The sequence below is a fragment of the Lates calcarifer genome, linkage group LG7_1 (genome assembly GCF_001640805.2).
Source record: "Lates calcarifer isolate ASB-BC8 linkage group LG7_1, TLL_Latcal_v3, whole genome shotgun sequence".
NCBI lineage: Eukaryota > Metazoa > Chordata > Actinopteri > Centropomidae > Lates > Lates calcarifer.
In genome coordinates this window covers 21,737,248-21,881,426 of record NC_066839.1, presented here as the reverse complement: position 1 = coordinate 21,881,426, position 144,179 = coordinate 21,737,248, and the positions used below count along the sequence as shown (strand labels likewise).

General features: G+C 40.2%; 4 protein-coding genes across 4 annotated transcripts; 2 read left to right on the top strand and 2 right to left on the bottom strand.

The window, feature by feature from the left end:
• The first annotated feature begins 20,640 nt into the window (after positions 1-20,640).
• On the top strand, positions 20,641-21,269 carry LOC108899293 (gamma-crystallin M3). The gene has a single exon (XM_018699678.2). It carries the CDS (start codon positions 20,644-20,646, stop codon positions 21,196-21,198), a length of 555 nt encoding a protein of 184 aa, XP_018555194.1. The 5' UTR covers positions 20,641-20,643; the 3' UTR covers positions 21,199-21,269.
• A 31,085-nt stretch (positions 21,270-52,354) lies between these two features.
• marcksa (myristoylated alanine-rich protein kinase C substrate a) lies at positions 52,355-55,817 on the top strand. Its single transcript, XM_018699684.2, is given in 3 exon segments — positions 52,355-52,785; positions 53,919-53,939; positions 53,941-55,817. Coding segments are annotated over 3 exon segments (798 nt in total). The 5' UTR covers positions 52,355-52,689; the 3' UTR covers positions 54,622-55,817.
• A 2,279-nt stretch (positions 55,818-58,096) lies between these two features.
• Positions 58,097-70,918, bottom strand: LOC108899297 (histone deacetylase 2). Its single transcript, XM_018699683.2, has 14 exons — positions 70,729-70,918; positions 69,103-69,215; positions 68,852-68,969; positions 68,291-68,365; positions 67,739-67,877; positions 67,387-67,528; positions 67,006-67,098; positions 66,170-66,278; positions 65,889-66,029; positions 63,236-63,344; positions 62,149-62,279; positions 61,424-61,579; positions 61,263-61,320; positions 58,097-58,521 (listed from the first exon to the last, which is right to left on the bottom strand). Exons 1-14 carry the CDS (start codon positions 70,781-70,783, stop codon positions 58,491-58,493), a joined length of 1,470 nt encoding a protein of 489 aa, XP_018555199.1. The 5' UTR covers positions 70,784-70,918; the 3' UTR covers positions 58,097-58,490.
• Positions 70,919-72,179: 1,261 nt separating this feature from the next.
• LOC108899295 (heparan sulfate glucosamine 3-O-sulfotransferase 5) lies at positions 72,180-141,139 on the bottom strand. Its single transcript, XM_018699680.2, has 6 exons — positions 140,719-141,139; positions 128,327-128,380; positions 101,324-101,483; positions 98,730-98,790; positions 75,039-75,180; positions 72,180-74,052 (listed from the first exon to the last, which is right to left on the bottom strand). Exons 5-6 carry the CDS (start codon positions 75,143-75,145, stop codon positions 73,122-73,124), a joined length of 1,038 nt encoding a protein of 345 aa, XP_018555196.1. The 5' UTR covers positions 75,146-75,180; positions 98,730-98,790; positions 101,324-101,483; positions 128,327-128,380; positions 140,719-141,139; the 3' UTR covers positions 72,180-73,121.
• Between the last annotated feature and the right edge of the window lie 3,040 nt (positions 141,140-144,179).

Genomic DNA, 144,179 nt, shown 5'->3' with positions numbered 1-144,179 from the left:
TGGCCCTGACAGCCCACCACTGATAAACTTACAATCACCTACAAAAAATGATCACCAATTCTGAAATTCTTCTGTGAGCTCTATGGAGCATTTTAGCATCATTCAGCCAATTGTTTTGCCTTTTTCAGACTATAATTTTGCTGTTTTTGTTCACTTTCAGCATTCTGTTCAACCTTGTATCCAACCACATGCAGCTGTTTATGTCATAAATTACAGTTAGCAAGCAAGTGAGCCACTGGTGAATTTAGAAGGTTAAAAATGCAGCAGCTACAGAGACAAATATTGGCAGACCACAGGTAAAAGGAGAGTGAATATTGGACACAAGCTGATAATATATTCATGTTGTGTTTGCACCTGGCCAAAAAGCAGCTTTAAAATAACATAACAGTAGTTATAGTTATTATTCTCAAAATAATCATTGCATCCAGAAGTAGTACAGGTAGGAGCTAACTGCTGACTGCCTTAGCATGCAACCACACTGTCAAATGGAATTTCAATATTAGATGAACCACTCACTGTAAACTTTGGAAATGGAAAAAAAGCATATACCACTAGACAACTTTTTGAACACAATTATGTGTTCAGTGGTACGCTGTTTGTCTATAGACAGACTAAGAGCTACAGTAAGTTTACGTACATACAGAGTAGTCATCTTTCTCTAACAGATTTTGGTTATAGTGTATAGTCACCAGCTTGCCAGATAACAGACAGCACGTTCATTTTGGGGACTGGCTAATTTACAAAGGTAATGTTAATTGACTACAGCTGACAAATGAGAAGCCTGAAAACAACACAAATTCTGCCTTTGATTTTATGGGGGGCAAATGAGAGATGGAAGGTTGCAGTGACACTTTGAGGGGATCACTGTTGCATTGGTGCAGTCCAGGTCATAGCCTCCATTCTGGATCTAATTTGCCACATTTACAGAAGTATTAATACCAAGTTTCTAAAGAGAGTGTGTATGTCTGCTGTACAGAAGCCAGGAAATATTTACTGACAGCTTTAATGGAAGATATAAACATTACCAATATGCATTTTGGCGAGAGAGTGGAAAATGTCTATGTGCACAGTAAGATGAATTAATACCAGACATAAACATAATCCTCTCAATCTTCATATTAGGCACACACAGTATTGATACCAGGTTTAGAGATTGGCTTTGTTTATGTCAAATTGCATCTCCACTGCTACACTAGTGTATGATGAAGGCTAGCCAGCAGCCTGTTTACTGCTGGTAATTGCTTCCTCACTTCCCACAAATCCCTGCTGGTCTCCCAGTGATACGTATGGCATATTAGGAATGATGAAGCTGTGGCAGATGGGCACGCTCCCCCCTCCATGCCCACTTGCCTTATTTGTGTCACAGGCTGGTGAGCATCATTATCTGCTAAGTGGCTTCTTTTCCCGGGATGTGCAGCCAGGTCTCTACTCTGAGAGGGAGATAAAGAGAGAGTGAAAGAAAACATGCGCAGAAAGAGAGATGGAAAGAGAAGGAGCAAGAGAGCATGTCGTCTGCCTGTGGTTCCGGTAATCAGTTGGAGTGCAGCCCCATGCCCTGCTGTCTGCACACTGCTGAGCCTCAGGAGACTGTTGTCTTTAGGCTGTCATGCTTCACAAGGCTACTATCAATTTAATGGGCACTGAATTAAAGACTTGTGATTAATTTCAAGTGCTCCATCTTACAGCTTTACACTGGTATGCTAAAGGTAGACATTTATCTTCAGCAATCAATTATCTAATAAACCTAATTAATAAAAATCTGGATTAATCAGAGGGAGAACATGTCAACACAGTCCTCTCAGAGTTACATATGACCGCCCTAATGGGCTTGTTGTGAGTGCCTGAGGAAATGGCCACCATTATTGCTGATGACAGCACTAATGGCCATGTCGCTTATCAGAACTGCAGGTGTGTAATTATTGAGGGATTCTGCTAACAAACACTGAAAGACAAAACCCATCCTGGAACACAAACCCTGCTGCAGGACAAGTAAGATGAGACAATGAGCTTCTGTATTTGCCACATGTTATCAAGAACTGGCTGGCCATCTTCCAGCAAATAATGTCCCAGTATGTAAACACACAGCAACCAAGGAAAGGACATAGAATACACAACAACTGTGATAAAAAAAAAAAAAGCCTTATTCTGAGGAAGGCTGTAGCCAGGCAACAACTCAAAGAAACACATGTTGTAAGGCTCCTCAGCAGGGGACTGGAAAACAAGTCCAAATAAACCCTGTTATTTATCAGTGTCTATTTAAACCATCTTACATCAGCACTGGGACAGCTTCACCTTGACTGGACTCAAGACCTCATTCATTCACCAAGGGTTGTTATCAGCTGGTATCCTGGCTTTATCTTATACTGCAGCACTACAAGCAGATATAGATTGATTCTGTAGACAGAATGGATCATATAAATCAAGCAGACATCTGAATGGCAGAAGCTGTCTGTCTAGGTATTTAGGTAGTATCTAGGACATGTTCTGAAAACAGTTTTGCCTCTGAAAACCCACAAACCTTCTTTGAGACCAGTCATTCAATGTTAGGTCAATGCTACTTAACAAACTTATGGTTACTTTTGTGTTTCTGCATATAAAACATTAAATTGATGACTGAAGCTAAATTTCGGTCTCATAGCAGTTGTACTCTATAGCCCATAGAGAGTCCTATAAAAGCCAGTAACAGTGGCAATATTTCTCCCACTGAGATAAGCCACTAATACATAAAACAATACAAGTCTGTATGTGGGTTAGATTATATAAAGATATAACATGAAAATAGTAATGAAATTCAGCAGACACCTCTGGCTCTAATAAATCAGCTCAGCCTCCCAGTGCAGCTTTCAATACCATATTCCATTGTATACTCATAGACTGAGAAAATAAATTTAGCATCTCCGGCCTTGTCCTCAGCTGGTTAAAATCCTACTTATCTGACTGAATTCAGTGTGTCTCTTGTAACAATATCATATCAGTATTCTGATATGAGATATGGAGTACCCCAGGGCTCTGTTCTCGGTCCCCAGCTTTTTTCTCTTTAAGTTTCACCTCTTGGTCAAGTTATTCATAATTATGGAATAAATTTTCACTACTACACTGATGATATGTGTGCTGTATGTGCCCATAAAGGCTGACAACGCTTCTCAAAGGTCTGTTTGTCTGCTGTGTTTGTCTGCTGTGAAAAACTGGCTGTCTCAAACTTCCTGCTTTCATAAAACTGAAATGTTTGCTATTGGCCTTGCCCGGTATAGACAGCAGTTTGATAAAATAACAATATCCCTTAATAACTGTGTGATTTCTCAAAGTATGATCCTGCTCTCTCCTTTGATAATCATATTAAAGACATTACCAAGACTGCCTTTTTTCACCTACGCAACATAGCTAAGATTGGGTCTTTTCTTTCCATGGCAGATGCTGAAATTCTAATTCATTCTTTTGTCTCATCAAGACTTGGTAACATTTTGTTCTCTGGCCTACCACATGCCAGTACTAAGAGTCTTCAAATGGTTCAGAGTGCTGCAAGAAGAATGTTAACTAAATCCAGAAAATTTGACCTCATTACTCCAATTTTAGTCTCTAATGCTAACCGCTAACCTCTAATTCCTAGTTCAGCATAAAGACTGGAAGATGGGGAAACAGTTAGCCTGGCTCTGTCCAAAACTCTGACAAATGCCTGCCCAAAAACTCTGTAATTAACACATACAGTATCTGGTTTATTTAATCCATACACAGAAAGTTTGGATTGATTTGGATGAGAAGATTGATACCACTCTCATGTCTGTTCAGTAAGTAGCCTACAGAGCTGGGCTCAGGATATGGTTAGCCTAGCTTAACATAGAGACCAGAAACAGATTGAGACAGCTAGTATGGTTCTGTTGAAATAAAAAAAAATACCCTCCAACATATTTAGAGCTCTCTAATTAATGTAATATAATATCTGTATACAAACAGAAAAAACATATTAAAAGATAAAAAAGTCTTTCGGAAAAGTCTTGATTTTTTTGGAGAACTAGTTTATAGTTTATTTGTTTTTTTCAAAGATTTACACGAGAAGACTGACAGCAATCTCATGTCTCTGTGTAATGTATGGAGCTGAAGTGAGGATCAGTAGCCTAGTTTAGCATTAACACAGCTAATCTGACTCTGTCACAAAAAAACACCTATAAACAGCTCTTAAACTCACTTTTTAATGCTTGTTTTGTTTGTTAACCAATACATAAATAGTAATGTAAAAACAACTTTGTGTTTTGAGAGAGTTGCATATGAAAATATTTCTGGCCTTGCGGCCAGGTTGTCAGCACCACCTGTTGTTTGCCAAGAAGTTGCTCCAACTCGTAAGAGCTGGTCTCTCAGAAATGGTTCATAAGGATGTTGTGTGACCACGCTGGAAATCTAAAGTATAGCTGTTCCGAATGGCCAGCCTGTTCATCTCTTTACACCCCTCTTTTACTGCCACAAATCTCAAACTTGGATTCATCACTTAACAGGACTTTTGTCCAGTCATCCCCTGTAAAAAAGCTGGTATTTCTTAGTCCACAGTGTTTGGCTTTGTGTCCCCTGAGAAGTGGCTTAGAAACTGGTACTCCTCTTAGACCACTACAGGACAGCTTTCTTCTGACTGTACTTTCGCTGATTGGAGTCTTGGGTTCTTTACTTAGCAATTTCTGTATCTGTGATAAAGTTACTGACTTATATGTGAAATTATTAACACATTATTATATAATTTCACATGTTATTTTCACACTGACAACCGCAAGAGGGGACTCTAGGCCTGTGTATCTGTACCTGCTACTTCTGTGCCTCTGAAAATTGATAATTTCAACATTAGCAGTAACTTATAAAAACAACTGAGAAGGACTGAACAAAAATGGCATTGAAAAGAAAATCATATTCCTGAGATTACAAGCTGCAAGTAGTGAAATATGCAGCCGAATGCTATAGTTATGCTATAGTAGTTATGCTATTGATAATGCTATACTTATAGTTATGCTATAGTTATCTGAATAACTGTTAATATGTTACGTTAACATACCAGGCACGTTCTCAGTTCGTTGTTTATGCGTCATGTAACGTTAGCTGAATGTGTTACGTTAGCATACCGTACACCTATTCAGTCTGCTGTTCTCTATTCTATTTTTATTTTAAATTGCCTTTCAAGATGAAATGTCTGTTCTTGGTGTTGGATTTTATCAAATAAATTTCCCCCCAAAAATGCGACTTATACTCCAGTGCGACTTATATATGTTTTTTCCTTCTTTATTATAGCATTTTTTGGCTGGTGTGACTTATACTCCGGAGCGACTTATAGTCCGGAAAATACGGTACTGCCTTTATCATAGATTTGAACACATGCTTTCGATGGAAGGATACAACTCAGGGGAATCTGACCTTTTCTACAACTTAGTTGGTGAATGCCCCAAATTTGCCTAAATTTGATTGCTGACCTAAAAACTGTGCAGAGTCTTAGATATTTTCTTCATTCTACATGACTAACTTCTTGTAATACATATTTCTGGCAAAAATACAAAGACATGCTATATTTACTGTAACCACAGCAACTGCCTGATGTTGAAACTACATCTCTTTTTCTATATGCATAATAACTGTAGAGAATGTGATGCTTGAATAAAAGCATAACTTCACTGAATCTCTTTTCAGCATCCCTTCATTGCCTTTATTGTTTAAACCATCCAAGTTGTTGAAATCACTTCATTTGTAACTTAAAATGTGGTGAGCGATGGTCCTTTTTAGCTTCCAAAGCAAAACCTTGCTTGTAACTAGATCCGTTTGTGAAATGTTAAAAAATCAGGAGGAATTTCTCTGGACCAAAAGCCAAAAATGACCAAGGGATGGAAGGAATTTTGGCGTTTGTCTCACTTTTATAAAGTGAACTTCAGCCACTCTCTTTGCTCCTTTTGTATGTGATACACAGTTTTTCTCCTTCTCCCCCTCTCTGCCTTTGCTGTCTGTGAAGAAATATTCTCACTGAAGCACCCCAGTCGGGCAAAAGTTCAGTGAAGGCAGCAAAGATGAAGATTTCATTCGGATGATGAATGAGGGAGATCAAAAATGCATCACAGGATTTAAATTGCAATCTGTGTCACCTAGAGAGTATTCATATCTGTTCACAGTCCCTCTGCTCTCTCAATTGGCTTTGTATGCTATTGCACCACCTTTAAAAAAAGTATTTTGCGTGTCAATTCATCCTGCATTTTTTAACCCCTAACCCTACTCCATATCCTAACCCTCACCATAAGGGTCGTAAAAACACATAGATGTAAAGGCCGTAAAAAGACACACAAAATGGCAAAAATCTCTTAGAAAGGATGTGTGTTGTAAGCGGTGTGGCATTTGTACACAGTGTCATCAGCTCACACTGCAAAGCCTTGTAATTCAGGGGCAGCATGGTGTATTTTAGATTTTTAATGGAAAACAGAAATACTGGGTTTTCAACAGCAGCACTTCTAGTTCAACTACATTTCTCAGTAGCTCTTCTGTAGTGTGGTGATTTTGAAAATCGTGCAACATTTAGCAGCTTAGTGTAATCAAACGCTGCATAACCAGCTGCTGTAATATGGCACATTTCCAAGTGAAACAGAATATTTGAGTAGGTGTTCGTGGCATAGCAAATAAAGCACAATGTAGAGCAGCAGAGGGCTGTTGGCCTCCACCCACAACTCCTTCACCCATGTTGTCAGATCAGGGGCAGGAAGATGAGGAGGAGATGAGCAAATTAGAGCACATATTTTTTTTGGAAATACAGAGTTTTTGCCAAGTGACATCCAAACACATGCCTCCCACTGTTCTGCTCGCTTAGACGCATGGTCAAGTACAATTTTATATGACTGGGTATCACCCCAAATCACATATGACTGAACAAATATATGTATAGACTCCTGACCTGATTGAAAATGTTTAATGTATTATAGAAAGAGAACAGAGGAATTTTGATGTACAATCCCACACAAATTGTTCTTCATATTTGGCATTTAACAAGCCAACAAACTGAATAATAAACACAGAAACACAGGATGATAACTTCAGAAGTGTATTTTATATTTTGGTATGCACCCATCCCAGTATAAAACCAATGTTGAAGATGTTTGTTTTCTTACTCTAACACTTTCTTTCTAGCATAATAAAAATGAAATAGAAAGTATCTTGCCAGAAGAGGTATAACTGATTAACCTCTGGATAGACCAAGTAAAATATGAGTTGAGAGGTTAAGTGGCTGACACTGGAACTCAGCAGAAATGTAAGATAGAGTTCTCCTCACCCTGACCTATGACCTTGAAAGATCTGAGATCCCCAAAGCTTCTTCTGGTGGAAAATCATCACAAGGCACATAAAAAATAATGAGAGAGGACTGAAAAAAAATATGTTTTCTAGAGCATTCAAAATTCAGGTCTGATTTAAGAATAGTTGTTGGCATTCTATCATTTTTATTGGTATCTTACATCGATACATCTGACAGTGAAAACAAGATGAACCACTTTAATTATGAGAGAATGAAAAGATGGAGGATAATTTTACAAAGTGAGACACTTCCACACAAGTGTAAGCAAACAATAACACTATGCTGTCACCAGGGAATTCCATCTCATCTAAATCCCCCTTAAATGCTTCCATTAGGCCCTGAGGTATCAGGGCTGTAATCTTGGCTTTATTGTGATTCCTTTATGGTGAAGGGTCAACTAGCAGAGGTCAAATGCATTCTGGATGCAAGCGTCACTTTCAAAGGCAGCAGCTGAGATGAGACATGCACCTCTGAGTGACAGCAGTGGCATGCCCCGAGCACTCACCCGCCAAGTTCATTAGCTTAATATCTGTGGACATCTGTCTAACAGGCAGGGTGTTACTACATCTTGCCTAATCAGAGTGTTCCTCTGGGAAATCACCCTGAAGAGACAGAGACACCATTAAACAACAGCATTCTTGCCATCCATAGAGCTGCTCCATCATCACTGTAATTAGGATCTCAGTAAAAAGGTGCCATGTCCTGACCTTATTATTATTTTATTTTACGAGTGGGAGGGAGACACACAGCTAATTTAATGCCCCTATTCATTCATTTTAGCCTTTTTTAGTTGATGCCACAACACCCAGAAGAGAAGAGTTGTGCGTCAACAACAAGTACAAAGATCATGTCTGTTCAAACTGTTTTAGTCTGAAGTGTCAAAGCAAAATAAAAGGGTACAGAGAAAATGATATTCAGAGACCCTTTGCAGCAATGTATCAAATCCCATCAGGATCTCTTACAGTTTTAGCTATACTAACAGTGTTGCTTTAGGGATAGCAAGGAGGATAATGACTTTGTTAGTTTCCTGACTCTTCATTTTGCATTCCTTGTCCAGTAAATCTCCACACTGACCTCAGGGATTAGCACAAATTTTATGCAGAGATTCCCAGACAATGAATCCTGATGACTTTGGCGATCCTGTGATTTTTCCTCACCACAAAACACCCAAAAACTCTGATTGGTTGGCTATTTTTTCAATCAACGGAGAGCAAAACACTGGACCTATTTGAGTCAATGAACAACTCAAAGAATGTGCGAGGTGCATTCAGAGGTCTGGAACCACATTAAAATAATGACAATTTTTACAGACAAATTACAGATCTGAAATAATTGCATGCTTTTGCAAAAATAAATAGACAATTAAATAAATAATGCACAGATTGAGTTTTCAATCATGAAGTGCAAGGCATACTATCTACCAATGGAATTCACTGCCTTCATTGTTGTCTACCTGCAAGAGCTGTGTAGCTGCCATTTGAGTAATCACTAATATTTGAATTGGACCAACATCTACAGACAAGGGGTGCTTCTGTTTGGTTTGTAGTTTATTTTGCAAAGTGAGTTTTTGTACGTGTGTGTGTGTGTGTGTGTGTGTATTTCAGCAGTTCCTCAGATGATGATATATGATTTATTTCTCTGTAAATGTAAACACAATGAGCCAAATATTTGTTACACACCCACATCAGGACAGCGACATCCAGTGCTGATATGTACTGTAGTGTGTTCTCAGCTGCTGATGCAGTTTGCTGCTATCAAACTAGAGGAACAAACCCAGTCAAAGGAAAGAGGTTAAGACAGTCTGGGATTCTTTGGTGGACATTAAAAAGAAGAAACACACTAAAAACTCACTTAATGACAATTCCAGGTGCCTTTAAATCTCCATAGACAGACTGCAAGTGTTAAATCCATTAGCTGTCCATGTAGAGCTGGACAAAAAATACAAAAAGATATGCAGCTTGGCGTTTGCATCCAGTGTGTGCTCAGGTTTGTTTTGGCTGTTGACAGTGAGACAGTACGGTCCAATGAGTAAACCATGTCAATGTTTAAGCCATGAATTTGGAAAGTGAAGCATAGAATGTCTGTGGTTAAACATGCAGTGCACTGCACACACTTGGATTCCCCCTCTTCATGATCACTTCACTTCTACTCCTTATAAATAATACTGAAATAAACATAACTATATCAAACATTTCATTCTCTCCAAAGTAGAACACAGAGGTTTATAAAACACGAGGAACCTGCAGATGGTTGTGCTGCATCAAATGTGAACTGGCTCCACTTCTGTTGTCTTCATGTTATCCCAGAGTACTCCAGCTCCGCAGAGGCTTTTACAAGCCTCAGTCAGATTATAAATTCTGCATAGCTCGTCAGGGCTGCCATCCAAGGCAGCTCTCCCAGCACACATGATGTGACAACTGATCTCCAGTTCATGTGAACACGCTGTTCAGATGTTAAGGTGAGATAAATGAAGAACCACTGAATCTAGAGAGTCGAATTGGCATGTTAAAGTAAACTAAAAGGAAATATTACTGAATAAATTTCAAATCTACAATTTCATTATTCTTTCTAATATGTGATACTTCACAGGGATAATAAGTGGGTGACAGATATGAGTCAGTTCTCTCTATGAAAAACAACACTGGCATGGGTATGCATTGCAGCCACACTCAGGATAGCTTACATATGAATACCAGATAGTACAGACTTCAGTAGACTGTGTACTGGGAGATGGGAGTTTAGCAGCTTCGTGTCAGCTTTGACATTCCAATCCAACATCTGCTCAAGGCATCAGATTACCCTGACAAGGTTTAGAAAACGTGAATAGAACAACTACCTATTCACTGATTAGTTAACTGACAGACAAGTTTTCATAATCAATCTCTGAAAATGGTTTTTGTAGAGCAGGAATGCCTTACATTCACTGGTTCCAGCGTCCAGCTGCTTTTCTCTGTTTTATATCCTTGTAAATTGGTTTTGGACTACTGGTTGAACAGAAGATATATATGTATGTATACATATATATATATATATATATAGATGCTGAGAATGCTTTTCACAGAGAGACTTAGCACTTTGGGGGAGATCCAGATCAATCCCCAGGGGAAATGAATGTTTTTGCAGGCTTTTTATTAGAATTTCAAAAGTAAGTGGATGATGGGAGTGAAACTGGAAAGTGCCTTTTAACAGCTGCCCAATTACAGCTTGTTGATCCATTCATCATTCCTCATTCTCATGAGTGCATATCTTCCACTAGTGCACATGAAGAGGCAATGGGTTTAGAGGTTTGTCTTGTGGGTCTTTTTTTCTTGGGGCTCAGCACAGTGAGAGGACTCCCTCCTCCAGCTGGTCCGTCTACTGCAATACAGGAAGTAGGTGTTTTATGTGGGGATACATGGAATGCCAGAGGAACAGTACAAACCCCTACTTGAAAAGCACTTACACCAGAACAAACCGTGGAGGAATTCAGGAAGCATAAGCAGAGCAAAACTTTTCCACGAGGAGGGTGAGAAGAAGGCTAATCTTTGGGGCAACACTACCCCCTTCTCAACTGAAAGGAATGCACCCTTTCACAAGTTGAATTGAGGGCATGCCTGGCAAGCAAATAATAGGAGAGGAAATCACAATTTCCCAGATTCTGGGGATGGAGGTGGGTAGGGGAGAGCTTAAACTGGAGCAGCTCAAGTAATTTTACCCCTTTCCATTGAGAAGACATTGTGTTCCACATACATTTCCATGTCATGTTAGACATGTTGTTACTCTGACCTTTAGCTCTTTGGACATAAATAAATCTGTACTGAAATGTTTTCTGTTTTTCTGTATTCTGGACATGTCACCAAACTATATCTAGGCACACAGACCAAAAATTGGGGTACAATTTGTGCCTCTGTTCTGCAGATGGAAATACCTTGCTGATGAGAGATTTCAGATGGGACTGGCCTGACTGGTTCAAGGAGGTGGAAATGCTATGGTAACTCAGATAAGTGCTCTTTACAAATGCACTGAGAAGAAAAGCATTTCATGTCCAACCTTGAGGTGGATGGACTAAAACAAAAGAAGACCACGTCAGGTTCCACTCCTGTCAGCCAGGAACAGAAATCTGAGGCTGCAGTGTCAAAGACTCACCAAAACTGGCCAGTTGAAGACTGGAAAAATATAGCCTGGTCTGATGAATTTGATGGTAGAATTTGGTGTTAATAGCATGAACCAAACCTGCCTTGCCACAGTCCAAGCTGCTGGTGGCAGTGTAATGGTGTGGGTAGTGTTTTCCTGGCACATGTTTGGCCCCTTGATACCAATCAGTTATGGTTTGAATGTTGCAGCCTATCTGTGTGTTGTTACTTACTGTGTGCGACATATCATTATGGTCAAAATTCACCATTACTTCCAGCATGATAATGCACTATGTCACAAAGCATGTCAATGAGTTCATAATACTTCAGTGGCCTGAAGTACACTGAATTCATTGTCACCAGATCTGAATCCAATAGAACACCTTTGTGATGTGGTAGAATGGGAGATTCTTAACATGAATGTGCATTTCTAGAAATTTGCAAAAACTTAGACCAGAATCTAGAGGGATTTTTCCCAATATCTTGTGCCATGAAGAACTGAAGCTGTTGTGGGAGCAAAGTGAGGCCTAGCTAGTATTAATATGGTGTTCCTAATAAATTGTTCACTGAGTGTATATGGTGTATATATATAAGGCTGAAATGACGAACCACTGCACCTCTGTTTTCATTGAAACATGGCAACACAGCAACATTATCATCATCATTTATTTATTTCAAACTTTGGTAGATGCAGTGAGAGAAGGCTCTCATTTTCAGTGGTACCGAGGTATACTTGTGTGTATACAGACACACAATGAATGCAAATACAACTAAAATAGAGGAAGCAATAGAGGAAGAATACATGGCTATATCAGTTTAAACAGGGTAAAAGTCAGTCGCCATTTTATCAACAGAATCCTGTCAGCAGCACAGACACACTGGCAGGTGAGCCACAGATTCTTAGGTGAACTCTGATCAAAAAGAAAAAGGTGAAGGGTACTGAATATTTTCTGAGGACACTGTAAGTCGAGTGGTGCATAATTATCCAATTTTAAAATATCACTCCAAGGGATAGTGAACTGATTTTAGTTTTCCTTGCTCCTTCAGGAGCTTTCTGTTTGTTTTTGCACAGTGGGGGGGTAAGTGTGTGCATTCCAGGCGTGAATGCAGAACATATGCAAAGGGGTTCATCCTGTGGGGAGCATGAATATGCACACTTAGTCCTAAGCAGTTACAGGACATACACTATGAGGATTTTAGTAGCTACAGTAATGATCTTCTCCTCACACATTAATCCATAACTGGATCTCTCGATGGAGCCTCGAGGTGAATTTCATACTCATTTGTCCAGGTACCGAGGTACTGTGTGTATACTGACACACAACAAATGCAAATACAACTAAAATAGAGGAAGCAATAGAGGAAGAATACATGGCTACATCAGTTTAAACAGGGTAAAAGTACAATGTTAAAAGTAAAAGTGTTAAATAAATGAATAAAACAATAAACAGTAAACTTAAAGTTTTGCCCGAGCATATTCCCAAGCCTGCTACCATCATCCCCATAGGAGTGTGTGTGTGTGTGTGTGTGTATTTACACTATAACATTTACAGTGATGGCATTCTCTACTTGATGCTAGCAGGGATTTCAAGAATAAGTTCATAAATTATTAAGTCTCTGAAACTTGTTTATATGGAAACAGAGTGAGGGCACTGTAATGTTAAAAAAGATACCGTGTTGATTTGTCAACTTCAGAACTGCTGAATTATAAAGTGCATTTTTAACAGTGCAGGTTAGATTTTTCAATTATTTATTTACTTGGTTAATATCTTCACAAGGAAAAATTTAGGTGACCAACAACTGTATATAACTGTATGTTAATGTACATACAGTATGAGTATACGTGTAGCATGAGCATATGACAAGCATGAGAAAATGAGAATCTTTCCTTTATAGTTCTAGGCTTGTCCTGCTAAGATCTGTGTTTTCTGTCAATGACAGAGTGCCTGTGTAGCCTGGGAAAATGTAGCCACGTCTGCATATCTGTGGTTTTGTAAGGAGTCAGCCCTGCCAATCTGACTGTGCCACACATGGCCCTGTATGTCCCCTCCTGGAAACCCTATAGGTGCTCAGCATTCTTTGTGGCTTACTCCAGACTAAATTGGCTTGTTCTTCAGACACAGGGAAAGAATATATGTAGAGTATGAACAGTAGCAATGAGACTGATCTTGTCTCTGTATTAAAAAAAGGCCTGTGTTCAGTGACGTGGAGGTTTTTTTTTTTTTTTTTAGGTCATGTCAGCTATTCAAATCATGAGCTCATTCTGTTCTGTTCTCCTGCTTTCTATTCATAGTTTGCCTCAATAAAGTTTAATCACGTGTTGCCTTAAATCATATGGCAACATGTGAGAGGAAACTTGAATATTACCTCTGTAATTACCAAGTAAGTTTTTCTCTATAAACAGACAAAAAGTAGGCCTAATCACTGTATGATATCCTCTTTTCCAACCGCTGTGTTTGGCTAGTTTTAATGCCACATCCACCTTCAGCACACATTTTCCATTCGCAAGTCAGCAAACAATTGAATTTTGGTTGAAAAGCAATTCCTGGTTTGAAAAGGATACAAAGTAGACAGTGTATCACACAAAGAGTTAGAAGCAAATTAAAGGCTGCATATTCTATTTTATGGGAGAAAAAATAAATAAAATCAAAATCATAGTTTTCTGAGTGGCTTCATGCACATTTTATTTTAAAAGTCAAGTCCTTATTCAGTTTGAGTAAACACTTTGTCACTTCGCTCTGGAGAAAGTGCCTAGGAGGGCAGCCCTCTCCTAAAACCCACCCCACATGAGGTCACTGGCAACATGAAGAGCACCAGGAGCTGTGGTGGATATTTCCTGCACACTCAGCAGCTTGGATGAAATGGCTGTTCCTCCTGTTCTTTGCAAACCTATTAAAAGCTCCTGGTGTGCATCAGGATGTGGGGATGCAATTGTGGTTACCAAGGAAAGGATTGGGAACAGCCGAGGAGCACAACAGCCTTTTTTCCACTGTGCCAGAGTGGAACTGCTGGGTAGCCAGTAGTTCACTGAAGTTTCTACACTGCATTTCTACACTGTTCTTACTAGGACTATACTTGTCCTCAGTTTTCAGCTGTTTCTTTGTAATACAGAGCTTAGGATACAGAACACATCTAACCTTACACCTCTTATATCCACAGATCTGCAGTGAGTCAGTTGAGCATGCAAAGCATTACAGACATACACTATAAGATTTAGTAGCTACAGTAATGATCTTCTCCTCACACATTAATCCATAACTGGTAAAGACAAAGCTTCTTGGTTCACCACTGGATCTCTCAATGGAGCCTCGAGGTGAATTTCACACTCATTTGTCATGAGGGGTTTATGCACTGTAACCCTACTATAATATCCCTCTCTATGAAATTGCTTGACACAGTCTGATCACATCCTGCATTGATATTCTCAGTCATCTGAGGAACTGTTTTCTTACAAATCGCACTAATGCATGTGTTTTAGTATTCACTATTAAGCAGTAATATAATTATCTAATAACATAAAGGAACCACACTTTAAGTCTGATTGTTCTTCCACCATTAGACTACCACCACACCATTGTATATTGTTGTTTAAGGATAGTTTTATATTTGAAAAAGTTGATGTACACCAATGAGCTAAAAGCATTGTGACCACTCCCATGTAAAGTGATTAACATTGATTATCCTTTGGATGTGGGAGGCACAGACCGGCAGGTCTACAGACCTGAGTGACTTTGACAAGGGCCAAATCACTGAGCCCAGAAGACTGGGTCAGAACAATGTGAAGGCATGGCTCCTGGGGTGCTTCCTATCAGCAGTGACAAGTCTGATCCACAGTAGCTCCAACTCACAACATACAGGTCTTAAAGGATCTAATGCCAACGCATGTAGAGGGTTCAGTAGCACATAGGTGGGGGGTGATCATCTTAATTTGGTGGGTATCATTGGGAAGGGGGAGGTTTATTGGCAAAAACACCTTACATTGACCTCTTACTATTCTGATCACATGATGCTGCATAGAAAAAATATATGACAGACTATGGTTCTTTTCACCTAAAAAGCCAAAAAAAAGTCCTGTATCTTAAGTGAGGTAGTTTGGACCGGCCATCTCTCACACTTGGGTAGCAACACGTGCTGACCTGTGACATCACACTGCAACTCTTCCTGACCTTGCAAGGGTCAGCCTGCATTTATGGCACAATGTGGCTGTCAGCACTCATTCCCCAGCCGGACGGGAGAAGCGCCACATAATCAGCACCATCGTCACTGAGCGATGTCATTAGGAACGGCTGGCTGAGCTTCTATGGTCAACCTGGCACTGAGCACATCAGTGCCTGGCTGCTGCTGCTCTGTGACCTCTGTGAACACCAGGGCCCTGAGAGCAATAAAAGTGTTAGCGCTCAGCTGCATGCTGCTCTGCTGACCCATTTGTTCTGCAGCAGAGATATTGTGGTGAGCTATCTCACTGCACCTTGACAGACACACACAAAAAAATGTACTACATTTGTAATGTGAACCATCACTAGGGATTTATGTTTTTATGCAGATGAAAAGTAGAGCCTTGGAGGAAGTATATAAACACGGCATCTTATTCTTAGCTCCAGGCAGATGGACTTAAACTGCAGCCTCAAAATGAGCATTAAAATTTTAATAGTGCAGCGAATGGTTCTCTTCTTGTGCTGGGGACTCATTTACAGTCAGAATTTAGCCTCAGCTGACGCACATGTTCACATAGTTAATAATGGTGTATGCATGTGTGGAACCTGGAACTCCCTTTTCTACAGTCTCAAGCTCTATATCACATTCAGGATTGTAATTTATCTCCTTGTTAGAGTACACGCCTTGAGCTAAAGCCATCAGTTAAAGCTCAAGTAATCAATGCGGTTGCTAACGTTATAGCCTGGAACTCATTAGAATAAATGAGCAATCCCATATGTTCTCCTGTGTGTAAATGAACTAAATGTGCTATTTTGCAGGCATTCCCTTGATTCTCTACTTTGTGAGTAACTATTCAATGTCCAGTAAAAACTTTTTCTGGCAAAAAGTCATGATTAACAAAGTCAATTTGCCAACTTCCACTCACAGGCCACAGCCTCTTCTATTTTTTATTATTGAAAGCATATCAGTCAGCGGGAGCTGCACATTAAAAGTGGAAATGACACGGTTGAGCCACGGCTCAGCAACAGGTCGTACAGTTTTTTCGGCTTTCAGTACTTACACTGCAGCTCACTTCAGTTTATTCTTTAACTCTGCTTCAGCTTTTAGTGTTTTCACTTCAACTGGTACTTCAAACTCCTGCAACACTTGCACTTCAGGTGGATCTTCACTTTTCAATCTCAATTCAGTGACACTATCAGGTCCTTTAATCACTAACACTTCATTCTGACTTCTTCTTGTGTCAGCATTCAGCATGTAACTACCTCTGCTGCCAACTTAAAGATAGAACAAAAACCTTGGAAATCATACTGAAAACCATATCAGAAGATATGAACTGTAGATTATATGTACAATAAGTTTCTTTATAGTTTTGACTGACTATAAAGTTTGATTGTAGCTGAACTGATTCTGAAAGTAAACAATGGGCCATTTAGAGGAAGAGCTTTCACTGTATTCAAGTTCCTGTTTTCTATAATATCATGTGTAGACAAGACACAGAAACAACTCTTAATAAACAAAAAACAACTCAGCTCTCAACTTTTCAGTTTTATATAGCCACACCCAAGCAAACATGTACATCACTTAATAGAATTTAAAGTTTCTTGTAGAACATTAACAGCTGTTCAGTGACGTTAACTGTTGGAGATATAGTAGGCTTCCCTGGCTTGTAGCTTGAACGGCAGTTAGACTGCTGGGGCTGGCTGGGCTGGTCTCCAGCTATGTGCAGTGTAATGAGCAGCAATTACTCTGCATGACAAGTTAACATTAAGTCCCTGTCAACACTGCTGCTCTGTGTCAATTTATCCTGAGAAGGCAGAGCTGAACACTTCTTATCAGCATTCAGCTAATCAGTGAACCAATCCTGTATCAACAGCTGCGCTGCTCAACATCTCTGGCTCATGTTCTTATAACACAGTTTGGCTCAAGGATTTTATTTTTCACATTCAGGCTGTTTCACTTGGTTGTTTTTTGTTATTTGTTTTTTTCTAGAACTCTTAAGGCCCGCAAATATTGTGGTAGAAGTGATCTTGTGTGAGATTGCTTTAGAATTCTGGCTGTTGGGTCTCTGTATTGCATTTTCCAGAGTCATTTAGTATTTCATTTAGCAAATTAAACAGCTGTTATGCACAATTTCTGAGTTTCAGGGGATTATTTTCAGGGAGTCCTATGATTTCTCAACCTTTTCGGTGAGATTTGTTTGACTTGTATTAAGTGTTTTTACTGCTGTTTGCAAAGAAAGTGCAAGAAGCTAATTCGAAAAGCAAAAAAAAACCTCTAAGACCTAACTGACACTAAATGAAATCTAAAGGTGCTGCAGATTGTGTGTGGGCTATATTAACCAATTTTCTGGTTCCACGGCCTCCAGTGTCTGTGTCTGTATGTGTCCAATATGTCAGTCCTATGTTTACAACTTGTTGCACTGCCCAGTGTATTGACCAACACACATTGCATACTACATGTGGACTCTGGCATACTTGTGGATGCAAAAAGTATAACACTGGCCTTAGACCCAACATTAATAAGATGTTAATAATTTGTTTAATTGACACTTTCTGACACTGACGAGTAAGTGTAGCCAACTGATTGTGCATGTCCCTTATATTAATCTAAAATAAATCATCTGATTCTTTTGGCCTTTTTGGTTTTGGTTTAAAATAGGATTTTAGAGTATATATAACTGAGGTATTTAGTTCCCTAAGGACAGCTTCCTCATTCTAAATCTACCTACATTCACTACACAGAATATGCATTCACTAAAGCAAAAACACAGGAATTCCTCTGCTTCTCAGTCTCCTCCATGCCCTACTTTCTGAGGACAACACAACAGAAGCATACAGGCTCTTTGTGCTGACACTTGCTGTTTGTTCAACCTGGAACAGCAGCCAGAGATGCCATAACTCAGTTTAACTACTATGTTGAGTTTAATTGAGAGGCCACACAGCAAACTGTTGCTGGCAGTATGATAATATCTACTGTTATGGTTCAATCAGCTGGTTACAATGGTCCATTTCAATATACAGCTGAGTCGCTGGCTTAATGGGCTTCAGGGAGTCTTCATCTTTAGTCAAAGATTTTTTAAAAACATGATCAGCCTCATTTGCTGGAAGTCCTGCATGACTGAATGTCCTGCATGCTTTCATCTGCGTTGTCATGGCTCAGGGAGGAAAACAACCACAAAGCTAAAGAGAAATAAAACAGAGTGGTATGCTGAGTGAAGCAATACTGGAACTAACAAGAAGTGAAAGTGATATGTTCACAGTTTACATGAAACTGGTGTCTTGTTTACTTCTTCAGTGTTAATGTCATATTTCACGTTTCCTTAAGCTCTTTGACTCTGACCTCCTGCTGATCTTAGGATTTTATTGCTAATTTGATCACGAGACATTTAAGACATTCCAAAATAAGTTTGAAGAAAATAGTGTGGGAATGATTCAGAAGTGTCTTATATCTGTTGATGATACCACTCTGTCTGTTAAACTGATGGATATTTGAAAAGTGCTTAAGAAAAAAAGGGAAAACTGAGCATCTGAGACAAACTCATCTGCTGAGGATCATCATGTCATATGACTGAATGATCCAGAACAGCTACTAAGCTGGGTATCAGTGGGGTATATTGTGGTTAAATAAACATAGTGGTTAGATAATGTCATAGCTGCAGTAATGTACAGTATCACTGTGGTATTTTATTATTTAATTTGTTTACTCCTGAACCCATTGATGTTCATTGTAATGGTTAACCATAGTTCTATACATTATTAATACAACATATTAAAAGTTGACAGGAGAAAGTACAGAAGAAGTAAAAAGAGGAAGTAAGGCAAAGTAAAGTTCATATGAATATACTGTCACTGTTCTTAGTTCCACATTTCATCATGGCACACTCATCAGAAAATGAAATGATAATTTAATGAATGAGTATAAACAGTTCAGTTTTAAAATAAAACATGTGACATATTTCCACAAAGTAATCATTTTGTAATTAAATGAAAGCCTTCAACCCTGCTGCTGGCCTGTATTTATTATCAGCTGCATATGTGTGCTTGATGTTTTATGGAACAGATTGTTTGACATTTTATTGGATTGATTGATGGATGTTTTATGGATAGCACTTTAAATTTCATTGTACTGGTTTTATCTTGTGCAGTGACAACAAAAGGATTCTGTTCTATTCTATTCAACCCTTGGTGTACTCCCACTGTAGACAAGATGTTGATACATTAGGCTTGTGCTTTCTCCCCCACAGCCCCTCCACCTGCTGAACAAGTGAGTAGAGAGTAGCTATCAGACACAGTGACCTAAACCTGTTCCTTCACCAGATTCAAACATCAGGTATATTGTGGAAAAATGTTTTATAAATCTGTGTCACATTGCAGAATCTGACTTAAAACACTGAGAGAAATCAGACTTGATACAACACCCAGAAATTCTACCTTTAATTACCGCTGTGGCATTTCAAACTAACCCTCAAACAAGTATGGTTATACATTGTACTGTCAGTATGTAATTAATAAAAAATTGGAAACTGCCACTTGATTGATAGAAAGCCATATAGCCATGCACCAGTCACAGTCATGACTGTCAAGGCTCCAGGCTGAATATCATTTTAGTGAGACTACACTAAAATATTGAACTGTTATAAATAATGTAATGTTGTGCAAATCTTTTTAAATGAACCTTCGCTGATAATATTAATGGATGATCTGGCAAACTAAAAAATGAGATGACATAACAAAATTCCAAAGCTAAGGATAGTTTTGTGCTTTACAGTGATGAAAGAACTGTGCAGGTGTTACAAATGCGCCAGTGTTCTTTGTTAACCCTTTCAAAAAGGTTTTGTTTGACAGTATTTGAAGTGAAACCGCATCTCTAAGGACTTTTGGGGGAACAGCTGTAAATGTGAACAACCCCCTGTGCTCTATGGGCTTCCATGGTATGTTGCTGGGTCAGGCTGTTTTTACAAAGGGGCCCTCTGCTTGTCACGTATAAAAAGGAAGGTCTGTAACAGGTAGACAAGCAGTTCCGCTCCACGAGCAGCACCAGCAGCACCATTACTGCCTCCACTAACAACACCTGGCAAAAATGACCTCCAGCGGCATGAACATGATGGGCAAGATCATCTTCTACGAGGATAGGAACTTTCAGGGCCGCTCCTATGAGTGCATGAACGACTGCCCCGACATGTCCTCCTACCTGAGCCGCTGCCATTCCTGCAGGGTGGAGAGGGGCTGCTTCGTGGTCTATGACCGCACCAACTTCATGGGAAACCAGTACTTCATGAGGAAGGGCGAGTATGCTGACTACATGAGCATGATGGGCATGAGCGACTGCATCAGGTCGTGTCGCATGGTCCCCATGTACAGAGGGTCCTACAGGATGAGGATCTATGAGAGGGAGAACTTCCAGGGCCAGATGCATGAGCTGATGGAGGACTGCGAGAATATCATGGACCGCTACAGCATGTCCAACTTCATGTCCTGCAATGTTATGGAGGGCCACTGGTTGATGTATGAGCAGCCCCACTTTAGAGGAAGGATGATGTATATGAGGCCTGGAGAGTACAGGAACTTCATGAGCATGGGCTGGAGTGGCATGAGGTTCATGAGCATGAGGCGCATCATGGATTCCTGCTATTAGATGACAACTCATGAGGGTGCAGCAGTTAGTTTCTAAACAAAACCAGTTACAAAGAAACTCATCTGCAGCAATATATACTGGATATTGACTACAGCACCGGGATGACAGAGATTGAACACCACTGTCTTTGACTGAGACATAGCTGATGAAGAGAGTAACGACAGCCTTCACAAAGAAACACTAATAAAGTTTACTTTGTTATAAAAATATGTTGGAGTTGAAACTTTTCTCATTTCTTTTCCTCTCTTCTGATAATTTTCTTTCCTCTTCCAACTGTTGCTAAAGGTACCTTGTCAACCTTGTGACCTAGATTCCAATAACCTCAACTGGCTAACAGAGGCAAATGACAATAAGTTTGTCATGTAGGACTAGATGATAAATTTCGGTACCACAAAAGTAACGGCAATCATTGATATCCCATATATTGATATTTACGTACGTATTCTTTTACATCTTTCAGCCAATATAGATCCATCACCAATTCCTAGGATCGGCTGTTTCAACTTACTGGGGATGTAATGATATCAATATCTCACAATACAATAATACCTCAATAACAAGTCCACAATACGATATTTATTGCGATAGTTTAAAAAAAGGCAAGTGAAAACTCAACTGCAAAAAACAGTCGGTCATATTCTCCGATGTGTAGGAAACCTCAAGTCTAACAGTGTCTGCATATTGTTTTTTGTTTATCTGTCTCCTTCTCCCCTCTTTCATTTTGTGACACGGGCAAACTGAAATGCTTCCACACGTCAGATATCTAAAAGATGCTGGAGCTTCCTCAGTTTCTCGCTCGTCTCAAACACCGGCATCCACCAGCTTCGATGTAGATTGGAAGAGGGAGTGAGCGGGGTGCAAAGGATGATGGTCTCTGTAGTTCTCCTTTCCCTTCGCTCTACTTCTCCGCTGTAACAAAACTACAGTTTTGCCTAGAAGACCTATCGTTTGTTACCATTCAATATGGTTATATCCCTACAACTTACTAATTAAAAAAATTGTTCTGTAAGTAAATCTTAAGGTGAGCTGTATCAGTACTGTATTAGCAATTGTAGGATGATACCCAGGCCTATGTTCACACGATCATAACACTAACCCAGAGAGATGGGTACTATAAATACGAGCTAAGAGGCATTTATGGATCTGGATAGCTTGTTTGTTACAAAATCTGAATTTTATTCTTGTCAATCTCCCTTAACAAAACAATCAAATTTATCAATGAGTCCCAGGGCCTATTCTAGTCTGTTTGACTAGTGTGTCCAGCTCTCTAGCTGGGTGATGCTAGACTATCAAGAAATCTAAGACAGATATACGACAAATATTTACATTGTTTAAGATGATTGAGTGCTTACACCAACAGGAATTAAATCTCCCTACATTTTAATGATAAACAAATCACATTGAAAAGTTTACAGTTTATATACCTCTCTGCTTTAATCCTCCTGATAATAATACCAGGCTCACATGTTACAAATAAAGGTGTGTCTGCTTTCTTTAACCTTTTGGGCTTTGTCTGCCCTTTTTCCTCACATTACATGCTGTAAGAGCTCCCATCCCATCCCATGAGCAGACAAGACCAGTTAGTCAGGCAGCATGACACTGACAGGGACCTGCGATCTAATTCAGCTAGTGGCTCCTCTGGGGCACTGTCCACTGGAGCACTATAATGATAAGGCCGATATCAGTAGCTATGATTAAATGATTTGAACTTCAATAGCCCAAGTCAGTGTCCCAGTAACCATCTGATACTGATGCTGTTCACAGACAGCTTCTTGAGGAAAATGAGGCAGCCACTAGCAGTGGTGGTACATGAAACAGTGTTAGATGACAAACCTTGGCATTAGGAACCATGAAAAGTAACTTTTCAGGGAATACAGGTATCACTCGCCCTCAGCAGTTAACAGGGCTCTGACGCACCAAGTAAACATCATCAGTAGTTTCATGATTTCTGTTAGCACTGCTGACTATAGTTTGCACTTACTATCAGCTGAGTCAATGTGTTGACTGTTGATTGTGTTGATCATTGGTAGCTATCGAGAGCAAGCTGACTGAACCTATGAATTTCTCCTTATTTTTCATCACTGCAGTTTCTTGTCTTCTTCCAGCACCAGTGACTAAAATGCTGAACTTAAAGGCTGCACCAGTCAATACTTTTTATTAACACTAGATGAAGTTACTATGTGGAATGTGAAAGGCGCAGCTCACTTTCACAAACTCAGAGATTTATCACTACTACTTGCTTCAAGGGTTAGTGGAGAAATCCAAAATGAGAGTAAATATTAGACTTACATTTGACAGTTGGCCAGGAACATGACTCCAAATGAATGCTACTGTTGCCCCATGTCTGCTGTATGTGTAAACAGATGATTATATCCCAATATGTTAGCCATTAATACCTTTTTAAAAACAGTAGTCTAAACCAATTTGCGTCACTTGTTGCCTCGAAGTAGCCAAAAAAAGATTAATGTAGTTTGAACAGAAAGATGATTTCCGTTTGTTTTTTGTTGTTGTTTTTTTCCCTTGCTGATATGAAGCAACTAAATTAATGAAGAAGACAGAATATGCTCATTACTGTGCATTTACATGAGATGTGTCTGGGAGTGGCATGTCTGTCCACAGTTATGATGATCACTGTTAATAAGCACAAATGACTGTGTAGCCAGTGTGTGTGTCTGTGTGCGTATACTGGGTATCTCATTCTAACTGTCTAATTGTAAAAATTTCTTGTGTTTCCTTCCTAATCAGACCATGGTTATGACTGAAATCAAAAGGGTGAAGAACAGTACCCATTTTATTTTGCACAAAAATGGGGTGTCTGGTAAGAGGTTAGTGTGATTCACAGTGGTGTGAAAATCACTGGCTAGATTGTTTTGTATTTTTTTCCTTCTGATTACCATTGCAGGCTACAGTTCAAGGTATATTAATGTTGGCAGTAAGATGACAGCTGTCCTCTGGTCTTTGTGGCACATTTAAGTTGGAAATCTGGAAACACTGGTGGGTGGTTGTTGAAGTTCTTTGAAGTTTGCTTGGTGTGCATCACTGCCCTTAGAGCTCAGTGCTAGTGGTTCTTAAAGATGCTTTAAGAAATTGATGGCATAGTCATCTGTGTTAATTTGCACAATAATGGGCTAAAAAATGTTTTTTACAGCTGAAACACCTTCAAACAGGGAGTAGAGGGACAAATCTACTGAGCTCACACTCAAGTTTAAAGTTTGACAGCTAGCTGTTTCTGTCTCCCCTTGCTTCCTCCTGTGCCTCTGGTGCCTTGTAGAGAGATCACAAGAAGAGAAAGGAAAGGGGCAAAATATCCCTATTCACGTCCTTTCATGAAGAGAAGCAGCCATCTGCCAAATGCCTCTTCACATTAACTTTGCACCATTGAAGCCAGTGATGGTGCAGGACAAAACTGCACAATGCTGGAGCCATTACGGCTGGTACATCAAGTTTTCCAACTGATTTAGTTCTCCCTCTCACTTTTTCACACGTCTTTCAACAGAAGCTGAGACCGAGTGTGACAGGAGAAGACTGTATTAAGGGGCTAACTACAAGCAGACAATAAAATGTTTCGTCTGAGAAGAAGATAAGGAAGAAGTTGGACAGCTGCAGAAATAACTCATGGAATGTACTTAAAATAACTAATACAATAAGTTCAATGTTTTAATGTTGTTTTCTGTGATCTGTGATCTAATGTAGCAGGCTCCTGTGTGGTCAAAATCATCCATTTGGAAAAAGATGCAAGCAGGCTAATCTCAAACTAAACAATGAGCTCATCTATATGGATCCACTGTCTATTTAGGCCTGGTAATTTGAACAGTGACACAGGTTGGCAAATACATGAGACTTTCCTTTAAAAGGGTACAACTTGACAAAACAAAGGGAGCTGAGACTTACTGAGTAGGTTCAACAAGTCTGTGGGCCACATTTTAGATTACTTGGATGTCTGGACTCAGCAACAGTGGCACTAAGGTTAGTCAAAAAACTGTTCATAGAGAACAGAGTCTGACAGGAGAGGGCCGATATCAAAGCTGCTTTTGTGTGTCACATCAAGACAAGGCTCTAACCGTTTGAAAAACAGCACAGGGGTGAATGAGGCCAGCATTTTCCTGGACACAAACAGCACTGCTAAGGGAAACCAAACCTGTGTGGTCAACACAGCTCTCAACTACAGCAGTAGTCACAAAAATTGGAATCATATGAATGATGGTTGTCATTTGTAGTCATGGGGACATGAGGACAATGGTGGGAAAAGATTAGACGACGTTCAGGGCTCCTTGGTGGTTCATTGTGTGTGGAAGTCGTGTGGTCGGCCCCCAGCCTGTGCTCACATCAGCTCACACATCAGTTTGTGATCACAGCACAGCTCACACCTAACAGCTGGACTACAACTGGCAAGTCTAGATTTATTATAAGGATTAGAGTTGCAGGGAACTGGGGGCTGGGCAGGATCAGTCTACGGCCAAAAGGCCTCCTAGATATGCAAAAAGAGGAGTTTTTTATTACTTTCTGCTATCAACAAGCATGCCCACTTTATCCAGAAATTGGGAAGATGTGACAGGGCAAGAGAGTGAGAACTTCTTTGTCAACTATGTCCATCATTTTTTTGTGTGTACAACCAGTTGCACGACACCATCACACCACAAATGCTTTTGAAGTTCATTAGTGTGTTTCGTTATTACTACTTGAAGGATTTGTTGTATCTTGAGGCAGGTTTATCCATCCCAGGTGATTTGGATCCATTGCGAACAGCTATGAACACTTTTGTCTTTAGACATGTTCAGATGACATTTTGAACAAACTACTGAAAGTTCATTTCAAGCATACCTTGGCTTTTTTTTTTGTTATTTTTCACCCATTCATTGGTTTACATGAACCCAGAGAGTAAAGTGCTTGTCCAGTGAGTGTAACTGAATATCCTTTTCATCTGGTTGAAGATGTTTGCTGACCTCAAGTCATTGGATCATTTGACAGAAATCTTCTTGACCTGTCTTTCATTTTGTGCGGAAAGTATGCAAAGAACAAACTTTTGCCAAGACGTGGTTTCTTTGTTTTTTAGCAATCCTCAAAAAAGGTTAAAATCAAATTTAGAGACAGGGCCCTTGGACAAGACAAAATGAAAATTCAGGAGCTATAAGGTTATCATAATTTTCAAATCATTCATTTCTCCACCACCAAGTTTGGGCCCAGTTGGTAATACAGCAATGGTAGCCATCTTAGACCCTAACTTTTAGGTGTCTAACTTGTTAAAAATGCCAATGTTTTTTAGTATTGTAATGCTACTAGTTCTACAACCTTATAAGGTATGTAAGGTATCAAATATATGTGTATAATTTAAATAATATTTCCAGTTGACTAGCATTGACATCAGTATTTGATGCTTAAAGAAGTCTGTTTTATTACAACTTAGGTCTTATTTTCTTTTTGGCAATCGGGCCTATTGGAAATAATATTGTGGTACTTGGGTACTATTACACAAACTCCCTGCTGTAATCAGCCATCATTCTTTGATTATATGTATTTCTGTATAATGAAGGATTACTACCAGAATATTGGATACACTTGTTTTTAGTTTCCTTAACAGTTCATCTAAGTGGTTGTCACACCACTCTGAAAGTGGTGTGACAACCACTGAAAGAAATGATAACTAAAATTACAGAAACAGGATTCATGTTGTAATTACTTTGAATTTTCCTTTAAGTAATGACAGCTTGTCCTGCAGATGACAATAAGTTTGCGTTTGAGGCCTTTGAGTGGAATCGAGTCTTAAGGATCAGTTTCAGAAGGTGTACTGAAACTAGAGAAGGTGCCATGTCACTATGGGGTTTCTAACACAACTAAAGGTATTTAGTTGCATTTACTCTAGGGAGATTTGTAGTCAACATTATGCTTTTTGGAGGCTTTGTTTTGCGGATGTTTATCTCTCTAGTTGCCATGGATTAAGGCTGACAGATTTTATAGGCTTGTATAAGGCACATAGAGGGGTGGCTGGAATATCAGATCAATGCCCCCTAGGCCAAGAACAGGCGTGTGTCTGTGTGTGTGTGAGGTGGGGTTTTTCACATTGACTCATTGTGATTCCTCTAGTAAATGTACATGGGAAAAAGGAGATGTGTACTGATATAGGTAAATTCAGTATTACAACTGCGAGGAATCTTATTTCAAACTGACAGAGGCAAACAGCCGCACATATCACTCACTTGTGCTATCAGCCAGTACAACGGCCTCACTAAAACTGGACAGCTGAAGACTGGAAAACAAGTAGCTGGCTCCGATGATTCTTGATTTTTGCTGAGGCATGCAGATGTTAGGGTTAGAATTTGGGATCAATAGCATGAATCCATGGAGCCAGCCTGCCTTGTGTCAACTGTCCAGGCTGGTAGTGGTGGTGTAAAGGCATGGGAACTGTTTTCTTGGAATCTTTTGGGCTAAATAAAACCAACCAATCATCATTTGAATGCAACAACACTCAGAACGCCTATCTGAGTACTGTTGCTGCTGACCATGAGCAACCATCTATTTACTTTGAGCATGGTAATGCAGCATGTCACAAAGCAAAAGTCATCTCATGAACATGAGACTCAGTTCAGTCAACTTCAGTGACCTCCCCAGTCACCAGATGTGATTCCAACAAAACACTTTTTGGATGCTGTAGAATAGGAGATTTGTCGTATGAATTCAGGAGCTGAGTCAACATGGACAAATGTCAGCATTCTGGGGATAGTCTGTGATCTTGCTTTAGTCTGCAACAGGTAAAACTGATATGATAAAAGCATATGTCCAGAGTTTTCAATCCTGGTGCCTGTACTTATACCCTGTTGACTGGACTGTTATTTGTCCAGTAACAAATAACAGTTTTAGCACTGAGCAAACAGTTTCTATGGTTTACAGAATATTAGGATATCAAGAAAGGGTGGGACCTGCATGTTGTGAGAGTCAGTCTGGCAGCCACAGTGTGGCTATTAGCCACATAACAAACTGCCGCAGCATGTACCCAGAAACAGACAGACAGAGTGCTGATTGTCACTGGTGTTATCTGAGCCAAGTGGTGGCAGTTGGCAGGGTAGGTTTCACCCAGTATAAACGTAAAGTGACAGCATGTTATTGTGATAAAATCGAGCAGGGGCCAGCCTTATTCTAGGGGGTTCTGTTGGCCAGAGACAGGGACACCATGATACAGGCCAACTTTGTAATGTGAGCTGAACCCAAACTGCCTGCTTCCCTTTGTGTGAGTGGTGAAAAACTGCTGTAGCTAGCAGGAAAAAAAAATGTCTGTGTTTGTTTCCAGTGTCCAGCTCTGAATAAATGTCTGAATCAGTTACGCTCAAACATCAAACAATACACTTTGACACACACACACACACACACACACACACATATATATATATATATATATATATATATATATATCAATGTGATAATAATGATGTGATGATCAAGATGGAGAAAAGGAGTCAACCACTGACGGAGCAGCTCAACAGGTGGGATGGAGCAACTGGCAGTGAATTATGGCAGCATATGGCACAGGATGGGAGGAGCAACAGGAGTCATCAGTATGGCTTAAAGGAGAAAGAGACAAGAAAAATCTATCATTTCTATTGGCAGCAGTAAGGGAAAAAAAGTCTAAATCAAAATGGGAAAAACACATGTTGTAAGGACATTGCATGTGTTTGATAATCCCCCATCACATGCAGAGTGATGAATGGGAGAATGAAGCGGGGGGGGGGGACCAGTGTGAGAGAGGGTACAACCCCATCATTCGCCACTCTGCAGGTCAGGGAGCCTTACACTTCTCTCCCCTTTGCCAGCTGCTGCTACCTTGTCGGGGCATTGTGGAGCTGTTGCCATGGAGATGTGGGTCAGAGTGCTGATGTGTGAGAGCAGTATGGATTTGGCGCTGGCAGTGGAGTGCAAACAGCACGGGCTGGAGCTAGCAGTAAACCCCGGCTGAATCTAGGTCATGGGGATTCTCTCGAGCAGAGGCACAAGTTACTGCAGAGAGGGTGGGAGAAGGTGGGAGAGGGGGGAGGAAGGAGAAGAGAAGTAGGGAGGAGTGATGCTTAGGGCTGGGGAATACCAACTTACACATAACTGGATCGCTGTAACAAAATGGTATGAAAAGCCAATACATTGCAGTTACTGGAAACAAATGAAAATCCAGGATTTTCCATTTTTGGATTTCTGAATGGGACCAATTAGATTAGCTTTTTGGTGGTGTACTCACATACAATGCAAGGCTTTTTTTTCTGGTTTAATGTGACAGTAGAATGTTTCTGCAGTCTCTGTTTTTTAGTTATAGTCTAGTTATCAACCAGTAGACATGTCTTTTGATTGGCACTACAGTGTTTGCTGTAGAAACACAATGACTCCATGTATGTCTCTGTGCTCTGGTCTCTGTACAAATGAAATCAAGTTACTCCACATAACTCCTCAATAAACTAATTAAAAATGTCCAGCTTCTCGTAGGAATCTCAGGAAATGTCAAAAAAATTTATTTACTAAAACTTGAACCCATTTTTACAAAATATATTACATTACTTTTATTTTCATAAATTAAAACAGTTATTTAGCTATGCTAGCCATTGCAATGTGGGTTAATACGTAACTTAGATTCATTCAGATTGAAATATCACAGCAAATACTAGATGGACTCATGAAATTCTGTATAAATGTTTGTATTTGTGGTCCCTACAGGACGAAGCCTACTGGCATTGGTGACATTGTGGTGCTAGTTATGAGTGAAATCTATCAGCAACTATGAGATAAATTAGACAGAATTTGGTACATGTTCCCCAAAGGATGAATTGTAACAATTTTGGTGATACTTTCCATTTGGTGATACTTTCCATGCCATTCTAATTTCAAATTTTCAGTTTCTCCATTACTTTGGTTTGGGACCAAATACCAACAACAGTAATGGCATTCCCAACAGTCTGTGTACACTTCAAGTCACAGGGTGAATTTTGGTAACTCACAAAAAAGTTCTTAGTATCATTTTAATAACGAGTAAGTGAGTCCAAGGAAAGAGGATATTATCATATTTTTATAACTGTGAAGACCACAGAAGTTTTCAGAACTTTACACATGACATTAGAAATGTTTCCAATATTGTCCCATGAGCGTGAGGTTGGGCTTTCCCTCCACAGACACTCTGGCCATGCTGACCACATGGCAGCTGACAGAGACTCTCTGAATGATATTTTACAAGTATACCCAAAATCACAGCACACTCCAGCCATTGTCTTTAACTTTGGTATATAGCACTTTCACCTCACAGCAAGACGGTTCTGGGTCTGAACCCTGGTTCGCCTGGGGATTTTCTGTGTGGGATTTGTACGCCAGTCCACAGATATGTAAGTTAGGTTAATTGGTGACTCTAAATTGCCCATAGGTGTGAATGTGAGTGTGAATGGCTGATTGTCTCTGTATAGAATAACCCTGTGATAGACTGGCAGGTGTACACTGTCTCTCGCCCACTATTGGCTGGGATTGGCTCCAGCCCTCCTCCACTATTCTGGATAAGTGGTATTGATGGATGGATTTTGTTAGATGACAACAGGAATCAGGATTTTAGCAGCAGCAGCTTTGTGGCTTTGAAGTGACTGCTGGTTAACATATAGTCTTAACGGACCACTTTTTAGTCACTATTTCATACTTGTTCCATTGTCTGACAACAGAAAGAAAAAAACATGCCAGTGAGAACAGCATTATTTGGAATTCAGCTGTATTAAAATTCTGTGAGCAGAGAGAGTAGCAGAGAATAGCAGATAGCAGATACAGGGCTAACACTGGTTGACACTAGACAGAATACAGACTTAAGCCCTATGTTCACATACAGTGAGAACTGTGTTCATACTTCAGCTCTCTCTCCAAAAAGACAGACAAAGAAGTCTTTCCAACCACTGAGACACAACGCAGAGCTACTTGTTTTGCATCAGCAAAACCTAATGCAAACCCCTTGTGAATCTCTGACAGTGCAGGACACAATTCCTCCCATTCTTTCTCCACAGACAGACAAAAGCCCCAGATGAAAGATGGATTGCTATCCCTTCCTTTTGAGTATCACTTGTTCAAAGGAAAATGCTAATGAGGTGCTGGGAAGTAAATGTGGAAACAGTAGAACTGGCATGGTGCAGCCATTGTCATTCTGACTCACAACCTTGACAAGAGAAATAATTGACTAACTTGTGGTAAATAGGAGTAAACTGAGTCACTGAGCAGGTTCAATAGATGTCCATCCGTGCTGCAACTCTCACATTTTAAAGCCTTCAATTTTGTTTGTTTTGTTTTTTTGTTTTTTTAGTACAAGTAAAAAGATAGAAGTGCACTCTCTCTGTTAAATTGTTTTAAGAAATCCTCTGGATTAAAACTGTATGAACTGATTTTGTGGCCACTCAGGGGCAGCAGCACAAGCTGTAAACACAATATTGACATGTTATCCCTTTATAAAGTTAGCAAACTTGTTAACAAACAGTGCCTGTGTACACATGGAGCAGATATAATACAACTTGAGCACACATTTGGAGCTTGTCTACCTTATGAGTCCAACACCCACTGTCCTTTTAGCTCTGGTTTTTGTCTCCACATACTTATGAGAAAAATATCAGACTTTTTAGCTTCTAAATGCTCTGGTCCACTATGTTCACCAGCTAGTTGCTAACTTTGTCTGTGGTTTGGTGTTAAGTAGAGCTGGATCTTAACATTCAACTATTTGGATTAGGGATAGACCGATTACCAACCGGGCTGATATTCGGCATTTTGATGCATCTCTCTGTCTGCAGTCACTACTCTGTCTCCAGCATTGTCCCACCCACAGCACCATCTGATTGGTTACACGCAGAGCCACGGTAACAGCCAGTCAGCAGTGAAAGCTGTGCATGCACAGTGCTCGCTCACACACACACACACACACACACACGGCGGAGAGGAGTTAAAGTTTTGCTGGGTGGAGAAGCTCCGGAGAACAGATATGTTTCTTTATTTACTGTAGAAAACTTTAGGGAGCTATTTATTTGTTTAAGTTTTCATTTAACTTTATCAGAGCCTGAGCCTGGGAGCTCCCTGTACTTTTTGTTAGAATTTTAAAAACAAAGATGTCTGTTGTCTAAGATAATAAAAAAAAACCCTTTAACATGTTGCAAATCTGAAAAGCTGTTTAATAAACATATGCTTAAAGGCATTTAAACAAAGTTAAGTTTTTTATTCAAAATTTTGACGCCAATATTTTCACTTTTACTGCAAATGAATATCAGCTCCAAATATCAGTTATCGGCCTCCTTGATAACTAATAATTGGTATCGGTATCGGCCCTGAAAAAACAGTATCAGTCTATCTCTAATTTGGATGTTTGTTCATTAGACAGATATTCTATTGGGATTCTGATATTCCTTTTTTTTCACTTAATGTAGGCTATCAATGAAGCCGAACTTCAAACTGGCCTTACACAGTGGCACAAGCATGAAAACTCACCTGAATGCTGTAAGTAGTAGGCTATTTGACAGCGTTCAAGGTCATACTAGCTAGCAAACCAGCTTAGCTAATGTCTGTTGTCCAGTTGTCAAGACGAAGCTGGTTTTATCCACCATTTAAACAATAAGGTTACACACATGATAAAACATGCACTTACTTTGCTTGGAAAATAGTTGTAGCTGTTCCAAATGATTAAATGTAACCAGTAACATGTGAATTAGGAGGTAACGAGGGGCTAAGACAGCTACTGGCTAAAGTAGCCCAGTGCTATGCCATCCATCTCAGCCGAGAAAAGAGAGCAATGAACTGAAAGACTCCCTGAGTTAAGCTGGATTTTAATGTCTCTGACATTTATATATCGTGCCAACGTATATTAGCACAAGCCATTGTTTGAAAAATGGGGGCACAGCTAATTAATATATTATTAAGGTTTATTTATCTATGTATTCATTTATTTAATTGCACCATTTGTTTAGTTCAAAACAGCTGCTTCCTGCTGCTGAAAAAAAAGGTTAATGATGATAGTGAGTAAACCAAACCTGTAAAGTTGAGCACTATAAAACCAAAACAATGAGTTAAAGATACAAAATACTCCAAGGGAAGTGCAGCAGTGGTAGTTTTGTGACCATTCATCACTATGAGCGACACTCACTCTCTCTTAAACACTGTGATCTGATCCATTGTTAATAAAAAAAAATGACTAAGTGTATGTCTTAAAACGCTCCAGTACTTTCAACTTTTAACCTGCCCCATGATTTTACACATGATGATCAGTTTTGTCATGGGCATGTGTAAAAGGTTATATAATATCTCCTGTGGCCCTGGAGGAACGTTGTCAGGTTTGCAACAACAGAATCTGATAATATTTTGCTAGGTGATAAAGGAAAAACCCAAATCCATTAATATATCACTGATAGGGTAAATGGAGGCCTAATCTGCAGAGGTTTAACTGATATGTAATAGGAAAATTACAGGTTAGATTTTTGTGTCTTACTTTATGCATATAGTTAAGAGTGAGTGAGTGTTTTCTTGATGGGCAGTTTAAAGGACAATACCAATGTTTTACAACAAATTATGCATATTTTACAATAATGACTTATGAATGTTGGGCACATTTTAGATTTTTTGAATGTAGTCATTAAACTACTATTAATTTCACTCTATGTAATTCATCTTGAAACATGCTTGAGTTTTTGGTATCACATCATGTCTGCATCTGATCAAAGTTATGTTATTTCTGGTAAGATTTGTTTAAAACCAATGCACACTGACATTATCACACAATAAGTAATGCTGACAACATTTACAGCAGACGAGCGATTGTGTGTGTCTCTGCAGTGAATAAACTAAACATACAGAACCACTGATATATCATTTACTACAGCAGTGTGATCTGCGTGATCCGCATTGTCCGAAGCAACAGTGGATGATGAAGTCCAATATTTGAATATGTGAAGCTCATGTAAATTTAAAAAGACTGAGTACTGTTGCCATGGTTACAACAAACAGACTTATGAACAAAACGATGTTAAATAAGCTGGTTACGAGTAACATCATATGCTATATATTTGACAGGTGCTGTAAAATAGATCAAGACCAGAATGAGAAAACGTAGGATATCATTCTCTGTTTAATGGGGATGGATGAGTGGCTGTGACAGCCTCAGGCACTTTCTGCTATTTCAAAATTGCCTTTTTTCTTCCAAAGATGCTGCTGACGCACAAGCAAGGGACTCTCAGCCAACACTGTTTGCACTTGTAACTGAATTCCTCATTTACACAAGGCAATTGTGTAACCAGTGAAAGCCGTATCACTGGGGAAACCTGGAGAGCTTTTGTGCTAAACCAGAAAGGAACAGCAAAACAAAATTAGCTGATATTCATCTGATGCATAGGCTGATTAGTTCACTGCTAGCCATTAACATGTCTTTAGCAGCTTCCATACTGGATATGCTGTATCTACTCATTGTGCTATTTAAGTAGAGAGTCTGTGAGAGTTTTGTGAAAATGGGCAGGAGGTCATTATGGTATTTTAAAAAAGGGTTTAAACAGGCCAAAATTAACTTAAAATTAGTCCATCTCAGCATGAAGTCCTGGTTCCTCTGTGGTACACAAACTTGTGATTGTAAAAATTTTCTTAAACACTAACTACCTTTTACAACAAAGGAATAACTAGGATGAAGTTTGCAAACCTGCTGCATTTCTCTGGTGTTATACCTTTATTTCAGGACCACAACAAAGAAATAAGCTGCTACATCAAAAAAGTTGTTCTTTAAACTACAGATATCGATTAACCCTAAGTTTTGACCCATCTAGACTACATCTCCATTCCATATACCTCGGAAGTTGGTGAATTTGTACCAGAAATCCCTACGCTACCATTTATCCTAAAAAAAAAAACTAGTTGATGCTCAGCAACTGAAATGCCTCTGCTGCCTTACTCGAGTAGCAAGCCTGCAGGTGACCTCAGATTTGATGTTGGGGTAATGATGCTGCAGGCAGATGCATTTTGTAAAGGCAGGTTAACAGGCTTTTCTTTATATGTTTTCCATCAGGGGTGACAAATGCAAAATATTTCCAAACATTAATTCTCAGACGATCTGGTGTCTCATGTGATTATCTGTATGACGCTGTTTGCCATTTGTAATGCTATATCATGATTTTTGTGTATTAACTAAAAATATAAACAGTTATTTGTTTTGTACCATCCAGCTTTAATCAACAAGTCACTGTCAGTATTACCTTGTCAAATATTCTCAGACAGTGTGGTTGAGGGATATTTGGTCTTTGGTAAAACTGCTATTAAGTGTAATAAATAATACAGGTCAACCATTTTTACACTTTTATCTGTGTGAGTGACTGCAAAGACTTTCCTGAACAAACTGAACGACTGTCAGCTCAGCAGCTAAGGTATTTTCAGTGGTCCCTGATTCATAGCTGCTCCTTTTGTATCCCTCTTCAACATGCTCACATGCCCACTGATGCCTTTATCCACCCAGACAAATCCCAAGCAACTGTGACCACATCCTTGCCATTCTTTCTATGAAAACAGAAAACTACAGCAATTAGTGGACTATGAGTTGTGCTATGCAGAGGGCTTGGGAACATAACATTCATAGACAGAAGACCTTTCAAAAGAAAACAATGCCCTTCAAACATTCAAACAGAGAATATGTACATATGCCCTAGAGTGAAAACATTCCTGGTCATACAGGGCTCATAGTTAGCCTCTGACAGAGTACAACAGAAAGACATCCAAGAGGTCCTGTCCAAGATGAAAAAGCCCAGTTGAGACTGACTGTTTTATTTCAATCAACTGAATGAGCTCTGATGATCTGTAGAGCATGGGGGCACATGTTCAACCTGTTTCCCATAAACCCTATGCAGACAAAGTGGCCACAGACATGGGATTAAATCCAGCCATGGGCAGCAGTGCAAGTGTGTCACACAACGAAGAATTCCTTTCCATCCGTTAAAGGGAATTACAAGCGTGACAGCACATAATGTGCTCATTGTGCTCTGCAGCATCACGTCTTGTCTTCAGTGAGAGGAATGCCAAGGAGGGATTTAGGAAGCTACCAGGTTTGCAGCTGTTTTAGCAAAACACACTAAAAGCTGGTCCCAGTGTGAGGATATCTTATACTGTATTTAGGTGAACTGACAGTTTGTTATGCAGTGATTGTGTCTCGGTGTGATAACACTGGCTTGTTGAAGCAGACACATTGTACAGTTCATTCAGTACAAAGGTCTATATCCTGTCTGTCCTGTCTATATCCATAGTGTTTCTATGGCCTGGCAGACAGGTGAAAAAAGGGGGTTATTAAAAACCTATTCATTTTTCTGAGCCCCCTCTCAGTATCACCACCCCAACTATGACTCATTAATATGGCATACTGGGGAAGCTCTTCTGGCCTTAAAGGTCATTTTCACACATTTGCAGCATTAGTGGAGGGGCCTAGAGAGGGCGATGCCTTTTAGTCAGTGTGTTTCAAGTAAGACATGTCAACAACACACCAGAATGCCATGAAATGTTGGATGTGGATATGTATGGTTCTCAGAGAGCAGTTTCTTTTAGTCACCCCTGTGAGTGTTCTTCTTGGGGGTTACCATTGGGCAAAAAAATGTACACCTAAATTTCAAACTCTAAGGTAGATGCCATGAAATACTGGACACATCCATGTTCCCCTGAGGATTGTTGGCCCACTGAACAGTTAACTGTGTTCATTCTGCACAATATTTTTGTGAGATGTAATGAACATTTCAGCCTCTAGATACTGCCAATCAGATTCTAATAAGTTGTCTTGCACATCTAGATGCTCCAAGAAATATCATCTATCTTTATCAAGCTATTAAAACTGTTTCTAAAACTAAAATCTGGATTACACCAAAACCTCTATTCAGTAATCTGAGATGCCAGAAAGTGACACTGAAGTTTTTCGCTGTGGTCTGGTGAATCAGTTAGTTGTGAAAGCTCAGTGATTTGGAAACATGCTAATGCTAGTCAGCCACAATAGTTCTACAAACTAGCATGGTTTACAAAACACATTATAATATGTGTTTTACCAGAGGGGAAAAAACTCTGGACCATTGTTTCCCCCCATACATGCACAGACAGACAGTGACTGACTGACTGACTCTCAGTTCTGATGAGCATTCTAAACTTTCACAATTTCTTTCCATTTACTTTTTGTCGTAATGGCTTTGCTATGATACTGATTCCTCATCTCACTTGTTGTCTTGCACACATTTACTGTGACAATCCATTAGGGGCTGGTCTGCGGGTTGGGCAATTGGATCTTCATTGTATCTTAGGTGTCTTCACATCTGCCCTGTGATCCTGTCAGCCTTCTGGTGGATGTGAAGATCCAACCGAGGAGATTTTTCTTGTTTATTCCTGTTGGAAGTCCATCCCTGAAAACTACATTTGTATTACCTCATATTATTCTTCCTGCTACAAATACTAAGTAAAGGTGGCTCTTTGTGCCCTGTAACAGACCACTTGGACTGGCCTGATTCCAGCCTCTTTCTGTAGTTTGTATGGTGACACAGAACAGTCAAAAAGAGGAGCCCGATTGCTCTGATCTACACACTGACTATAGATGATGTCTCCATGTCATGCATGCCTCTGTTGAATTTCCTCTTAGTTTGCTGTTTCTTGTTAAATGTTTCTCTGTCCTCAGAAAATAATAAACTGATAAGAGGAGACACCATTTGCAGCACAAAACCATTTTGATATGTTGTAGTTGCTTTACGTTTGATTTGGAGGACAGTGGCGGTCCTGTTTTCAGTTTTTGTTTCTGTTAGGTTAGCTGGCATTGTTTCAGTGGGTTGGGGAGAATCCAGGTCCCTCAACCCATTGTGTGGCTGGCCCATGACCTTCCTCTTCTTTATTTTGATTTTGGCTGGGGCTTCCCAACTCCATTCATCTGATATGTCAGTTAATCTGTTATTTTGTAATAAATACTTGTCTTTCTTTCATTCTTTTTTCACTTTTTTTTTTTTTGAGTAACCCTGCAGTGGCATCCAATATTTTAAGGCTAATAAAAGTAATTTTATGCTGAGACCATAACACCCCTACCTCCACTTCTCACTGTGACCTGCTCCTTCAAACTCAGCCTATTAGCATCAAACTATTTTCTGCTTTCTTTATGATGGACAACATGTGAAGATTGGTGTGGAATCTCCTTGGAAAGTACTACTGCTAACTGCTAATCTTAACATTAACAATCTGTCAAAAGGTAACAGCTTAAAAAAGTCCATGTGATCTGTGTTATTTCATCACTTTAATGTTGCACATTTAGTTAAGACACACTGTGAATGTGATGTGGGCTGAGTTGAATTACTGCCACAATCACTGTTGGTATAAAAATACCAGGTGCAGCAGGGCAGTACTGTGGCCTGGAGCAGATATCCAGGAACTGCTTCCTCCAATACCCAATCCTGCTAAGGTTAGCACACTGCTAGCTGGCTGGCAGCCACAGAGCCTTTCCCTCACTCTTAGATACCCCCAGCTGGCCTCTAGAGAGTAGACTACATAGATCTGCATAGGGGTTCTGACATCCGTTGCCCTGACGTACCTGGATCAGAACAACCCTCTCGGCTGTCATCTCCCAAAGCCCAGGTCACTGTATATTCCCAAACAGCTACAGACAGGCTGTCCTGACGGAGGGAAAAGGCAGATGATATTACACATAATGCCTTTTGTGGCCATTATTGGCTCTGACTGTTCAAACAAATAAAATAAAATGATTTTAAAACAACCTCAGTTCACGTAAGAGTTGCCATCAGAGATGGGTTCCAACAGGCAGGTCCATTTTGCATCCAGTTACAAGTAAGTGGTAAAACATCTTTGCTATGCTCCACAGCCAACTTACTCTCCTATAGGTGAATGAAAACTGCTAAGAGCAATTCCATGCAGTGCAATTAAGTGGAAATAACATCATGTAAAACTATATACTTAACCTAGAAAAAAAAAAAATATAAATATATATTAAATAATGAGCTGGGAACTTGTTCATGTGAGCCTTGTCCTTAGCTCTAACTTAGCTCTGGTATCAAAGAAGAAATCTTCATAGATAATTATTCCCAACATAAATGAAATTTAGCTGTTGTTTTACTCATTTGTTTGTCACCAAGCCTGTGACAGGATGATAGCTGTGCATGATATGGGGCAATAAATATGGCAGGCCTGAACGGTTGTTACCCTCAATTTAACTCACAAACACTAACGCTGGGTAAAATCCACCTGAAAAATATTCTACACTCAGCCACTAACTGTCAGGATGAAAATCACGTGCTTCAGGGATGGGAGCAGAGAAACACACCTACCTTCAATAATGTCAGTGAGCACCCTGAAGCTACCCAAGGACCCACGCAACTCAGACAGTAGCAACACAATGAAAATCACGTGACCACAATCGTGTGGGTGAAAACTGACGTTACTGTTCTAGGGTTAAGATACATCATTTTTCAAATACTGAGCTGGAAATGACATTCTGGCAGTGTTTCACAGCAGACGGATTATTCACTCTGCAAGACCTGCACACCTGTAATATTTGTGATAATGTAATTTAATGTTGAGTTATAGAAGAAAGATTTTTGAATCCTCCAGTATGACTTGTATTTTAAACTATTTCTTAGAGTGCAGATGAAAATCCTACATCACTCAACAGAAATAACTGTGTACACCTCACTCAACACACAAATGATAACTGCATCCAAAATGTTCTGGAACCAATAGCTACCCTGAGTGAGGGAGTTCAAATATGCTGTGGTTTTGTTCACAAGGTCTTGTGGCTCAGCCAAGTGTTGTTCCAGACTTTTGTGGCAAAGAGGAAGTTGAGCCTGAAGTTAGCTTCAGGATGAATGATCAGGTTGAGTCACACAGGAGCAGCAACTTGGATTATATATTATGTATTATCATGTGCTTCATAGTTGTGATTTTAGTCCAGTCCCTGCTGGCCAGTGGCAGCCCTGTTTCCTCAAACCAGGGGTCAGAGCTTCTTGCCACACGTTTGTCATTAATTAGGAGCAACTGACGATCAAAGGAGCAGCTGAAAGACATGTAACCTCTGTCCAGGACTTTGAGGAGGGAAACTGCGTTAGGCTGAATCAGCACAAGCTCACAGACATTATATCAGGATTTCACACCCGCTAAAACTGACAGTTGCTTTGTTTTGCTGGTTTTCTTTCCAAAATCCTGAGTTACGGAGAACATGGCAGGCAGTGTACAGTGAAAACAACTGTCTGCTGCTGGTGGAAACAATATCAAAGAGAGCACGTAGGCTGAAGCCCCAGAACAGTGAGCTTAAACAGTGTCTGAGGTGCCACCTGATTGCAGTCCTATTAACTAGGACAGGCTGGAAGTGTGTTTGAATTACATCATGACTACAAGGAGAGTTTTAGTTGACAGCATTGATCTTATGTGACCCACTCATTTTTTTTTTTGTCAGTTTAAGTGCTGGTTTTGTCTTTGAACCTCCAGTTGCTATTGCTGCCCACAGCAAATATAAATAAAATGTCTTGGTCCTCATCAGTCCACACAGCACAGATTTCTCAAAGTTGGGAAGAAATGTCCACATTATCCATGTGACATCACTACATCCACCTCAGACATCAGCTGAAAAGACTATCTTTGTAGCAAAGTCATGTTAGCCGCAGACTACATTACAGCTAGCCTGAGTAGCTCACTGTGTGTTGCAGTTCTGTGATGAAAATGCTCAAGTGCTCTGATGCTACTTATCACTACAGTGACGCAGGTTATTGAGTTATTAACACCATTTGCATTCTTCACAAATGATCACAAAACAAAGGTTATAACTGAAAATATTATTTGGAATTTTTAGATTATTACAAGCCCAGATGATGGAAAACTGGACTGTGTGTAATAATGTAATGAACCACATGAATATTCATCTTCTTCAAGAAATATTTTATTAGCACACAACTTTTGTTCAGACAAAAAAAAAAAAAAAAAAAAAAACGACACAAATACCCAGATACTGTGACCAGTCACCAGGACTGTTATAGCAGTACAATGAAAAGCTGATTTCAGAGCTGTGCAGGAGAAGAGATCTAATTAGCTCCACTATGTGAACAGCAGCAGATGTCTGTTAGACTGCTGTAGAAGTGTAGAAGAAAGTCTGTCATTTTCTTCCAGCCCTGTCAGTTCTTCATGCTATATGTTAGATTATAAAATTGGTCAGATGTTTGATCCAGTGTATCAATCAACGCAGCACATCCCCACTTCCAGTTGTTTTTATTTACAGAATACAGTGTTAATAAGACACTTTCCCTTGGTGACATATTCAAGTGCTTGTCCACACACCAAAGATATTTAGTTAACATAAGACAAAAAGCTGTAAACTCTCACTTCTGAAAAACAGGAACCAGAAACTTTTGCCTGAAAAAGTATAAAAATAGTTTACATGAAACTCACAGTGCCAACCTCTTCTACCATGTCTTGTCCAGAGACACTTTGACATATAATAGGAGGATGTAACCATCAACCCTCCTGAGCCAGTGTCAGCCCAAAATACAACCTCTGATTTAACTTGTGGTTCCTTTTACAGTTGTATTAAAAGAAATAATAATACATAGAAAAAGACCACAAGTAACTCCCCGACACTCACCACAAATCATAACACACCAAAACAGATATTGCCCTGAGAGCCCATATCAGCTGATATGACAGTACATCTGATGATGCTGGATAAATCACAGCATGAAGGATCTGTTGTGTCACAGCCCTGCTTCGTGATCTCCAGTCCTCCTAGTGTGTTCTGTTTGTGTCTGTCTTCCTTGTCTGTTTGCCCTGGTGTCTCCTCCCCTGTGGTTGTCTACATGCAGAGGTGTGGTGCAATTCCAATTCAGTCAGTTCCAGTATATGAAGCCTGCTATCATTTCCCCCACAATAAACTGCCTTTATTTTACATTAAAACCACGTTAAAATCACTTTTCTCTGGCATCCATGTCTGTTCCTCTTCAGTGGCAGACTTGTATTTACTATCATCCCATCTAGTGAGGCAGCAACTAAAAATGATTTAAAAACAAATGGAGTTCCAAATGTGTCATACAGCAATGAAACACTGGTATTAGTATTTAGAAGCATCAATCTATGAGGGAAGTGGGATAACTTAAACTCTCTTAACATCAAGGTCAACATGATCATTTTATTTACAATTAATTTTATTTTTTATTAGACATGCAGTAATGTATTTTTGCAGTGTATAAGCTTGGCATGTGCTGCACGAGCAGACTGAACATCCACTCTGAGAGACGCGTGCCTCTGCTGCATCTGTCAGCCAGTGGCTGCAGCCTGTGCTGAGACAGCAATCCATACAGACAAAAGTCTTATCAACACACACAAACAACAGTCTGACCCCCCCAACCCAACAGAACACTCACCGCCACCGCTCTCTGTCTCTGCCCGTAGGCCTGCTTTACATCAAATCCTTAAAAGAGGCGCGATGAATCATCATGCAAGCGTATCAGCACACCATGGATTCAGCATCTCTCAGATCAGCCGTGGGTTACTTTTCCTGCTTTTAACAACTTCTTCACAACCAAAGCACGCTCACTGAGCAATGTGGATCACACACACACACACACACACAGTCAATGGTCTACCTCTAGCTCATTCACAGGTGTAGGGAAGGTTACCTTTGTTTGATGTTCACACAGGGCTTGGGTTACAACTTGGGTCTTATTGTTGCTTTAACCTTTGTTTTCTCTTTCAAATAAGCTTGACAAACCTGGGGATTTGTTTACAATTAATTACTTCTGTAGTTTGGGCCATAATTCTTAGTAATAAGCCTTTCACCAAGTTAGTTGCTGAGATCCAATTTAAAGGAAATTTACAGAAAATTGGATAGTTACTTATTGTTGCAGTTATAATCCTTTAAAGTGGGTTAGATAATCTGCCTAAACTGTTTATTTATATACATATATACAACTGCAGAAATTAAAAAAATAAGACCCAAGTTCTAGCACAATGTAATCATTCTTTTAATTAATCATTTGACTTTTAGAAAGTGCATGTATTCACTGTCAAGTGGGTGAAGCATGACAACTGTCAACCAACTCTTGCAGAACTGGAGGATGCCTACAGTGGGCACAAATGTGGGTCAATGGCCCTGCTCTGTCAGCAAACACAGCGACGTGTCCCATAAGCCCTGGAGGTGGAAGGGGCCTGGACATTCTGAATCATAGCTAGCAGGCACAGCTCTCTCTACCCTGATGCGCCCTCTCACAACCAGGCACGCACAAATGGCATCCCCGGCCTGAGTCAGCAAGGCGTTGCCAGGATCGGCCAAGACTAGGGGACCGAACACCAAACCGCTCTTAGCTCCAACCACATACCGCTTACCATAGCCATTGCTCTGAGCCCAGGCAGGCATGCACAGCCTTCCTAATGAACAGCAATCCTTGACACACAATCAAGTGACCCCCCTTTACCTGTGCAGCTGTTTCCACCTGATGAGCCAGCTGTAACAGCACGGTCATGTGTTTACATATGGTCCAGGTATCCAGGTGCAGTCCCAGATACTGCACTTGCTGACTCAGTTGCAGAGCTCTCTTGCCACAATTGATTGCTAAGTGCAGTTGTGGGCCCTGGCTTACTGCAAGCGAGAATCAGCTAGACAACTACGAGGTGTGGCTATTGAATAACCAGACTATTGCTGTGATACAATGTTACTGAACATAAACATTTTTCAGTGTCTTTCTCCTTCAACATCCTCCCCTTCTGCATCAACACACCGCTGCATTCAGGTCTTCCACTGATCAAAGCAGGTCTTCTTGGGACAGTTGTCTCAGAACCTCTGTCGTTCTTTTCTTAACTTCTGACACAGATTCAAAACGTGTTCCTTTGAGCACAGATTGGTGCTAGATCAGGTGAACAGGGAGGGTGATCAAGCACTGGGATTTGTTTTTGGGCCTGAAACTGCTTTACCAAGAGAGAGAGAGAGCGCAGTGTTAGCTGGCACGTCGTCTTGATGAAGAAGGAAACCATTTGTCCACAGTTGTGGTCACTTTCCTCAGACTTTTTCTCGCAGTTTTTTTTTCTTTATCAATGGAGACCATTTCTGCTATCAATCTGATACTGAGTCGTTGATCATTTCAAACAGTTTGTTCAATCTTTTCACAAGTTTTTGACGTGCATGGACGCCCAGAACGTTCATCGTCTTGGACGTCCTCTCTGCCTTCATTAAATCTTTTGTGCCATTCAAACACACGTGCACGTGACATGCAGTGTTCCTCATACAATGTACAAAAAGATTCAGCTGCTGTTTTGCTCAGTTTCACCAAAAATTTAAAGTAATGCATTGCTCAACTTTTAAACGAATCATTTTCTGACACCTTAGCAAAAACACATGCACTTCAATCAGTAGCTGCAGTGAACTAAAGACGTCACTGGACGTTGTGTGTGAATACTCCAACCTTTAATATACAACACTCAGTGTGACTGTGAACCACGTGGTTTATCCGCAGTCTCATTATTTAATAGCCATACCTCGTATGTATATGAGAATCTACACCCCCCTCTCATTAGGTGACAGTACTGATAAATTCCCTCACTTCTATGAAATGCAGATTGGTATATTGTATTTAAAATGGCTGCTTTGTCTTATGCTATATGACTTAAAACAAAGGAACGATATGTAAGATGGGGGAATCAAAAGATGGCCAACACATAGAATGTGGGGAAGGTTGTTTTCCTTTGTTTAAGGCCAAGTCAGAACCAAGTCCAACCTCCAAGTCAGAAGGAGCCAGGTTAAGGAGGGAGGTCAGAAAGTTGCATGCAAGACAAGTAGATGTACCTTCAGCCCCAGTATGTGAGAGCATACTAACATGAACCAGTAACCTAACTGTAAACAGACATAACAGCAAAACTCAGTGAATACATTGGATCAAATTAATACATACACTGGCAAAAGGTGAGCAGTCGTGCTTAGCTATGCTGTGCTAAGTAAGGTAGGGCCCAGTTACTTTAGCAAGTCCATGGATGGAAAATAAGATGCTTTCTGATGCACTGCTCAAAATCCATTCAGCTGTAGTATTCTGATTTAAAGTGTGATTCTGACTGTTCTGGCTGCATGGCTTCAGTGTTGTTGGAGAGATCAGTTGTTGGTCTCTCTGCAGTTAGCCACTTGAAGCTAACTATTCTTTATAACTCGCAACTGGTGGACTTTGTGTCATATCTACTGGTGCTAAATGACTTGGTTCCAAGTCCTACAGGCTCTTCCATAACCAGCCAGGTTGAGTCCAGTGCAGGTCTCTGCTTCCAGCAGGCTTCATGGAGGTCAGAAGCTATGTTGACCTGGTGACATCATGGGTCCTAGGCTATACAGTGACCAATGGTAGCTGAAGCTGGGAGGATTTTACACCCAGGCTCCAACACTGAAGCAGCTGAGAGTGAGCTCAGAACCTGAGTGCTACATTTAGCTGAAAGTATACATTCTCTCTCCAGCCTCATCACTGAGAGGGAGTGGACAGTGGTGCCAACCAAGGCAGCAAAAGCGGACGTCATGGCATAGTGTTGATCATTTTGTTGATTATTGACAATCAGTGAAAACGCCCATGAGAAATTCCCAGAGCCCAAGGTGACTCTTACAAAATAGCTTGTTTTGTTTTCTGACAGTCCAAAACCCATAGATATTCAGTTTATGATGATACAAAACAAAGTAGCAGTCAGCCCTCACATTTGAGAAGCTCACATACTTAATAAATCAATAGCTTTAAGAGGCAGAAACCTCGAGCAGAACCGGACTTACTATGTGATGAAGTGGTGAGAATACGTCCTGTAATTGGCCTGACTTGAAATAGATGAATAGCTATGGCTAAGATATGAGTTGATTTAATGAAACTGACAGTGTACAGATGTGCACGACATTCAGAAGCTGCTTATTAACTAGTTAATCCTGAGTAAACAGCCACAACAGACAGGTAGAGTGGGAACACTAACTCTCCTGTTTCTTATCACCCCCCCACCACTACCACCACCACCCCCTTTGGCAAAACAGGCCTTATTTTGTTCAAACACGTGGCATATGTAAATAAAAACCTGCCAGTGAAGTCACCACTAGTGATAAGCCTAGTGTGGTGTTTGACATGCAGGGTGCCTGAATCGCCATCTGTGTAGTAAGTACAGAGGCACACCCAAAACAGAAGGAGATATTCCCTGAATGCTCCTAGCCAGGGCGGGGGACCTGAGCCGAGGAAGAAACAAAACGACGGGAGCAGGGAAACTGGGGCCAGATCCACAGTGGGGATTGGAGACCTGCAATTATACAAGCCAGCGGAAGCAGCTCCCTCTCCCCCTCACGCAAAACTTTAGCTTGTGAAAAAGAAGATCGTGTTTCTGCAGCTTTTGTACAGGCAGGCGTGTTCGGTTCCTATACCTTTTGTATATGAAGCACATAGACAAATCTCCCATCTTAGCAGCCAGGTTGAGTCATGCTATTCCCACAAGGCACAATAGGCTTGTCTAATAGCATTCCTGTAATGGCAGCAGAAAAGCTGTGGACAAACATTTACGCTTGGCCAGATAGAGTTTTAAAGAGCCTCTTTATTTCCCTCTGTCCTTGTCCCTTTCAAACAGGTCAGTGGGCTCCTCCCTAATGTTTTGTGCAACGCCATTCAAAGCGCTCCATCACTCAGTTCGTCCAACTCTCTCCCCTGTCCTCTGCTCACTGAGCTGGACAGCAGTGACCCTGGACAAATAATGCACTCTGGCATTCCTCTGCTAGCAAGTGTTTAGAGTGAGGCTTTTTGGCTTCAAGAGGAGACAAAAAATATTAAGATGGAAAGTAAAAAAAAGAAGGAAAAAAAAACAAATAGATAGGGATATAAGAAGAACAGTATGACTGATCAAGATTCATTTTTCCTGTCTTCTAAAATGATGTTCATGTTAGGGCTCCAGATAATGATTATTTTATCTACTCATTATTTTGTCTTTAAAATGTCAGAAAACCATGAAACGACTAGAAAAGTGCTTTATAAGTACAAGTCCATTTACCATAATACTGAGTCTGCGTGTAGATTATCATCTCTTATTTGCCTCACTTTGATAATATTACATCAGATTTCCTAAGTGAGCATATCCCAAGGCAGAGTCTTGCATTGATGGATACCAGGAGAGATAACCAACAACAATTATGTTTTTCTTAATTCACAGGTATGGGCACAGGTAAAAATGAACTAAATGTGGGCAGGTAGCAGGTGAAATACACATGAGAACCAAAAAAATGCAACCTCTGTGTGACAAAACAATATTTAAAACAAAGAAGTGTGGAAAGACAGGGGGGTGTCCGGACTCTGAGCCTGTGTGCTGTATCAGCTGGGCCCTGAATATCAGAGGACCAGCTGTTTAGATATATAGATGAAAGTGCAAGCCTTCGTGGAACACGTTAGCTCAGTGGACAGTGACATCAAGCTCACAGCCTGGCTTTTTTATGCCATACACATTAACACTTGAACTACCAAGGCAGTCATTTTGACTGCTTCTCAAAATTTGCAACGTCAAAACTTGGATTAAAAAAAAACCTATATACCAATAGGACCCTGACTTTTCCTAAATGTGTGTATATTTTATTCTAACATTGTTTTATCATTAAAATTTCAAAACAAAGAGATCTGAGTATTACTACCTCAAATGATCATAGCAGTCAAATTGACTGCATGCTTTTTACAGGGGGTGTCATATTTCACTATTTGCTACATTTTCCCGCTCTTTCTCCTGCTCTGTTGTCTGTTTGTTTTTTATGCTCTGTGAGGCTAAAACCTAGTTATAGCTTCACTCTAAACCCAAAAGAGACAAAAATGACAAGTAGAAAGAAAATGACTGTTATGGAGGCTTTAGCCTTGCTTCAGAGCCTTAATGAGGAAGAATCTGACAGAGGCGCAGGTTCAGAGAGTGATGTCTCTTGGTGTTTGGAAGGAAGCTTCATATTATAGTTTTCATTTAGTGTCCTGATGTGTTTTTTTACCTATTCCACCAATTTATTCTTAGATCTTTTTAATTTATATACATATATATACATATATGACATATACTGTATACATTGTTAGTCCATGTTTCAGTTCAGTGAGTGGAACTATGCAGCTCCATGTAAGCGTTTGAAAGGCTTTGTTTTCTGTGCATGAAAAGCACCTACCCCTCTGACCCTTCCCAGGAGATTTAACGACCATTCACACTTGGCCTCAGGTGACTCCAATAACTCTAACGCCCAGGACACAGTGCCTGTGTGGCAGTCACAGAAAGTCTCGGTTTTCATCTCGGGGCCCATGTCAACAGGTACAAGTGGCCACACAGCCTGTGTGAGACACACTTCTCACACATGGCTCGAGCCTCATGGCTGTGATGCATCATTGAGAGTTTTGGTTTCTCAGCTATTTTTCACATGTGATATGCACAGTTCCCAAGAGAAACAGACAAGGAAAAGATCATACAAGCAACATTACATAAAACTGATACCTTTCACTGTCACTGAAGGTGAGGGGCAGTGGTTTTCAGATGCACTCTTTCTCTCTCTGCTATGTGTGTGTGTGTGTGTGTGTGTGTGTGTGTGTGTGTGTGTGTCACTCTCTCTTGCTCTATATCGCTCACTCTGAACATGGGGACACTGAAGTTATAATACAAATCAAACATTCTATTATTAAAATCAACAGAATCACTTTTCATGAAAGCCACCTAAGCCAAGATTTAGGTAAACACATTAATTTCATCAATTTAATATTTGGGAAAAATATAAGTTATTGACTTTGGAGAAGTTTAAAATTTTCAAACACGCTTGTTTTATTAATAAGGTTTTGCCCCATCACCTCTTAATGAATTCATATACTATTCAGACATAGGGCTGGCCATGGGCACCAGGGCAACTACTAGAGGTGACTGTGAGGTGCCTCATAGTTGCACCCCATTTGGATGAACTGTATTTGTATATTGTTATTTGTAATGTTTTTAGTTTCATGTTACCTGTCTGCAGATGTGTACTTGGACGACAGATGTAAATTAGCATTTTTACTATTTGACATGGTCACATCTTGTATTTTAAACTGATGTTCATTAATGTGCATTGTCCCTAAACAAACAAATACCAAACAATTGTGATAACTTGCTTCTTTCCCCTGTAATATTTGATAATAATAATAATAATAATAATCATTAGTTCTTACAAAGCAACTAGATCCAATTGCTCCATCCACTGATGAGGGCCAAGATATTGTGGTGAAACCTAAAGCTAGTAGGTGTACACTGAGTTCAGATCATGGTGTTAAAAAACAGTAATTTAATAACATCAAATAGCAAAAGCAGAGCAACAAACAGTGTAAATATATATTAGAAAGAAACATGAAAAAGTAAATAAGCAAATTACCAGAGGTGCACGACTTGTCCATACTTTATTTAAGTCATTTCTCACATTTCTTGTTTTGGGGAATCCTCTTGACCTCGTGCCTTTTCAAAACCCCCAGGTTTCCTCTTTATTGCAAATCATTCATTGTTCCACAGAAAGACCGCTTGATAGTCCCTTTAACCACTGGCTGAGAGGTGGTTTTTGGAGGGGTTTTCAAAAACACACCTACTCTTGTATTTAGTTCTGATTTTGGATAGAAAATGGCTGAATACAGTTGTGAAATAGTGAGAATGTCAACCAGAATTGTCAATAACTCCAGGTGACTTCTTCTAATTGCTTAATTTATCTGAACAGATCAATCCATCCAGACAAAGCACTAATGAATAGTCACATTGTGAAGCTGGAACGAGTGAATTTTTTACATCTTTTGTTTAATAATTACTTACAATTACGGATGAAATCAACAAAATTGGTATTTGTTTGTCAATCAACTGATCATTTAAGATATAGTAGAGATTGCAGAATTATACAGTCTTCTGACTGCAGTGCATGTGTGTGAGCAGCAAAGCAGCAGATGGAGTCTGTAAAGTCTGAGGAAGACTGTGATATGTGGTTGAAATCTCCAGAAGAAGGTAAGTGGACAGTTTAATAGTAAGTTTTGAAGACAGTTTTTGCTGCTGTACCCGACTACATTGCATTATCAGGTATTGTTCAGTCCATGCAAAGCAAAGCAAGTGTGAATTTAATGCCCTACTCATGGACACTGAGGCAGGACAAATGGCCGTGGATGGAAACATTAAAGGAAACTGAATGAAGTAATGTAATTTGCATCTCAGGTGACAGTGCTGAAGCAGTGCTGTTTTGCATTTTACCCGATAACATTTAAAAGCAACGTGCTGAAACTCCTCCAGGAAGCCCACCTCTGCTCTCAGCTGGTTGTTTTAGCTCTGTTTCCCTCAGACAGTTGACTCTGCCTCTGTGAAGGGATTTGCATTGCAAATGTGGGTTGAGGGACCTGTTTGAACAGTCCCCATGGAGCACATCACGTGGTTGTCAACAAGACTGCACCAGGTATTCTCACACCCCCCAGCTCCTCTTCTACCTCCACACACACACACACACACATGTGAACATACAGTAGGCGTTTGTTCAAATTTTGTTTTACTGAGACAGTTTAGAGCAGAAACTGTGTCTATTTCATTTGTTTCTCATTCTGTGATTGTTGTGATTGTTACTCTGTGGTTAGTCAAACTAATGCGTAAAATAAACAAGTTTGGTTAGATTGGTTAGAACAGCATTACTGCAACTGATTGTGTCTTTTTCAGTCAGTCCAGTTCCTGGGTAAATATTAACTTATTAAAATGATGTTTTGTACAGCTATTTAATTTAAATATATGGCTTACAAAGCAGAAAATTGGTGGCCCCAACAAGTTGACCCAACAGTCTTGTGCTGCATTCAAGGTACACAAAAAAATTGTAGATAAAAATATCCAGCCGGGAATAAGGATCACAACAACTTTCAGATGAGAAGTGACTGTAAAACGATGCTGTGTACTGTACAACCTGCAAAATGAATGATTACATTACAAAGACCATTTGTAAAACTCTGTGGTCTGCAGTGTAACGTAACGTTGGGTAACGTTACTTTTAGAAGTAACTCGGTCCTTCCAACGTTACTGATATTAAAAGTAACTTGTTACATTAGTTACCTAGTGAGTAAAGTAACTTGGTAGAGTGCTTTTGTGCCACCACCTGAGTGACAGCTTTAGGCGAACTAGAAGATAGACGTTGGTGTTTCGGAGCTGTAGCACCGGCATCGTTCTCTTCCTCCTCATCGGGCCTCGCTGCCTGTGTTGTGGAGCTGTTAGCTTAGCTTCTTCATGCTTATCACCAAAGTTTCATTTCACTGTGATGTTCTTTTCCTTTTCTCCCACAAATTCAACACAATACACCTGCACACTGACTCACTGTAGGATGGGATACCTTCCACTGATACACTGGAAGTAGGAATGAAACACAGTGAGTGTGTTTTGGTTTTATTGTAGTAGTAACAGATTGATTATTTGAAAACATAACTTTAATACCTGAATTGCAAAACGAGCACGTTGTGTCACTAATTTCAACAAAAAAATAATCATAGAACTCTAATGCGTCAACACTGGTGGTGTGTAACCACAAAATACAACTCTGCCTGAATCTTCATAAGCAATCATCCAACCTAAGTCAGGCCAAATTACATTTAGCCCCATCAGTCTCTGTGTTAGTACATGGAGACATTGTCACCGCCTGTGCTGATGTTCTCTCTCTTCTTTTGGGTTTGTTTGTGTCCACAGGACTTTGGATCTGGGTGATTTATCCTTAGGTCTGTCAGGGTTGGATCTGACTTGTCAGTCCTTGTCCTGTTTGTTCAGATACATTTTAAAAAGGATCTAGCAGCTTGTAGTGCACAAAAGCCATTTCCTGAGTGAAAAATGTATTGTTTTTTAAATATATCCAGAAATCTAGAAAGAGGACGCGCGGTTACATTTACTTTATCAAATTAAGATAACATAAATGAATGGTGCAAAAAAGAAGGAAAATATATCAATATCTGTCTGTATATTCTTTGTATGGAATATTTTCTAGTTCACTGTCATGGGGTAATGAAAACAAATGACCATTCCGTTTGGTAAGAAGCCACAGTGGTTTACTTAAATGTGGCCTACTGAAATTTCGTTACTTCTCCGCACCATGAACGCATCGCTACAATCTATTGTTCACTCCCTTTCCCAAACCCCGCCCATCCTCTGAGAGGAGGCCTGTGATTTGCTGAATCTGAGTGCGGTGCCGTCATCGCTCGGAGCGCCCATTCATCTCTGCACTTGGGCGTTGGACTCCGCATCTTATTAGCAACAAGGGAAATTTCTCCATTTTGCAGCCTGTCTTCAGCGACACGGCCACCAATCTGGGATTTTATTACTTCTCCTCACCTGCCAGCTTTTCCCCTGCTATTAAAAAAAAAACCCTCCTCACTCTAACTGGACTTTGCTCTGCATTTTCCCCTGTGAACTTTTTTTTTTGTGCGGAGAGAGTGAGGGAGACAGCAGCGAGGAGCTTTGCGTTTCAACAAAGAGGCTTGTGGGTCTTTGTTCGTTTTTTTGGATCAGTTGAGTTTCTTTGTTGGAGCGGAAAGCATGGGAGCGCAATTGTCCAAGACAGCAGGAAAAGCCGAAACCGCGGCTGATAAACCAGGAGAGGCTGTTGCTTCGCCCACTAAGACCAATGGACAGGTAAATGAAATTTAACATCCAGCTCGTTACATCCATCAGGGGGGGGGGGGAATGTGGTCGTTCTGGAGGGGGCTGCGCACTGAGGGCGCAACCCGTGCGTAATTGTAGATAGATTGAATGGAGATCAACGGTGGGAGTTTAAACTACATGAAGAGTCTTTAAAAAAACATATTAAACGGTATACTTCATGAGCAACAGTTGTTGCTTATGATATTTTCATTTTCCCACGAAAAACAAGGCGCATTATCGAACGGATGTTAAAAGGAAATTTGACTAAATGAGCTTTTATTTTTGAGGAGGAGGAAGCCGGTTTGGTTGAATCTTGTGCAGCATTTGAACGAAGTCGTGTGTTGAAGGGTTGATTGGTGGGTTTTCCTCCAAAAAAGAATGTTTAGGATGATTGCGAGCTGCTTTGGCTTTAAACCCCTCGATCGTAATTTTGAAATTGTTGAATAAGACGAGACGCACGACGTCAACAAAGGCTGGGTGCGCTCGGAGCACCACGCCTTTTGTTACAGATGCTCGACTAGAAAGTGGAGATGGCAGTCGGCTATCGCACAGAGGGAGAGAGACGGGCTCGGAGCCAGTGATGCGCGCCGGAGAGAAAGAGGCGTGTGCTGTTCTGTTCTCAGCAGCCCGGTGTTTAAAGCTTTGGATTTGGGGCGAAAAAAAAAAAAAAATCAACCATTCAGAACCTCGTTGAGATTTGATACATTTCATCTGAACTCTGCTCTCTGTGATGTGCTGGACTAATGAGCATCTGCTGCTTTAATGAGCAGCTGCTTCTCTTTGGCGCTCCGCTGCTGGAGCGGCCTTGCACCGACCCCTTGCGATCCAGTTGAGGCACTGCGCCAACTGTCGCTCAGAGTATGAATGAAATCCAGAGAGAAAAGATGAGGAAACGTATTGCAATTCTTCGTCTAATGCACGACTGTTACTTAGTGTGTGATTATCCCCATGTAAAGTGTGAAAGTAGAGACTGAGTTCAGGCTGGAGTGAAAGTCTGCTTTTGTCACTAGTGATTTGATGGTGTTTGCTGCCCCTGGTGTCCATCAGAGGCACTGTCCAGCTTGAGTCTTGAAACTGTGCCAGTTTCTGTACATGGCATTAATAGCCACTGTTTCTCTTTTTAGGAAAATGGCCACGTTAAAGCGAAATGGGGATGCCTCTCCTGCTGCAGCTGAGAACGGCAAAGAGGAGGTGCAGGCCAATGGCAGCGCCGCCGCAGAGGAGAGCCTCAAGGAGGAGGCAGAGAAGGCAGAGGCCGCCCCTGCTGAGACAGAAGCTGCAAACGGGGAGAAGGTAGAGGCAGCAGCATCCCCTGCTCCTGCCGAGGGAGAGGCAGCGAAGGCAGAGGACGGTGCTACGCCTTCCACAAGCAACGAGACCCCCAAGAAGAAGAAGAAGAGGTTCTCCTTCAAGAAGTCCTTCAAGCTCAGCGGCTTCTCTTTCAAGAAAACCAAAAAGGAGACGGGAGAGGGGGCCGAGAACGAGGAGGCGGCTGCCGCAGCAGCGCCCTCAGAGGAGGCCAAGGCCGAGGGCACGGAGGAAGCGGCTGCTGCCGATGAGGAGGCCAAGCCCGCTGAGGGGGAGGCTGCACCTGCTGCAGAGCAGGCCAAGGAGGAGGTAGAGGCCAAGCCGGAGGAAACGGCAGCACCAGCAGAGAAACCTGCTGAGGAGGCCAAGGAGGCCGCTCCCACAGAGGAGTCAAAGGCAGAGGAGAAGCCTGCAGAGCCCACAGCCAAGGAGGCGCCCAAAACAGAGGAGGCCGCCCCAGCCTCACAGGAAGCGGCGTCGGCGGAGGCTCCCGCTGCAGCCGCTGAGGCTGCTGAATAAGTTTAGAAGGGAGGAAGAAATTTAAAAAAAGGAAGAAAAAAGATAATCAAAGAACATTTCCCTGTTTGTATGTTGGAGTGATGCCAGCTCTTGGCTTTGAAGAACTTGTCTACAACCAGGGATATTTTAAAGCTTTTCTTTATTTTTTATTTTTTGGTTTCCATTCCCCCTCACACAAAATCCATCTCGGTCCATTATAAATTCCATTCCAATGGGCTAAGAAGATGGGTGGCTTCAGTATGTACAACAGATTAAATACATCCACACTCTGCCATATATTTTTTCATCAGTATTATTTTTTTTCTTTTTGAATTTTTATACAAAATGTAAAAAAAAAAGAAGAAATTGGTTTGGACATGCCCATGGTATGAAGGAGGAGGGGTTGAGCTGTAAAATGAAGGGGGAGGTGAGTTCAGGGAGGGCAGGGGAGGGAGGAAGGGGGCCTGGGAAATGTGCCACAGACTATTATGAAAAGAGTAGTCTAAAAAACTATGAGACCAACATCTATATACACCATACGGTTTACAACACTAAGTCATTTTTACAACAAGACCACAAAAGAATCCCAGAGTTAGGTTTTTAGGAAGTCATATAAACTCATAGGAGCTTTTCACTTCTCATTAGCTGTACCAGTCAGTGATTCAGTAGAAATACAAGTTGTATAGGCTTTATTGTTTATTGTTGGTTTTATGACCTTAATAAAAATGTAAGTATGTATAGGCGGGGTGTTTTTAACTGTGATTATTGTACAAAATGAAATCTTGATCTCAAGAAGCACATGAAGTTTGCAGCTCTTTTTTCCACCCGCTCATTTTGTAAGATAACAACACACACACACACAAAAAAGTCATCCCAGGAAGACCTTCTTAAGCAATTTTGAACTCAAAAACCAAGCTGTGATAAGTGGAATGGTTAACTGTTTATATACTGTGGTATGTTTTTTGATTACAGCAGGCAATGCTTTTTCAGTGGTCTTTGACAAAATTTTAAGGAACCTATCAGATGCAAATGTTTGTGTAGCATCTTGTCTCTTTCTCTTTTTTCTCTTTTGTAAATACTGGAGAAGCTTTGACCAATTTGACTTAGAGATGGAATGTAACTTTGCCTACAGAAAACGCTATTAAACTCCTCTGCTTAAGGTGTTCTACTTTTCTGTGAACACACTAAGAGCAAAAATAAATGTGAATAAAATTTGAGCTGCATCTGTCGTTATTTGTGTATTTCATGCTGTTGATTTACCAGACTTTAAATAGATTAATGATCCTCTGCACTTTATTTGTAGTGCAGCAGCTCAGACACAATCCAGGCTATAAAGTTATTTTAGGGGATATACATTCAAATGTTACAATATGAGGAATATAAAAGCAGCAGGACTAAAGCTTAACTGCAGCCTACTCTACATGGCCAACATGTGCTGCTGTACCAGCCCCCCTCTGGTTTCAGGCTGGATGCAGGGAATTCCAGTTCATCCCGGAGGTACTGGATGAGGTTGAGGTCCAGGTAGAGGAGAACAGAAAACCATATCATTATAGACCTGGATTTGTGTACAGGGGCATTAAATATCCCCTCCAGACATGTTTTAAGACATGAAAATACTGAGATAACGTTTTCTATCTTTTCTGCAAAAAAAGAAGTTCTTAAAATTACAGTATCTATCCTCTGTCAACCTCAGTCAAATATCAAAATCTATGAATTGCAAATATAGTTCAGACATGTTCAGTTCCTACTTAACTGTCAAGTCCATTCTCAGTGTATGTGACCTGGAGGCTTCTGTAATTTGCATATTGGATGGAGGCTGGCTTCAAACTGGTAGTGATGTTATAAAATCAGCTTGAACAAAATGCAGCTGAAACTGAGATTCAAGGTGAGAGAAGCTTTCATCAGGGGTGGAGGTGAATGTGAAAACAGTCATGTGTTAAACATACACCACACAATCAGTAAAATACATTTTGTATTTCCTTTCTTTGGAACTAAGGGCCACAAACCAGGAAAAACAGGTACAGAGAAAATGCTCACAACGTATGTGGACACTGTCACTGGCCTCACTGCACACTTGTTTATGTAGAGTAATGGCTTCATGGATGTAGTACACTGCCAAGCATGACTCATCGTCAGGGATAACAGGTTTCTAAAGGGGAAGTTAAATATTCACTTTCCTACTGTGTTTTTTCAGCCTGACTGCCAGATATTTAGAAACGTTTCACTGAAAGAAGGTAAAACTCAACCTCCCTCTGAGCAGCACGTAAATACTGAGAATAGTCACAAGGCACAGTAGATATCATCTGACTGTTAGTCACAGAAGCTGTAAATAATCATGATATACACTCAGTCATATACACACAGATCAGAGATCTGAATGTCACTCAGTTCAGTTGAGTGGATGTATTACTCAGATTTGTAAGTATACTGTAAGTCAAAGCCTCCAAATGAATGGTCACAGGCCCTGATGTGACACAATTGTTCCCTGACTTATTATCTGAGAAAACATGTAGTAAATAGACCTGATTTTGGACAGAAGGAGATACACAGCAAGGAAAGTGAACAGGTATATAATAAAGTACACCTCTCACTTTAACTCAATGAAATGAAAATCAGTGTGAAACTCTGGGATCACTGGCCCTAACAATTACATTTCTCTCACTGTAAAATGAAAAGTGAGTTTCTAAGACTCAAGCAAGTGAAAGGCTTTAAAACAGCAGTGTCGGTCTATTCAAGCTACTGTTGGTTTATTTTAAGTCAATGACCGAAACTGGAAGTAGTGATCCTAATTGGAAAGAGGAAGGTGAGGACGTCATAGGCAGCAGGGAAGGTTTCAAATGTGCCCCAGTAGAGGCAGACTGAAGCCAGACGTGGGGACTAAGATACCAAAAAATAACAAATATGAAACAACACAGCTTAACCTAACCAGCTAGTTACCTTACCTCTCAGTGTATTCCTTCTGGTGCTTTCTGCACATCTCTGACACAGAACAAACTTAATTCAAAACTCAGACAGTTAAAGGTTTCTTTGATAACTACGAAGGAAACTTCCCTGATGGAACCTGATGAATGGACATTTGTAAATGATTAGGAGACATGGCATACCTTAAACACAAAGGTGGTATAAGTTCAACTTTAATCAGATCAGCTTGTTGTTCCCAAGGGTCTGCTTCCACTAAATCAGTGATGATGGACAACAGGAGTGAGGAGCATTCTAACAAACTGGCTTTTACTAAACAAGTTGTCATCCTTGGGCTTTCTGTGCCAAATTCACCAGCATTAAATATTCATGATGGACTTAAGTTATTTTATGCTTTACAACATATTCAAGCTTGTTGTAAAACACGGGTTGTCCAAAGATTTATCCATGATTTATACAATCAACACTGCACCTGTCATTTTGACATGCAGTCTCTTGAGTGAGAACGCCCCCATGTGGCCCTTTGTTTTCATTACAAGAGCAAGTCCCAGAGGTACAGTAACACACTTCAAGAAACTAGTATAAAAAGTTTTATTGACAAATGCAAAATATCAAAATTTAAATCATTGTAGGCTCATCTACAGATTAGCCACAGTTTCTTAAAAACAAGTAAGTCAACATTTCCTTCAGAAGGTCAAGCACATTGGAATCAAATGGTTCAATGGGTATAAAGGATGTAGTATGTCAAATTCAAGTGGTGGATTTAGGAAATCCACTGATACACTACACAAAGAGAGATGCTTACAATTCACATGAGATTTACAAGTAGAAAATGGAGAGTCATAATAAATATAATGCTTCTGACGCATGAATCTACTAAAAGATACATCCATGTTGTGACTGTGATTCACTGAAGAGTTGGATCCTTGAGGGCGGACAGCACCACAGAGTCGAGCTTGTGAAAGAAAAATTCAGGCACTGATGGTCTGCTCGGTCTTCACACTGGCAAAGACAAATGAGAGAGAGAGAAAAAAAAGCGTACTACATCACATCATGTAGGATTTGTCGGAACAGCCAAAATGTAACAATCAAGCTTGATGACATCTGTTCAAAGTAATCACATGAAGCTAGAAATTTAGTGTACTGGAATATGACAGACTGCATTTAGATGCTGCCTTTCCAACAGCAATGTACTGAGCTGTATAACACGGCTGGACTAGAACAGTAGACAAGCCACACTGTCTTAAGAACAGTAACCTACAGAACATTTACATTCAAATGAGAAACCTGGTTACTTGGAGCCGGCAGGTCAGAACGATGCACCACGGGCACACAGAACAGTGTTTCCCTGTTTGGAGCATTTGGACTGACTGCACAGTCAGACAGGCTCTGTAAATAGAACCTCAATTTTTTAACAGCCAAAATGTGTATGATTTATTTTTGTAAGCTCTTTGTTGTGTAAATTAAGCAAAAGTCAATTATTTTAGTTAGTTAACAGCTCACAAGTGGACCTTGAGTTATTGTTAATGATCTGATTTTTTTTGTCAATCTATGTTTTTCATAGTCAACAGTTACCTTTGACACAACTCATATTTATACAGATTCAGATTCAACTCAGAATTTGGATGGAATTATTTTGAATGCAAGGATGCAGCACTTCATGTAATGATATTTCTTTTCAGCCAGCTGCTCTGCTGTCCCACAAATACATCAATTTGAAGTCCTTGTCATGCAATCACATACTTGAAAAACTCAATTAGAAGCCTGTTACCCATATACATGGCCAAGAAACCAGATTTTTTAAATCCCCTACCCTGATAGTAGACACTACAGTGATTAGCTACAACACTAAAACCACTGGTGGATTAAGTAACACTGATCATCTCATTACAGTACAGTGTTCTGCTGCTCCTGACATTCATCTAGATGTTACTTGACATGTACCACCCACCTAAACATTGTTGCAGACATCCCCCATCCCCCCCCATTAAACATCATGAGAAAGCATTGTACTTGGCCCCAAATACCTCACAAACACATTTTCTAATGATATAGTTATGCTAGATGACACTCCAGCTCCAGCTTTGATCAGGATATGTCCCTAACTTCCCCATTAAACAAACTTCAAGGACTGCCTTAGTCCACCTACATAATATCACCAAAATCAGGAACATCCTGTCTCAGAAGGATGCAGAAAAACTAGTCCATGCATTTGTTACTTCTAAGCTGGACTACTGCAACTCATTCTTATTAAGCTGCCCCAACAAGTCTCCCCAGTTGATCCAAAACACTGCAGCATGAGTACTGACAGGAACTAGGAAGAGAGATCATATTTCTCCTGTGTTAGCTTCTCTACACTGGCTCCCTGTAAAATCCAGAATAGAACTTAAAACCCTGCTCCTCACCTACAAAGCCCTTAATGGTCAGGTATCATTGTATCTTAAAATGCTTATAGTCTTATATTATCCCACTTAAACACTGCGCTCCCAGACTGCTGGTTTGCTGGGTTGAGTTTCCAGGAGTAGAATGGGAGGCAGAGCCTTCAGCTATCAGGCTCCTCTACTGCACAACCTGATAAAGCTTATAGTTAGGGTTGGCTCAGACTTTCCTAAACCATCCATAGTTACGCTGCCATAGGCCTACCCTGCCGGGGGATTTCCCATGATGCACTGAGCCCCTTCTTCTTTCTCTATCTGTAAATATTCATATCATGTAAATGCATCTTACTAAATATCTATCTATACTATCTTCCCTTTCCTGTAATTTTGTGCTCTTTGCCTGCTGCTATATTTAAAATTATTTAGTCTTACTTCTAGTCTTATTGCTGATCAAAGTTTCTGCCTCTTAAAGTTTTTCCTTGCCACTGTCTCCTAGTGCTGCTCATGGTGGGAACTGTTGGGTCTCTCTCAGTCAATACAATGCTATAAAGAGTATGGTCTGTGCTGTATGAAAAGTGCTGTGACATAACTTCTGTTGTGACCTGGTGCTATGTAAATAAAACTGACTTGACTTTTTAGCATCAGGAACATGGTCTTGCCCAAGAGTGCACGTCCTAGGGCAATGAATCACTTTGTAACACGACCCAAAGTATACCTTTGTCACTGTGGGAGAATAGTTGAGATTAGACTGATTTCTTCAATGGAGGGGAGTAGTTCAACTGGCCGAAATAAAAACCACAGGCAGAAATGAGCAGGATATGTACCCAGATTTACAATGAATGGACAAATTGTCCATGAATTCAATGGTCAATATCTTGAAAACTAAATAAGATATGAACAAGCTTTATGCAACTTTTGATAAGCTTGGTCCAGTAATAATCTACGGACAATTTGGTAGCAGTTGGATTTAGTTTATAAAATGTCAAAGATGTGTTTTTCAAAAAAATCTAAAATAAAATAACAAAAAATATTCTTAAAATTGTACTATATAAAATGTTATGTAACCCTAAACCTTGAACAATAATAATAATAATAATAAAATGATAATAATAATGAGAAGAGAAGCAGAAGAATAGGAAACCAACTAAAAAACAATAGGGTTCTGCCCCTACGGAGCTCGTGCAAAAACCAGGTAGTCCAGGCCAGTCAGCCTATGCTCAATTAAAAACAGCATTCGGGCACAATGAACTGGACCTCAATAGGAAGGGAGCAAATGGAGTGAATACAGAAATATAACACAAATGTTTTGTGGACATGTGTGTGGAAACTAGTTGTTGGACAAATATTAACAGAGAGGCTAATCACCTTTTTGAGTCAGTCTTCTCAGCACTGCTGTCCTTTGTTTTCTCCTCCTCTTTTATCTCTGTAGAATAGAGATAAAATAAGTAACATCCAGAAAAAGAACCTTTCCACCTTTGTAGAAAAATGTGGTTCGCTTGTTTTCCTCACTGTTAAAGAGTACCCACCAGTTTTCTTCTCCTCTCCTTCCTTCTTATCTTCGTCGACTCGGGGCCTTTTCGCTCCCTTCTTGTTACTGGTCACATTCCTCCTGCCACCCTCCCCCTCATCTTCAGAGTCAGAGAACTCTTCATCACACGCTATCCTCTTGTCGGTGGCACGAACTGCAACCACACAACAAGACACAGATTAACAACATTACAGGCAGACACCTTGTGGACATGGCTGTATCATTCTTGTGGAAATAAAGAAGAACACAACATTTGGGCTTTTGGAGGTAACCTGACATACAGTCGTGAGACAGTATTCTGTGTATTCTGCGCAATTGACATCTGGACCTGTGTTACAAGCCTTTTTGTGAACATTTGCAAACAGCAGTCTTTGCATGAATGAGGCTAAAACTGTCAAACATGGCATAAGACTGCATCTAAACAACACATTCATTTCATGAAATACACAAATGTAGTTATACTCAGATCTACTCGTGCCCTAATCATGGGACAGTAATACTATAAGCCTATTAACTTACACATTCACACAATGTTTTTCCGCCAGCTGTCCTTCCTGCATTTGGCTGTTGTAACTGTAGTGCTTTTAGCCTATATTATGAGCTTATACTTGTCTAATACTATAGTTTGTTTGTAAAATGCCCTGCTCTGCTGTCAGTAGACTTGTCCATGCTTGCAACTTGTCATATACAAAAGAAATGTGGGGAATTGAAGGGCTGTCTTACTGGACAAGCGTTTGTCAGGATCCTCTGTGTCCTCGTCCACCGTGTCATCTGGAACAGCGTCCTCTGGGATGGCCTGCATCTGAACTCCAGGAGCATGAGGAAGCATCCGCAGGTTCTCAAACAGTCGCTGCCTGAATAGTCAGACACACATAACCAAGGCATGGAGGTCACTCTGGAGCAGTTTAAATAACTAACCATCAAATCAATTGCATAAATGCAGGAATATTTGTTAGATCTATTACTGATGTGCCGTGACAGCTGTCTGCATTGATGATGTAGATAATTAGGGTCTATTCCTCCTTTTCACTCAGCTAATATAACCTGGTGAAGTGAGGTGAAAATTGTTGATCAGGTTTGTGAGACTGCATCTGCCATTATCACCTTAACACTGAACTTGAGGAAATATGTGTTCATGTTATTTTATTGAAACATACTGACTGGAAGGGAATGGTGTTTGCCATTTTGTAAACCTGCCAAAAATAATGGAATGAAGCTTATATATAAATATAACATTTCCCTTTTAGTTTACAGATATGTTTTTGATGACTCTCAGAGAAGCTAAGATGGTAATATTACAGAAGCTGAAGTATAGTCACTGGAGAACTTTCTAAAATGAAACAAGGAAGTTCAATAATAAACCCCCAACTGAGGAAGTAGAGGGTTTCTATTTTGATTAAAATAAATAAATAACAATCAGAATGAAATATGTTTGTCAGTGTGTTGCCTCATGCTAAGAAATCCACTGACCATGAGATGCAACTAAAAGTCCACAGCAAGAAGGTTCTAGGGCTTTTCTGTGTGGAGTTTGCATGTTCTGTGCCTGTGTGGGTTCTCTTAGGGAACTCTGGCTTCCTCCCACAGGCCAAAGACATGCAAGTTTAACTGCTGACTCTAACTTGCCTGTGGGTGTGAATGTGAGTGTCAGTGGTTTTTTGTCTCAGTGCTGTGATAGACTGGTGATGTGTTCAGGGTGTACCCTGCCTCTCACCCAATGTCAGCTGGGATAGGCTCCAGCCCCCCACAACCTGGGATGGATGGATGGATGGACATTTAAAATCTATTGCTCTATAAAATGACTCTAACATACTTGATCTTGTCCATGTACTCCTGTGTGTTCTGGTTGGTCATGTTGGACGGGCTGATGTGCAGCTTGAAGTCCGGCCCAAAGTATTCAAAGTAGTCATTGTAGGGCAGTTCTGCAATAGAAACATCATTGAGAAAAATAAGTAAACTATGAAAGATAAACACAAGATAAACACAGCTGTAGAAGATATACACGCTGCAGATAAAACAACGTGTCAAATTATCAGTCGTCTGGAATGAAAAAGGAGCAATAACACACCTGTTAATATGATTTACTGAGGCTTTATAACCTACACTGATCCTGACTGAGAGGAGGATAAATTGAAATGAGTGGGGAGTTGAGTTAATGTCCTGAAATTCCATTAAGAGAACTGCTGGCCCATTCGACAGCCTGTGATTACATCCCCTCTCTTTATGTTACACACACTCAGTGGAACAGACAGTCTGCTGAATCAGCTCCCTGTGAGGAGAGGTAGCAGGCGGTCTGTCCCTCTCCAGAGGTGAAGTCATATAACTTTCTCTCACCAGTGAACCCCCAGATCCATCCAACACCCCAACACCCAACACACCAGGCTATCTAATTGTTCCACATGGCTCCTTGAACTTTCACATTAGCAGAATACCAATAATGTATAAAAGAGCACTCAAGTGATTTAGTATTGCACTTACAATACTGAGGACCTCACAAGAGATACAGTAAAAAAAAGATCAAGAATCAAAGCAACAGACATAACACATCCTGACAAACCCTGAACCCTACACTTCCCATGATGCCACTCAACAGTCTTTCACAGACCCACTCTACCTGGTAAATGCCAATGTTTTTCAAATGCTGCAGTTCAGTTTCAGTTGTAGCCTTTCTGATATAAACCTGTTGTCTCCAAGCCCCAGCTGAGATATTCCACATAACATCACTGGGGTTATTCTGTAAGGTTTAACAGATGTCCACTGGAACCACATAAGGCATTCAGCTGATTTCATAGGCTGAGTAGTATATCCAGTGCTTGATAAACTCGAAAAGAGAGAGTTCCCCCTTTAAAAAAAAATCTAAATCTCACTGCAAAAACTCAAACTCAACTGCACTCAATTCATCAGCATCAATCATAAGATTTTACATACAAAAATCAACAAACAAAATATGATGCTGTTTTAGAGTAAAGCAGCAAGCAGTGTATAAAGTAGGTAAAACTGGCCCCACCTCGACCAGCAATAGTAAAATGCTGATACACATTAATGTATCTATGAATGTAATTCAAAATGATATACAATAACATAACACTCTGAGAGGAAGCTGCTCTGCATGAGTTCTGTTACTTTTGATAACTTGAGTACATTTTTCTGATAATACCTGCATACAACCTAAGCACCTGAAAAGGTTTAGGCATTATCAAGGAAGGATCATCTGACAATGAACATTATGGGCTTTTACTCTGAATTACTGGCGTAACGATCAACTCACGATTCAGTTTGATGCTTGATTGAGGGCTTATGATTAGACACACATATGATACATCTAAGGTAAAGAAAACAAACTAGAGTTCTTATTTATTCCTTCTTTGTGTAAACTGCAAAAATAAAATCTTTCAAATCTCTTTCAAAGTTTCTGGCAGTGTTTTCCTTATTGTAAACTAAATTCCAATTAAAATGTAAAAATGAAATCTTTGAAATCTGTAGACTACAGTGCAAAAGAAAGGATACCGTATTGGCCATAATATAAGGCAATATGTTTTCACTGTCTTATATTTTAGGACTATAGAATTATGTTTCCATTCATTACAACTGATATTCTTTTGGAATGAAGTGAGTGCTAGTCTGTGCCTTAGCCTTATTTTGTGGCTAAGCTAGCAAATGTCGCTAGTCCATGTATAGTGACTTTTTTACAGTAAATCAGCCGTAAACGAGTTTGGTTAGTTCAGTTTAAGCTGCAGGAGTTTGTGAAGCTGCTGTAACATGACAGAGGAAATACATTAATGACGAGTGAAAACAAGTTCATAGCATCTCCTGATGTCTTCACTGCAGAAATGAAACATGGGGAAAAACAGCCGAGCATTACAGCTGTTACAGATGATGAGTCTGAAAAATAACTAAGATTAAATAATTATGCGTGAGAGAGGGATCAACTCGCTACAGAACCTGAAGCAGCCAGATGCTGTTTCACTGTCAGAAGCTGTGGGGAAGATGAGAAAACTGAAGTTCAAATCTATTCACTTGAAGTCTTATTTCAGCAGTGTTATTTCACATGGCACGCAGCACTACATTTTTTCAGTGTGACGAGGTGTATCGTCATGAACCGTGATGCATCGTGCCACAGTGCATCATTACACTCTGAACGGCACCTTGCATTACACCCAAAAAACACATTCATGCCTCATAGCTGTCCACTGTAATAGTGTTCTCCTACTGTTCAACCATTAAGCAACTCAACTGACAGAATTAAGCATGTAGTTCCTACTTGAGTTTTTAGCCTCTAATCGCATAAAACACACAGAGAAAGGAGTTTCTGTACTAACTTTTCTAGACTCATCTACAACCAGGAAAGGATGTGGGGGAGGAATTTTGACCTTTTCATACTCAAAAGGTAAAAAGGTTGAGACTTGCTTCCCTGGCCTATCACTGTAGAATGCTCCATATTCAGTGACATGGAATCAGTAACAAACCATCAGGGATGTCTGTGTCCAGAGCCACAGCTGTCTCATAGGTCCAGCAGCGGGCTACGTTACGGATGGTGTATCCTCCTCCACCGAGCATGAGCAGTGGGAGGTTGAAGGACTTCATGTACTCTACACACTTGGCATGCCCTGGGAGAAACAAGAGACACGATGTAACACTGACAGATACAGGACCAAGCAATGCATTCACTTTTTTTTAGACTAGTTTACTGTCATGTAAATGTAAGCATTTATTTGACAGACTTGTCTGAATGTGTGTGTATCCATACCACGGATGGTGAGATTAAAGCAGCCAAGGCGGTCTCCTGAGAGAGAGTCTGCACCACACTGAAGAACCACAGCACTGGGCTGGTACATCTCCATCACCTTGGCCATCACCTGCAGGTCCACAGCAGAAAAATCACACTTGGTAAGTGCTGAAACCATCATCCCTTCAAATGTGCAGAGGCAGGGTATTTTTTTTCATTTTTTATCAGTCACGAAAAAAAACATTCACACCCACTTTACGCCCTGATTGGCCGTGATTCATTCTGAGGCACATTTGTGGCCATCTGCTGAATTTAAATCCAACATTCACTCTCCTTTTAGCTCTGGTTTGTTCTCCATCAACTCCTGAAAAATTATCTGTCTCTTTGGCTGCTGAATGCACCACTATGTTCACCAGCTGACTTCTGTCTGTCTGCTGTTTGCTGTATTGTACACTGAATTTTTCAGAGCTTTTCCACTGAACACAGCTGTCTGCTGCTGCTAGATACAAGATGGAAGAGGATGCGGTCTGTGGACTGTAAAACCAGAACAATGAGTTCAAATATGAAAAGATCCTCCACAGAGCTGAGAGGAACTACAGAGTTGGGTAATAACTTTGGGTTATCATTCCAACTGACCCTTTCCCATTACACAAAGACAAGCTTGATCCATTATTAAATTTAAAATATTGTTTTGTGTAGCTTTTGGAATAACATTCATTAAAAATCATATTCAGGGTCATTCTGGTATAAAAGTGTTTTCCTGGTATCAGGTTCAAGTAAGCTTGGAAGCTGATTTCCCCCAGTATTTGCAGTGGAATGTAAAAAGATCATTTTCATGATGTAAATATCATACTCACAGGCTTGAAGATTTGCTCATAGGACTCATCATCAATACCATCCCGCAGAGGGAAGTTGACAGCGTAATATTTGCCTTTTCCAGCTCCAATATCCTAAATACAGAGAAGGTCACAGCAGTAGAACACAGAGAAACAGATACATCACTACATTGTCATCACAGGTGTCAGCAGTTTTCAAAGTGGAAATGTTAGCGGCAGCAAATCAACAAGGCTGCTATGCCTGTTCATAAAACTAAAAATGTACACAAATCCATATCGCCTTGTTTTCTTGCAGCCATAACATCCACTTCTACTTTAATGCCTACAAATACATTACACTAACAATCCAATGTTCATATTCTGTTCATATGTAACTAAGTGAGGATGATTTCTGTGGCTCACCCTGAGGTCTCCAGTTCCAGGGAAGTACTCCCCGTATTTATGGAAGGACACAGTCATGACCCTGTCTGTGGTGTAGAAAGCTTCCTCCACTCCATCCCCATGGTGGATGTCTATATCGATATACAGCACCCTCTGGTGGTACCTTGGAGAGGGACAACAAAGAGCAGAGGTAAGAGCAACAATTGATAGTTTGGTTAACACTGTATTCTCAAAAGACCCAACTTCAAAGTCAGGTCTCCAAGACAATACTATCATCATACTAGTATCATTTTCATACAAGTGGATGATGTAATGTGAAATGTAAACGCCTTCTCATACTGTTGAGTTTTATCAAGCTGTTCGTGAAACTCACTTGAGCAGTTCCAGGATGGCCAGCACAATATCATTAACATAGCAAAATCCAGAAGCTTCAGACTTCTTGGCGTGGTGAAGTCCTCCTGCCCAGTTCACTGCAATATCAGTCTGCTGTCGGTTCAGTTTCACTGAACCCGCTGAATGCAACAGAACACACACAGATGTTACTGACACTGTCAATCAAACTGAAGAGATCACACACACACACATGTTGAGTTTTTAATGTTAAACGTGTAATAAATTATAACTAACAGTGTTTTTTTGTTTTTTTTCTTTACAAACTTTAACTTTGATTTGTTATTCGAGTCATGATTATTTAATTTTAGACAAATATTTTGGGATTGAAACGGACAGTCCCTTTAATGTTCAGTTTAGATATATGAACATCACCATTAATAATCTAGAAATTAAAGGATTGGTGTAGGATTGATTGGAAATGTTGACATTTCTGAAAAATTCTGATTACTTCAGATACTGTAGCATGCACATGTGCAGTATAGAAAATGTCTGCTGCAAAGACTACCCTCTAATCTATTTTCTTCCAACTTACCAGCAGAGCCTCCAGCAGAGAGTTGGCAGAACTCAAACAACCCATCAAATACAGGACAGTCCTCTCCAACATTGACTGCAAGACAAAAATGATGAGATTTGTGATTCTCGTAAAAGATCAACATTGTCAAACCTCTTCCACATTACTAAGGTCAGTCCTTTATTGGAACAAACTCTTGCACAGCAGAGCATTGCATTAAGTATGTTCTTGCTGTGAGTTGATATGAAGTTAGTACTTTAACACACCATGATATTATTCACATGAACATTTTAGACTGGTGTCATTATAAACAGAAGAATATGGCGCACCTCTGTCTGGAATACATATTAAGATATTATCTCTAATACTTTTCTCTGTTTTCTACCACTGTAAATTATAAATACATCTGATCTTTGGAGTGTTTGTCAGACAAAACAATACAAAGTCTCCTTGAACGCTGAAAATGTGATTTTCTTCTGACGATATTTGAACTCACTGATGTAATCAACTATGAAATAATCTGAAAATGTTAGTTGCAGTCCCAGTGAGAACCCTGTAGAAGGGGTCCACCAATCTACTTACAGCGCTGCATCTGCTTGCTGAACTCAGACATGTTGTCTGGCCGGATGGATCGGAGGAACTTGATGTAGTCATCACTGTGATATTTTGTCATCTCCTCTGCTGTGGCTTTGTGTGGTCTCTGAGACACAAAACAAAATATTTGGATGAAAACTTGGGTAAAAAGAGGAAGACCACCACTTCATATTTTATTAACATGTCATTTTCTGTTACAACAGTACAGAATACAATAGATTTTGTGGCTAGAAACATACATAGATTTCCATTTTCCTGTACAATCCATAGTTCAAGAGGAGGTTGTGAGTCATCCGGATACGATGTGGTTTCATTGGATGCCCCTGTCCATAGTAATAATTTCCTATGTCACCTGCAAATATAAACATAGGAGACACAAGCTAAAAGCCCACAATCAAAAGCAACAGCATGTGTATGTACAGCCTAGTAAGGAGGGCTGACTGATACTGACAAAAATCAAATATCATGATATTGTTCAACTATCTATCTGGCTTCTCTCTTGTGCTAACATGTATATCCCAATGAAAACGGGTCCCAGTGCTAGTGAGCACCTCTATTACCTTAAACTGGGCCATTAATGACATATACATGCTACTGGAAACAGCTGCAGAAGCAGCTGGAACAATGTAAAATTTAAAAACAACAGTGAGATGTTTCTTGTTTTGGGTCTTTACATGGAATTGGTTTAGGCCAAATGTACAGAACTGCCAGGCTTATCTTTTTAAAGTATTACACCAAGCTGCTATGTCTAGAGAGAAATATTTATAATGAAAATAACCAATATCAGCAGTAATTATAACTTTTGACTCTTTGGCATATTAACCCATTTAAAATTAAATCATTCAGACAGAAACTGAACATGTCCTGCACAATCATGTAATATGCCACTCTTGCAGTGCATGCAAAACAAATGTTGGACTACATGAGAGCAAACACATAATTTAATTGAAAATTTGTGATCCTCCTGTGAGTTTTTACAGGCTTATTACCACACTGGTAGATTGGTCAGTCTTGGTTGATATAAAAACTCTATTCAAAAGGTAAAAACAACAAAGCAGGCCATTGTGTTGTCAGCAGGTGACACCTAAAGGACTGCTCCAGTGTAAATTAAGAGAAACGCCAACTCAGCAGATAACTTATTTTGACTAATTATGTCCTCATTGACCGGAACTGCTGAGTTTAAAAATAAGTGATATCTCTAGTGGAGGTCATGGGTACACTCTGTCGGTCAGTACGGTTTCCTCTACTGTGTAATTTTGCTATCTGGGTTCAAAGAGGCCGGAACACTAAGTCCACTGGGTAACGTTACGCATCAATTAGGCCTGAGCACAGTGTGCGTGAAATTGTTGTACATTTCGCTTTGTTGTTTTAAAAAAAATGACTTTGATAATGCTGACTCTACAGTTTATCACAATCTTCAAGTGTCCATTCGGGTAAATAGAAATAACATGGAGCACTAACCCGGTCGACGGTCGCAATTACATGACTCAAACAATAAGGAGTGTGGCGATTCCAGTGTTCCGCACGTTCACGTTTAGCCAATTACATTTGAAATATTAATTCATCTTTATCTTGAGCTAATTGTAAAATCTTGCTCGGTCTACGTATGGTGTAAGGTACATACTGGGTTTGCTATAATCTTTTTAAACTAGTTAACACGCAGACACACACTACTTAGCACCATGGAGGCCATTTAACCGATGGTCATTAACGCTAGCGGCGAGCTTGCTCGTTGGCTAACTTGTGTTCGAACACCATTCATTCACCAGCAGCACCAGCTAGACTAACTAGCTATGCAGCTAGCGCTAGCCTGCCAGATGCCTCAATTTTGGACTTCCCATCCAGACACTCCGGATGTCCCGTACCGTCATAGTAGTAGCAGACCTTCTTCTTAGTCCCACCCGCAGTCGTGTAAGCCATGTTTAGAGCAGTTTTAGAAAAAAAGTTGGTTGAAATTGGCTTTGGCAGATGTAGAACAGAAAGGACGGCATCAACACAGAAGAATACACGACGAAGCGGAGCTTTGGTGAATGGGAGGCGCAACTATAGAGGGGCGGAGCGGACTCTTACGTTGTAAAGTGGCCCCGGGCCTCAGACTGAAGAAAAGGTGGGACAAATTAATTCTGCTGCAAATATTTCATAGGTAAATTAGTTTTTACAGTACGTGTGGAAACTTTAATGAGAATTCTAGGGGGAAACTGTCAGATAAGCTACAGGCCTATTACCTATTTTTCGAAACAAAGTCTAAAAATATGCTTGCGGTGGTTCATGCAAAAATAATTATTACCACTTCACAAGTAGCTCCACCGAAGGAACAACACTTTACTTACTGCTTTGACACAACACTAGATGTCAGCATTACCTATGTTACATTCTAGTCTGCTCCTACTCCACAACAAGCATTACTTACATTACTATTTACTTGCAACCAGACATCTAATGGTTACATGTTTTGGGTCTTATCTCATGGGCAAGGTACACTTTCACCTTCTGTTCACTTGATCCTTGGAGACAAATTCTAGGAGGTCACGGTCAGCCTCCAAGCAAAGGTTTTGTTAATGTTCCACTGAGCAGAGACAGGGCCGGATTAACCTGCTATGGGGCACTAGGGTAAAAATAAACTCTGGACCCCCACTGACACCTCCCTCTGTGCAGTGTTTATCTTAATATATCTTAGTATTTATCCAGTTGGCTTTAAAACTATTTAAGGTGCAATGTAACCAACTCAGTCTCTTTAATGCTCAAATTGCTGTAATAAAAACTAATCTTGAGCTGTTTGTCCTTAATCCCGTCACTGAATAGAGGGAAAATGGTATCCCTTTCTTTCCCACTCCGTACCCTGAACACCTGTTCTTGTTGAGTGGGTACAATCTCCTGCAAGAATACACGACGAAGCGGAGCTTTGGTTCCTGTAAGTGAAAAGCCCAGCAAATTCAACATTAATGCTGTACTATAGATCAGTTAAAAAGACTCAGAAGTTATTAAAAATTAGTGCTCATCTGATATCCAATGAGGAAACTCTGAAAATGTCAAGAATTCTAAACTGAGTTTGGCATGATGGTTAGTGTAACAGCACTTCTAGCTCTGGAAGCCCAGGATCACCAGCTCACTGAGTGGAACTATGCAGTCGGTGCTCCAATCAAGCAAGTGAAAGACTTTTCTGTGCAAACGCTTAACCACTCAGACCCAACAGAATTAATTACCCCTTTACTACGTAACGCACAGATGTGAGAGTGGTATCAATCTTCTCATCTGTTTCCCAAAATGTTAAACTATTCTTTTTGATATCAAAAAATGAACAATAGTACAAAATAAATCAGTTGACAAATGTCTACATGTTCTTTTAATTTAACCTTTTTTAATAACACACATGATACAGAATGAATATTTGCACAGAAACAGACAGACTTTGTTAATCATCTTAGAATAAGCAGTTGGTTTGACAAGAGTCATCAGAGGACAACGTTTTTTTGTGTGTGTGTTATGGCTTTTTGCCGTATTTCACAACCCAATGAAAAAGCAGCAGGGGAAGAAACAACATACAATAAAACACAAGCTCGAGTCTGAAATTCTTTGAGGGTTTTGAGTCCAACTTGAATCATTTGATTCTTTTCTGACTTTTCTGGATAATGTCGGATTGAGAACTAGAGGTCACCCTCTGATGGACCGATTCATGAATTAAAAAACAAATGTGAAAAACAACATAAACTGACAACAGAAGACAACTAACTAATACAAGATCCTATTATGTTATCATGGCATCTTGATTGCACATGCAGTTTTGTCAAATAAACAACATGATGAACAAATAAACAACTTTGTCATTTGTAAGATGTCATTTTGTCATCTTTTAAGGGGTTTTATCATGAAAAAACATCACACTTAAAGCTTATCTTAACAACATGAATGTCAGTGTTTGATAGTCTTTTAAAAAGCAAAAAAATAATTTCTTTAATTAATCACAGTTCAGTCCTGTTTTTTTTTTTCTTCATGGGGAACACTGACAGACAGGTGAATTAATTTGCAATTTGCAAGTGCTTTGAACTGAATCTTTTAGTCAAACCAGTCAACTATTTTGTTTTATTTTCACACACATAAAAACAGACTTACATCAAGTTCCTTTTATATTTTGGTCACACTGTCGTTGCTGTATTAAATACAGTCAAGGTGCTATTAATTTCTTAATAGCTATTAATAATAGCATGGAGTTTTAAAAAACACCAATCCAAGGAATCTCAGTGGAGAAGTTCAAAGCTCATCATGGCCAGTTGAATATTCTACCAGTGATCTGGTAAAACTTCTGATTGAAGGGGTGAAAGAACTTCTGCAGTTTAGTCACCACTGATGGGTCCACCTCTGGATGAATGCGGCCCTTGCTGCCTGCCAGGCACTTGTTGAAGACAATGTTAAATCGCAGACAGTAAAATCCCCTGGTGGCATTGAAGTACAGGTTATATTGGCTGATCCTTGAGGGTAGGTTGAGGAAGCGCTCGACGAGCTGCAGCTCCGGCAGTGGGTCCGTGATAAGGCGATCCCCATCCACGATGTGGAACTGCTCCACAGGAAAGTACTTCAGCCAGCGTTCCAAATGTTTGGTGTAGATGCTGGTCCGGACAGCTTTGTACTTTGTGTTCACCTCGCAGGTGTTAGTGTCGATAGCCAGCTTCTCAAACTTGTGATAGGTCTTGTTTTTGCGCTCCTTGCCCTCCAGAACCTGCGTGTAGTCAGATATAGCCCTGGTGGTGGGCTCACGGACAATGATCAACAGCTTGATGGAGGAGTTCATCTTGAAGATGCGTTCAGGGACCTCCTCTGTGATGAAGTAGGCAGGGCTCTTCTCAATGGTGATCTGATGAGGGAAGGAGAAGGGCATTTTCCCTCTGTACCAGTCGATGCCCCGGGCATAGTTTTGGTCGTTGTCAAAGAAGTGGATCTCCTGTGAAGCCTTGACCACTGCTGGATGCAGGTTAAGCATCTCCAGCAGGGCACGGGTGCCCCCCTTGCGCACTCCGATGATAATGGCGCGAGGCAGCTGCTGGACCAGGTTGTGCAAGCGGATTTGCTCTTTGGTGGCATTGCCCTTACGTAATTCATGGAGCAGGCCACGCTTAAACTGCAGGGTGCGGAGAGGAATTTGTTCTGGCTCATGGGGGGTCAGTCTGCCTTCAATGGGGCAAATGGGTTGTAGCCTGAAAAAGACATAACAAGAGAAACATGAAACTTGTTTATAACAAGGATTCATAATTTCATTTGCAAAGGAATGTTTGGTTTGGTTAAAGCACAAGAGTGCAAGATTTTATTTCAGGTGAATTTTTTTATGCTGAACATCCAGAAAGTGCTCGCCTTTGAAATGATTTCAAATAAAGTCGGCCATGATAGCTTTTATACAATAATTTATAATTATTTGCACAGAAAATACATTTTATTCCACATCTTATCAGGTAATATTGTCTATTATTGAACCCTGGGTTTTCATAAACAAAAAAAATTTGTTTAATGATGCTAAAAAGGCTCATAAAGCTGAGGGAAACTCCAGTCAGAGTGAGTTACTACAAGTGACCCCTTTAACATCACATTTAGTCATTTTGTTTATATAAAAAATATTGATTAGTGCAGCTTTAACTTGCCCAAGAACCTCCAGCTCCCAACAGCCATTTTACATCATCACAAGTGACACCTTTCACATAACACATGGTAATTTAAGCAGCTGTCAGTATGAAGGTTTTGATTAATGCAGTGTGTAATTACAACAAAAACTTGCTCTTTGTAAAAGAATATATATATATATGTCAAACATGTCAAAACACACCCAGATAAGTATGGTGAAAATTTTCTACTAAGTAGCTGAAAATATAACTGTAGAAATCTGCAGAAAATTAGGCCATCACTTTACATAGTGTTGTAGATCTTATACTTTTTCCATTTGGGAGAACTGGCATAGCCTACCTTCCCAAGTAGGAGGCACTGCACTGTAAAAACATCCCTTTTTGTCCTAAGAATGGCCATGTTCTTGTATGAAGCAGCACATTTAATCAACTTTGTGATGTGGAGGATTGCCTATACTGATTCTCTAGTTCACTTGAATGCTGTTATATTACTCAGTACAAGCAAGTGTGAATTAAAAGAAAAATAAATAAATAATTTTTTTTTTCAGAATGTGACAGTGATGATTTACCTATCCAAGGTTCCAACCCTGGCCACGAGATAAAGGACACTTCCGATAGCAAGGCTGCCCAGAACGAAGAGCCTCTGTCTCAGCAATGCCTGCTGTTTGAATAGCATGGCCCTCCATCAATCTTCAGGACTGCGTCTTCAGCCTGCAGAGAGCACAGCACATAAACCACTAATCACCAGGGGAAGAGAGACAGCCTAATGTTTATTAACACACACTCAATCAAGTCTTACAAGTGATTAAGCCACACTCACACATGCCTGAAAAGTGCTGCAGTGCCATTAGAGAAAATGCTCACCCACAAACCACCACTATGTTACATTTATTTATTTATTTATTTGATTCTGACAACTTGAGAATCAGATTTGATCCAATGTACAGGCCTGCTGGGGCCCAGCTTTGAGACAGGAATGTGTTATATTATATAACACATAAAACACAAAATGAAACTTGATTGAAAGTTTCCCTCATCCCCCAAACTAAATCCTCATAACAGAGACTCCTTTTCACAATCTCCTACCTCTTGGGGGTTTATTTTTTTGTTTCTCTCTCTATCCATTTTAAGCCTGCCACAGTTACTTTATGAATATGTCAGACTATTACTACTATAATTCCTCATTATTCCTTGTTTTAATTTTTGCATTTGCTGGTGACTTTACTAGGATTGTTGTCACTGTTGTTATTGTCATTATTATTAGTAGTAGTAATAGTAGTAGTAGGAACCAGTACTCCAGTTGTCTGGATGTTGGGGATAATGACAAGAACAAGGATGAAGCTAATGCTAATGCTCCCAAGATAAGCTACATTTCTGAGTTAAATTTACTTTATTCATTTAAATACACATTTTGTTTTTGTCTTTGTACATTTTATTTTTGCCTTTTGTACTTTTATTATACCCTCCTATCACTATTTTCATGCATCTATCTGTCACCATTTCTCCCTTTCTCATGTCAGATCATTAATGTGCCCATTGCCTCTGACACTGGGCACGAGTGAGGAGCCTGTGGACCCTGTGGATGCCCCTCCAAGAGACTATGAAGAATAAACTGTTACTAATCCTCCAAATCCACAGCTCCTCCCTCACCATATCTTGTCTTTCCTTCTTTCCTCCACTCCCCTCTTTTCTTTGTCTTTTATACTTATTCACTTTTATAGAATTAAAAATGGACACTGAAATAACACCAAAATACTTTGGATTGCACAGGAAAAAAAGTATCAGTAGGACATGGAGCAACATCAGTATTCTTTTAAGGACTGATGAATGCAAGTCAGACATTTAATCTCTCTGTTTTGGTCTTCAGCAACTCCTGAGAAAAACATCTGGCTCTTATCTCAGCTTTAGCATTTTTTTGTTTGCTTTCCTCAGTGAAAGTAGACTCTAAAATCTCCATCCCTCAAACTCCCCAGACAGCAGATAAGGCCTTAAAGATGAAAAAGACAGACGGATGGTCACATTATGTTAATTCTTATTGCTCTTTTGACCTTCAAAGAAAATTCAAGGGTTAATCTTTTCCTCCAAGAGAAGGCACTGCATCCCTCTATACAGATGGAGCACGGGTCACAATTAAAGAAACAGTTTTTTGCAGATCAATACCTGCAGCCCTTCCTGCATCTTCAATCTTACCACAGTGTGACTGAGTAAATCACATTATGGAATAACAGATCTATACAGAAGTCATAGCACTATTACAAAAGGGCTAATTGCACTCTAACCCAGCCTTTACAACTGCCTACCATTACCAATAGAGCAGATCCTCTGGAGCATCTCATAAACAAGTAGAAAGAGGTTTTGACCCCAGTGTGACTGGAAAACATTTCACTCATATTGCCTTTTGGTGGCTTTGGAAGGGAGACCAGCAGAGCAATTGCAATTTCATCAGTCTGACAAAGCAGAAGAATAAAGCCAGTTAGCCAGGGGCCAGCCCTATGTTTGTAGAGTCCTATTTGGAAAAGAAATGTTTTTCATTACATCCTGTATCTCTGAAACATGGGAGTGATAAATTCTATTGTTTCCCATGGAAATAAAGTCTGGCCACAGTTTCTTTTATTGGTCACACACCATTCTAAAATAATCCACCTTCCTTCAGAGTATGCCATTTACTTCAAGAAAATGAGATATATTATCCAGATTTTTTTTTACTTTAAGAATTAAAGTGAAACTGTAACTTCTCAAGGGAAAAAAAAACATTTTTTTTTCTTACATTTAAAAGTTTCATTCTTAGGATTGAAAACTTGCATCCTTGATTAATTAATACACTTAGGTGTTCTGATGCTACAGTCTTACTTGAACTGGTAAGACCAGTATAGTTATATCAACAATAGCATTACTTTAGCATTTAGCTTTCAGAGATAGATACATATTGCTGTGACATGACATTACAACTGACACTACAGCTGACATTAGTGTATCAGCTTGACTGTAAGACTTGGGTTACATGTATACAATGCTACATTCACATCATATGGTGAAGAGAGTGGGAAGGACTTCCACTGATAAAGTTGTGTGACAGACATGGCCACATGAGAGTTAAAAGTACTGTACACTGACAGTATAATTATTGTTATTATTATTATTATTACTAGTAGTAATATATTCATTAAAAGTTAGGTTTAATTACCTTGAACAATGGTCTTTGGTGGGCAGTTTTACTGTTGGTAACTAACAGTAATTTCTGAAATAATGGTTTTGTGACTTGGTGGATGGACAGGTTTAACAAATGGTATTGTCTCTTAAGACCAGAGTACTGTTCATCAAAAGTTACATAGTCCTGTTTTAAAGACTTAACAGTTAGGCTCATTAAAATGGAAACTTCTGGAGCGTACAGACAGAGCAGAGACTCATAGCAGCATACTCTGTTGTACTAATGAATAGAGAGTACCACTCTGCACATTCTTTATGACTTATTTATAAGCACACATAGAAATTAATTGTTTTCCCTGTCAAGGCGCTACAACCACAACAGCTGTACCAGGCCGTGAGCACAAGAGGGGGCTCGTACAGAATTATCAATTATGAAGCAGTTTATTTTCATAAACTATGCACTGCACACAGAAAAGCCGCCACTTTTGTGTGTGCATATTCAACTCTACCATACAATTAGAGAGAGGCATATACAGTATTGAAAATCATCTTTCCCTTGCGAATGTTGTAAATTCTACAGTGATAGGATTGTACTAATCTGTGGTGCTGGAAAAATGTCTCATGCTACTGACTTGTGAAATTCAACCTCTGCTCCTGCCAGGTACAATCACCTATGAAAGGTAATTTACCTTGTCTATAAAGCAGATTCTTGTACAGTGTGACCCAAATAAAGTCTGCTGTTCTCTCTCTGTAGGGTTTCAAAACAGTGGGGTGTTTTGATCGAACAACCCGAGGGTAGCTGCATTGCCAGGAAAGAGAAGAGAAAATGGAGGTAGTCTCCTTCAGAAATGCTAGCAATGATGCAGTGAGCACAGGAATGCTCAGCAAGGGAAATAAAATATGTCTGCAGAAGCTTTAGATTGAAGTACACTGCCAGTAATAATCTTGGTGACAATTCTCCCAGCAGTAGATGGGCACAGGGTGTTTGATCAGAAAAATCAAATTGCACTTGAAAAGTTATACAGTGTGAATATTTTTTTCTGTGGGGGAGCAGTCATAAGTGCAGGAGATTTGCAAGAGATGTATGACAGAGCTTAGTTTATAGTTCACAAGTGCAATAGGCTGTGCTCAGCAAATAGTTTGTAGTTTGTAGTGCTCTTCAGTATGCCACAAAGAAACTGACTGGTAACTAATCTCTAAAGCAAAAGAAAAAAAACCCAAAAACACTGCCATGTTCATGGCATCCTGGACACAAAAGTATTACAAGGAACAAACACCATTTTGTTATTCTCGCACCCTTACCAGGAGTAGGCTTAGAATGTCAAGTTTGTCCTGAGGGTTGCACTGATGAAAAGGTCATGAGATTATTGAAATCTAAATGGGTGTTCAGCAAACATCATACCAATCTACTGAATATAACTTTTTTGTGTATGTTTTTGAGTGAGACTATATAATTTCTTTAAAGAAGAACATTCTTCCAATTTAAAGTGAAAAGTTGTTCAGTTCAGTACACTCAGACTGTTGTTTTGCTGCAACAGTCTTACTTGGTGTGGTATGACCAGTAGTTTATAGTAGCTAATCTTAGCTGATATTAGCAAACTTGAGATAAATATTGTTCTAATACTGCCATTACTGAGCCAGTTTGCTGGATTTATGACCACATTAAATTTACATTATATTTCAGCATTTGCCAATATTCTGTCACTGTTGGCCACAGTGACCATTATTCTGCACAAACTATACAGACTCTAACCTGTCACCTTTAATCTTTGTTGTTATAATCTACTGATGTGTCCAAAATGAAGTAGGTTAATCCTCATTGGACCATGAATGTACTCAGTGATGTAAATACAGTAATCAACTCATTAGACCTTGATATTTTTTGTGGAAAGTTACATTTTTTCATTCTCTTATCTCAGCTTCTGATCTCTACACATCTCAGATCCTTCATGTTAAGCAGGAATGGAATGAAAAGGTAATTTACCACCCCGCACACACACACACACACACACACACACACACACACACACACACACACACACACACACACACACACACAGTTTTGACTGACATGTGCCATGAGTGATCAATCATACATGAGCTCACATCCCTCTGGGCTGACGGGCTGAGAAGGATTTCAGCAGAAAACATTTACAAAACAAACTCTAAGCAATTAAGAGAAATGCTGACTGGCCTTTTTCAGTGTAATTAAAACACTGAAAAGCGATGCTGTTTACAGGCCTGATAACAAATATAATTAGTTTCCCAATACTGGAACATGGAATATATGAGCTTGATAAAAAGTGGCTATTTACTGTGACACTGCACAAAAACCTGTTTAGTTATTAAGGCACTTGCTGCGCTGCGCTAATAATCTACACTGCTCTGTTCTCATTTTTAGACGAGTACACAAGGGCATGATAAAAATAGACCACTGCAGCTGAGCTCTGAGTAGATTCCCTCCAATCCTGTTAATTCATTGTATTACTGAAAACACTGTTGTTAGAGGAAGACAACCAATCCCTTCAGTCTCACACACACATTCACACATATACTCTAAACTCTGGGGCCTCAGGACTCACTCATAAGGACAGCAGCAGCAGTAACAGCTGGGAGGTGTAACAGGAAAACCTGGATGGCGACTCATGCTATGTTGTGCTCAGATCTATCAAGTCAGATCAATGCCATTCTCTACACTTCACATAACTCAGTCAGGCTTGTCATCTCTAAAGCCTTATATGTCAAATAGTTCACATGTGGCAATATGACAAGCAGCCAGCACCACCAACAGTGGTCAGCCTTAGTCTCACTAACTGTAAACGGTGGAGCTGCAGGGCTCACACATCCTCCAACTACAAGTGATGAACAAATCCAAGTGATTGCTGAGTGTAGTAGTGGTTACTTAGCCAGCAAGAAAAAACAGCATATACAACAAGACAGAGTTAATGGAAGGTATATTCCCCTACTTACACGTACCAGACCAATCTATCCACTGAGCGCACATGAATCGCCAATCGCTGATATTTCTGGGGACAGTGCATTCAGCTGACTGTTCGTCTTTGTGGAGCGAGACGGGGGAGTGACTATAAATTGCAGTCACCACAGTCTACTTCACACAGCCTTAAAATGTTATCGTCTGACAGAACTAGTGCACGCTTAAAAGCTAAATGCTCCAAAGATTCAGTCTATTCAGTCATCAAAGGCCTTTACATGGAAGAAAAAAAAAACTAAACAAATTATAAGCATTTAGCTCTTTGTTAAATTCTCCAAAGTTTGTTGGAGATGGACAGCAGCAGCAGTACGCTGTAGCTCCTAATACTGGAGTTGAGTCAGCTGAAGACATTGTGAAGGAAGAAGAGAGAAGCAGAGACAGAGAGAGGGCAGAGCATTGATGAATAATTCACCACTATGTGCTTTATTATTGTTATTGATGCACATGGGAATGATTCTGCTGTTCGGCTTAGAGCTCCACCCTTTGCCGACCTCCACTCTGCTCCTCTAAACCAGGCATCCATTTTGTGATATTACACCTACATTATTTATCACTCATCACTACAGATGCCTTTGTCTCCCACCGTACTTCACCATCATCTCATCCTCTGACATTGTGTATTTTATAAGAAACACAGAGGTATGAAATACATGCAGGTACATGTACAGTTTGCATTTGCACATGTACATCTCCTATACCACTGTCTCTCTCCCATGTCTCTGTCTTATGATAATATAATCGCAAGTCTTTTTTGCATATGTATCAAGACCCATTGAATAACTCACTCAACTTATGTCATGTATATCCATAATTTATTTCTTAAACTTTCTCAGATATTAGCAGGTAATCATCAGGATGGCATCTGAGTTTGCAACAAGTCCAGTCCATCAACTGGTCAAGAGAAAAACAAAATGACCACGAATATGGCATATACTAAAGAACATAGTCTTTGTTGATCGTCTCTGTCAAAATGGTTTTTACAAAATGCATAACTGGATGACAACGTTTACATGAAGAATAGAAATACAAGATGTTTCAAGAAGTTTCAGTTTAACACAAATGCTGAATCGTTTGTTTCTGTTCTTTTATGCTAGTTTGTACTTCAGTAAATTACATGACTAATAAATAAATTGGAAACAACTTCAGATTAATATAAACTCATATTGTGGGTTACCCCAGCCTGGGGTAATTACACTCTTACCTTATCTTAGATTTCACCTGGAGTAAGGCAAGATAGCTGAAAATGTATCACACTGGTCCTTGAAGTAAATTACAAACTTGTACAGTATGATAACTGTGCTGTCAAGACACTAGGATATATCAACATATAAAGAGGGGAATGTTCAAACAAACAGTTTTCAGAAATCCCAAATCTGATCAGCTCTCTGGGTTTGCAGGCTTGACATCTCTTAGAGTACTTAGTGTTGAACCTTGTTTTCTCACACAGCTCTGACACAACAATGTCAGAGCAATATCTGACTTCAATCCCAACTGCTGTGTGACCTTCAAACACCAAATAAGCCAGCAGTCATAAACTTTGAGCTGGGAGACAAACAGGAGGACATATCCCCACAAGGCTTTTGAAGTTTCATGTCAAGTGTCAGTGTGAAGTGTGAAGTTACTCCCACGACCAACACAAAGACATTCCTTTGAGAGGTTCAATTGAATGACAAGATATAGCGCTTTAAAAGGTGTGAGAACACATGGCTGGCTACATATACTACTTCAAGCATTAAACTGTCATCATGTCATCATACTTTCAAGCATTTGCCAAAAGGGAATAAAGATTTTCCCAAAATGTACCAGGGTTGAGTAGTGACCAAAACTGCACTTGAAACCCCCTAATATTCTCTTTACAAGAAAGGTTTACACTGTGATCTGATCTCAGCCAGATGTAAAGATAGTCTGTTAAGTCTGGCCACATTATTAAAGCTGCACTAATTAAAATTTTTATATATTATTTATTTTATATTAAAAAAATGACCCTATATCATATGTAAGGGGTCACTTGTGGTGATAAAGCCATAAAGAATTATCACCAACTCTGCAGCTTCCTCAGTAGTTGGTGTAGACCAAAACAGGAGAGTGAATGTGTGTGTGTGTGTGTGTGTGTGTGTGTGTGTGTGTGTGTGTGTGTGTGTGATGGGAGGGACTCTCTCCACCTCTTGAGGAATCCTGAATCACATCAGGTACCAACACCTGCTGGCAAAGAGGTCTCTGGAGCAGCTGCATGCTGCTAACAGTTGGTGAAGCACCATTCCCAACACAGAGAGGAGGCTGTACCCTAATAACCAACCAGCTCCCAGTTCTCCTATGTTTCCTACAGCTCTGGAAGGAGCAAGGAACTGCTGGAGCCTGGTCCTTGCCTTGCAGGCAGACTGACAGACAGTTGGTACTGCCAGGCTTCTGAGTGGTGCCTGTTGTGTCTTCACTCGATTCCCAGTACTCCCTGCAGCACCTTGCCTCTGTGGCTTCAGATAATCTGATTTTCTTCTATTAAGACTGACATGCTGTTCCCCACATTGGGCACTGTAGCCTCTCCTCAACATGTACAGACAGCAAACGCTACAAGAATAGACATCTTTTCACAGGCTTGCTTGTCAGCTGAACATAGCTCTATAGAGATATCCAGAGGAAGTCTGATTTTTTTCATTGACAAGTTTAGGAACAGTCAGCACACTTCCTGAACTTCCACACTGCTGTAGACACTATGCTGTTTTGACAGAGCTTGTGAGGCACTGTAAACACTCAAACTGAAACATTTAGCACCAAAACAGAGGATTTCTCTGCAGAAATGTCTTCATTCTAAAGAGGCCCTATTACAGCAACTGTTATTTACATCTTTTTCTAATATTTATTGTTGGTCAGATAAATTCAGCAACTTTGCAACATGATCCATCAACCATGGAGGGCCAGATTCTTGGTTTTCCATGTTTTACAATTGAATGAACTGAAGCTGAATATGATGATGATCATGATGATGATGATTGAAACAAAGTACTGGACAAACAGAACTGAAGAAGCTTCTTGAATGAGATGAGAAACATCTTCAGGTATCTAAAACCAAGTCCAGATAACCATTAGCTGAATGGCAGAATCTCAAGAGACATATTAGGCAAACAGAATTTTTGAACTGATGATGAAAAGTCAGATGGTCTCCAAATTTATTACAATTCACCCTAAAGGGGACATGGGTCATACCAAATTTCACAACAATCAATCCAACAATTAAGATATTTCAAGGAAAACCTAAATGTCAACCTCATAGTGGCACTAGATGAAAATATGATGCTGAGGGATTGCCAAAATCAGCAGCATTCATCTTCTGGGGACCACGAATTTCTGCAACAAATGTTTTTGCAATCCATCCAGTATGTTGAAATATATTTATAGAGTAATGCAGCTAGCTAAAATGGACTTTGATTTAATAGAAATCTTAAAGCAACATGAATGATGAAAGATATAAACACAACATTGATGTACAACTTCATTGCAAAGTTGAGAAATGAGAGAATGTGTTAGTCAAGTGCCAAGCACCAGCAGCTCCCTACATTCAGCAGACATGACGCAACAGTGAGTCAAAACACTCTAATCATTCTGTAGAACTGAGGGGGATTGCAGAATTGGGATGGTAAGTCTCTGTGGGTTTGTTTCTACTAGCAGCTCCTGCTACATGATGTGGTCATTTGACCCACTGGTAAAAGAAAAACTGGTGGAGCTTTAAGGATTATAACTTCAAAGTTTTCCAGTATTTTACAACTTCTACTTTTAAATGAGTGGCTCAGTGGTAAGTGTTAAGTAAAGTCTGACAGTTCATTCTATAAACCATAGGTAACTATACTTAATAGAGGACACAGCTAGCTACAGAAGTAAAACTCCCTCTTTAAGAACTCATTAAGCAGATAAACTGACCTTCATCACCACATATCTGTATGAACCTTTGTTTCAGTCAGCACACTGACACCCAACACCTTACAATGGAACAGAAACCATCTTCTTCCTCAAGTCCCACCAGGAGATAGATAAACATGATGGGTGCTTTAATTTTGTTCATATAGATGTAAAAGTAGTACGACCAGAGACTAACATTAATTATTATACTTGTGCACACACACACACACACACACACACACACACACACACACACACACACACCAGGGGTAAACAAATACCATCATTCCTTTAAGGCTGAAGCAGCAACAACCCATCCACACAGGGAAAAACCTTGTCATCTCATTTCATAGCTGGACTAGCACAGACCCTGGAGGAGAGCTGAGTGAGGGGGGTGGCAGGCAGAGGTTAAAGCTGAGTAATGTGCAAGTGAGGAGTCTCTGAGTCATGAAAACACTGCAGGGATTGCTGAGATATCTCTCTGCTGAACAGCTCATGCCATTCACCTCCTCATTCGTCAGGTCAGCCTCTGATCAGTTCCTCAACATTATTGTTGGCTTGACATGCAGCAACCTTGGGCCATCCGTGCAGTGTAGCTACAATCAAAGACTTAGCTCTGGATATTTTATGTGTAAGCCTTTTGAAAGCCATATCAAGAGCCAAGGCGCATCAGTCTGCCTTGCTCCACTGTTAAGTGACACTGACGTAGATGTTGGAAGGGGTTTGGTAGCCTGTATAAATGTCTTGGGGATTGCTCAAGGTAAGGGGGAAAGGGAAACCAGGGGTGGCTCCTGGTGTATGGGCAACCCTGCAACGGGAGACGACATATGCATGGAGCTAATTAGCCACGCATCGCTTATGCAAAAACCTTTTAACTGTTTCCAGCCATCAAGCACCTTGTGATTCCCTCTGACAGGCCTTCTGCTCTGCATAAAGACGACAGCTTGAGTGTTTAAAATTTCATCCACCTCCCTCAACAGAGGCCTATCACTGCCCAGGATAATTTCTCCATCAGGCTGTGGGCAATTGGTACAGCTCAGCAGGACATAACTATCATTTGTGTTTCATTAAGTGTTTCTCAGACTGCTCAGCTGGGCTGATACTTTTCTCTCTCAATTTTACAAATATGATTTCAGTTGTACAGTAAATGAAAATTTGTGTCACAGCCTTATTTGAATCAACATTCACAGAATAATAAATTCGCCTTAACATGGTGGAGGGGTTAGTGCATCACAGTGATCCTGAAAGCTGTGTTGCTGGGAGCCAGACCTGGGAGGGGAGTCCACCGGCAAGCATCTGGTGGCTGAACCTGTAGCCATTGGGCGCAGTCAGGCTCAGCCTGAAGAGGCAACATGGAGCACCTGTGGGGATGGGCATTGGAGTCGGGTGCTTTGCAGTCTGGGTGGCAGGCAAGGGTGGGGTCCCGCCAAACTGTCACCTGGCATTGCAGACTGGTTTTTGAAATGTGGAACATCACCTCTGGCCGGGAGGGAACCCAAGCTGGTGCGGGGGGTGGAGCAGTACCAACTACAAATAGCTGGGCTCACCTTCATGCTTAGCATGGGTTCTGGAACCAAACTCCTGGAGAGGGGCTGGATTCTCTCCTTTTCCAGAGTTGCCAGAGTGAGAGGCACTGAGCAGGTGTGGGGATACTCATAAGTCCCCGAGTTCCCCTGTGTTGAAGTTCTGCTGGTGAATGAGAGGGCTGCCTCTGTGCGACTGTGAGTTGCAATGGGGAGGAGTCTGGGTTTTGTATGTGCTTATGCACCAAACCTGCAACTCAGAGACAGCCTTCTTGGAGTCTCTGGGTGGTAGACTGAAGAGGGATTTTGCCAGGGGACTCTATAGTTCTAGTGGAGGACTTCAATGCACATGTGGGCAATGATGGCGACACCTGGAGGGCGTGATTGGGAGATGGTGGGGAAGAACTGCCAGACAGACCTGGCAAACCCACATATGTAATGAGGGTGACCTGGGAACGTCTGGCGGAGGTCCCTGCCTGTGGAGTCTTCAACTTCCACCTCCAGAGGAAATTCTTTCACATCCTGAGTGAGGCTGGGGACATAGAGTGTGAGTGAAACATGTTGGGATATTGTCGAACAGTGGAAAGAGGCAATTTGAGGGGTTCCTGAACCCTACAAATACATCCTCTGTAGGAGAGGCAGAGTCTGAAGACTCAGGAAAAGCCCTGCCCATATCTCTGGCAGAGGTCACTGAGGAAGACAAGAAGCTCCTTAGGGGCAAGGTGCCTGGGTGTGGATGAGATTAATCCTGAGATGCTGAAGGTTCTGGATATTGTTGGGATGTCTTGACTGACAGGCCTTTTCAATGTCACATTGGAAGATAAGGGCAGTACCTGTGGAAAGGCAGACTGGGATGGTGGTTCCCAATCTCAAAAAGGGGGACTTAAGGGTGTGCTTCAATTATCAGGGCATCACACAGCGCAGTCTCTATGTATTATCCCCTAGCATAGGCTATATCTATTTTATGATTTACAAATAATCACAAAGGTCTACTCACTGCTATGTTGTCTTTTGCAGGGACCAAATCACTGACCTTCCAGTTATAAGCCTTAATCTGTATTAATATTAGGTCAGTGGTATGGTACTTTATTGCTAAGAATGTCTCAATGGTGATCCCATCACACCATGTCTGCAAATGACTTGCAGCAATTCTATTTTGAATAATGCATCCAACTACGTTGTTGTGTAGATGCTACATGTTTTAGATTTGCAAATATGTTATATCATTTATACACAATGACAACATATAATCACTCTGACTTCTAAAAGTTGAATGTTTGTCAAGCTCTTTAAACTGACTCTTACTGGATTACCACACCTTTGTATGCTTACCATTACCTCCTTTCTGATCCAACCCACTTTTGCTGATCTATGGTCATAAGTTATGTTAAAAAGAACTATGCTCCTGGACACTGTAGTTTTTTAAGTTTTGTTAAGTTGTCAGATTGTAAAAAATAGCTCTATAGATGCTGCTAGAAGTCTGGCTGGGTAATGAACCTCAGTTCCCTTTTCAGTGCTTCACAACATATCTGTAGTACAAAGTAGCTAAAGTCCTTAAGTACTGTAAACAGCACTGAATACCTGGCTAGATTCATGGTTGCATTTACTCTAAATTTCCACTTTCATACTGTATTGACACACAGTATTTTCCACAAGGTTATCTGTCATTGGCAGTAAGGATCATCATGAATCAGTGATGAAAATTGACAGTGAAAATAACCTTAATTTCAACATCTAGGGAGTGTTACTGGTGAAACAGCATCAGTTTTCTGCAGTCACTTCCCAAAGTTCCTTGCAGGATCTGACAGACAGTTTACTGGACCAATAGAAAAGCAGAAGAGACAACCCCCAAACCATAAATAATAAATCCAAACTAAAATACAGGCAAAACAAGCAGTGATTTTGCAAATTACATTCCTTTGCATTTCCAGTGTTGGTCTTATTTCATATCATATATAGACATATTTTTTAAGTTTTAGTAATTTTGGATTGTACTTTACATTAGCTGGTTTGTGACTCTATTTGTGGTTTTTATTAACAGGCAAAAGAAACAAACACGCCAAACAAAAACAATACAAATTATGTATTATAGGAGTGTTATCAAGTTAATGCATAGGTTCTAATGCAGTGCTGTGTGTACAGAATACCACCTGCTTGTGTGTGGATGGATATTTGTGATATGGTGATAGGCATCTTTACTACTGAGATCCTCCTCTCCATCCCACACACGGTGGAGGACATCTGGATGTAGACTTATATAAGCACACTTGGAGGAAAGACAGAAACAGAGAGGAAAGAGTGGCACTTCAATGGATAAATGGCTGTAAATATATCACAAGGGTGTTAGGAAATATGGGAAAAAACACCAAGGGACACAAACAGCTTTGTGTTACCCAGAAGAGGCAGTTTATCTGTCCATAAAGCTGTTAAAGATAAACCTAAAAGATGACTCTAGAAGTGTACTTTATGTCTAAAATAGTTAAAATAGGAGGTGAAATGTTAAGGTGGTCAAAAAGACAGTAGTCTCTTGAATACTCTATGGGATCCACTTCAATGCTATAAGAGTGGAGAAAGCAGCAATGAGCTGCCCATCATCTGCTCAGGGAGCAGTCAACTGTTGCCAGTCATGGCAGGAAGCTCTGCTTGGTTAGGCAGACTCCTCTTCACATGTCCATTTCACCATGTCTCCCTCCAAAGCCAAAGCCTGGCATCACTGAAGTATGAACTGACATGTCCAAAGAGATGTCAGTTCACAGCAGAGAAAACAGAAAAATAGCACATGAAAGTTTGATAGCAGAGATGTCAAAGGAAAACTAATGAGGAATTTTTGATATTTGTGAAGTTGTGAGGTAAAACTACACTTATCTTTTTATCAGAATGGATCAAAAGAGAATGTTGCAGTTGCCTTCAGCTCCATGGAGCATTGTAGACTCTTGTAGCTCATTGTTCCATTTCAAAGCTCATAACAATGTGTTTGTTTCTAAGTGTTAGCCCTCTGATAAACTGGTGATCTATCCTCTCACCCAATGTCAGCTGGATAGGTTCCAGCCCCCCACGACCCTCAAAGGATAAGAGGTATAGATAATGGATGGATGGATGAATCCACTATACACCACCTGTCAGCACCAAATAGAAAGGTCTACATTTACCCTAAAATGGGTGGAGACCAAAGTAGAACAAATGTAAATATTCCAACTTAAAGGTACACTGTGAGATTGTGGCCACTGATGGGAGTGGACTGACTGGGAGTGGACCCCCAACTTGTTTATGTCTCACACATTAAAATGCACGCACATGAGAAACACAGTAATTTGCCAACAAAAGGCGGGGAACAAGAGGACTGCTGACTAGCAAGCATGGATGTAAACAATGTAGGTTTAAAATCCACTTAAAAACAGGTTTTATTAAATATGTAATTAAAATTGCCAGTTTTGTGTTTTGTGACCAAAGGGAAAAAAAAACACAAATTACAACTCCCATTGCAAATCACTTGTCAATCAAACTGTTGTATCTTGTACCAGATATTATCTGTATGGATGTATGAAGTCATGGTTTCTACGTCTGCATATTGTCTTCCAAACCATGAAGATGTTGTGGATTATCAGTTAAATAATGTAAACTTGTATGTCACACATAATTCTTGAACAGGAAGTTAAAAATGATTCATTCTGTATTCAACAAAAGCCTGGCTGCCTGGAGCATTGCGATTACTACCTGCTTCAAATACTGACTCTCTATTAATAATGCATCCAAATATAGATACACCTATGCTTTGCTTTTCTTGGAATGTCACTCAAGAAGTAATGAAATATTTATTCGTCCTTGCTGTTTGTGCAACTACCTATAGGGACCCAGACTTACTGTCTATATTGTGTCTACCTGCCCTTGGAACAGTTTCTCATGTGATTTTGAAAAGGGTAAATGAGCGCTGTTTTTTGTGTCTTTGTCAATAGGTTGTACTCTCTTCAAACGAGGATTATATATTGTATTAGCTTCAGGGAGCTCATTTAGTAGAAGATAAATCACAGGCGTTGCTTCTGTCCTACCTGTGCTCTGATCCCTAGTTAGTATGGACATTAAGTGTAAGTCCCTTCTTATAATGTTTATGAGAAAGCATTTATCTAAGTTACAATGAATCCATCTACAAAAATCATTAAAGCTGTGGGGGAGGCAACTTGGTGTCACCTTTGAAGATCTTAAGAGGTTCACAAATTTGCAGTGGCTTTAGCTACACACACTCCCTCTTCATTTTGGGCAAATAACCTTTGTACTCTGCAAAGCATCCTTGTTGCCCTTGAATAAACACTTCTTAAGATTATAATGCAGGGGTTGGAGGGGAATCCCTTAAAATGCTTCCAGATCTCACACATCCAGATGTTGGATGTCTGGAGTCAAGGAAACACAGCTCAGCTCAGATATTAATGGGCTCAGTCTGTCTCTGACACATTTGCCATTTCTGTAATGTCACAGAGCAGTGAAGGAGGACGCAATAAAACACAGAGCCTGGAAGCTCCACTTATTGCAATTAATAATTCATATGACTGCATTAACTTGGTGAAATCTACAATTTCACATGGCAGGCATGGAGTGTATGCGTGTGTGTGCGCGTGCATGTGCCTGTGTGTGTGTGTGTGTTTTGAGGGAGGGGCACTGCCATCAGAGCATGGGGAGATAGAATTGAAATGCCTTGTTACAGCCAGTGAAGACTGCAGCAAGTACATGGGCCATGAATAATAGATTGGATATGTTGATGTTGAATGATAGTGTCGCCCCTCTGTGTTGTATGAGTATGAACACAAAGCTCACTAAACATGGTTAAGCCTCATACAGGCTGTTTTCATTCTCCAAAGTACCAATTCTGATACACAAACTGGAGACAGAGACATATGCCTCACACTGTCAAAAATACACACCACAACACATTACTCTTTTTTCTACTTTTGCCAGTGCAGAGCAAACTACAGCAGTAATGTAGACTTAGACTGTAAATCTATGTCTATGTCTTTTTTATGAAACAAATTTAAATGGACTCAAGTGACTTTCTGTTTTCAGCAGCACCTCTTTTGTGTTTTAAACTTCACTATTGTAAATTCTCAAATAAAAGTCAATATTTAAATATCTCCCTCAGACATATTTTAAGAAACATGAGAAACTTACTCAGTTACTTAGTCAATTATGCAGTTAAAAAATTCTCAAAATCGCATCTACTGTTTCCCCCTGATTGCAAAAGCCAGAATCTAAAGTTCAAAAGTTAAACTGGTGAACACACGATCTGTCCTACGTCAATGAAAAGTTCATTCTCATTGTATGTGACCTGTAGGCTTCAAGTTTCAGCATCACACTAAAACCTGGCACACACTAAAGGTTTTTTAAAATCTTTATAAAATGTGAGCGATCAAACACATGATGACACATAATGTCAGATTTCACAGTTTTGTTCTTAGAGTGTGTGGTGTGCAATGAGAAGACCAACACAGCACAGCTCACAGAAACAGACTGTGTTCGACAACCAGAGTCTGGACCCTCAAAACTCATAATCTTGCACGGTCAAACGAGACTTTAGAGTATATAAACATGGTGGACGATGATATCTTGTTTGTTGTGCTTCCGTCTTCAGTCAGCTCATTTCTTGAATGGCTATCGTCCCATTCCATGGCAATCCACAGAGTGTGTGCCCGGCTCTCCTCTGTGTTCCCCCACACAGCAGGATTTCTGATCGTAAATACTGAACATGTTTAATATTCATTGGGGCGGTCCTGGTTGTATTTGGAGCAGATCAAGGAGGGAAAAATCTCTCTGAACACACCTCACACAACAGGAGAATTCAGCAAGACTTTGATCGAGAGGGGGCTGATAATAGGCCCGATTGTCTTTTGGTGTGAGCCCACTTTACCCCACCTTTAAATCCTGACACCATTCTCCAAGAGATAAAACCAGTTTAGAGTCGTCTGGCCGACACAAGCCTCCTCTAAAATATCCAGCAAACCGGCCACGACCGCCTACAGAGAAGCCTACAAGAAAACAAGTTTGCTGAAGACACCGGGCAGAATTCATCACTGTGAGAACACAGGACACCGCCTCTGGGAAAATCCACCTGGATCCTGTGTCTCCATGGTTACCACTACAACAGCCCTGATTCCAGTTCTTCAGCTACAGGGCAACTCGCAGTAGGCCAGTCTTAACATTTTACTTGTGACAGAGTTGATCTCTAAATAGCCTATAACAACCTCTAATCATTAACTTTGGTATCATCCGTAGATGCCATAGTGAATAGCCACAATATAATCCCTTCCACCATTACCAACTGATCACACAGTTCATTCAATTCATATATTTATCTTTATGGTCATAAACATTGCATTTATTCCGTAGATAGTAGCTTATCCAATAAATCTCTTTATTTTCATTCAGCTGTTGTGTGTGTTTCCTTGTAAAGGAAATGGATTCCTTTCATTGAATGATGTCACAACTTTAAGTTTAAAATAAGTAAAACTGGAATGAGCTCATATTTTTTTCTCAAGTTTTAATTACCTTTTAAAACAACTGTATAGTGCAAATTTTATACAGGAGTCATAGTTTGGGATGCCAGTGACGTTACTAGCCCACTATGACAGATTGCAGCTGAACCAGCTCCACCTGTCTTACACCACATGATCCTAGAAATAGACTAAGTCAGAGCACCATATGATGCACGTGCAAAGATATTTTCTCTTTGGTCCTGGGAATGTGTGACTGTAGGGATTACACTCGGTGTGATAGATGAGTAACTTAATTACAGAGACAAAGTTCTTGTACACCTGTTTTTGACCTTTGGCCTTCACTGTTTCCTATCTTCTGTAGGAATCATGCCATCAGCAATACAGGCTGTAATCAGCAGGGCCAAAAATTAATGTTGCTGAAAAATGATGGTGAGGCTATAATGTGTCCCATGCCCAGCATGTGTTTTAGTAATGCCGCAGTTACCCTTCAGGTAGCACACAAACAGCTTGAAGTGAGGTTAATGTCATTTCACATTTTACTCTCTCCTTCAAGTTATAGTCCTGTCAGTACATCTTAAGCGGTGACAATGTCATTATGCCAAAGCACTGAAGTCAAGGGCTTGTGTGAAGGGCAGTGGTTTATGAGTCTGTTTTGTTCCCTGTGTAGCCTGGTGGCAGCAGTTTGTCATGTATACAGGGAAGGTGACTGCAGTTACATTGGCGTGTCATTTGGCTGAGATGACCCTGCTGCATTCTTCTCATGACTTACACATTGTTCCCATCTTTTAATATCAACTTCAATTATGGCCCAATACCAGCAGCTTGTCTGGATTGCCCAGCAGCGTTATGCAGCAATAAAAAAACCACCAAGCCTCGGGCAATATTGCTTTTGTGTGGCTTCCATCGCCATATTCCTGCCATTTATTTCACAAGTTTGTAGAACATGAATCATCTCACATGTAAAAACAAACATGAATTGAGAAGTTGAAATAAATGACAAGGATTAATAGATTAGTCTACCTGGGTGACACTAGTGGAAACGTCTATCCCATGTGTTGGGTTAAAAATAAACTAAATTTAATAATGCCAGAAATACAGTGTATCTGTGTGTGTTTTTCTCTCAAGCAGTATTTTGTTGAACTCTACATTTTTCTGATAAAGTTTCTTAGAAAAGGGAAGATGGTGGACTGTCTGGAGCCATGGGCTGTGTTGTTTTGGATTTCCATGGATCCAAAAAGTCTGAACAACAATAACAACAACAACAACAACAACAACAAAACATTGCAGCAGCAGCAGGCAGCTGTTTTCAGCATCAAATAATACCTTCACTTTCAGATCAGTGTTTAATGAATTTAACAACAGTGGTAGTGTTTCATTACAAGCTCAAACACTGAAGCACTCTGTTACAGCTCTAAGCTGCACCTCAGACTACTCCAATGAGACATGAGGGGTATTGTGATATATGAAGCTATTTGCAATACCGAACTTACAAACAAAAGTGATTTCTCAAAAACAAAGTAGAAGGATATTGTTTAATCACCTAAAATTACAGCTGCAAGCCACAAGCAGCAACCAATAGGTAGCAGGCTTGACAAAACTGAGGAAAGTCACTTCAGCTAGTTTAATTGTGTTTAAAGATGGAGTGAAATCAATCACAGTTGTTTTATTGTCACAGTGTGTGTAGAAAAATAGTCTAAATTCAACATGTAGTGAATATCTTATCTTGCGGGGCAGCTGTGGCTCAGGGGGTAGAGCGGGTCACCCACTAATCGGAAGGTCAGCGTTTTGATCCCCGGCTCCTCCAGTCCGTGCCAAAGTTTCCTTTGGCAAGATACTGAACCCCACATTGCCCCTGATGTTTGTAACATCAGTGTATGAATGTGTATGTGAATAGGTGAATGTGACACATAGTGTAAAGCACTTTGAGTGGTCGATACGACTAGAAAAGTGCTATATAAGTACAGTCCATCCATTTGTGAATACTGGGGAACTCTGTGCCATTTTGAATAGCTAATATCATATTCATGTCTCTAGCTTGTTCCAGCTCACAGAGAATTGAGCAAAGGTAGCAATGATGAATAGATGATGAAAAGACCACAAACCCAAGCAGTGACCAGTATAGTGTTTCAGATTTCTGTTTATACTTGCTCCCAGAACATCTTCAGCAAAATTGGTGAAATTTTGCCCTCTTGACTGTGGTACACTTTTTTGGTATTTGTGGCGCCTCCTATGGTTCAGACTCAAAATGCTGTAGTAGACCTTTTCCCATACAGGGCTTGGTGATGACTGGATAAATCATTAATGAGTTAGTTAATGAGTCAATTTCCTGCTTTGCCCCACTCCTGGCAATTTGATTGATGGTGGCCATGTTTTTGGATCAGTCTTGCCCATCTATAATAGAAATATGCATCTCATTCATTCTGCAAGGCTGTTCATTCTGCAAGGCTGCATACTAAAGTTGATGTTGATAGAGTCAAAATCCAAATAGATATCCCTTTACTGTTTTTCAAATGAAACAAATTTGCAAAAAAAAAAAACAATATGGTGGATGTTTGTGGTCCAAGGGGCTCGTATTTGTCATTTCCAGTTATTGGGCCACGTTTCATGCTCCTAGCTCATTCCAGCTCATGAGGATTTGAAGATATAATAATAATAATTTACACTGGAGCCAAAGTAGTCAACTAAACAGAATGCACTAAGCCTCTTTGCGTTAAGACTAACAAGGCCAGAAGATGCATTACCCTGCAGACCAAAAGCACCTGAGAACTGGCAAAAGTAGGCGATAAGGTCTGACAAGAAAAAAATAGACTTAACCTACATTCAGACAAACTCCACAAAACAACTCTCCTGCTCTCCAACCTTTAACCAGCCAGCCGTTAGACATGCTGAAATACATTTAATTACTGTAGTCCTCTGTTGGGGCTGTTCTCATTGCATTGCACTGGGAGCAGCTATTGATTTCAGGTTGTCCTCTGCCTCATTAGACCGTGGCAAAGCTCTGCCCCGCAAGCTAAAAGCGAACAGCGTAAATCCATAAATAAGCCGACTACACAACATCTTCTATTGTGTTGGGGTGAAATATCTGGATGCCTGAAGGTGTGTGAGCAGTAAATGTTCAGCCTTTTACAGTTACTCTTGACCATTTAAGCCACAACAGGGCAGCCACCTTTGATACCCTTGGGCTGATAAAGAATAATGGGTCTAAGTTTTATCGGGGAATGGTATTCCCATTGAATCAGAGTTAATTGTGTCATTCTAATTATTACCACTTGCTCATTGCCAGTGTCCTAGAAGAGAGGCAGAGACTTGACTGAGTACAGGCAGTCAGAGTCACAACCAGGATCAAAATGATGATTCCTCTGCAGACATGCCACTATTGATCTGCTTTCAACTCTGGGGCTACTGGGAGAAAGATGCAAACGCTCCTCAGCACACAGATGACCTGGCTACTCCTGTATGCTTGAGGACATGTAAAGGGATAAATGAATTCTATTTCTCACAAACTCTTTGAATGACCAGAGTTTGCCATTAACCTGGCAAACCCATTTAACAATTTAACCCCCTGATTTTAGTCTTGAGAGGCCATATGGCTTAGCTGTACAATAGATATATGGCAGTACTCTCTTCCACTCTGCATGAACTCTCCCTGCAGCTGGCAGGACATCATTTCATCAGGTCACTTGCTGGCTGCTTTTCTGACTTGTCAGACTGGAAATACATGGCAGGTGTTCTGTCAAACCTCTACCCACTAAAATCAGTTTCTGATTAGATTTAACTCAAGACAGGAGAGCTTCAGAATCATTTCACCTTAGATCTTAGAATTACTTTACTAGAACATTTCAGTTCAACCTGCACAAGTAGACACAGCTTCATTTCAAGGGGTCACTATATAGGGAAGCTGGGAACCACTGCACTGGATGACATTGCTAGGTAACACCTAAAATCCTGCAGCATGTGCTTCTGCACCAAAAATAGATAGACATTGATCAAAGCCTTGCTAATAAACTCCACAGGCAGAGCTGGTGGTGATAATGTGAGCTGTACCTCTGCACTGAATTGAACTCATGTTAACACCATGGTGGTCCAATCAATCACAACATACAAATCATTATTATATTCATATTAACAAGTGCAAAGAAGAGTCTCAACAAATATTTCATATACAATGAAGAAATCAACACAGTATGATTCAGTGTTTATCAATGTATGTAGTTACTAGCTGAAAAGGCACCTCTGTGTCTCTTCAAATCTTTAAAGTGTTCCTACTCCATCTTAAGTCACGGTGCAGAGCAGGCTCGGTAAGACTGAACTAAATCTCTGTGATCTTAAAAGGAAATGAAGAAAATTGATGGCTAGACCTCCATTGCCTGTACTTTATAATGGATGACAGCGGAAGGAGGGGTGGTGGGTGATTTCTACGGCAAATCTGAAAATTTAAATTCCAGCCCCTTCAGAAGCAGACCAAATTTGTGCTGACAGGTGATAATTTAAACACAGTGAAACAGCTGGTTTCAGCGCTGCACCTCACATTTGAGTGGATGTGTGCCTGTGTATATGTACACGTGCCTTATCTTGAGCCCGTATGTGCATGCTTGTAAGATGAAGCTTGTCGTATTTTCTTTCAGTGAATTCCATCCACTCGCAACGTTTGACTTCATGCATATGCAGGCGTCAGTCTCAGAAGCCAGGAGCCAGTTAAGGTTTTCAGAGGATTCTCCAGCTTTGTTGTCCCCAGCAGGCTGCACACGCACGTCCACAGCTGCAGAGATATTTTTCTTCTCCCTCCTCCCCATTCAAGTGTCTCACTTCCTCTGTACATCTGCAAAACTTACTGTGACTTCAAACTGAGGAGGATTTTTGCACTACTGCCGAACTGACATACAGTGTATGAATCATGTCTAGAAGGTGTTGCAGTTGTTAAAGTCCAACTGATTCATTTTTTTCCCCTATGGCATCAGTATACAGTACATATCCTGTTCCCCAAATGCCTGTATTTATTTTGTGACGTACACTATGATAAATCCATGTTAAATTTATGAAAACAATTTTTCAGGAACTAATGCATACAGCACCACAAGTATCATCAATAATGAGTAGTCAGTTGAGAGATGACTAATATAGAATCAGCTAAAAAGGCTCAACCACACAAAACAACCTTTAAATATTATAGGGTCAACAAAGTTTTAATAGCAGAGTTAGGCACTGCCCTTCATTTGATTTATGGTTTTTGGTGTATATTTGCATTGTTTACACATGCCGGCAGTCTTAATTTGGTGATATTTCAGAGAGGAACTGTCACTTCATTTCAGAATAAGCCTATAAAGAAGCGAGGGTGCTGACACATGAGAAGAGATATAAGAGGTAGGATTAATCATGTGCCACAGAATGTGTATAAGTAGGGACGTAGCTCAGCTAAGCTGTAGGGAAAAGAGGCAGAGAGAGGGAGGGAGAGAGCAAAGACACAGGCACATTGATGGATGAGCATGGTGTGGATTTACTGCTCTGCCTACCTACACTCAACTCCACCCACATCCAGCTGAGGTTAGTACTAAACTAATAGCATGGGCTGCTGGGGGAACAGCAGGTTTCATCAGCCACCTTAAGCAGGACAGGTAAACCAGACAAAGTCGAAAGCCAAGGTCGTGTAAGGAAGCATGGTCACCTACTGTGTGCCAGAAGGCAGAGTTGATATGAGATCAGTATATTAGTCCAAGCTGTACACTGTCAATATGACATAGCGTTTGTGACTGTTCCTGAATATTCTAAAGTAAAAACATGACAGCATTTCATTCATGACCTTGGAAACAGCAGTTGACTAAACATGGACCAATATTCTTTTAGACTTGTAGCCAACATAAACAAAAAATCCTAAAATGCTCAGAATAATGGAAAATTGTAATGTCTATACTTCCACAGCAATTGCCAAACTTCATTTGTTGATGAAAACTGTGCGATATGGTCAAAGCTCCAGAACAATTATAAGAATTGTGAATGGACTTCATTCAAAGAAATGTGCAGTCCACTGAAATTGATCATTCTAAAGACACACATTACTACAGAAGAACAGCTTTTGTGCACTCTTTCTAAGTACTGCGTATGTGGTGTGCTGTGCGGTGGTTTTCGGTCAACGCCTGAACTGAAAGATACTAGTAAGCCTACTTGTGTTCCTGAATTTCCAGAACTGTACAAGGGGTCTAAATATCATGTGTATGAGAGTTCAGTACATACCCTCTATTCCTCATGACTGCCAGAGGTGGTGCTTCTTTATGCACGCAAGCAGATCCAATATCTGGAACACAGAAAGAGAAATTGAGTCTAAAACCAAATGGACAATCGGTAATTTTAGATCTATTTTACAAAGAAAAACACTTTGGTGAAGAGTACACAGAGCACAAACTTAAATGGAAGAATATTCGGCCTTTACTCATTCTGAATTACAAACAATTGCACCATCAAAATGTGAACAAATCCACTGACTGATTTTCAGCTCTCAGTCCAGGAATAGGCTCAGTTTCTAACTTGCATGACAAATGGGATGCAATGCCTGGCATCCAGTTGGGAAATTGCATTCTTAATTAATATTCTTCTTAGTTAATACAGTATATACTCACAAATGATGATAAAACACAACTCATTGCTTTGAACTCATTGCTCCTCTCTTAAGAACTTCAAGTATGTTGGTATAATCATTGATTCTAACTTTTTCTAAATTTGAAGAAACACGTAAAAAAGATCTGAAGTGTTAGAGTTAGTCTAATAAATTTTAGACATATTAAAAACCAACTGCCTCTAGCGGCTGCGAAACTCTTTAAGTATTCAATTATTTTCTCACACTTAATCTTACTGTGCAGCAAGCTGGTCCCAGGCAGGTGTGACTATGCTAAAACCATTATAGACCCTTTACAAGCAATCAGTGAAAATTCTTGATAAAAAAATCAAGGCGCTACCATAACTGTGCCATCATTCAAAAGTATCGTTTATAGCCTTTTGACACCTTTCTTTGTTTTGCATATATGTGCCTGAAATTATAAAATGTATATAAATTAATTCATGATTTTGTGCCACCACCACCTAAACATCATGTGTCACTCTGCAGGGATAATGCTAACCTGGGTGTCCAGGGCAGCAGTCAGAGGTGACTGCTTGGCTAAATGCAGGAAAACTGCTTTCAGACATTTTCAGTCGGAGCAGCAGATAAATGGGACTCAGTTTCCACTAATATCAGAGAATATGTCTGACACTTAGAATATGGCTCAAGACAAATCAGTTATGTGATCACTGATTTAAACCTTTGTTTTCCAACATAGAACTATGTAATGCATATTTGTATATTTTTTGTATTGTAAATTGTGTAAATTGTTTGGTGTTAATAGTTGTATTGTTTGTATTGTACTGTATTGTTTTTTTTTATTTTTCTGCCCAGGGATCTTTGGGTTTCTTGTAGTCCATCCTGGCAGGGATAATGTTGGTCTGTCTAATCTTAGAGTCTTGGGTGATTGCTCTGTTGACCAGTAGCTGGTGCTTTGACCCTCTGCTGTTGTTTCATGCCTTCTGATCTTTGCTTACGTGCCTACTGCATTCAGCTGCTATGATGCTTGAGAGGAGCTTTGATGTTGTTGATGTTGTTGTCTGCCTTTGTGTGGTTGACTTCTTGCTCTGGGAAGTTGCTGTGGTCTGCTTCCTCCTGTACATGCTTCCAGTATTGCTCAGTCTCAGCTCTGTCATTGTGAGGTTATTCCCTTGCAGATAGAGTACACCCTGGATGGGTCTTTGGAGAACGTGCTGCTCAGCAGTTTTCCCACTCTGTTGGAGCCTCTAAGCCTCCTTTGATAGTAGCTTTCTTCTATTGATGTTAGAGCATTAGGCTACCAGCTGCTTCTTGGTCAGTGTGGATGTTGGTCTCTCATCCAGGCGATGTCCAAGCTGGTATGATATTAATTATCTCTAGCTCATGTTCATAGTTTTGTTTAGCAGAAGGAGTCTACACCTGGGGACCCTTACTGGAGGCTTGCCCTGACCAGGATCTGAAGCCCCGATCTGCTGTTCAACAGGCGATAACGCTACTTAAAGCAAAGACACACAGTTTACGAGCATCAATATTGTGCTCATCCACCATGAGCTCAAAATTAGCATTATCATCCAGCTTTTAATACTCATTTTTACGTTACACTTTTAGATCCTGGTTGTTTTACCTACATCGTTTTAATAAGGCAAAAGATTTTTGTCATCAGATTTTTGGATGTTAACTAAGCAAGCTGGCTACCACTAACCCTGGAGCTACATTTTTCCATCAATACGACCACTGACCTCTCCTCCAAACTGCTCTGTCCTTGGCCAAGTAAAAAAAAAATTAGCTAAATTCAAAGTTCAGATTTCCAAGTTCAGATCTGAAGAGTGACTTTGTGCTCTTGTTGAGACATTCATATCCAGCTCCATCTAAACATCCAGCCCCATACCCTCCTGCAGCCATAATGTTGGGCGTTTCAGCAGGCTACTGTCTCTGCATTACTGGCTTTCATCTGCTACTCACAGTGTCTCCTTAATTGAAAGAATAATTATCTAGTCTACAACTGGTCAGTTGTACACATTATTACTGTTATTCAAACAGTGCAGCCTTATGCTAAAATTGCCTCAGTTTTCCCCTCGTTAATCTACACTCAATACCCTATAATAACAAAGTGAAAACAGAATTTTAACATTTAAGAGTTATGTAGTGCAGCAATACCCAAGTATGAGAATATTATCACATCAATTTTGAAATCAAAGCACTTAGTAATCAGTAAGATTTATATCATGCATATATTGTGTTCCTTTCCTCTCACCTCAAAGAGAATCAGGAGGCAGACCTGGAAAAGGTGTCCAGGTTACGTTGCGATTACAATGCTGACTGCTAACCCCGGAGGTCAGAGGATGCAGGGTCAAACCCCAAAGGGTGACGTGCCCAAAAGGACGATAGAGCAGTTTGATCAGGTAAAAGAGTGGCTGCAAGGAGAGAAAATGCAGTAAATCAGACAGGATAGGGTCATACATACAGCTGTGAAACTGTGCTGTGTTACTGCCGCAGTGTGGAGATTACTGCTCCTGTAGGACAGCAGACTCTGCCAATCATGACCATGCTTACACACTGCAGTGACAGAAATGTGTTTGCCAAGTCTTGCAGAACAAATATTCATTTACTTCATGCAAATATGCACAAGAGTAGATTCATTTGAATTATTAAAATCAGACAGCTCTGTGCGCAACAGATTGTTGGTGAATCGGCTACGTCTTACATGTCCTCTCTAATTATTAACAGCAATGTTGTACTTGGATGAAACTGAACAGAATTGGGTGAGAGCAGGATTCCCTGTGGCTGGAACACAACGTGAGTCAAAAGGAGATAACACAATTGTCTCACTGTGATGTGGTGCAGATTTTTGGTCTGTCACTCTTTTTCCCTGCCTGTCTGTGTCTCTTTCTCTCACACTGACCGCCCCTTTGTTCAACAAGAAGCTTTAACTTAAATGTGAGCAGTGATATGATTTTACTTACCAAATTAATTGCTGAGATCAGGGAATGTGGCAGTAGTTTCAGAGTCCTGTTCTTGTGTAGGCACCATGTTACCATAACTGATAAAAAACAGCCAAAACTATGAGAGAAAGACCCAAGTTGTAATAAACTGGGATTATTCCTTAAGCCAGTGGTCGCAAACCTATAAACCAAAGATCCATGAGCCTTTGTTACAGGCAAGATCTACTGATTGAAGCACTAAGAAAAAAAGACAGCTGAGAATGTACCTCCAAATTGATGCCTTCTATTAGTCTAAGTGTATTTAAATTACATGAGATGCATTTGGTCCAACTTTGAAATTGATGCTACCAAGAAACATTGTAACGAGCAAGTTACATTTAATTCTATTCTAACACAAAAAAATAAAGGCATGTGGCCTATTTTCCATTTATATGAGGAAATCGTGTTCATTGCAGAAACAAAGAAAAAAATCAGCACACTTGCAGTGAGTAGGTCATATGATGTGCCATTCATAACTGTTATTCTGCCCACTAATGCTTCATGCTAGTTACTACATTTACCATTAGTATTTTAGAAAGCAGAACTGTGATGTGTGCTATTAAATTCTGTGTGGATTTCTATGTCCCATTGTATGCAGAATCACTTTTCACAATGCATCAGAGGGCAAAAGTGTTCCAGTCATGTCACTTACTTAATTCAGTGTGATGGTTGTGACTGAATACTGTCTGTGTGTGCTCTGTAGTATGGCTCATAGCTGCAGACAGCCAGTCTGTGAGGTGTCTGTCTATAATGCATCTCCTGTACACTGATTTGATCACTTTCATTTCACAGTCATCAGTTGATTCAAAGTAGACACTCACTCTTAAAGCAGATGCAGTGAGGAATGGAAACGTCTCTGCTGACAAGTCAAAAGTCACTGTCCCTTGATCTGGCTTTTAGCTCAATGTCATTTTGCAAATCAACCCTTTCCATGCCAACTCCAATTTCCTGCAAATATGTGCTGGAATTTGGCTGCAACTTGTTCTATACCATCCAGCAGTAAAGGGTGGAGCAGACACTGGGCCTGGCATCAGTCACAGACTGTTGAAGACTTCATAGTGGGGGATATGTAGTGAAAATACACTGGATGCCAGAGGTAACTTAGAAAAGTTCTGAGTTAGGACACAGGGTCGTGACCAGGACACCGATAAACTGGAGACAATAGGAGTCTTCTCTAACTGAGGGTGGTGAGGGTGGTGAGGGTGGTGAGGGCGGCAGGGCGTAGGGCGAAGGCCAACTGTATTCTAAAGGACCCCACTCACCCCGGACATCACCTCTTCTCCTCCCTGCCCTCTGGGAAGAGATACAGGACAATCAGGACCAAAACCAACAGACTGAGGAACAGCTTCTTCCCACAGGCAGTCAAACACACAACCCACACATTTTGCACTAGACCACTGTATACACACTAACTCACTGTGTTGTGTTTGTTGTACTTTACTTTTATCTCATCTCCATTTTTCTATTCATTATTCTCATTTAACTTAATTTTTTTCTTTTTGACATTTTATATTTATCTGTGCTGTCATTCTAAGAGTTGCTAAATGGTGTTTCATTGTTTTGAAAAAACAATGACAAGAAAGATCTACTCTATTCTATGTAAATCCAGACTAGCAAATAGTACATCAAGGGGATGTATGATCAGCTCAAAGGTCAAGTGGCTAGGAATAAAAAATCTCCAGAATGAAAATGAGTTCATTCTGTACAATAAGGCTCAAGAAAGTAAAATGCTGATCAAAGGAGATTGGACTCTATCTACAGACTGGATTATACATACCCAAACAAATATTCTCTCTTGTCGTTCTCTCTGTAAGGTTTAAACAAGTGCTTTTCTGAATAATTTGCAATAATGCTACATGGGTTTGAGAGGAATGCAGCAGTATTTCCCATCTGTCTACGTCTAATGTCTTTTCTCCAGGCTGGGAAAATGTCAGCCCGTCGTTCTCTACATGCACGGTCCACCAAACACCATGGTCTTGAACACAGTCACTGCGCTTATCATGTAGGGCAGGTATTGGTCTTTTCCCTGGAGCTCGTTGTTGAGTGCAGTCAATACGTTAGTCAGGCACCCCAGTGTTTGGTGAGGCAACATACACACACACTTTCACTGAGGTAGGAAATTCCTCTTTCGATTCTGGGTGGAGATACATTTTTGCATTCTTTTGGAGAGCCTCTCATGCTAGCTAACTGTTAGCTACCTTAGAGCTTATCACAAGCAAGTGCTCTTTATTGATGTTTGCAACACTCTATGTACTAGTATTCTTCTTTAACTAATTATTATCACTTTAATGCAGCACAAAATACATACATAACAGCTGGAGACAGGCACTTGCAAAATTCAACATTAATCAGGCATACTGTATTTATGTATTTTTCTATTATTTTTGGGAGCCACAGGGAAAGTGTCAAAGATATAACTGGCATCCATGCCCGTTATTGCTATAAGCAGCATTAGCTAGATTAAAAAGACAAACACATTTCCCAGGCCGAATGGCACTTTGTCAAGTATTAGAAGAACTATCCTGATAATGTGGTTCCACAAACTACTCAATGATGGAAGAACTCAAATATCTAGTGTAATTTTTAGTTGATCCAAATATACGTGATTCTGCACTTCTCCCACATGGAGAAGAGATACATTTTAAAAAATGGTGTGGACAAGACAGACTGTATATTTAATCTTATAAAGTTACATATTTATATTACAAGTGAAAAAAATAACTCTCAAGATTAGAAAACAGGATTATAAGTAAGCAACTTTTTTTTCCCAAAGCACTTGAAAGTTTGCTTTATAAAGTCACTGAGCTTTCTGGAGTCAAACTCTGAAAAAAACAAACCAGTGTTATTGTGTCCATGATGTCCCCTGCTGCTCTCCTAGTTATGTTTGTTAATTAGTTTGGATGTCTTTTGTGGGGCTGTGCAGTAAAATAATTAACAATGACAAATAGCTTTCGTGTCCACTAGCTCTTATCCCACCTCTACAGCTGTGGGGATGCTCGCTCTTCTGCAACCTGTTTTTATCAGGCCACGGGAGCCAAAACTGCTAATGCGTTAATTTATAGAATGACCTGGCATCAGGCTGAGAGAGTGAGAGAGACAGAGAGAGAGGGAGAGGTTGGTTGGGTGAAAAATTGCAGTGTCACCACTTGAGTCCACTTTTAGCCCCATTGCATCAAGTTACTGTGTATGCGCTGATGAGGAAGCAGATGTCCTTGTGTGCTGCATTGTGATTATTAATGGGTGAGACTTGCTGGTTTCATCAAAGCCTGAGTTTTGTGGTGCCACATGCAGGAGCTTGATCCTCAGTGAGGACTCTACATGGCAAAACAAGATGGAGTGTAAATAGAGAGATGAGATTGTCACAGAGTTGGGGGGGTAGCAATGTTGTTTAAATAGTCTCCATGAGTTTCTCTCCCAGTGGTGTCATAATTGATAATTCACATGAAAAGTGACAAAAATAGCTGCTGTAAAGAATAAAAAGAGAGCTGAAAGAGAAGTTCAAATTCCGCACTTTTTCTCACCTCCACACAGATGACCAATCACCAGGTGATTCCAATACAGTCTATTTTTGTTAGAGCTTTTATCCAATCAGATTTCAGCTCCATGTTGCCAAGTTAACAGAAATCTGCCTTGAGGCATTCGGAATAAACAGTACAGGCCACTGTAATCTAAAATGAATGGCAATGAAACTGTTGCCTCATGGATCCTTTAACCAATCAGATTTCGAACTGGCAAGACCAGGGGCCATTTAGCAGGCCTAACAAGACGCCAGCATTTTCATGTCATTTGATTGGATGGTCAGAGAGTGTACTGGTCAGAGCTAGCAAACCTCATCTATAGCTACCAGCGCAAGCTAAAACATGTTAGCATAGATTTGACAGCTGTTTTTCAACCCACAGCAGCTGAAGGAGGAAGAAGAGTTCACTGGACTAAATTAGGTTAGGGAGGGACATACTATACAGATCCTGCTTCTGGATAAAAAGCTGCACAGTGTACCTTTGAAGGGAGAGATTAGCATCTCATTCAAAAAGTATTGGTTATATTGCCATCACTGTTGAAGCCAATATGCAAGTTTAGCTTAAGTAATGTACTGGGTGGAATAAATTAAATATCTTTGATGTACATCAGCATTTCTGTGTAATCAATTTTGCACCCACTCACTTTAAAATAGAATACAAAAATATTACATCTAGACATAAGAATGAGAGTTTTGGGACTAGACTGGAACTGTGGATGAAGCTATTTAGTATAAATGGTGTCAAAGCATTTGATGTGCTGGAGCATACTGAGTTTCTCAGGCACACTGCCTTACAAGCATTTATGATGTGACTCATTTTGTAACATGTTGCTCTTTTTGGCAGAGGGCAGGGTGAAGAAGTTGAAAATGGCTAAACTTTTAGGACACACTGCAGAGGAACTATAAAAATTTAACTGGCAGCCAAATTTTTCAATTTTTTATTGCTGTTAATCATGATACCTCCAAGCATTCTTAATGTGCCTTGCACTTGCTTCCTTTAGTAGTCAACACCTGATCAGAAAATCCATCCATCCACTTTTAGTCTCATATCTGGGACAAATGTCAGTGTTAGCTAGAGTGATAGTAGATTAAGGAAGGTAGTCCATGAATCCCATTCCCTAATCACTTTCTCCATCTCTGCCTGGAGAATCAAAAGATATTCCCTGGCCAGAGATGTAGTCCTCCGTCATGTTGCTCTGGCTCTCTTTCCAATTGGACGTGTCTGGAAAAAGTTTAAATAGAAAGGAACTAACACTGAGGAACCACCTCAGTGGTCATTAAGTTCTGTCTGGATGTCTGCGCTCCCTACCATACCCCTACAGAAGAATGCACTTGTGATGACATAATGATAAGCATCAAACACCCGCTGCGATACTCCACAATACTCCACTTAAGGCTGAGGCCAGCTAACTGTGATGAAAAGTCAATTTTGGTTGCTTGTATCTACAATATCATTCTTTTGGTAACTCCCCAAAGCTCATGTCCATAGTTGGTGGAATGCTGATTAACTGTTTAATCATGAGCTCCACCTTCAGATTCAGCTCCCTCTCAGCATGACACACCCACATGACTGATTAAAAAGGTCAGGGCCCAGCCAGCTGCAAATGAAACCAATTTTAGCTTCTTTTGGTTACTTCCTAAAGCCTATGTCCATAGTTGAGGGTTGAAATGTGAATCGACTGGCATCGGAATAAACTCCTTCTCTGATACAACACTGTCGCTATTCATAAAGAAGTCAGCAAACATCAGTAACAGTAATAAAGAGTCAAGCTCAACTGAGACATTACTGAAGTATAGTTCCTGCAGCTTCTCATGGTGCCAGTGGTAAGACTCAGGTTGAAGAAGGATTTGAATATTCAGTAAGTACTATATCAGATAACTAGCTCCCACACATAAAGACTTACTGCCTCAATTCAGTCAGTTTTAATGTGCCTGTGAAACAGGTGGCATAAAATGCAATAATTATTAACAATAAATAAATAAAACTAGCAGCTTTTAAAGTATTATTTCCCTCTTCATATAATTGGATAGAATATCAAGGTGCCTGGCAATATTTTTTTATGGGGCTGCGCTGTCAGGAGCGCAGATTGTCTTTTAAGGCAGAGTGAGGGTTGAGTGCAAAGTGACAGTGAGTCTTGGAAATGGGACTCTTTAGAACATTACTTGCCATAAATGACAGATATGATCTCTGCTCAAGGTCAGCTGTAAAAGTGACAGCCTTCAAGCAAATTCACCAATTCACCAACATCAGCTGAGGCTTCATCAAGAAATCATCCACCAGTCTGCCCCACCACTGCCCAGCTGAGGAGAGAGCATGACCCACTCCCATGTAAAGGCCTTTTAAAGTTAGGTAATAAAAGATAGTCAGTCTCCATCCAGACTCATAACTGAGGACATACAATTACTTGCCCTCTTCCATAAAGACTTAAAAGGTTGAACTTTGGGATTAATTTGCTCTTGTGTGGTGCCTAGTGAAAGGTGTTGCCTGGTTTACTGATCCCTTATGAGCTCACATTTTTAAGATTTCATCTTAATTTATCTTATCTTATCTTCAGAGACAGTGCGACTAAGTTTTACGAGTAGGATCACCAGTGTGACTTGCAAATATGCCCCCAATCCTGTTCTGGCCCATTGACCTCCACATATTGATTTTCTGTTTTATCATTTATGGTCTGCCTCTCTGTCCTCTCTGTCCGGGGCATGGCCGCATGGCTGCATATCAGTGTGCTACCCACACACACACACACACACACACATACATGTAGCAGCTGCGCTGACCCAGGTAAATTTAAGACAACTGGAGGTGGCGACAGCTACACTCATTATTCTAAGGACAATAAAAAGTAAAGGCCAGGAAGTCCTTTATCAATCGAAATATATCAAAAATAATATCAAAATCTTTTTTGTAAGCTGTTCCTACCAGTTGGAACAGTGATCGGAGAGAGTGGTCTACAGGGGATTACTCAGCTCTGATCCAATCTAATTTATGAAGCAGAAAATATGAGCAGTTGTTAACCACAAAGCCGAACGACATAGACGCTGTATCATATAATGGTGCAAGATCTTATTTATGCATTCAGATAACATTCACTTCAAGGAACATTCTGTTGAAGGCCAAGAGCCAAACTGACCCCGAGTCAATGACATGTATGCATTTATATAAATGAGAAGAGTTTTTTGGAAACAAGTTTGTGTGTTTTTTTAACTTAGATTTATGCAATGCACTGGTTACCTACATGCATGAATGTCCTATCTTCCATTTACTTACTCAGTTTCAGTTCATGTCAATACAGTATGAAAATAAACTTAGAAATTCAAAGTGAATAGCTAATTCATTATAATGCTTTTGCCTTAATTTTTGTATGATTGTTACAGAAGATTTCCATACTAAAGCAAATGTGAATTATTGTGCAGTGTGAGAGATCAGCTATCTCACACAAGATGAAAGCCTCTGAGGAGAAAGGAGAAGCTACCTAAAATTACAAAATATGGTTACAATAAAATATTTATGTATCTAGATAGTTTATCAAGCCTGTGGAGAAAAACTGAAGGTTAAAACATCTTGCTCCATCATAAGCATTATAACACTGCCTGCCACTTTTTTTTAAGGGATTGATTTTAAGGTTTGTTGATTACTTTTATGGGTCATCACTGCCAGTTTCCAGATTTCAGAGTTGCTCTCTCTGTACCGCCCTGTGTACTGCTTGAAGTCCTCAGACAAGAACCTGCTGGCTGTTTATGTGTCTCTGTATAAGGCTAGAGGAGAAGCTTTGTCAGGGCATCTTGGCTCTGGAATTAACTGGTTTACCAAACCACTGTCTTCCACTATCTATTTTATCTATTAACCTAATAGCAATTTTTTACAATATTTTACACAAAATGTGTATAAATAACAAAGAGCAGAATAATTTTACTCTACTGGTTAAATTCAAAGTTTAAGCACTACAGGCAGACGTGACAGCAAACTGAAAAAAGTAAAATACAGTCTTTAAAACAAAAGCAAGTGAGCACTTTGTCTAGACGAAGCACAATGACCAATATCTGACCTGTAACCTCCTTTGTCCTTTTGTGTTCCTTGATGCATAGCTGGCTGTGTAATTCTGAGCATGCTGTGTGTAGTTTACTGACATCTCACTACATGATGTGACCTCTCGCTGATGTGCCAAGCCGCTAACATTGCCGGCTGCCTCCTGCAGCTTTAATGAAAAATGTAATCCCATGCTATCTCGGACGGCACCATTACATTTGCCCAGACAGTCCGTCAGACTCGGCTGACGTGAGTATTCCTCTACACAGGGGACAGTGACATGTGATAGCTCTGGGTTTAGGCTGCTTTTTTCTCCAGCCTCCAGTGATAATTTCCACAGAGCATGCAGTCAATCACGCTGTGCTGCCCTGTCACTAGCAGCAGCCCCGGCCTTCAGTCGGACTGCACCGCCTTCATGGAGAATAAACCCCACCTGCTCCATCTCCTCATCATCTCCATAATTCTCTGCTGACGGGCAACAACTCGCCCCCTGACAGCACAGCGCGCAACAGTGGTGTGTGTGTGTGTCACAGACAGGCCTATGCTCTGAGATTCCACATAATCATCCTGCATTCAGCTTTTCTGTCTCACCCTTTCATTTTGCTGTGTCAGGTTTCTACACTGATTCACAGTAATGATCCTGGCTGATGCAATGTGTAAGGCACATAGTCATGACCAGTCAAAGCAGAGCTCTGCAAATGTGTTTTCTCTTTTTTCCTCTGTTGGTTGAGTCTCTATTCTCAAGTGGCTTGTTTGCTGATAGAGTTTAAGCTTTAAAAGGAAAAACATACTGTTACAGACTGTGTATGCAATAACAAGCACAATCAGGTCAGTGTTGTTGGAAATCAATACCTCATCTACTATGCAGCTGATAAGTCTATCAGCCTGACTATACCATGATATGATATGATATGAATATGTGTTGATTACAGATTTCTTCTTTAAAGTCTCAGCTCACACAAATTATGAGAGACCATATTTTCTCACTTATCTCTAAATGAGCATTTCAAAATCAGTGTTAGTCTTATGGCTTTTAATGGAGGCTGAGGGAATTTTGACATTCTGATCAAAGGAGTATGCCATATTAAGATTATTTTATTTCTACATTCTCTCCAGCAGCATTGACCTCATCCACACCCACTTTTGTTGCTGTTTTCTGTCTCTAGTTATGTAGGATGGTGATGTCCCCATTCTTACACCTGGTATAAACACATAATGGCATCCAGTCCATGGGCCTTCGCAATTATACTTGGTATCACTAAGCATTCCTGTTCCTGGCACCACATTGTGATTGCAAAATATTCCACACAGGACATCCAGATACAGACAGCATGTTATTGCCAGGTGCATGTGTGGTGTGTTTCCTCCGTGTCTGCATGGTCCAGCTTCCTCCCACAGTCCAAACACATGCAGGTTAACTGGCTGACTCTAAATTGCCTGTAGGTGTGACTGTGAGTGTGAATGGTTGTTTGTCTCTATACGTCAGCCCTGTGCATAGACTGGTGATCTGTCCAGGGTGTATCCCACCTCTCGCCCAATGTCAGCTGGCGTCAGGATGGATGTGGTATGTTTCTATGTAATGCCTCAGCTGAAAACAAATGCTTTATCAATAATTATTTCATAATGAAATGCACTCACTTTTACATGTTTATGAAAATCCATTAAAAATATGTCAAAACCAGAGCAAATGTTTACCATATCTAAATGACTGTGGATTAGATTGGATCTGTGTTGTCCCAGAAATCCAAGACTGATCTCAAAACTGGGATAGATAAAACCAAAACTTTCTACATGGCCAGACTCCACTAGAGGTAAGGGGATAATATGTTTTTTTAGTAGTTTGTAATAATTGAATCATAGATCTGTGTCATATATTTTTGACACAGGTTGATCTAATAGGACTAACAGGGCTGTTGATGCTGTAATGGGAGGGGTTGGGCTGGAGAGGGGCACCTTTAAATAATCCAAGATTATAAGACTGAAAGCCCATAATTTGTAGAACAGCTTGGCAACCAACTTTGCTTTCCTCCTTTCAAAACCTCTCCACAGTAACCATCAAGTGTTTACCCACATTCTCAGTAAATGACACAAATTGCTGAGGCAGTTCAGAGGAGACTGTGTGATGGTAAGAGACGACTGGCATCCCCCCCCTACCCTCCCTGCCAAGACAGATGTGAAAGCTTTTAAAGCAACTGCAAGTGTTCATTAGAGATAAGGGAGTTTGTCTGCCTATGTAATTGCCCAGCTCCTATGGCAGACTGTACGTGCCAGTCAACTATTACCAGTGTGACAGCGGCCTGCCATGCTCCAGCAGTTGCTCTTGTTCCCTGACATTTAGACCCATTTAGACTCATTAGAACTAAGAAGCCAGCAGGGTCTTTTGTGTTTGCCTGTTTTGCTCACACAGAAGATTAATGAGTGGCAACTTAAAAGTGCTTTCTTAACTTGTGCTTAACTGTGGTTCAACAAGTCTAGAGTGGCAGGGGAAGGCACTTGTTGAATATGCTTGTTTAAATGACTGTTGCTTCACCTCTCATACTCCATGATACAATGAGAGAGTGTTTGAAATGTGAGCAGTAACTAAAAATCCATCATCACATCAGTAAGCTGCAGGTTTGTGATTGATGGATGTCACAGCAGAGCAAGACAACATTACACAACATTCCATATGCAAGGTAACGATCCACAGCCATGTTAATGACTCTACATGGATGCACATTCATGCCAACATCAGCATGCTGACATGTTCACAATGATAATGTTAACTGATAGTGAGCAGGTAAAATATTTCCCATATTCACCATCTTAGTTCAGCAATAAACACAAAGTACGGGAATGTTATTAATTTAGCAGGAATAAACCAGTTTAGGTCAATAACTCACATAAATATGAACAAGTTGTCAATTAAATCAATAAAATCTAAAATAACTAAACATTTCACAGAGTAGGTTGTCAATTTACTATTTTAATGAATGTTTGTATAGGAGACTGGATTCTGTTATGTTGTGAATTTCAGCTGAAGTGCAAAATATGGGCAAATGTTCCCATTTTCACTTAGAAAACATATTCAACTTCAAATCAGGCTTAAGCATCTACTTGTTTCGCTTTCTTTTTTCTCTTGCTTGCGCCGGATCCAAAATGTCTCTTGGAGGACACCTCTTGTCACTGAGGGAAATCTACTTTGTTTTAATTTGCTGTCATACACAGTTGCTGATAAACACAAAGTATCCCCGGTAAAGTTGTGTTTGCTTCAAATGAGTTTCTTGTTGGACCATTTAACAGCATCTGAAACCTCCAATCCCCACCCCTCCACATACACACCTTTCTAGTGTCAGAACAGAGGAGCTATGCATCAGGCTATTTTTACAACTGTCTAAAACAATTTGACAAGCATGTCCATGTCACCTCATAATTGACCAGTTTGTCTCAAGCTCTCAGGACTCAGGTTTTAAATGTAATAATTAAATTTGTCCAGAAAATGAAGGGGTTGTTTGATCTATAGAAAATCCCTCCATTATTACATACACGTATAAATTAGTGTTTGAACATACACAGATATGCATAACTACATACTTACAGATGATACACGTCACAGGGTACATTTCTTAAGAGTGGGCTTTTCACACTGAGTCAGTCCAAAATGATCCAGGCTGGAGTTTTTCAGGACTATTACTGCAATCATTAATTTGATCATTAAAATCACCAGCAATATCTACACAAAGTCAAGTCAAACAAGTCACAAAAGTTCTGATATGTCATCAATAGATGCATAATTAAGCTATTTAAACTGCATCAGCTTGAATGTCATTAAAATAAAACTTCTTCACCTCCAGTTTCTCATCTCATCTGACCTCATTGATGAAGTTAAAATTAGTGGGCACTGACTCAGAAGTGCTGCTCTGTTGCTTTTCTGTTAACCATCAATTAAATCACTGACTAAAACCAATTTTCCTGCCAGAAACTTGACATTTAATAAGTGAACTGTGGCAAAGACCGGCTCAGAGACAGCATGCAGCTGAGGTATTGAGCATGATAAGTTCGAAGTATGGGATCAGAGTGCCGTGTTGACTCTATGTCTAGCCCAAACAGGAATGTGAATATTTGCTTTCTGCTGTCAGACCACAGCCTGATATTAAAACAGTTTTTCTCTCTGAAGACAGGGACCTGCAGAACACCCACTCAACTGCATGGTCTGAAGTTGGGGAGTCAGTCTTTGTTTGATTGTGTTGTCTTACAGTCACGTGTTCAGCATATTAATTAACTAAAAACACACATATATAATATTGCTGAATTTGAATTTCTCAAAGTTCACCATACCATTTTAAGACGATTCAGAAAATTCTGTTCTTTGTCAAGTTATCATATGCAGCAGCTACAATTCTGAAAACTCAGGTCAAGCCACTTTTATTTATAAAACTCAAAATGATAAATGTGTTAGAAACATACAGAATCCTCTGTCCCAAAATAATAGACACATGACTGGCTTCATCAGGCTGACTAATATTAGATATTCAGTGATCAAGTAGATCTATGCGATACAGAGAAACAGCATGTTACAGTAACAGAAGCTGATAGTGAAATCTTCATCAGTCATTATAGATATGTCAATAATTCAATGACATATAACAGTGGATTTGTGATTGAACAGACATAAAGTAATGTTCTACAAATAAGGATCTGTTTGTTTGAGTCAGGCTGAATTTATTAGTTATCTTAAATAGCTTAGTGTTCCAGTGATCTTGTATATTGTTGTATATTGATTATTGTGTATCATTTGCATGTCCTACAAGCTTCACTTTTCCTGGGAGCTAATAGCAATTTAATTAAATGTAAGCTGTATTTAAACACTAAATAAAATGGTCCATAACTCATAATGCAGACATTAGATATATATATATGTCTTAGATATTTTGAAGTGTTCATTAACGTGTCTACTATAGGTTTTCCATTGCAGCATCTGTTACAGTTAACAAATGTTGGTTAGCTGAAAACATATTCAGTGATATGCTCAAACTACCATTGGCCAACAGACTTTACACAATTGTCATGGAAAGTAGGTGTGTCAAAACCGAGGTTCAGAATTGTCATTATTTCAGCTGATACTATGCTTACATTCTGCATACTCCTAAGATCAAAATACACAGCAGATCTGGGTCCATATAATATTCCTGAATAGGAATACTCTACCCAGTGCACAGAGAGGGGGAGGAACAGAGGCCTAATAGGCCCCCAGCAGATCATTTTGCCATACGGCCTCTTAGCTGGATAATCTGGTTTAAATCAAACAACCACTTTTTGCACCTTTTAAACAATGTAGTGAAATGAACAAGACAAAAACAGGAAATAGTCTGCACTACTATAAAGTTTAAGAAATCTAGTGGGAAAAGTGTAAAGAAAGCAGTATGGTCCTGTTAGTTCGGACTCAGCAGTTCCTGCGAGCTGATGAGTGTCTACAGCAGACACAAATGTTTAATTTGGGCACACAGGAAAGCAGCAGAGTCTATGGGAGGTGGGACATTTTTCTCTATTGCAACTTTGTGATTTCAACTAACAAGACAGCTGTATTTCTGTGTACAGAAATCTTGCAGACTGCAACTTTAAATTCTGTAATGCTGGCATTTTTGTCTGTTCAGTGAAAACTTAGAGAAACTTTAGAGAATTTTAGCATTCTCTCTCTGGTTTCACTTTTAAATTGCCTGTTTAAATGGCATACTGTACAGCATTGCAAACTATAGCATTGCATAATTTCAAAGAGAATATCTTTACTGTTTTGAGACAGACTGGATCTACCCTGCAGCTCCGACTCTCCGGGGAGTGCCAATTAGCTTGTTTTTCCTTTCTTTGATCATCTGAGCTGAGATGGTGCAACACCATGCCACACTCAGGTGATGATATCATCTCCTATGCCTCCATGTAAAAGCAGACACTGAAAAGAGATCATTTCTGTTCTGTTGTTATATGTCCAAGTGATGCCAATTCCAGCAGCAAAAAATAACAAACATTCTTTTGAGGATATCTTTAGCAACCCACTACACTTTGAAGTGGATTAAACAGAGAGTAAGTGTATTAGAAAAGTCTCAAAACAGAGAATGACTCTGCAAAGCTGGCATGAAGCCACAACAGGATCATTTGGCCCTGGCACTGAGTTCCCTCCAGAGGACTCACAGGCTAAGGTGAGCACGGCCGTGTCCTCCTGCAGCCAGTGACATCCATAAAGATGACAGCAGCCCTGCAGGAGACGCTGTTTGGGACACAGGAGAAGAGACCTGCCCTAAAATAACCAGGCCATTTGGGGGTTGACGGTGGAGCCTAATGATAAGAAGTGGCAGGGGGAGCTGCGGTCCTGTTGGCAGGCACCGGGCCCATTTGACATAACTGCACTTGCTGGCGAGGTGGTGATAACTTTAGATTGCTGAAATCATCAGGCGTGAAGCTCTGTAAATGGACATCAACAGGAAAGATAAGTGGTGATGAGTAAGCGAGTCACAGTTGACGCCCTGCCTGCCTGACTGACTGATGCAAACACACCTCTTAAGTAACACAGTCTCCTCCAAGCTGGCCAGCACACATCAGGCAGACTGTTGGCAAGCAGCTACACCCCTTAAAGTTTGATCAAACTTCCTCCAGGCTCTGTAAACAGAGCAAAATGGAGTAAACATGAGAAATAAACAACTTTAGCTTTCAGATTATTTTGAGTTATTTTTCACCTCTGGGAGGAGGATGAGTGAACTCCCTCCACAGTCCCCAGCAAGGTATTATGACAGTAAGTTTAATAAAGCATGACAAACTCATTAATAAGTAATGCTCTGCTGTGTTGACAAATAATATGGAGAGCATCAGCTGGGGGCCCACTGTACATCACATCAACATGAGCAGCCACACGTCAAGTTGCTGAAGCCAAATCAGGAGTTATTTCAGTGAGGGGAAGCACAGTCTGTGTGCTGTGTACAACGATGCATCACAAGCTCAGGAAAACTCACAAGATCCTCCTGTGGGTTAGTGTGCAGACAGCTCTGTCTCAGTTTCTGTTGTGACAGGTATGCTAACATAACTTCCTAATGTCATTTACCATGCTATTTTCAAAGGAAATATAGAGTTAGGGTTAGACTGATACCACTGTCATATCTCTACAGAGCTCGCGACAGGACTCAGTTAGCCTAGCTTAGCATAAAGACTGGAAGCAAGAGGATCATCTCTGTCTGTTTCTAGGGGCTTGCCAGCTCAGTGGTCAGATCAGTTTCATTCAGGCTCATTTGCTTTTTTCAGGCGTCTTACATCTTCAGACTTAAATTTTATATCAAGAATTTGAGCATCTGAATTTGACAAACACATTTCTTATGGTCTGTGTTGTGACAGAAAGGCAGAGGAAACCACAGGAGGAAGAAAGAGGCTGACAGCTGATATACGCTTGAAGAACACTAGCTCACATGTGTGAGCCACATGTGATCTGTGGTTTACTGCACACATTATAATGGGATCCTGCTGTGCCACATTCCAGTGCAAGCTATGGACCATGAAATAATACTGAGTCATGTTGGCTTCATAAGATATAGTCACTAGTTAAAAAAAAGAAGAGTTTCTGCTATCTTACAGAAGCTTGTCCGTGGCTACTCGTGCAAGCGGTTTATTCACAGCAGAGTATAAAAAGGCATTCCAGTGATCAGAGCTCATATAAACTCTGCCTCATAACCCAGACCTTGACTGTCATCTATTTGCCTTGTGCCACAGATACAATAACATTATAGCCGCACCCTTTGTGTGCCTCCAATGTCACATATTAACAGATTTATTTAAACTTCCTCTTCTTGCTTAGGGAAGAAGAAGGGCCTGACAGGATGCATTACACAGTACAGAGGTGTGGTGTACATTTGTTATGATATCCTGGTCAGTACAGTCTTTTCCTGAAAAAGAAAATACTGCTTATCTAACAAATCAGACAGCAAATGTATCAGCGACTGCTAGTTCATTATCAACCACTATTAAACAAATAAAATAATGCAGCTGTAATCTGCTATACAGTACATTTTCTGCGTAGTAAGAGTTATTTGCCCAACCATGCTAATGAGCAACAATGTTTGGATTCAAAAGATTTTTCCTTGACTGTACAAATACCTTTCTGTCAACAGAGATAAGCTAAGAATCATTACATTAATTTTGTTAAATGGTAAAAACCCATTATTGTGACAAAAAGGCAATGAGCACACTGCCCTCAGCTCTTATTCTTTCATTGTGTGTCAGTGCACAGTGTTATTCTGGGGAAGAGGCTGATTCAGCACCATGGACAGCAGCTATGTCTGCTGTAGCCACTGGACTTATACACAGTTTACACAAAGTTTTCTCTCTATGTGTAATTCTGACAAGTTTAGACTGTTGGACTTTTTTAAAAATAATTTTACTGAAACAATGAGTCAAGTCAAAATTTTTATTTTTATTTATTTATTTTTTAAGTTTAATAAAGAGCGGCACAGTGGTGCAGTGGTTGGCACTGTCGCATCATGGCAAGAAATATACTAGAATTATTCTTTAACAGTCAGGATTAGAACACAAACTCTGATGCTAACAGTTCCCAGAGAATGTTTTTGTTGTGTTCTTTCCGAACACACTGCACACAGTGCACCACCAGAGAAAGTTTCTTCTCTTTTTGTCAGGCGCTTCTGGTGCTGGTAGCATGAATGTAAAGGCTTTTATCATGTGGTTATCACTCTTTCAGCCTCCCTCATGTTTTATCAGCTATAGGGAGTAGGCAAAGGAGACATTTGTGTATATAAAAATGTCACAGATTATTACAGCGATATAAGTACAGAGCTCAGCTGAAAATATATGAGCATAGAGACATCTCAGCTGCCTGTTTATAAACCTTATTGTGCCCTCATAGAAGCGATCTTCAGGGTTGTCCCTCTGAAGCTAACATCTCTCCTCTAACGACTGTTGTAAATGCAACAAAATTGAAGTTACATGTTCAAATGTATAGTGAGCTCGGTACAATCAGTGTAAATGATGCAATGCAGTGGCACATATTTCCCCATCTACATGTTAGGACTGAAACTGCAAAAGTTAGTGAAGTCACAGGTGGGTTCATTATGTGGAGCGTGAAGGTGTCAGCCTCATTAAACTGAAGTCAGATCAGTGAAGTGGAAAATGATCATACCACTGGGACTGTAGGCATTCGCTGTGCAACATATTTATCATGATGCCACAAAATAAATAAATAGAGATGCTGCTCTGCTTTAGAGAAAACCAAATGCAAATACGTTGAGGATAAACTTCAGTTTGTTATATACTGTGATTGTCAATAATGGGAAATGGAAATGCATTGCACTTATGTAGCACATTTCTAGTCATACTGACCACTCAAAGTGCTTCACACTACAGGTCACATTCTCACATTCACACACACATTCATACAGCACTTGTTTTATACATATAAGTGCTCTCTAACACACATTCACACACCGATGACACATCAGAGGCAAACTGGGGTTCAGTATCTTGCCCAAGGATACCTCAGCACACTCAGCCTCCTGAGCCACAGCCACACAATCTACAGTACATAATCATCATGTGCAGTATAGAGTATGTAGTGTACAGTATACAGTATATGCAATTCAGATATCTATGTATTAACATAGCCTTACACTATATGATGAAAGCCTGATCTGATATTTTTTTTAGTATTGAGATATACTTGAAAAATCTGTACCTGTTCCCTTTAAGCATAAGCACACCTTCAAATTCTACAAGAACACTGTCTCTATTGTAAAGACGTAGAGGCGGTCACTCCAAACACATTTGTGCCGGTGTAAGAGAGAGTCTCTGTGTTGTAGCTGGGCTAAGGTCTCTCCTATGAAAGGTTCTCCTGCTCTATGCCAGTATAGTTGTAGCTCTGTATCATGGCTGGAGCCCAGATTTCCTACACGTTTCTCTGTTTTTTTCCCCTTGTCTTCCCTTGCATTTCCTCCCTCCTTGTCTGTCTGTCCTCTCACTCTCAGCCAGATTGTTATGCTCGACATGTGGTACTAACTATCAGTTCATCAAAGTGAAAGTCCTGTTTAAATTTCAACTTCAGTATCCCTAAAGTAAGACTTCATACCAGGTAATGCTGGTGGATGCAGCTTTTTCTAGTCAAACTCTAGTCTAAAGAAAATCTTCAGATTTGGCTAACCACCCACTTGCTTCTGTTTAGGATGTAGTCACTTACATGGGTGGAAAAGTTTCCCCATGACTGATAATGCCTGCAACCAAATTTAATTTGGGAAATTAGGGCAAATATAGAGCAATTCTATTGGACAGGATCAGATATTTGCTGCAGCCCTACTTCATGATTTAGCTTGGTAGAATGGGTCTATTTTTACAATAAAATCTTTGAGAGTGCAGCTTTCAGCAAATTTTGTTAAAGACAGTGATGTGCCGGGTCAGTGGTCTGTACTGAAGATAACCACTGAGGGCCATAAACGTATTAGATGTCCTGATCCAGGTATTTGCTGGCGTTTCAGAATAGATGGCCCCACTGCTCGTCTTTTATTCTTTCCCTCCTCCACACTCTCCTCCATCTCCCCCCTTTCCTTCCCATACCTCTCCCTCATCTCCATTGTGCTTGTGAGACATAAGTGGCATCTAATCATGGAAAACGCTGCTATGTCCTCAGCCTGATGGAGGTAGCAGGGGAGACAGAGGACACTCATGACCTGTGAATACTTTTGTTAACCCTGAGGTCAGTCGCTTGAAACTGTTATTTCAAGGAATTTGTCCCTGCCTACACCACCTTACTACTCCCACCCACCACCCAAACATTCCACTTCCTCCTTATTCTCACTCATTGTACAAATTCCTTCCTTTTTTGGTTTAACTTATCTTGCCAGGCTGAATGAGATAACATAGTACTGTCCTACACTCTACTTGATGGCCAGTCTACCGTCCTCATGAGCAATCAGAAGTTTAGTGTCTCCTTCAATGGAAACTGAAAGCTTTTAAAGAGTGTTGCGCATCTATCATGATGTTTTTGAATGGGAGATGTAATTATATAATCATATTCCACAAGAAGAAATGATCTGCAAGTATAATCACTGCAAAGTTCAATTTAATGCAGTGAGCACAAAAACTGTTTTTGGAAAACATGGTAGCTAACTGGTGAAATTGAACAACAAAATAAGAATGATTAATTAGTTAAAAACTTTTTTACTGTTAAGCCATTCCTGGTTGCCATAAGTTACTAGCATCCCTCCATAGCTGCAGTCAAACAGTTCAAATATGAAGCTGAAAGCTCTCTTAAACTAACTAACTAACCTAATTAATACAGCATAAATGCTAATGTGCCTCTTTGGTTCATTGATGACGTCAGATTTGGCTAGGTTTTGAAAATGTGGACTCACACCTATTTAAGCTACTTAGCTCCAGTTATACTAGCTCAGACTAATTTTGACTCAGTGTCAGTACTCTGTGTGAGACATGTTCCTTTAGGTTATTCCTTCATTCATTATTCATTCAAGGATCAGTTTGAGATGCATTTCGACTCTCAGACGTTTCAGATTTTGCCTGCTGTTGGGCAAAGCCCTTATGGCTACCTGGGATGCTGAACCACCAAAGTTAAAGCTGCACTAGTCAATAGTTTCATATTAACTATTGATGTGAAATGTGTTGCTCTTGGTGGTGAAATCACGTAGTTTGGTGATTTCACCACCAAGAGCAACATATATATATATATATATATAATATATATATCAGTATATGTTGCTTAACTCGTTGACCTGCAGACTTCTAATCAGGGAGTTATGTTTGTAGATGCTTCACATGCATTTCTTCTCTTTACTCATATGTAGTGTTTATGTAATGGGAAACAAAACAAGAAAAGAGAACAAATCTTGACACATGAAAAATTACACTATACAACTATACAAATATGTGAAATAAAATGCATTAGATATATTTAGTTGTAATGTGCACTATGTGTGCTGAAGGAGCAAAACTAACGAGAAGAATCATTGCTGTACTTTGCACAGGTGAGAGCAAAGTGAAAGGAGAGGCTCAGCAGAACAGCTCTGAAGAATGAGAACTCTGGCCAGGCTATGTTCCCTTCAGCACTTATAATTGCAACCTCAGAGATTTTATACTGTCTAGCATTCAACAACAGCTTCCCCTAGAGAAGCACTGTTCAGGCACATAGTCTCTAGGCGCTTGTGTAAATGTCCCCCCCCCCCATATATAAACAAATACAACCAGAAACAAACTGGTTCCAAGCTTACTGGATTTGCAGGCTAATATATATTCCATCTTCCTTTTTTACCCCCAAGGTCAACAGAGGAGCAGTATTGAGTCAGAGATATGGCAGGCATGGCAGCAGATCTGTGCAGATAAAAGCATCTAGGTTACATCCCAGAGGATGTTCTCTACCCTGACTTGAGACACATTTTCACCTCATTCTATCCTGTGACAAAAGCTCTTGATGTATTGTATGTGATTCTGAGGAGAAAGTCTTCTCCTGAGACACAGAAACACTTCCCACCTGTTTCTCTTTTCTGAATCGTAACAGGTTGCATAATGTTGAATCTTTTTTCCGCCGCCGAAGGTTTTATGGAGTTATGGTGGAAAGTGACAGCTTGTTATGGAGAAAACTGACAGCAGAAGATGTTATTGTGCTTTTGGATTTTCTGTATATCAGATAAGTGGAATCCAGCAGGAGTTGGCTGTATTTTTTGAAAGGTGGATCATTTCAACACTGCAGACTTTTTTTTCTAAGAGCGCTCAGGAAAAGAAGAGATACTGTATGGTAATTTAAAAATGCCCTGCCTTATAACTTCAACTATCAGGGTCTATATTTGTCAAAGTTCTATGAATTACATTTAAGACTTGTACAAATTAAAATTAAAAAAAAAAAAAAAAAAAACTTCTTCTGTAAATGACTTTCAACATACATACAGTATGTTCAGAGAAGAATAAGTCCTGACATTTTCTCAGTGATTTCTAGTCCTGTAGAACCACATGAGTTACTTTTATTTGTATGAAATCTTTGTTATTATCAGAAGGAATTAACAGCTATATATTGGGACTTTGTGGCATTCTGCTGTTGAAGCTCTTGGCTTCAAATGAGAAGGTGATTTGAGTGCATTGGATGTGGAAGAAGTTTGCCCTAAGACTTTCTACAAGAAAGTCATAACGCTGCATCGCCACCGGACGCACCACGCACATGACTGGACACACCTCAAACAGAGCTGATGTAGCATTAAAGCAAGACCTATCCTGTGCTAATAATATGACATGAACATTTTTGCTGACAAGTGACCCACATCATAGATACTGTAGGTAAATCTATTAACTAGCTTTCAGTTTCCCCCAGAGGGAACTTTCTCTCAAACCAACATTACATTTTCACATTTTACACTTCGCCCCAGCAGTCACCAGCAGTTCACAATGACCACCATCAACATGGAGGCCAGCCTACACAGCAAAGTCACCAAATGTTAAATTTTCAGTGTTAACTGACATTAACGGTGGTCAGTTATTTTAAGACTTGATTTATCAAAACTAACAACTTTAGAGTAAATTCCTGTGTGTGTGTGGATGGTGTGGATTTTGGCCTTTTTGGTTTTGCTGGAGCTTTTCTGTGTGGAGTTTATATGTTCTCCCAATTAACTCACCTAACCCAGGTGGCTCCATACAATATCACACAAATAGCACCAGTAGTGTTGTAGATTTGGTGTTCAAACAAGGCATTCAAGTTTGAATATAGCATTTTTCTCTGTTTGAAAAACAGAACATTTTAAATACAAAGTGAGTATGTTAGACAAAAAAGTTTAAGTGAACTTAGTTTTCTATTTAAAAAAAAATGAAAGTCAGTTTTATGTTAAGTAATATACTTGACACTAATAATCAACAATAATGAGATATAATCATTACATTTAGCATCTACATAGTTAGCAGGCTGTGGTAACAATTGAAAAGTGCTGCTGTAAACTCTAATGTGATGTGTGTTTGTTGTTTTATGGCAAAATACAACTAAACTACCTGCCTGCCACATCTGATGTTTGATATCAGACTCACAAGCCCTTGTGTTGCCAACTCTGCACTGTAGCTGCTTTAGCTAACACTAGCATTAGCTGTTTACTCTGATTCCTGACAGCACAGATGCTTCATAGCTTTAAATCCTGACAGGTCTGCTTCACAGGTTTTAAGATGAATAAAACATTCTGAAAACATTGGCTGACTGTCTGCAATTTACACTCAACAACTACCCAAGCTACCTGCCTGAGTGTAATGTGAAGCAATCACCTTGACTCCAGATAATCACCAGTTAATTATCCGACTGTGTTGTGTGTTTTTAAATGACAAAAAACTTTTCTTCCAAAATTTTGTTGTGTCCCACTGTGGTCATGATTTGGGTTTTTAAAATATCTTTTGGCTGATTTGTGAATCAGCGTTAATTAGCGACAGGTGCCAGAGACAGCTGTCATTGTGCATGGAAATCAATGTTTGCTGACTAAAACGTTTACCTCCTACACCTTTGTATGGCACTGTTAATAATATAAGTTATAATTACAATCAGAGCTCTCTTTCAAATCATAACAAGTCATTCATCACAACCAACAGATGTGTTTCCTTTTTTACAAATGATCAAAAAACACAATATTATAATGACTTATTATATTCAAAGCAGCTTGCTGGAAACCCATGATATCATTGTTTAGAGATAAATTTGTATGTGACACACATCCATGTAATTCTTTTTTTTAACCAACCCCCGTCCATCTACAATAATTTAAATACTCATATTAAAGATGGCTGCAGAGTCAGTTTTATTTATCAGCCACACAGGATCATGAAAAAAGACTCTGTGTGCCTGTGTCATTTTTTTCCCTGGAAAATACTAACAGCATGACACATGTCCCATCCAAAGCTGTCAGTCTAGCAGCTGTCACCGATCCCCAAACTGAAAACTCTAAATGCATGTCCAGCACAAAGCATGTCAACAGCATGTCACAGAGCCTTACCAATATTCATTGAACAGCCTTAAACACACAGTAAAAGGCCTATTTCCTGCAGTTTCAGAGTGAAGCTGTCACAACCACAACCCCAGATTTTCTTTCTGTTTCTGTGTTTTTTCCCTCGTCTTCCCTTGTGTCTCCTCCCTCCTTGTCTGTGTGTGTGTGTGTGTGTGTGTGTGTGTGTGTTTGGAGCCTAGCCTGGAGATTGGCTCCCGAGTCTTCCACTCACCTGCTTCACATCAGCAATCAACCAGACTACAAGAAACCCCAGCTCTCCTCCCACTCTCTGCCAGACTGTGCTGCCTGACACATGGTATAACTGTCAGCTGCTGTGTAGCTTCTCTCAGTTCAGCGTAATCTTTAGTGTTTATGTTGTCAAGTGGTTGTTTTGCTCACTTGTGTTCTTTGCTGTGCTCAAGCTGCTGCTCTTCTATCCCATACTCACCAAACCAGTCTGCCAGGCCTCCATCCACCTGCGAGGCGGTCTCCTCCATCACCTACGCTGAAATTCTAGTTCACGCCTTTGTTTCCTCTAGACTGGATTATTGTAATGTTTTGCTTTCGGGGCTACCACATGCTAGCACTAAAAGTCTACAGATGGTTCAGAATGCTGCAGCTGGAATGCTGACCAAGTCGAGAAGGTTTGACCACATTACTCCAGTTCTAGCTTCCCTTCATTGGCTCCCTATATCTAAGTCAGATTTTAAAGTTCTCCTAATGACTTATAAAATTCTAAATGGGCTAGCCCCCTCATACCTGTCTGAACTTCTTAACCCTTATATTCCCTCCCGTGCTCTGCGTTCTCAGAGTGCAGGGCTGCTGTCTGTCCCCAGAGTCAAAAAGAAGTCAGCAGGCTGCAGGGCCTTCTCCTATCGAGCCCCCTTCCTCTGGAACAACCTCCCTATTGATATTGACTCAGGTGAGGCCTTTAAATCCAAACTAAAAACTCATCTTTATGCCTTAACTTTTAACTAGCATATTATTCTGGTTCCTATTTCAGGTTACCATTTTTCCTTCGGCGGGTTGGGTCAGTCTCAATGCATCAGTTAAGTTTAGTAGTTAGTAAATGTTGTCCATGATGTCCTGCTGACGAGATTACTATAAACTGTCTTAATATCACTGCATCAATCTAACTGTGTGTTTCTTCCCTCAAGCACATTAGTGCCCAGGCTGTGCTTCTCTTTCTCTTTCTCTTCTCTCTCTTTCTCTTTCTCTCTCTCTCTCTCTCTCTCTCTCTCTCTGCAGGGTTCTGCCTCAGGAGCTGCAGAGTCTCCTGCTGCTCCCATGGTCCGGCTCAACTGATGATGCGACAATAATTTAACATTTATTAGTGTTAGTGATAGTGTTAGTACTGCTAATGTTTCACTTGTCATTACTACTTCTTTAACTATTAAAAAAATACTATTATTATTATTACTACTACTACTATTTACTTTTTGACTTAGTCTGTGTATCTGCAATGTTGTCTTGCTCATATCCCATCCCCCCACCCCCACCCCTCTCTGTCTTAACCCAATCGGTCGAGGCAGATGGCCGCCCACCCTGAGTCTGGTTCTGCTCGAGGTTTCTGCCTCTTAAAGGAAGTTTTTCTTTGCCACTGTCTCCTATTGCTACTCATGGTGGGAACTGTTGGGTCTCTCTCTGTAAATTTTATAAGATGAAGAGAATGGTCTAAACCTGCTCTATATGTACAGTGCCTCGAGATAACTTCTGTTGTGAATTGGCGCTATGTAAATAAAATTTGACTTGACTTGACTTGACACCTGCTCCACTCACCTGTCTGTCCCCTGTCTCAGTGCCCACTCCTTCCTTTTGCAAAGGACTGTTAAATCATTTACCTTTTTATCACCAACCATTTGTTTTTGGGCCCTCACACAAACAAAGCCACAACAAAAACCAACTAAAGCGGTTATAAAATCCAGAGCTCTGAACAGACTGCTGGAGCTAACAGCTAATTCTGCACTCCGAGCTAACATGCATCTTAATAATAATAAACATTTTCTACTACTACTTTACACAAAAACATCTTTTCATGTTGATGTCCTCGTAAGCTTTCAGTCATACCTATGTTTGTAGATGCATCTCACTGATGACTCAGAAACTGTATCTATCCACAATATATTGTACAGTCATTCTAAAACATGTAACAGGTCTGTATTTGCATCTGTCTTGTTATGGCACCCATCACCATATCCTGACAAACTACACCAACTTCAAAACTTTACAAACACTCTTCACCAACTGCAGTGAACTCTAGAATTCTTTATTCTTAAATAGAGTATAGTTATAGTTTTGTTTGTTTGTTTGTTTGTTTGTTTTTTACCCAACATAGTTCTAGTTCAATCCAATGAGCGGTCTACAGCACAATGACATCTCTCTCCCTCTAATTCTACACCCACTACCTCCTCATTCAATGTGGCAATGTGCTATACTGCATGCAACAAAATTACATTCACTCGCTAATACAACATTGTCTTTTATCTCCTCACAGTGTTGTGGCCTCTAAAATCTGTCTTCATCCTGCCAGAGCAGGTAGGTCTGCTCATGAGTACAGGTGACACAGCTAATTGACAAAAAACAGAAAAACTGTCTGAACACCGCTCAGTCACAGTGGAGCACATGAAATATTAATAGGATTTTCCTATTTCGACTGAACAATATTCCCAGTTTTCCAGCCTTTTTGGCCTCTGACACATCCTTTATTGAATCCCTCTGAGCATTTAAAAGCTGACTTGAATGCAGAATTGGAGGACTGACCTTAGACTGCAATAAACCTGTGGGGACTGCTGCCTTCTTTTGGAAAGACTGTAAGCTTTAAAATGAATCCACAAGCAAAGGAAAGTCTCTTTTCTTCAAAAAGAAGAGCGGTGCATTAAATACAGTTTGTAGTTAATAAGTTGTCTTAATGGGCAAAATATTTTTAACCAAAATCTACAGGAATAAAATGTTCACAGTTCAACATTTCTCTCAGATAGTGAGATGATCCTATAATGATGAGTCATGATTAGACCCTATTCCTATGTCCCAGGTCCATACTACATTATACATCTGACCATATTCTGTGTACTAGAATACAGCCATTAAAATAACACTATGTTTGACTTTGGCGGTGCCACAGTGGAACACACAACAAACATACACAGTTGTCAATGACGGTGCCATAGTTCAGTAGTAGTAGTTCATAGTTCAGAAATCCATCCATCCATTATCTATACTGCTTATCCTTTAAGGGCTGCAGGAGGCAGGAGTCAATCCCAGCTGACACTGGGTGAGAGGCGGGGTACACCCTGGACAGATCGCCAGTTTATCACAGGACTGACAAGTAGAGACAGATAACCACTCAGACTCACATTCACACCTTAAGAGTCACCAGTTAACCTGCATGTGTTTGGACTGTGGGAGGAAGCTGGAGTACTCAGAGAGAACCCACACAGACACAGAGAGAACATGTAAACTACACACAGAAAACCCAGAACCTTCTTGCTACGCTAACCACTGCACCACTGTTCTGCCTCACATTAATATGTAATATATGTATAACATGTTAACTGAAATTTGAATGCGTATTTTAAAGTGTTGATGTACAATTTGGCTCTGGGACAAAGCCATACCCAGCTGAACAAAATATTTTTACCACCCTCATGCAGTTCATTTTCTAATGTTTAATGGAAACTAGACACAGAGAGGAAAAAAAAGAGCAGATAAGAAAGCAAGGACTAATTTCCACTGAGGACAACAGTTTCAGTTTGATACTCACCCAGGTCTCTGTGAACAGTGTCTTCTGAATGTACAGCCACCAAAATCCAGAAATCTGAAGAAATAAAAATATTGATACATCTGGGTCACCTTAAGTTATTACCATTCAGTCATTATAAGCTTTACAATATAAGGTTTGTGAGCAGCAGCAATCTTTTCCTCTGCAGCCACGTAGAGGCTGCCCTGCACTTCTGTTTGATGGATGGATGATGTGGGCTGTACCAAACCAGGTAATGGAGCTGGACTGTGACTCTCTGGATATCACAGCTTCTGTGTTCATCACCTGATACAGTCTGGTTCATTCAGCAACATTCTGAAATAGCCCTTTTTATTATCAGTATGTGATCCATTTGGTCAAACAGTTGTATGATTAAATAGTTTTGTCCCCTTTCTGTTTATAGGCGACCAACAGGAAGTCCCAGTCAGCAGGAGAAGGACTCAAGTGAACATGTTCAATGGGTCCAAAAAATGTTGAAGCATGAGGAAGCCAGAGGAAATTGCAAAGGCTTTTTTGATGAATGAACTCAGTGAATGGGCACCGTCTTTGAACATGGTATTTACACAGCCTGATAGGTAGCTCTGATGCACTACTTATGACTCAGAAAACATCAGTGAAAGCAAAATATGCAAAATGTTTTGAGTGTTCTTTAGAAGGTTAACTCCTTTTCAGTGACTTGTTTATTTTTCAGTATTTTATCTATTTATAGTGAGAAATGTAAATACAAAATTATATAAGAATCAGTGGTCTATCAGAGAAACTAGATTTAGTTTTTTTTTTTAGTTTAGTGCAATGATAGAAATGTAGGCCAAACAGCTCATTTGTTATTCAATCTAGATAGGTGAGGTTAATTTCCATTTATGAAAATAAATAAATATATGTCAAACATACATGAGAGAGCACTTAAAGGGTGTGATGCTGGACTAGGGGTCAAAGTGGTGACCATGAACCACAACACTGAGGGTTCATGTGGCCAGAGACCTTCGTTGCATGTCATTTCCTGTCTCTCAAAATCTGAAACTCTGCCATGTTTAATCTCGCTCGCTGATCTTTTGGACTCAACTGTCACAATATGAAATGCAGTTGTAATTATGCAACCCCTAAAGCATGTGCAGCCTCTCAGGGGAGGTATCATCTGTTGACATCAAACCCACACTGATAACAGCCTGACATTACTAATTGTAATAAAAAAAAGTCTGACTTGCTCTTATCATGTGAATAATTCTGCCTGGCGTTAAATGAAACTCACTCAGGCGCCACCTGAGGTGACCCACAGAAACGTCTCCATCCTGTGGTGTTATTGTCCCCTGTGGCAGTCAATCTGAAGAAATTCACTGACATTTGACATTAAGCTGATAAAAGCCATAAAAGATCACTTATCTGCTCCATCACATTTTTTTCCACAAACACACCACTAATAGCACAGAGAGCCCTTTTATTACAAACCACTGTCGCACCCTGCTTTGTCACAGTACATTATTAATGAGGATAAAAACCCCTTGGTCAGACCAGAGACCTCCACATCATATCTTTCAATTCACATTCATAACAAACAGCGTGAATTAAAGAGGCTGGAGCACACTGTTAATTTCTATAAATTATTATCCTGCCACTCGTAGAGCAGTATTTTATCTCAGCATCAGTTTAAAGAAAACATTAATCTCCTCAGGTGACAGAAAACAATAAAGCAATAAAACTTTTAAACTGTGCGCTTTTCTTCTTCCGTGGCACACATGCAAAGGCTGTATTTAATTGCGTTTTGGCTCCAACTGCATATACTTGAACCTCAATCACAGGGTCTGTGCAAGAAAGCAAGGCAACAGAATACAGCCGCAGGTCATCACATTTAATAGTATGACTCATCATTAACGCCTGGCAACAGCGATCGATTGGGCGTAAGTGAAAAGAATACTTGAAAACAAGGCTGGGCTAGAGACTAAGTGCTCCATCAGATAAAGGAGAGCCATAACTCACAGCTGGGAGAGAAGGAGGCTGCTGCTGTTTTTCTCACTTTAACGAAGGTTCAGATTACTGCTCATCAGCGTCGCTCTGCAAAGACAGCCAGCCACACACTGACCACTCTTTATCAGCTGATACCCGACAGGGCTGTGACCAGGGCTTTAGCCACCAAAAGAAACTAAATTTCATACTTCTATTATATTATATTATATTTTCTCAAAGTTCTATCTGCCTAGGTCAGGGGTGTCCAAATTTTTTTTAGTGAGGGCCAAATACGTAAAAATAAACCATGGCCCGGGCCACACATTAGAGGTGACGTATTGATACATGAATACTGTGTGTATTTCTAACTTACCTATAATGTGAAGAACATTGCACTCAGTGGGAGCAGTGATGCTGTCCTCTGGATTGAAGGATGGCTGACATGTCAGGAGAAAGTTTGGTGGTTGAGACACGAAGGACTTCACAGAGATGGCTATCAGTCGTTCTGGTTCTCAGTCTGCTTTTGTTCTGATTTAACAGAGAACATGTTTGTTCACAGATGTATGTTGAGCCGAACAGGCTCATCATTCTCTTTGCATGGCGTCTCATCAGAGGAAACTTGGCATTATCCAAACTCTGATAGAAGTCAGTGAGGGAGAGAAGCTGATGTTGACTCTTCAGAGAATCATCACATTGCATTTCAATCAGTTCTAACTGCAGACTTTCTTCCACTTCTTCTCCATCCACCAGGAAGGGGGTTGAGAACAGCTTGATTTGTTTTTCAATGACAGAAAAATCTTGGAAACGCTGGTTGGATGAAGTCACCGTCTGAGAACGGTTTGCCGTGCTGGGCATTAAGTTTAGCGACTTCATAGCTTGCTGCTGTGGCGTTTTCCTGTACTTTGTTAGCACGAAAAAAAAAACTGTTGTTGAGCTTGCAGGCTAGCTGCCATTTGCTTGAATTTTTGTGTTCGTTCGGCACCGGTGTACGATGCGTAGCTCTGATGCTTGGTCTCATAGTGGCGACGGACATTATACTCTTTCATCACAGCAACATCTTCATTGCAAATCAAACAGACACACTTGCCGTTGATTTCTTTGAAGAAATATTCATTTTCCCACCGTGTTTGAAATCTTCTACACTCACTTGCTACTTTGCGTTTCTTCGGTACTGCCGCCATTTCTGCTGACTAACGGTAAAAGTTTTTCTTCGCTTACCGGAATTTTGTTTAGTGGAGAAGCACCGTTTCCTTGGCTGGCTCCATCTAGTGTTGAAACTGAGAAGTGCAACAGAGCTAAGCTCAAGCTTCTTGTGCGGGCCATATTCAATTATATTTTCAGAATTTGCTGCGGGCCAATAAAAACTGGGTTTGGACCCCCCTGGCCTAGGTGAAGGTTTAAATACTGTTCCAAAGCCTTGTCTCAACTAAAGCATGATTCTGTTTGAAATAGTCCCTTTACCTCAGGTACTAACCTAAGAACAGTCTATAAAGTCTAATCAAATTCTCAATGTGAAATTGGGAATGTAAAGCTAAACTGGTAAACAACAGAAAACTAATACAGCATGCAAAGATACAGCTACATTGATACACAGATGTGTGAAATTTGTAAAAAATTTGATAAAACTGTCAAAAACAATATTTCCTGTATGTGTTCATCAGTGTGAGCAAACGACCGTCTATTTTGTTCAGTCAAACTACCAGCAATCCCCTGCCAGAGTCTTCCACATCCAAAGCTGCCTGATCAATTGTGGAAATGGTCCACAGCTTTAAGTACCTCAGAGTCCACATTTCTAGGAATTTAAAGAAGGCCCCCCAACACCTTTATTTCCTCAGGAGGCTGAGGCAGGCCAGCCTCAATACCTCAGTACTGGAGGATTTCTGCATGTGTGTGGTGTATTGTCACCTTCTCCATCACCGCCTGGTTTGGGGACTGTTTTGCTGCTGACAGGAAGGCACTGCAGAAGATCACCCACAGCAGTCTTCCTTCCATTGAAGAAATCTACATCAGCAGGTGCAGGAGCAGTGCGGCCCACATTATTCTATTCTAATTTAGAGTCATTGCTGGTCCTGAGTGCGATTTTCTTTTTCATATGTAAGCATGCAAATGACAATAAATAAATAAATGAATGAATGAAATTAAATGAAATTTTTACATGGGATTTGCAGTGAGCTAAATGCACACTATCATATCATATGATAAAAAATATTGTGTCATAAAACATGACATATTGCCATATTAAGTGATCCCAAGTGAGGGGCTATCCAAAGATGTTGCAGGAGGAGTTATGGCTGTGTCCTCTGATGTTATTCATCTCATTGATGAAATTAAGGATCATCTCACATTTAACTGGACATGAGGCAGTTGCAGTTGTTTGTGGGGGATTCATGAGGTTATTAATAGTTCTAAATAAAGTGCAAGGATTATGCTGGTTAACTGAGAAAACTATCAGCCTCAAGTCTCCTTCACTTATTTTTAGAATTGATAGTGCAGTTGTTATTCACTTGATCTCCACTTTCTTTCTGCTCTCCTGCCTGTTCTTTAAAGAGGCTGGAGTATCATTGTTTATCCACAGGGTCACTCTTATTGTGGATTTAGCCAGGTTTTAAGAGGTGTCACCTTGTCCAGGGAGGATAGACAAAGTTTCTGAAAAGCATTTGTGAGGTTATTAGTATTTGAATGCTAATAACCTCACAAATAGCACCATTAAAGAGGGGAATGAATGCTCATTAATAACACAAAATGTACCTTCTTTTTCTTTTTGTCTCCACAGTCTGAGTCACAATGTCAAACATAGTGCACATATGATCTGACACCTGAAGGTCTCTGGTAGAGAGATTCTTTACATGAAGCCTCAGAGTAAACTCTAACTCTCTGTGTGGCCATGGTTGTGAGTTGGGCCCCTGACATGATGACCCAGCTTATGAGATTCAGTGATAATTAAAAATGCTTTTGAGTGGTGATTTGAAGTGTCATCAATATGGAGATTAACATCACCAACGATAATGATAATTACCATAGTGGCCTTACATTAAACAAGGTACATTAAACAGGATGTACTTTAGACTCCAGACTGGCTGGTTTGATATATCTTAGACTGTGTAGATTAGCACCAGCATGCTACGTCTGGTCAGCCAGTCTGGCATTGTTAAATTTGGTACAGGCGTGTCTGAAGGGCTGAGGATGATAATGCAGTGTGAGACAGGGGGGGTGAGGTGGGTCAGTGGAGTTTGTGGTGGTTGTGGGTTGTTTGGAGTACCGCTACAGAGGTCAGGTTTCCATGTAGTAGTGCACGGCCTGTGTTTAACCTTTCAGGTGTAGCAGTAATCATTTTCTGGGTATTTGATTCAGGAAATAAATAAAACCTGATGAAATCTCTCATTTCTTAAAATATGTATTTAAATATATTGTACATCTGTATATTCTGAGAGGGAGGAGATAATGATGTTTTAAAGCCTTCTCCTCTCTGAGAGGAGTAAAATTGTGGTGGGAGAATACTGAATCCCTTATTTTATTTTGGCCAAAAGATGGTTTAATTTAAATATACTGAGCACAGAAATACTGGAAGCAGGACATGACCTCTGCATTTCTAGTGGTAGCTCTGGCTGTGATCCATGAGAGTCAACTTTTCAGTTTACCACTAATGTAAACCTCACCACTAAATCCAAACATTTTGATAAATCGCCATGACTGGCCATAAAGTGTGTTATAGAAGAACAGCAAGTTGTTAACTCGACATTTTCATTTGACAGAATCCTAAAGCAGCTTGTAAACGTGTGTGAGCAGATCATTTGTAAGTATATGCTGTATAACTCTGGGCTTGCTTCCAGTAAATTACTACTTCTGCCTGCTAGACACTTTTGCAACTTCCTCAAATTGTCAAAGCTATCCGTTAACGTTCAAAAAAGCCTCGGCAGTTCATACAAAGCCGTGAAGCTGAGGAGAAAGTGGGTCCACAAACAGCACAAGTCTGCCAACACTGCTAAGTTTTACATGCTTATTGTTTCTGTCCCCGGGCGCTGAAGATTTTGAATCTTTAAAATGTACTGTGCAGTAATACTTGCAAGTGCTCCATCCACAGCCCTGTAGGGGATGCAATGCACTGCCAAAGACATTGGTTGCCATGGTAACTCTGACAGCACCTCCCCATAAAAGCTCTAATTGATAGCAGCAGATAGCTGCAGAGAATTAAGCATCACGCCCAGATCACTGGAACTATGTGCAGACAAAAACACTGACTGCCAGACAAAATCCATGTGCAGACCCATGTGTGGCCTCAGATATGAGAGTGATCTACTGGGACAATCTTTAAATAACCCCCATTTAAAAACAAAAACATCAAAAACAAAACAAATATTTATACATATATATATATATATATATATATATATATATATATATATATATATATATATATATAGATCGCTAGGAGCTGTTACTTATACAATTATGCCATTTCTATTTTACAGCAGAGAAAAACATTTCTGGCTACAAAAAAAGTCCCTTTCTGTCTTTTTTCCACTAATTCTGAAATGTCCCAAGGGAAGGCACTTCTCACAAAATTTGATGAACCTGCCTCTCATTTAGTTAGAAATCCCATTACTCTGTTGAAATGACTGGGAGTAAATCAGCTTGCTACTAGAAATATAATAATGAATGATTTTTACATCTAGCGTGTGGCAGCATAATGTCCACGCATGTCAATACAACTTGAATGGTGGGTCTTTTTTATGGCTGTGTTTCAGCAGCAGCAGCAGTGGGGATATTGTTGAGGGAGAAGGTATTGAGCCATGATACAACAGAAGCCAAAGTTGGAAGAAAAATGTTGCCTCTGCCTCATGGTCTGTCTGCAGACAGCTGGAGCAGACAGACATCAGCTTTTTTGTCAGGACAGAGTGCTGGATGAAAACACTTCCTGCACAGAGAGAGAGGACTGCAGGGTTTAAGCTTTAGACTTTGGTTTCTCCATTCTGGTTTCTTGTTTTGAAATTAGACATCTTGACCAGGCTTATAACTGACATGGCAGCAGAGATGACACTGAGTTGAAACAGTGGGTCAGACTTATAATGGTGATGAAATAGTTGAGAATAGGCATGTTAACACACTGTGCTGAACTTGATGCAACACTGAGCAGAGAGAGAGAGAAATCCTGAATGCAGCCTGTCACTACATACTGATTAGAGCTCCCATATCTGTGGTAGATGTTAGCTTATCACAGATATATCACATTTCAGTACAAAGCTGGATTATGAACTGGACTAAATGGCCTGAGGCCCCAAGACCCCCGGGCATCTAAAGCCTAAAAAATGTACACACACAGGATGTTTTTCAGACAGTTTTCACTGATCTGTCTCGTGGGCGTCGGAAAGAACAAACACACTCCCATTCTAATCAATGCGGCTGTTTACACCGGCCTCATAACAGCCACTGTTTACTCATGCTATATATGCATTAACACAACCTGAAGTACATATTCACTTTATGCATGTAACTACAGTGATTATGGTTTGGACTCTGAGTGCTGCTAAAATGCAGGTGACCTATACCTAACCCTGAACACATCCTGTGTAGACACAGACAGAGGCCTGCTGCTGCTCTGCTAACACTGTGCTTTCACCTCCTGGGCTGTGTAGACATTTTGCTCACTGGGTTTTTGTTTTACTGTTGGTCATTTTATTAATCTACTTAATTAATTTGTTAGAGAATTTGACCACTAAAGTTATTTAGTGTTGTAATCAACCAAGGCAGGTCCTGTATTATAGTTTTCACATGGCGTATATTCCTTGACATTTAATCTTATTCATCATCATCTTATTCCTCTGTGCCATGGAGAGTCATTGTTGTCCAAAAACACATCAGTGAGCTATACTGTTGTACTGGGTGACATGATCCTTGTACCATTATTGTGAACACACACACTGTAGTTAATTTTGACTCAGTCCCACACACACACCACCCTGCTGCCCCAAATACTGGCCTTTTCTGAAAATCTATTTGTAAGCCAAGTTACATTTCCAGTAGCAGTGATTTAGGGAGAAGATGGAAAAGACTAACACACTGTTGGCTTATGTCTTTTTATGAGATTTGATGATGATAAATAATTTATAAAATATTGACAGCCTCATCCTGAAATGGAAACTTAACAGGTTACGTGAGCAATGGACAAAAAGGTTGATCAATAGGAGCACAACAGCAAACTTTTACCTCAGGCCCCGCAAAACGATTAACATGACCGTGAGCATGTTACCCAATTAAAAACAAAACTTCAGCACTGTTTTTATCAGGCAATTTAATTTGAGTTCAATTTGCTGACATAAATAAATGAAGGACAGATTAATACTGAAGGATGTGAAGTGTCAGTAGTGATGGGTTATTTCTGCTGTCACCTACAGGGTCGTCCATAGAACATACAAGTTTAACTTTCATCATATTTCAGTATAGCTTACTTTTAAATCTCATTGTTATTACTTAACATTTTGCATATTGTAAAATTGCATATTGTACTATTTGTGTTGTGTTCATTATACTAATTTAATATGATATGATTTTTTTTTTTTTTTTGGTTGTGTTTTGTGTTTTTGTTACAGAACAAAATTCAAATAAAACATTGGAAACTGCATCCCTCTTGCATTATTTATCAGCCTTAAAAGTCCAGTATGGCCTGTACTCTATCATTGCTACAGCCTCTTTCCTAGCTGTGTTTATAACAGTGCTAACTGAACAGAAGCACCTCCTGATACCCTGACTACTTACATCTTAAGCATGAGCGGCCCCCGGGAGAATACAACCCCTAACCCTGGCCGTGTCTGCTCTATCCTCAATCCACTGAGCAGCACAGGCCCATAAACAATCTTCATGGCTAGATGGGAGATCATGTTTTATTTCCAGACACCTCATCCACCTGGACTATGGCTTTGTTTACTCAATGTTTCAAACTTATTGCTCTTTGTAGGGCTGTGACTGCTGCGCTAGAAGAGAGAGGTGAGATAGAGGAGAGGACGGTCAGAGAGAGAGAGAGGCCCAGCAAGAAGAGGGGGGAGAGGGAGAAGCTGTAAGCCGTAGTCATTATTTATGTGATCAGAAGTCAATTACACAGCAAACAAAGCAGCGGCAGTAAATATGGATCCAAGCAAAACTCCACAACAACTGTAGTTAAAGGCTTTAAAATGCAAACATTGCATCAGGAGAGGTATCACATTTCATTGTTCTGCACTTAAGAAAAAATAAAACACAAAACACAACATCTACACAGTCAGGTGAATTGAAGATGTCTCAAAAACCTTTTTCACTTGGTATATTTTTAGACCTCTCAAAAACATTGGATACAGTTGATTATAATATTCTTTTTTCTAAGCTTCAAGTTAGGGAATTAAGGACATTGTTCTGTTAGCTGTATACTTAATGGACAAATTTGATCAGTGACCAGAAAGAGTGGGTTCAGAAAGTATTCAGACCCCTTCACTTTTTGCACACTTCATTGTGTTGAAGATTAAATTTTAAATGAATATTTAATCAATAATCATCAAAGTGAAACAGAAATAGAAATATCTGTAAATTAATTAAAGTAAAAACTGCCTTTGTTTTTTTATAGATATTCTGAAACATGCTTTTTGAAAAAGTGTAAACCAGAGGAAGAAAAAATTCATCTAATTAAATGAATCCTGGGATTGCGCTGTGGCTCCGCTGTGGGAGGACACCAAAACTGCATTAAGCAAATCTGGAGAATGGAACCCATATGGCTAATGGATGTGGGTTGTGGTATTGTTTAGGAAGGCTGTGCAACATGCCGTCCTTCAGCTGCTACAGCACCACAGACCTCCACAAATCATTACTGCTAGGTAATAGAACACACTTGATCAGACCCAGGAGGAAGGGATGCCAGGGAAAAGACGACCAGTCTGTGAATAATGATTACGGTCACCTTAGTCATATATCACCATCCACAAGAAGATGATTTGGATAAGGGTGTCAGCACAGAGGGCAGACAAATTTCTGCACCATCCTCAGATTTCAATCCCACAGAGCCACCCACCTCTTTGCGTCTGCCTCCTCCTGCCTCCATAATTGCTAGCTAAGCCAGAAATTAATCCACAATGCAGCTACCCAAACACGTCTTTGTAAATTGAACATAGCAGGTTGACCATCATGAATCTGGAGTGATGACGCAGCACGCCACAGGGGCTCACTTTCACTGAAGTGTCCTGCTCGCTAAAGTTATCAGGAACCTGCAACCAAGGTCATGATGGTAGTAGGTGGGCCTTTGCCTGAATATTGGATGCATTCAATTAGTGCTTCTGCAAAGGCGAACGTGAGCGAAATGTAATAACTGGCTCGGGCTTGAGGAAGTGGCTGGATTGATGCACTGGAAAGGCTGCTGTAAATTCAGACTGATAGACTAACTCTCTCCTTCTCTCTTTTCTTTTCACAGTTTTACTGGAGTTGGCAGCCTCCCGGCCCGAGCTCGGTTGTATTGTCTGCCAGGCACGAGGCGCTCCATTTGTTACTCCCAGAAGGTCAGTGAAGAGCGTTTTCAGGCCCTTCCTCAATGTGCGCTTCCACCCTGCCCACAGGAGTCATTAAGATGAATAGGACAATATGCTGTCTGGGCTGCTGCTAGGTGTGTGCCATCATGACCTCTCATAGTTCAAATTAAGACTTCCAGGAACTCATCTACTGCTATTCTCTGATGAGATCCATACTCACACACTGTGATGCATGGGTGTCATTCTGAGGTGATGTGGAAGTTGTCTTTAGGTTGAGGTGAAAGATTTCAAAGGGGACTAACTGGGAGTAAATATGACCCTACATTAAGATCAACATAAATAAATAAAATAAATAAAAGCTGCATTTACACCAGTGTCTACGTACAAGTTGAGACAATGCCATAATAAAATACTGACAAATGTAAAATCACATTTTCAACAGTCCAGTCTAAACACACAGGCATCATGCACACACTACTACTGCTACTACAGAATTCACTCTTTATGGTGCTGTCAGGATCTCCAATGTCCATCCAGGATAAATGTTAATAAACAACAGTGCCTCAATCATCACACAGACTTTTACTTCAGTATCAGAGAATGTTTTAAACTGTGAAGACGAGCTAGCAACCAAGCACAAGGACTTGTCATGATATGGTTGTGTTGGACTATAAACAAATTGGCTAAAAACATAGAGACATTTACTCATGTTCCACAGGTGTTATCTCTACTGCATGATGAGATATTGAAGCCCAACACTGTGCAAGTCTTGACAGAAGACTGGAAATTGCCAAGCTGAAGTTGAGGACCTATTCCCTTGCAGCAAAAGGAAAATGTGTCCGGAGAGGTTTATCGAGTAAATGAGAGTAGAGAGTTTAGAATTTTAGGCCTGTCAATAAATGCTGTTATTTTTATTCATTTATTTATTTTTGGTAAGAACAGCCTGGGATTACAGAGTGTAATAAAATATTATACATAATGTATAATATTATAGCACAAAAAGAAAATGTTGTTCCTGTATTGAGACCTTTACCTTCTGTTGATTTCTTCTGTGCTGAGCTGTGTGTCAGAGCTGTAAGGTGTGTAAGTGTGAAATCCATTGGTGCAAACATTGCATGTTCAAGCCTGGGATGTGGTAGATACAGTGCAGAATGCCGTATCAAACCAAAGCACTGTAACATGCCACACACATATGTTGCACATTATGGCTCATTACTCTGCACTTTGCCTTTTCATCTTCATTCTCAGTGGCTGCCACAGAGCTTTAGGCACTTAACTAATAACAAAAGCCCTCTTAGAGAGTTAATGCAGAGTAATGATGACAAGCAGCAGCACTGAAAATAGCACCTGTCGCCTGAGACAATAATAAATCCCCAGAGACAAGAGCAATGGTGCAACTACACAAACACAAGGGACAAAGTAAGAAATGTTGAATGCTGAGGCAGTGAATGTGTTAACGGGACCTCTCAGTTTGAACCTCCTCAGATACCAAAAAGAGGGAACTGGGAGAAAATGTGCCACATGCATAGTGGGCAAAGAGGAATCAGCATTAAACAGTAGATGTGGAGGAACAGTGTGTAAGCTTGAGCTTCTCTATGTTCTGACGTGCACATGTAAAGATTTTTTTTGTCTTTGAAATATACATGATGTTCGACCACTGAGCTGCTGCAGCAGCAGAGTAACCCCTGCAGGAGAATATTTTGTGGAATCTTTCACGTGGAAGAAGAAGGATTTGAAAGACGTTTTTCCATCTAGTTAAAGTTGGGAAAGTGATGGAATAATACAGCAGATACTGCAGGAATGGTATATTAATTCTAGAGTCAAGGAAGAGATCATGAAGTACCATAAACTCAATGCATCATGTGGATATGAGAGGAAATGTTTTATCCTCTGCCTTCTGCCTGCAAACCTTGCTTTCAATTGCTTGGGCCGAATAAAACTCTTAGACTGTTTATCTGAGGTTGTGTTTACCTGTTCGGCATCCTCAGCTGGACACGGCGGCTACCCGTTCAGCCAGGCGCTCAGGAGGAACAGCCGGGATGCAGCGGAGGTCAGAAAACCTCTCCACATCTCCCTCGGAGGCTTTTAAGCGCAGGTCATACAGGACAAGTAGCGGCAGTGTGGAAGTCAAAGGGGGGGCTCCAATTCGGATGTTCCGCTGGATGTGCAGCGCGCGCGCTTGAGCAGCCAGGTGCGCAAAAACATGCAGAAACAACTCAATTTGCGTCCGGTCGCGACTGCATTCTCTCCTCTCCTCTCGTCCCACTAGGCTGTGGGGGGTAAAAAAAGAAAGCCCTCCTGAAGTCCACTTGGATCGGAGTGCCCTCTTCCAGCACCCCCGCGGATCAGTGTGGCGGCGGGGGACGCGTGGAGCTCAATGTAGTACCGCTGACTGAAGGAGGCTGCACGGGGGAGAGCTGGGGCGTGTTCCTGGAGGAGGGGGGAGGGAGGGAGGGAGGGGGCGGATGCGCAAAGATGCTCAGCTCTTTGTGAGGACGTTGAAAAGTTTCTAACGGTGCATCATGAAGTCGAAGTTTCCAGATATCTGCATATCATAGGTTTTACATTTTGAGGTTGTTACACAACATATTACACTTTATATTACATGAATTCTGTGGTGTTTGAAAATAAAAAGAGAATTACAGCAGTCTGAGTCAGAAGAACTAAAGGAATAAATATCTTTCTCCTGGAATGGAATGGACTGGTATGAAAGACCAATTTAGAATATATTGAACTATAACATTTACAAAGCACATAATAAAAACAATGCCTTCCAACCTTGTTGGCTTGTGACCTGCTACTGCCATGGTTAAATATATATATTTTTACATTGATTTGAATTTTTTGGGGAGGCCTGACAGCTACAGTTATCTACTAACTCACAAAGAAACTAAAAAGAAAAGATTAGAGAAAAGCCCAAACACTTCTGTGAAAATATATATGTAATAATATCTGATCTTCAGACCAGGGTGTGAAGCTGCAGCTCACTGTACAGTATGTTGCATGTTGAATTTATCTATATTAAGTTACATTAAGCCCTCTCATCTTTTAAAAAGTACAGCTCACTCAGATAACATATGTTATACGTTTTCACACATTTCAGGCAACTTGACAGTAAGTTCTCTTACTTTCACTTTCTTTTCCCAAGGTAACCGGTTTCCTTTTTTAAAAGTAAACTTTACCTATAAGAATTTGCAGCGTAGGATAAAGATGATCACTCAGAACAACTGCTGATTTGCAGTGATCCTTCCCTCTAGGAGGACAAGTGGACTCGAACCATCCCAGCAAAATGCCCCTTTCAGCATAATAGAGCCATTGGATCCCCTTGTTGTCAGGGTCAAGCATTCAGGTCTGCACTGTTCTCTTGATGTACACCACACATGCACTCACCCACTTGTCAAGAATATGGTAGAGGACTCACCTGACCATATCACTTTTTTCCACATCTCCGTGGACCAATGCCAGTGGTTTTTGCACCACTGAACTCTCAAACGTTCATTCATCTTTGTTACGAGGTTTTTATACACGACAACACTACTATAACACCCCTCTCTATGTAATTATCGACAGACTGTTCTTGCTGATACAGTCTGACCACACACTGCACTGACATTCTCAGTCACTGGAGGAAGAGTTGCTCTTTTGTTTTTCCTTATATGTTGCACTAATGCATGAGCATCACAGTCATCAAATGTTTGTTGTCAACCACAATTTCTGGCCTTATTTCCTGACGTCTTTCCCATAGATCTAAATGTGGAGGAGGAGACTTTGTGCCACAATTAACCCTCTTTCAAAGTCACTTAGATCCTTTCCTCTTGCCATACTGATGCCAAGTCAGAGGCACCTGGGCCTGCTCAGCATTTTTATACATGCAGTTAACTATGCAGCATCTGCATTTGTTTTGTTTCCCCACTCATTAATTCAAGTTTTTCCTTTAATTTGTCACCTGTATATACAGATGTACATTTTTGTAGGTGTTTGTGTGAGTGCATGCATAAGTTTATATTTTGACATTTAGCTGCAGATGCAGAATTTTTGTTTTCCTCTCTTGTTCCCTTATTGTTTGCCCTTAAAGTTTTATGACGTGGAGTCAAACAGTCACATATTTTGTTTCTGTTCATCTGCAAACCCATGATCAAACAGAAGTGTGTGTGTGTGTGTGTGTGTGTGTGTGTGAAAGAGACAGGAAGAGATTTGGCATACCAGCTTATACACAACTTGGGTGTAGAGTAAAATGGATTTCATGTCATATCAACAATATTTGAGCTCCCTCTCTGATTGCCTATATCCTCCCAAATAAGCTGTCAGTCTGACACAGCACATTTCAGTTTGCTGGTAAGCAGCTCAATCTGCCTGTGTAGGGGTCCTGCTGCTTCATCCCACACTCGCATTATAAGAGCTATTTGAGGAAGGCTGGTGTCTCGCGCGCCTGCTTAGGACTGCCAGATGGTCCTGCGTAAGAACTTTGAATTATTCAGCCATCCCACAGCAGATTGAAGCTGTCATGTGTAAGACAACTTGGCTGGCCTCTTCCTGTTCCAGGGAACACCAGTGGATGGGTGAGTACAGCTACTGCAGAGATGCTACCAAGTTATGCAACTCCACATTGAAATTTCACTAATGCACAATTTAGGTCTGGCTCAAAATTTACTGCAGTGATGAAATGATTTTTTTCTTCTTTCAGATCAGACTCAGAATGTGTTATGCACACCGAGAGGGATGAGAATCATAAATTATTCACCTGATTCAGCTTTTATGTGTGAATGCTTACAGCTTACAGGGGCATTGGCACATCTAGAAACAAGCAGTTAAGCTTTTTAATAGATACACTGTATCTGTTTGTGCCATTCTCTAATGCATCACATTAAGTCAGAGTGTGTCAGACACAATTATGGAAATGACTAAAGTTGGACAAGAACTGGTGAAAAGCCATAAACCAAAACACTGTCATAAATTTTCTGGAAGACATCATGTGGGTCTTTAGATGTTTAATGTGCTACAATTACCCGCACTGGCCATTAGTGATATTAGAGTGAAGCTTTACTGATGGCAGGGATCATGATTAGAGCCATAATTTAGCAGGATAACTCCTGTCACTTTAACACAGCCATTGACACAATGAATACATGCCATTACCAAATACTGCTGTATAATATATCACCACATTAGGGGTGATATATGTTTCATATTTCATTTTCTCCTCATACCTCCCTCATTTGCTTCCATTTAAAACTATAGCTGCACTTTGTCAAGGTTGAAATGATCTGAACTGAGTGACACGGATGTGGTCTCGTATCTATTTTTGTTTTTCTGTCAAAAAAAAAAAAAAAAACGTGTGGGTGGGGGGCTAATCCTTTCAAAACAAGATGAAGAAATCCACTTCACATGGAGGGTGCTGTGTGTATACCTGAGTGTGTGTGGTGTAATCACCC

Excerpts from the sequence above, each read along its gene's own strand:
- LOC108899293 (XM_018699678.2), top strand. The coding sequence starts at position 20,644 with ATGACCTCCAGCGGCATGAACATGATGGGCAAGATCATCTTCTACGAG.
- LOC108899297 (XM_018699683.2), bottom strand. The coding sequence starts at position 70,783 with ATGGCTTACACGACTGCGGGTGGGACTAAGAAGAAGGTCTGCTACTAC. Across the intron at positions 69,216-70,728 it reads GGTCTGCTACTACTATGACG|GTGACATAGGAAATTATTAC; the intron begins GTACGGGACATC and ends TTATATTTGCAG. Across the intron at positions 63,345-65,888 it reads GGACACAGACATCCCTGATG|AACTGCCCTACAATGACTAC; the intron begins GTTTGTTACTGA and ends TTTCTATTGCAG.
- LOC108899295 (XM_018699680.2), bottom strand. The coding sequence starts at position 75,145 with ATGCTATTCAAACAGCAGGCATTGCTGAGACAGAGGCTCTTCGTTCTG. Across the intron at positions 74,053-75,038 it reads AGGGTTGGAACCTTGGATAG|GCTACAACCCATTTGCCCCA; the intron begins GTAAATCATCAC and ends TGTCTTTTTCAG.